A 144179-nucleotide genomic window follows, 5' to 3' on the forward strand; every position below is an offset into this window, starting at 1 on the left:
ATTGAAGATAAAGGGTATTGTGGAATCCCTTGCATCTATTGGTGTTTCAGTAGATGATGATGATAAGGTGGAAGTTTGTCTACGTGGTCTCGGGCCATAATACAAGGCGTTCAAGATGTCTATTCAAACTCGGAAAAACATTCCCAATTTTACAGATTTGGTGTCTATGTTGATTATAGAAGAGAAGAGCTTGGGTGAAGACTGTTAGTCTTCACAAAACAAAAACAGTTCAGAGCAATAGGCCTTCTACACAAGTTCAGGAAGAGAATGAGGTAGAGGAGGCTGTGGACACGGTCAAGGAGGTGGCCAAACAGGTAATCAGAATTATGGCCAGTAGTAGCAGCAACAACAACAGTCCCAGAATTCACAACAACAACGACAACAACATGCAGGTGGAAGAGGCCCATTCAGAGGCAGGGGGAGTCAAAGAGGTCGTGGAAATTGGCAAAGGCAGTATAACGATACACGTGGATGCTTTTATTGTGGTAAGCCTGGACATGTGTAGGCAGATTGTTATAAGAAGCAGGTTGACATGCAAAATGGGAAATTGCAGCAAAACAACTATGCATCCTCGAGCAGAAATAATGAGGATAATGAAAGGTTGTTTGTTATGCAGCGTGTTGTTAATGCCATGTCTGAAAATGTTGAAGCATCACATAAATATGATGTATGGTATGTTGATTTTAGGTGCTTCGAACCACATGACAAGTCATGGGGAGTGGTTCAAGGAGATGAAAAACCTTGAAAGACCAGGTTTTGTGGAAACAAGGGATGACACTGCTCATCCAATTGCCCATGTTGGAGATGTGCCATTATCTATGCAGGATGGCAAAGTGAAGTACCTTGCAGATGTACTTCATGTTCCGAACATAACAAAGAATCTGGTTTCAGTTGGCCAGATGATTGAGTAGGGTTTGCAGGTTCGGTTTAACCCTGATGGTTGTTATGTTGAAGACTTTAAAGACAAGTGCAGGTTGGTTGCAAAAGGCAACAAGTGGGCAGAATGTTTACATTGAATGTAAACATGTCTGAAGTGAGTGCTGTGATGTTTGCAAATGGTTCAAGAATTGTTCCAGACACAGACATTTGGCATAAAAGAATTGGACATGTGAATGTGCAAATAATGAAGTCTATGCAGACTAAAAGGAATTGTGACAGGGCTGCCAAAGTTTAAAGTTGAAGGTATGTAGAAAATATGTGAAGCATGCCAATTTGGAAAGCAAACAAAGCATGTATTTCCACGTAATAGAAATGTGAGCAGAAATGCACTAGATGTTGTGCATTCAGATGTATGGGGTCCTACGAAGACCATGTCTATGGGAGGCTGCTGCTGCAGGTATTATGTGACATTTAGATGAACCACACAAGGAAAGTGTGGGTATACTTCATGAAGGAGAAGGGGTGTTCACTCACTTTCAGAATTTTAGAGTTATGATTGAAAAGCAAACATGGAAATATGTAAAGTGCCTGAGGTCAGATGGAGGGGAAGAGTACTTCTCCAATGAGTTCTCTGATTTTTTGAAGAAAAATGGTATTCGGAGATGGTTTACATGAAGATACACTCCGCAACAAAATGGAGTTGCTGAGCAAAAAAAACAGGCACATTGCTGAGATTGCGCGAGCATTGATGGAAGAGAAGAATATGCCGCATAGCTATTGAGCTGAGGCTGTTTCTACAGCAGTTTACATCATGAACAGTCTTTGGATGCATTGCATATGTGCATGTGCTAGATGAGCTGAGAACTAAGCTAGATCCAAAAGCTGAAAAATATGTGTTTATTGGGTATTCCCTTGAGCAAAAGGGATACAGGTGTTATAACCCTGCTACACGTAAGTAGAGGGTAAGCAGGGATGTTGTTTTTGATGAGATGAGTGTGAGGTGAAAAAAAGAAAGAAAACCCTTGCCTCTATAGCCCTTCACCTCCCAAACTCGGAATACAACACACGAACGGAGGCACCACCAGCCATCGGCTGGAACACTCTCTCACAATTCACAACCCACCCACACCATAAGGATAGCTCAAAACCCCAATAAACAGATGATTATCCAGAGAGTGTTCCAGCCACCGGCTGGAACACTCTCTCACAATTCACAACCCACCCACACCATAAGGACAGCTCAAAACCCCAATAAACAGATGATTATCCAGCAAAGAAACATACAAAGCACCAACCATGTATAATTCAACAAATACACCAAAAACCAGGACTCTGGCCAGGATTTACTGCCAAGGGAAATACACCCTTGCGTCTGACAACCAAGCCTCTGTCTCCCGGTCTCTGCTCTCTCTAGAGAGCACCCCACCAGCAACCCTTCTTCACTTCACGTCTGTAGCCCGGCTACTCTCTGTCTGCTGGTGGCTACCTTCCAAGTGTCGTAGGCGAGCCCCACTGTCTCCAGCCCACACATCAGCACCTCTACTACAGCCAACACACACAAAAAACCAAGGCTCTCTCTCTGGTCAGCATCCACTCTCTACCTGCAATCATCGCCCACACAAAACCAGCCACTTTCTCTTCAGAGGGTGCCCACACCAGCTAACCCTCAACTCAGCAACTCTCACTCTCTGTGTGTCATGACCAGCAGCTTCGCCGACCACCAGAGCCTCTGCACAGTCTCTTCAACACCAACACTAACTGCTCAACGCAGCATCACCTTCTCTTGCATCCAGCCCAAGCCACATCAACTTCAATCAGCATCCAGCCACACCTGTATCACCCAAGGCCCACACCAGCCCGTCTCTTTGCCTGCAGCCAGTCTCAAAGGCGGCCTCTTTTAACCTTCTCTTGCTCATCTGGCTGCTGCGCTACCTGCACGCTTACCTGCCAGCCTTTTTCTCCTACAAGGCTACCACTTTATCCACAGGCGACCAGTCCACTTTGGCTCTCTCTCTCCAAAGTCACCCCTTGCGCCAGTCTGCAATTACCACTGAGAGCCTTTGACGCCAGCCAGCTCTCTTCGCTGCTATCACCAGAGTGCCTGCAGATCACCAGAGCCTTCCCAGCAGCCCTTTGCCTCTCACTGTCGTGGTGGCGACCTCCAGCACCAAGTACTTCAGTAACACTACTTCATGCTCTTCACCTGTCTGCAGAACTCGGGGCTTCACTCTCTCTCGCCAGCCTCTATATCGCGCTTCCTTCACACCAAGCGGCTGCAGCTGCAACAAGACCTTGTAGCCGGCCTTCCTCTCTTGACCACCAACCCTTCGCACCAAGGCAGCTCTTCACCCCCCTCGCCTCTGCAGACTCACGAGCCTCTTCTCTGCAGCTTTTCTTCCGCAAGGGCGACCTCCGTCTGGACCCCGGTCTCCTACTCCTTCGAGGCGGCCATCTTCTCTTTCTCGCATCTTCGCCACCACCTTCTCGATGGTCTCGCTGGCAGCCACAATAGCTTCCACGTGGTCATTAGATTGTTGGCCATGTTGATCATATATTTTTTATTTATTTTAAGCTTCAAAATGATGGCCACCACTTACAATGGCTCTTCCTTCCTTATGCTTCAGGTCATCACGCCGCACCCACTACCTTTCCAAAACCAGAGCTGCCCATAGCCTCGTTATCAGAGTCAACTTACCAAACATGACCATTCCAGTCGGTGCCATGCATTTAGTAACCACCCGCATACCATATGTTGCAATAAAAAACTTCCAATCTCAAGCATCTTCTCCGAAAAAAACACACACATATACCAGCTCACTGCAAAACCACCCAGTCTATACATTTGCCAGGGCATTCAGGGCAAAGTTTATTCACACATCACGCACCCCATATGTACACAGACCCAAAACACCTCTCAGATTTTCACCTGACATACTTTGCCCAACCCCTAGCCTGCTGAATCATTTATGATCAGCAGAAAGCATATGACCATGTTTCCCTCCGTCAATCCTTTGAGCATCATATAAGGTAACCAAAACATCTCTATTCCATGTGATCAAAGAAATACTGTCATCTTCCATAGGCGTAGTTTGCCATCCCACATCCCACAACATAACATAAGATCTTCTGGAAACAAAGCTTCTGACATACACACCATCCTGCCTCATCTCAATTCCAAAATCACTGATATGATCAACACTAATATTGGAGAACCAGTGAAGCAATTCCTGCTTAGGGTAATAACTGATGAAAGCTTCATCAAGAAAGACCTGCTGTGCTGTAACACTTTCCTGTCCATCCACATGAGAAACATCACCACCATAGCCAGCCACTATACAGGCAAAACAAACTCCCCTTCAAAAGGCACCATTGCCTGATGAAAGCTTCATCCTGCCTCATCTCAATTCCAAAATCACTTATATGATCAACACTAATATTGAAGAACCAATGAAGCAATTCCTGCTTAGGGTAATCACTGATGAAAGCTTCATCAAGAAAGACCTGCTGTGCTGTAACACTTTCCTGTCCATCCACATGAGAAACATCACCACCATAGCCAGCCACTACTACAGGCAAAACAAACTCCCCTTCAAAAGGCACCATTGCCAAAGCATCCACCTCAATTCCTGTATGCTCATCTTTATCAAGGCCAATAAGAAATTCATCTATCATCACAGCATCCATAGTCTCATCCATAGTATCATCATTCATAGACTTCTGGTGTTGCTCTTTCTTCATAGCCTCAATTCTGGTCATGGCTTTCTTAACATTAATGCACATCTGATCATCCAGCTCCAACTCAGGTTCATCATCCTGCAGACTTTCTATATCCCACTCATCCCACAACGGCTCATTATCCAAAGACTTTAAAGCAGACTCTTTCACATCACATGCATACCTTTGCTCATGATTCACTTGTACCTCCTCGCATTCTTCCTGTATGGCCTCTTCTTGTTGGGAAACCTCATCACCAAGCACTTTCTCATCAATAACCAGGGCATCCATGTCTGCATCCTCCTCACTGGATGAAGTGTCTTCTGTTCCCTCACTAGTAGTGGTGCTACTGGTCGTATCATCAACACTCGAATCAGCTTCACTTTCCCCTTCATCACTCACGAACAGGCTTTTGACTATCCATATTAAACTGCTTTTTATCCCCTCGTCTGTCATACAGAGTAATAACCCCTTTTCTCCAATCCTGAACAGCCTTCACCGCTCTCAGCCATGGTCTTCCCAGAATGATGGGGAATGCACCCATTCCTGCAGGCATAACATGACAATCCACAAGCACCTTTACATCAAAAGCCTGTAATTCTAACTCTTTGATCATACCTAAGCATTTGACCTTCTAATGATTGGCCAACCGAATACGGAATCCAGATGCTTCAGTAAAATTAAGACCAAGCCTCTCCACAGCTGCTAATGTGATTACACAAATTTGCGCACCACCATCTATGTATGCCTCTCCCAGATTCTTCCCTTTATACCACACATTCACCACAGGACATATATCAGGCAACTCCTGAACAGATAAAACAGTCACTATCCCTTTTGCAGGCTCCTTCTCTCTCGGGTTCACAAGTCTTTTCCACTGACGCTTCAATTTGGGAGCTAACTCTATCAAAAGTTATATTAGCTTTCCTTCCAGCCATGTCCTCCTGTAAACTGTAGCTATCCTGCCCAACCCCTAGTGGAAAATCAGTCACCTGAAACTTCCTACGAGACTTCTGCTTCGGCTTGACCTTCACATCCTCTCCTTCCTTCACTTTACCTTTCTTCTTGCTGGGCCTTGCAGCATCCCTGCTTTCCCTTTCCTGTGGCATCCGTTTCCCCAAAGGCATCACATCAGCTTCTATCTCCTTCGTCCTCTCAAGGGTGACCACATCTATCACCTTAGTTTTACCTTTCTCCTCATTTGTCAACCCACTGGTCCCTGCTTCACCTTTAATTTCAATTCCATAATCATTTTCCCTATTGGGAATCTGAGAGGGTAAGGGATACATATCACCCCCCATTCGCTGAGGCTTATCACAGTCTGTACTTAGATGTCCAAGTTCACCACAATTCCAGCATATCGGAATAAACCGTCTACCCCTGCCATAACCACGGCCACTTCCATAGCCTGTCTGACCTTCAACCCCTTCCTGGTTATAGCCTCTACCGCCTCGGCCACATCCACCACCTATGTTTTCCATCATTTTCAAGCTCAGATTCTTCATACAGTCCACCATTTGCCTCATGTCCTGTTTAAGCCTTTCATCAGAAGCTGTAAAAACAGCTGTAGGTACTACCTTTGTCCCCTGTGGTATGACATTATTCACCTGAGTTTCTGTCGGTTGCACTCTTTCCAACACGGTTCTCATCGGTACCGCTTCTACCCTTCTCATTTCAGGCCTCACTGCCACTGGAACCATCCCCAGCTGGTTCATCCGTTGCAATTTCCAATCCTTTGATTTGGCTATCTCCACCGCATCCTCATAAGACCTGGGCTTCTTTAACTCAACCTTCCAGCGAATGCCTCCTTTCAATCCTGCAATAAAACGATCCTTCTTCATCATGTCCGGAGGTACCTGATCATCTCCCAAAGCCCTGCACAAAGTCTCCCACAGCAAAGAGAATTTCTTCACATAATCATCAATCGGCTCCAACTCACCCTGTATCAACCCCTGCACTTCATGTCAAACTTTATTTGGATCCTCAATCTTCTTGAACCTGTTCAAAAGTGCAGTCTTCAATCCATTCTCAGTCATTGGAATGCGTGGCTCAGAATACTTTAACGACTCTTCAAAATTTTTGGACCATGCCCTTGCATCTCCCTTCAAGCAGATATTCAGTAACCGCAATACCTGTGCCGGCTCATTGATGTGATTGCTTATGCATGCAACCTCCATTCTTTCCAGAAAATCTGCCACATCTTCATTAGGACCACCAAAAAACTCTGGATACGACATCATTTTAATCCCCAAGCTTCACTTCAAATCTCAAGAAAAAACAGAAACACCTTCCTTCAATCTCTTACTCTGGGGCATACACCCTCGTAAGAGAAATCCCTGAGCTATCCTCTGTGGAGGCACCAGAAGAATGTGAGGTGAAAAAAAGAAAGAAAACCCTTGCCTCTATAGCCCTTCACCTCCCAAACTCGAAATACAACACACGAACGGAGGCACCACTAGCCACCGGCTGGAACACTCTCTCACAATTCACCACCCACCCACACCATAAGGACAGCTCAAAACCCCAATAAACAGATGATTATCCAGCAAAAAACATACAAAGCACCAACCATGTACAACTCAGCAAATATACCAAAAACCAGGACTCTGGCCAGGATTTACTGCCAAGGGAAATACACCCTTGCGTCTGACAACCAAGCCTCTGTCTCCCGGTCTCTGCTCTCTCCAGAGGGCGCCCCACCAGCAACCCTTCTTCACTTCACGTCTGTAGCCCGGCTACTCTCTGTCTGCTCTGCTACCTGCCAAGTGTCGTAGGCGAGCCCCACTGTCTCCAGCAGCCCACACATCAGCACCTCTACTCTACAGCCAACACACACAAAAAACCAAGGCTCTCTCTCTGGTCAGCATCCACTCTCTACCTGCAATCATCGCCCACACAAAACTAGCCACTTTCTCTTCAGAGGGCGCCCACACCAGCTAACCCTCAACTCAGCAACTCTCACTCTCTGTGTGTCGTGACCAACAGCTTCGCCGACCACCAGAGCCTCTGCACAATCTCTTCAACACCAACACTAACTGCTCAACGTAGCATCACCTTCTCTTGCATCCAGCCCAAGCCACATCAACTTCAATCAGCATCCAGCCACACCTGTATCACCCAAGGCCCACACCAGCCCGTCTCTTTGCCGTTGCCTGTAGCCAGTCTCAAAGGCGGCCTCTTTTAACCTTCTCTTGCTCATCTGGCTGCGCTACTTGCACGCTTACCCGCCAGCCTTTTTCTCCTACAAGGCTACCACTTTATCCACAAGCGGCCAGTCCACTTTGGCTCTCTCTCTCCAAAGTCACCCCTTGCGCCAGTCTGCAGTTACCACTGAGAGCCTTTGACGCCAGCCAGCTCTCTTCGCTGCTATCACCAGAGTGCCTGCAGATCACCAGAGCCTTCCCAGTAGCCCTTTGCCTCTCACTGTCGTGGTGGCGACCTCCAGCACCAAGTACTTCAGCAACACTGCTTCACGCTCTTCACCTGTCTGCAGAGCCCGGGGCTTCACTCTCTCTCGCCAGCCTCTATATCGCGCTTCCTTCACACCAGGCGGCTGCAGCTGCAACAAGACCTTGTAGCCGGCCTTCCTCTCTTGACCACCAACCCTTCGCACCAAGGCGGCTCTTCACCCCCCTCGCCTCTGCAGACTCACGAGCCTCTTCTCTGCAGCTTTTCTTCCGCAAGGGCGACCTCCTTCTGGACCCCGGTCTCCTACTCCTTCGAGGCGGCCATCTTCTCTTTCTCGCATCTTCGCCACCACCTTCTCGATGGTCTCTCTGGTAGCCACAATAGCTTCCACGTGGTCATTAGATTGTTGGCCATGTTGATCATATATTTTTTATTTATTTTAAGCTTCAAAATGATGGCCACCACTTACAATGGCTCTTCCTTCCTTATGCTTCAGGTCATCATGCCGCACCCACGACCTTTCCAAAACCAGAGCTGCCCACAGCCTCGTTATCAGCATCAACTTACCAAACATGACCATTCCAGTCGGTGCCATGCATTTAGTAACCACCCGCATACCATATGTTGCATTTAGTAACCACCCGCATACCATATGTTGCAATAAAATGTGAGTGTGTGTGTGCTTGCAAGAGCTCAAGCTCTCTTCTCCCCTGCATCTTTTCACTCTACCTCGTCCTCTACCTAAACTTGTGTAGAAGGCCTGCTGCTCTAAACTGTTTTTGTTTTGTGAAGACTATTGATCTTCACCTAAGTTCTTCTCTTCAATTATTAGCATTAACACCAAATCTGTGAAGTTGGGAATGTTCTCCCGAGTCTAAATAGACGTCTTAAAGAATGCCTTATATTGTGGCCCGAGACACGTAGACACACTTCCACCTTATCATCATCATCAACAGAAACACCAATTGATGCAAGGGATTCCAGAATTCCCTTGATCTTCAAGGCGTAATCATTCACAGACATATTTTTCTTCTCCACAATATGAAACTCATTCTTCAAGTGAATCTTTTGTGCCTTGGTGTTAGTTTCATACAGCTTCTTCAAGGTGTCCCATGCCCCCTTAGGTGACTTGGCATCCTGTATATGCCCAATCATAGTGTCATGTGTATGCTGATAGAAAGCCAATACATGACTTTCCTTGCTCCTTGATTCCAATCCTTGAATTCTTTTCGATTTGCAGTAGTTGGATTAATCTCCAGTATCTCTGGTGCCTCCTCATGTTCACCTTCAATGTAGTCCAGTAACCTTTTCCCATTAGAAAATTGGTCAATCTAAACCTCCAAGCATTGAAGTATTCTTGTCAAGCTTCTTTGTAACAATCTAGTTTATTCCATCATTCAACATCTTGTCTACAACAGAAATTTACTAAAAAACAACACTCTTGTGTGACCTGGACAAACTGCTGTATTCTCTGTAGGCGATACTATACTACACCAAAACTATCACAACCAGTGACCTCAATTTGCATACATACATACACCCAATGGTAACTTTAAAACCTCTTTGCAGTACACACATGGTCTGCACAACCAAGTGCCCTTCTTGCAGTTCCAAAAAATAGAGTTTTGCAAAGAATTGAAACTTACCCGCAATGCCTGTGAACGCCTGCAAACTAAAAAACGGAGGTCTCTAGACATGCCTAAAACACATTTTTGGTCCCAAAAACTAGGTCCAATGAACAATATAGTTTCCCAGTAGCTTTGCTCCTGTGAAGAAAGCTCCTTAATTGGAGCTTCGGACAAGGGTTTACTAGCCAAACACAAAGGGGGAAGAGTAGATGAAGCTCTTACCCTCGTACCACTTCCTGTGCTTCTCTTGCTTGTCACTCAGCCCTTAGCACGAACTAGGCTCTGATACCATGAAAAGATGTAGGGGAGAAGAGAGCTTGAGCTCTTGCAAGCACACACACACTCACACAAACCCTAGAAGAGAACACACAAGGTGAGAGGCTGAAAATTTTTCTTCTTCTTCACACAACGAAAGAGGTCTACAAAGAAGATAAAGTGACTAAAACACATAATAGAGTATATAAAAGCGGTCCATATGTGAACATGCTAAGAGGAGTGGGTAGATGTAGACTAGTTGTAGTCCAGCTATAGAATCTCTGTGGAGAAGATATGTCGGTGCCAGCTACCAAACTTGGCTAGTGATGTAAATGTCAAACGGTCATGCAGGCGCCCCGTGAGTGTCAGCTCATGTTGAGCTTGACATCTCAGCAAGTTGTGCCCACCCAACTCACCACAGCCCGAGGAGGCATTTCCACCCCCACGATTAGTGCCCCTCTCGTTGTGGCCCCCAACTCACCAGCACCACAACACGAGGAGGCACATCTGCCCCCGACTGGTGCCCCCTCACATTGTGGTGAGTTGGGTGTTTTTTGTGTTATCTTTTGCAGAGTTAGGCTTATTATTTCTTGCTACTTTTGTTTAAGATGGAGAAGTGTGGGAAGAGAAAAGTAACTTGTGTAGACATGCTCTCATCATTTCTTGACTACACCTTCAGAGCAAGGTGTTAAACATTGCCAACAATGTTCAACTGTGATTTCCTCTCAGTAACATTATTGTGTCAGCATAGGAGCAAATTGTTGAGGAAGAGCAGGGATTTTTTTGTATATCATTTCAAGCTGACTCTAAACTCTATGAAGTACTTTCTTTGCAGTTGTTTGTCTTTGAGGATGAGTTTCTCCGTCGTAGTAAAGGTAAACATACAAGTGGGTTTGGAAAATGACTCTGCACTCGTCAAGTATATAGTGGTTCAAGTATCCACAAGTTGTTATTTTCCACAAGAAGTCCTCCAAAGGCAACGTAACTTTTCCTTTGTTTGCAATCAAGATCTTGTCAAGATGTCTTGTCAAGATATCTTGGGGGTATCCAGTTAGGTGGAATAGTGACAGAGTAATGTTTTTAGAGAAGCAAACAACTCTATGAATCTTTGGCCAAGGCCTAGCTACCCATGCACTGAGAAGTTTGTATTACTTGTCTTATGCAGTGTATGCACTATCGGCTAGTGTAAAGGATCCTAGGGTGCTAACGGATTATGGAAAGCACGAGTTGTTTAGAAATGGAAGGAAAAGGTTTGATCAAAGGAAGCAACTTGAGGGAAATATAGATAATCAGCCTTCTAGCTTGACAACGATGATGCTACAAAGGAACACAATAGTCTTTAAACTTCTGAAAGTTAATGTAAATCCTTTTCCTTGTAATACATTCTCAATATAGTTTTCCATCTTTTTGGCAACTGTTGTTAATGCATTCTTGATACAGTCTTCCATCAATATAGTTAATCTTTTTGTAATGTTGTCTTCTTGTATTCAAAGAGATACAATTACAATCATTCCACTGTCTCAAGGATATGTGGCTCTTTATAGTCATGGCATGCCTTATAACTTTCATTTCTAGTTCCAACATTTCTAGTTCCAACATTTCTACCGTCTAACTTAAAGTAGAAATTTTGAGGGGGATCATGACACATAATTTGAATCTCTTGTCTAAGGAAACTCATTGGCCAATTTCTCTCTACGTTGATGATGATTGGCTCATGACCTTGCCAATGAATTACTACATCTATAAGATATAAGAATGCTCTCCATCTTGCATATCTTGATCCATGCTTAGCCAGTCTCCCTTCCATAGTTGCCACCTTGTATATTTGTAAAGTATGAAAAACATTTTGCCTTGCGATGAAGTACCTGTTTTAAAACAATTACAAATTTAGTTACATGAATCTTGCATCCTTGCACTCTCATTGGTTTGGCCTTTCTTTGTTTAATATTTAGTTAAAGGGCCCATTTGAGAGTCCAAATTTCTTCTAATGACAAAAAAATCCAGAATCACCACAACGCAAGAAGGCTATGTCCCTGCACGTATAAATAGACCAGCTCGTGTTGTGGTGATTCTACCTTAATATAAATAAATAACTTATCCAAAATCACCACATCGTTGTTGAGAAGGCACCACTGCCACGTGTCTATCACATATGCATGAGAATTTAATGCACCACTTCCATGTCTTTGTCACATGTGTAGAAACTTGTCCATGTCATCATTCTCTAGCCTGATAGCCTTTATTACACGTGCAAATTTATTGTTGGTGTGACATAGTTCTAATATTAATCATGCAACCGTACATGTCTATTTCTATGTAGATTTGTATATTTATACCCCATGTTTGGCAATGCGTACACTTTTTTGCTCCCTCGACGTAACATTTTGCTCCCCTCTCTCAGAGTGTGCCTATCCTTTGTCACCACGCTTCTTTCAAAGCTTCGCCCCCTCTCTCAGTAAGGCATGCACCCTAAACCCTTATACTGTATTCAAAATGTTATGTTTTTGTTCATTTCATAACGTTTATTCCTTTACTATCTTTTAAATCACCACAACGCAATTAGGGTTGTCTCCGTGCACATTGAAATGGTCTATTCAAGTTGTGGTTGATTATATCTTAATACACAAAATAATTCATTTAGAATATATGTTTTTGTTATTTCATAAGGTTTGATAGGGATGTGTGCATGTAGAAATGGCCTATTAGCGTTTTTCTTTGACTTTCATCCAAATCACCACAATGCGATAGGGCTATCTCCATGCATGTAGAAATGGCCGATTCGTGTTGTGGTGATTCTATCGTAATACACAAAAATAATTCATTCAGAATATTTATTTTTTTAGATGAGCCTTAAAATTTATATTAAGTAAAAAGGGGGGAGAAAACAATCTAACATAATAAATACAAAAAAACTTTTTTCTTGTAGAAGCTTAACTCCTTATCAACACTACATATTCACAGAGAAGCCTGAACCACAATGAGGTCCGTGATATAATGCATTAATTCTTTATCTCTATTCATAGTTGCCATTAGTTCCCTCTTCTTGTAAATCAGCTTTGACTCTGTAACTATGATTTCTTCCAAGGTATTATCCCCATCATTGTCCATCTTATCCACCAAAAACTCGTTCAATTCTTATATCTCAACCAGCAATAGTTTCGTCGTATCCTTTAGTGCTCTCCACATCTGCAGAATCAAGGAGCTATTCAGTCCCTGGAGCATATCAAATTATTATTTTTTGAAATAGCATCATATTTCAACTAATCCATGCATTCCACAGAAATGCTGATATCTGATTACATTCCATATTTTAGTAGAACACCCATTAGCTTCCCCCAACAAGAGCTCTTTCTAGTTAAGCTCGTGCATCTGAATGGTATGCCATGTAATCATCTACCAGACATCCCAAAGTGGCATATGATGCACCCAAAGATGAATATCCCGGCTCCAAAGAAACTGGGGTCGTGTAGACAATCTTGGAAGCCAAAGAAACACATCTCAAAGCCAGCATTGTGTAGGAACTCATGTGAACCAATGCTGTCTAGCATAGCTTGAATCATCTGAGGCATCCAGTGCATCAATGTGTGTATAGGCATGATCCAAAATATGCAGCGTGCCCTCATGCATGAAACCCTCTACATATGTATGGTCCTCCAAATTAAAACAATGCAACATGCCCTCATGCATGAAACCCTCTACATATGTATGGTCCTCTAAAGCAAAAGCATGATCAATAGGATCATGCATCATCATCACTAAATACTGATAGTGTATCCACACGAGATAAAAGTGGTATCATCCACCAAATCACTGACCATGTCATCCTTACAATCTCGAAAGTCATCATCATGAGAGCATGGTCAGTGTCCATCAAAGGTGTCCATGTATAACCTATATCACAAGATACATCAACCTCTCTAATCACTGGATCTAGGAAAATGCCTAAATCAAATACAAAGCTCTCTAGATCCATTGCACAATCCTACCTCTCCTACTCCTACGAGGCCTAACCTCATAAAAATCATCACTACCCTCATAAACAATGCCTGGCTACTCAAATATATGAACTATGTCTACACGAATGCTGCCAGTAGATCTATGAGAAGTAGGAATAGTGATGATAGCCATCTTGTGAATACGTCTACATGAAGAAATCCTAGAAGAGTAGCTTGACATGTCTAAAGCAAGAAACTCAAGACTATGCTCCTCATGGTGATTCCTATCAAATGCCTGCTCATAAAGTGTCATGTGAGGTATCACTAATCACATGTGCAACAACAGATGTATCACTAATCGAATACTCATAAACCACTAATCATTCCTCTCAATCAGCTAATGCATCACTATGATATCTAGGGGAATAGATGGACATAGGTGTATCAACCCTTGTTATGCTCGCTACTACTATCACTGTCCTCGAGATCATGCCCACATGATCTGACTCACACACATCACTACTAGGACATATATCATCATCACGTACATATGTAGCAACATCATCATGTGCATGTGTAGCTACATCAACATGTGCATGTGCACATGTGTCAATATAATCATATGTGTGTGTGTGCAATACAACATCATCATCCTCATCATCCCCATCATAATACAATGAATGAATCAGTTTAGTTAAATTAGAACCAATGAGACGATGGCTAGTCGATGTCGTGGGTGAGTCATAGAAGCTATCAAGGCCCATGCGAACACCACTACGATAGCAGCGCAAAAGTGTAAGCATGCTCGATTCATGTCTTCCAAGGATTTGATCTTGTCAAGACTCCATTGACCATCATGATCATCATCACCCATATAATCATCCATAGTTGTATCACAAACATCATCATCATCCTCAGCGGAATGATATGAATCAAGACCATACTCGCACGTGCACCACTCCTCCCAGAAGTGCTGATATGTGCAAAGGGTCCCAAATCGACTAATGAAATCCAAGTAGGCACCATAGCTCCTCGTTTGATCCCATACAAAGGGATGTAAAGATGCTTACATGTACATAGCCCTGCGCTCATCAAAATAGCATGATAATGCTGCCTACTCATCTGAACTAGACATTTGATAATCATGATATGTATATAGCTTGCCTACATAGAATACATACACGATGTCGCACCTCAACGCCATACGAGCATCCAAATGCTCAAAATGTGAGGCGAATGTGAACAACCACCAATAAGGCCTAGAGTGTGTAAACAAACTCACAAAATCCCAAAATTTGCCCACAATACACTAGGCGTGTAACTAGCAATACACAAAACTCACACTGTGTGTGAACATCCCAAAAGAAACATAAGCATGTGAACACCAACTCACTCACTCAAGGCATGTGAACAAGCCCAAATAATGCATCAACACATGTGACACACCTCGCACGTGTGAAAAATTGTGAAGGAAGCTCAAGGCATGTGATAAAACCCAAATAGTGCATCAATATGCGTAAATAAGCCCATAAAAGCATAAATCGTGTGAATAAGACCCACAATGTGCAAAGCATGTAAAAAGCCCAGAAAAGGTCTAAATATGTGTGAAGAGCTAAGGGTTGGACAAAATATGGATGGGCCAAAAGGTAGTTGTGAAATCCCTTAATGTGAATGGGTGAAATGAACAAAAATGTGAATAGACCCAAGTGTGAAAGAGGTGTGTAACCCTAAAGATGAAAGCTCAAAAACTTCTCTTCTCTTTATACACTCATGCTGGCAGCAGCTTTGTTTGAGCAAAAAAAATTTCCCCTCTTCTTTCTCTCCTCGTTGTGCTAGCTGAGCCTTTCGGGCAATGAAGCTTGTTGCTCCTTTTTTTTGAAGTTGTTTATTTTTTTTGTTGTGGAATCTGCGCTAGCCCTGAGAAAAGAAAAGGCGAATTGCTGTCTGGAGCTAGTATGAGCTGAGCCTTTGTAAAAGGCGATGATGCTCAAAATTACACATTGTACTGTGCTAAACAAGGCTCAGCTGGATTCGGTGCCAAGTAGGTCTGGTTTCACAGGAGCTGGTGCTGCTGGGCGCATCAATACGGGACAATATTACTTCACATTGCAATCATGCCTTTCAATTTGATGACATACCTCATCAACAAATCTAATAGAGCATATGAGCTAATCCTAGATCCACTAACAGACGTAGAAAAAAGTAGCATCATTAGTCTTTTGGTGGCTGGAAAGAAAGCACTCTGTTACCCCTTGCGGGGAGATGCACCATAAAGGGTCTGATTTATATGCCCATTCCACAACAGCATAGAAGTCTTCCTATGTAATTGCTTCAACTTTTGACAATCCTGAGAGTGTAAAGTTGGGCCATCGCAAGCTCATTGAGTAGAATTAGGCCCGTTACACATACCCCACTGTCCATGTACACATACCCCACCGCCCATGATTGGGCGGGGGAGATTGCTTGCCCATGAATTATGGGCGGTGGATACCCCCACCGTATCAGCATGGGCAAGCAGGGGTATGGCGATGTGTAATGGGCCTTAGTCTAGGCCCACAGGATTGCCACTTGAAGTCGAACATGAGTATTGATGATGATTTTGGAGCCTCCACTGAAGTTGATGACACCTAGGGTATGTGTGTAGGGTTCAACTAACCTTACTAGTGCCATGTGGTATAGCCTTCATTGTAATTGATTTTTCTCAATCAATAGTAGTTATCCACCATATCCTAATATCTTCTTTGAGTATTAAATGTATTCGGTCATTACCAACCTCAACTTTACTGGATTGTTTCTTTGATGTTCGGTCTGTTGTTGGCAATGTCTGGATGTTTGGAGGACACTCCACTTGCTTGCTTTTCCCCTTTGTACACTGATGCATTGCACAAGCCTTAGCCCTTGGTAGCCTGACTACATGATTGTCACAAAAGACCATTTTAACCATGTATTCTCATTATCCAAGGTTATAAGCCAAAGAAGTTTGTTGATTAGATCAATTTAAACACTTTGAACATGTGGGGCATAGTGAAGTCCAAATGGCTTGTTGTTAACATTATTCTTCTTCCTCAAGTAATTTTTGCTTTCTTTTCAAATTGTTTGAAACTTACCATCTTCTCATCAATCTCATAATAACCTTACCATCCAATGGCAATGTCCCACCAAAGCTTACACTTTTGGACACGAATGATAGGAATCATAACATCAATGATCGCAACTTGAGTTACATTGCCAAGTTGTAAATAAACTATGAATGAACAAAATGATAATTAGAATCATGAATGAACAAAATGATAATTATTGCCAAGTTGTAAATAAATTATGAATGACCAAAATGATAATTAGAATCATGAATGAACATTATACACAAAAAACTATACGAAAATGTGGTGCCTAAAATGCTTTACATACAAAAGTCTCTCTCTCTCTCTTCCCTTTTCCTTTTGCCACCTCTCTTCCCTTTCTTTCACTACCCCCCCTCCTTCTCTCTCTCACTCTCTTGGATTTTTTTTTTGCTATATAGTCCTCTCTCTCTCTCTTTCTCTCTCTCTCTCTCTCTCTCTCTCTCTCCTTTCCTCTTGCCACCTCTTTCTCTCTCTATATCTTTCTCTTCCCCCTTTCTCTCTCTATCTCTCACTCTCCCCCCTATTCATTTTTGCATTTAAAATGGGAAATCTGTTTTTCGATACATACTTTCCATAATAAAAAGTGTGTGTGTGTGCATGCACACACACACCTCTCTCTCTCTCCCACCACCCCCTTTTCTCTCTCTATCTGTTTGTCTCTCTCCCCTTTCTCTCACTAACCTTCTCTCTCTCCTCCCCTTACCTTCATCATCATCTCTCTCTCTCTCTCTCTCTCTCTCTCTCTCTCTCTCTCTCTCTCTCTCTCTCCACATCACATACATTCAAACTTAAACCACATATACATTAAAAACATTAGTGTGATATAAAAAAAAACACTTCCCCCTCTCTTTCTCTCCCACCAACCCCATCTCTTTCTCTCCCTACCCCCCCTCTCTCTCTTCCATTTCCTATTGCCATATCTTTCTCTCTCTCTCCCTTCCCCCTCACATTCTCTCTCTCGCTACCTCGCTCTCCCTCACTCTCTCTCTCCCCCTTTCTCTCTCTCTCTCTCTCTCTCTCTCTCTCCCCTCTCTCTCTCTCTCTCTCTCTCTCTCTCTCTCTCAACATCACATGCATTCCAAAACTTAAAAAATATTCCATATGCACATTAAAAACATTAAAGCAATAAAAAAGAAAACCACTTCCCCCCTCCTCTCTCCCACCACATTACATAGAATGTATTGTGTTTTTATATATTGAAAACATCCCCCCTCCCCCCCCCTCTCTCTCTCTCTCTCTCTCAAAACGACAAACATGGTAGGAGGGATATATATTTTTACTCCTTCATTTGATATTATACAAACCCCCTCCCCAAACTGAAGGTGGTAGAAAACGTATTAAAAAAAAAACACACTCCTCTCCACTGCCTGTTCCGTGAAGGCTTTGGACCTTTGTGTCGGATCATGGACTTTGAGGACCAAAGGTGCTTATACAGATTTTTTCAGAGCCAACATTGTAACCCCACTAGCCTCTACTCCCCCATCTACAGGTCTACCTGGCGGCGGCAGACCACCCTCCAGAGGAGTCACCATGGACAGAGCCATTGCCGTTTGTAGAGCGAGATGCCCACGACCACGAGGATTGCGTCCACGACTTCCTCACCATCGACAGACTCGAGCCGTCATTGCCCACCAACGGAGGAGCTCACCGCAACGATTTGGTGGTTTAGCTTTCAGCTCTTAGCTCTCTTAGGATGTTACTATTTTCATTCTTTCTTTCAGTTTGTTATGAATAAGACATCATCATCATCAGTTGTACCTTGTTTTGGTCTCATGGGCCATTTCGGCCTTTAGGAGACGTTAATATATCTTTCTTTCTCTCTCTCTCTCTCTCTCTCTCTCTCTCTCTCTCTCTCTCTCTCAAAATGATAGGTCACAGTGGCATGTATTTTTAAATTCATTCAATATACAATACAACAATACAAAGCCAAAAAAAAAAACAATACAAAGGTTTAAAAAACCTAGAAGCGAAGGTGGTGGCGAGCATTCGGTAGCATGGATGGAAGAGATGTCGGGGGCGTTCGGTAGCCTGGACGGTAGTGACATCGAGGGCTAGTGACGTTAAGGGTACGTGAGAGTGGGCAGCAGGGGCCAACGACGTAGCGGGGGGTTGGAGTAGTGAAGACGCACATGGGTGAGCTCCGTGTGGTGCAAAAGGAGCAAGGAGGGTAGGGTGATGCTGTGGAGTAAAGGAGCAAAGAGGGAGCAAGAAGATCGAAATGGGGGGTATGCCAACGTATGATGCGGCATCATTTTTTTGCCACTCCCTATTAAGTCTCCCTTCATCACCACATTATCAAATCACAAAGAAGAATTCGAATTCAAAAAAAAAAACCCTCAAAAAAGGCTTGGAGACGGGAGAGGCTCCCACGTGGGGCCCTCTTTGGTCTCCACGTGGAACCTTCCCTTAGTGAACAAACCTATGCTTTGCACGTCTTTTGAGACATCCAAATTCAAATTTTACTCGAACCTCCTCAAACCTCCTTCTCCCTTTCCCAAACCTCCAAATTTTTGCCACGTGGAAGCTTTGTGAAACTCTTCCTTTATATAATATATAGAGATATATAGAGATATATAGAGATGGAGTAGTTATAAAGAAGTGTCTCAAAGTTGTCTAGGTTAATTAAAAACAATGCTTGAGCTACCCCATAACTTTTTTGCTAAAAAAAATATTATAAATAGAAAGTAGCTACATCACAAGGAAAAAGTTAAACTTTATTTTAACAAGGAAGTAGCTACATCACATTAGGTAGTAGGCCTATGTTCACAAGAGTACATAATTTTTAATTTTGGTGTGACCTATGTAAGGACGTGTGCACTTTTATCACCAGGAGTGAAAGGGGTTAGCATGTGGTGCAAGGGTGCATGAGATGCTTGATCACATCTCTATCTCTATCTCTTCTCTATATTATCTTAAGGAAGAGTTTCATAAAGCTGCCACGTAGCAATAATTTGGAGGTTTGGGAAGGGGAGGAAGAGGTTTGGGTAAAATTTGAATTTGAAATCTCAAAAGATGTGCGAAGCACGGGTTGCCGACTAGTAGAGATGATGGAACAAGGGGAAGGGGGCGGGGACAAGACTCACTGTGTGTGTGTGTGAGAGAGAGAGAGAGAGAGAGAGAGAGAGAGAGAGTGTAAAATGCCCCAACACCCCAAAAGATAAAAAAATAAAAGACCTTGTTCACTTTTTTTCGTGGAGCGAATCATGCATGATAGAGACTATGGTATACGTTCTTCTAACTTCCAAGGTTTTGGTAGTGTCCCTTTGCACTTCAACTGAATCTCCATAGCCACAGTGAGTAGTAGCCTGGGGCCTTCGCGCAGCCCCTACATTTTGCCGCAGCTACCTTCTCTGTTACTCTAACAGCGCTACACCATGGCCTGCCGCCTTGCCTCCGCTTTCCACACGCTATGCGGACCTCGAGCTCCCACCCCCGAGCTTCGCAGCGCCATAGACCCTTCTTGCAGAACGCGGGATTGCCCGCCATGGAAGGTCCGAAGCTTCTCTTGCACTCCTGCGGCCAAGAAGAAGAAAAAGGTCAAGCCCAACAGCAGTTCAGCAATCTTCCCCAAGTTTTCCCTAAGGCAGGCCCTGTGCACCACAGCGTTTCCGAAGAGGGTCGGAGATCGCCATCGCAGGCAGCTCCATACTTGCAGATGGCAGGCCAAGCAGAAACCCTATGCATGCCAGTATACCACACGGCGTACATTCTACACGGGGGCATTTGGGGGTCCAGGCATGCGCAGATGTGCTAACCTTTCCCTCTTCCAAGGCATGCGGTGGCTTCCTTGTCATGAATTCTTTAGAGCCTCATTCAATGCTATCGACCGCAGCGGCAGTTTCTCATCAGATGAAGACCCCCATGGCATGCCCCCCTGCCATGGTGACAGCTTCACTAGCAATGACCTCCATGACCACGCCCTAATTACAGGTGACCTCCACGGATCCCATGGAGAGTCCCATGGCATCCATGATCCCCATGGATTAACCCTATCCTCACATGATGGCAGAGATGGTGGCCTGTGCAAGAAGGAAGGATCTTGCTGGAATGGCTTTAACCACGGCCACTCCTCCCTGTGCCATGGAGACAGCTTTAATGGCAATGGCAATCACCCCAATGGTCCCAATGTCCTAAACCTAGCCTCGGATGATGGTCTTCCCAAAAAGCAGGGATCTTGTTGGAAGAGGTTCAACCTGGGTCACCTTCCTACAGAAGAGAGAAAGACTGTCTTTGCCACATTCATGGTATCACTGATGTTCAGATGGTTTGTAGCAGAGCCCAGGTTCATCCCATCACTTTCAATGTATCCCACCTTTGAAGTGGGCGACCGCATTATTGCTGAAAAGGTGAAGTCATGCTTTTAGGGAACTTATTTTGGGTCAATCACACTGTTTGCCACACGAATCTGTAAGTGCACATGTTATATATACATCAATGTGCTACTGCTAATTGTAACCTGGTTACAAAGGTGGTCAAGTGTACATGCATTTATCACTTTGACTAGCTGCACGTGGTTCCTTGTCAATATGCTAGCTGGACTTGTCACATACCACAACTGATTATTCAAGGGCTAAAAGCAGCCGCCATGTACTAATCTGTTTACATGTTTTAACAGGTTTCTTATTATTTCAAAAGACCGCAGGTAAACGACATTGTGATTTTCAAAATCCCAACATTTCTGCAGGTAACAGGTTTTGACACATGAATTTGTGTGTTCTAAGGGTCTTTACAGACAGATCCCTGCCCATTGCACAGGCAGGGGTTGGACGGCCACCCTCCCCTTTCCACGGGCAGGGGTTGTGTCTCTAAAGCTTCTAGTAGGAAAGGGGCATATAAATTTTTCCGTAAGTGTGTTAATTCCTTGATATGGATGTTCAATTGCAGGAAAGTGGCTACAGCTCTGGGGCAGTTTTTGTGAAGAGAGTTGTTGCTAATGCAGGTGATCTTGTTGAGGTAAGCTTGTTCTTCTATGTTACTATGATTTATCATTGTCCTAGTAATGTTTTACATGTGACCAGCTTTAAAACAGTCATGGTTTTTGATGTTGCGTGATTGAGGGGTGTGCGCACGCGGCCACCGCGCAGGGCGGGCGGGGGGGTGTTGGTTATTGTCAGAATACGCTGTCAGAATACGCAGCGGAGATGATGACCAGATCTGGGAACACGAGCAAAACGCAGAAAATCACAGCACAAGAGAGAGAGAGATAGAGGCGTGTAACTCTGCTCTGTATACACAAGAAGATCCCGAGAAATGATACAAAAAATGACAAGGGACTGGGGGCATATTTATATGGCCCCCCATCAGCAGTCGGCCTGCTGTAGGGCAGCCGACTGGACACAAGAAACCTCCACGACTGAAAAATCACAGTCGGCCAGCAGAGCGGGTCGGCCAGCATCAGGGTCCTCCTGCCACTACTAGATTGCCTCCCATGCCACAGAAAAATAGGAAAAAATGGGGAAAAATACGGAGTGGGGAAAAATGAGAAAACACCTCATAAGGGCGGGCACACCCACAACAAAGGCTCTGGTGTATAAAAATAGACAGGAGATGACTTCTAACACCCCCTCTCAGCTCCTGTCTGTGAAACCAACCACAGGGAGCTGGGGTGCCACCTGAGCAAATCCTGAGATAGCCACTTCGTGAAGAGGTCCACTGTACTGTCCTCCGTCCAACAGAACTCTAGCAAGATGTCATCAGCAACGATCTGTTCACGAACAAAGTGCCTTTGGATGACCATGGGTTCCTCCAGTGGAAGCCCAATCCTGCAATGCAACCTCTGTAACCTCACCACCTCACGAGCAGCATCACAAGCAGCCCGGTACTCTGCCTTTGTCCTCGAGACAAGGCAAAAGATGACTGTCTCTTACTGCTCCAGAAAACTGCTCCTAGGCCTGAAGTAGGTCTCCTCGTGTCCGGATCTCCTCCCCAAACTGAGTCACTCCAACCGTGGAGTTGGACTCCATCCAACAATCCCCCTCCTGTGTACAAGAGTCCATGATCCTTCGCATGTCGCAGAAACCACAGGAAACGCAATCCTGCCTCCCAAAGAGTCATCCGCAACCACGAGCTCAACTGCCTCATCAGGAAGCTCCCGTCCAATCTGGAGTCCATCAACCAGATCAATGAACCATTCTGCTTCTGAGTCAAAGAGGCATCACACTGCTCACAAGGATCAACACCTGTTTTACGGTGCAAAAACAAATCCTGGAAACCTGCTGAAGACCACACAAGGCCTTCTGAAACCTGTCAACCAACCCCTCTGACTCCGGAACCACAAAGCCTGGAGTATGCACCTCCTTCTGCAAGTAATCAACTGCCACCTGCCTGGCTTTCTGAAAGGTCCTCGTGGAAAGAACATCCTCATCTATAGGAGTTTCTTTGTCCCGAATACTACGAGACATCATAGCATAATTTATCTGTTCAGTTTCCTCTGACTGACGAACACAAGAACTACCAACATCAGTACTGGAGAGTTCCTGCCAACTGCTGCCATCTACTGGCAAGCTATCCACCATCTCGTCCCGGAAAGTCTGCACCTGCAACGTATCCACACTTAAGTGGCCATTACCAGACTGCCACTCATCACAAACCTGAGGACCTGGGAGAGAGAGTGCTGAAAGCGTGTAAACTCCATTCTCCACTCCGCCTTCCCAAACCACTTGGCCTGTTGCTTTGTCCCGGAGAGCAACAAAATGCTCATCAAACTCCACCCGTACGCCAGTCTTGCAAACCTGATGCACTGACAACAGATGAAAAGGGTGCCCAGGCGTCGCCGGCCCCATGGACAACATAGGCAGAAATCTCAGGCATTGTCGAGGCAAACAAGACAAGTCATCCAAAGATAAAATCAAAGTCATGCACACACATGAGTGCAATTATATTGGAAGAAACACCCATCTGCTCAATTGTATCCGATAAAATGTCTAGGGCTCATGATCCTTCCGGAACCTTCCCAGAACATAAATACACAAGATCTCCAAGATAGCTTGTCCCAGAGACTTTCATCATGTCAGGCTCCATGGCCATACATGTACACCATGTCAAGCCCCACAAGCCGCACATGTACTATCATGTCAGGCTACACCAATCATACATGTACTGTCATGTCAGGTTCCATATGCCACACAGACACACCATGTTAGGCTACACCAGCCATACATGTATGTCATGTCAGGCTCCACATGCCACACATGAACATTAGAAAGATAGAAGCTGTAAGGAATTGTGTGACACCAGCACACACACACAAAAATTCTTGCCGCTCCTGATCCCTCCCGACGCTAGCAGTCCAGCTCGGCTCGTCGTTTGATTCACCATTTCTTTGATCTTGTGGAGATAACGATTGCAGTATCTTCGTTGGCTGCTCTCCATCTAGATTCCCCTGGCGCCCCCCTAATCATGGGAGCCCGATGGATTAAAACCTCTTTAGATACCAATGGAGGCAAGGGAGTTCTCAGAGAGAGTGGCTCCCCTCCGAGTCTGCGTGATTTTCCATCACTCTCGAACAGGCACTCCAGACAGTGGCATGGGGATATTTTCGTTCCTGCTCAGCGTTTGCCCTGGGTAGGGAGTGGGATTGTGAGATTGCATCCTCCACCATCCACTCTCAGGGGAGTCACTCTCTCTCGGCATTTGGGACACAGGGATGGATGGCTTGTTGGTAATGTCACACATTTCTAGCCCTTGGCCCAGTTGGAGCTATGGGGCAAGACGAAGCTCTGGACTCTTTGAGCTTGGAGGTGGTCTTGTTCTTATTCTTACATGTGGCAGTGGTATAACGTTATCTTCATTGTGAGGGATGGAGCCTCGAGTAGCCCACAATAGGCTAGAGCAGAGTGAGGTTTCATCGAGGGCAGGATAATGAGCACCTGGCTCGCATTCGGCCACACACAGATTGTCACTACTCTTCTTTCAAACCTACTTCCAAAATCCTCTGTGGAGTGCATTGAGCAGGTCTCACTCCTCGGGTGCATAGTTATGAAATTATCTCTTGGAACATTCATGGGATGGACGGGCCCCACTTCCAAACCAGGAGAGGGGTTCTTCTACACGAGATTCTGTGCGGGGGGCTCAATGGTTATTTTGCTCCTGCAAGAGCTCCATTTGTCAGCATGACGTATTCAGAGATGCGAGAAGATCTTGCCAGGTCGTAGTCACACTTTTTGGTTGCTTGCTTTTGGTCCAGTGGGGAACCAAGGGGGTGTTTGCATCTTAGTTGTGCTCGCTCGCGAGAGAGTCTAGCGGCACACGAGAGAGGTGGTTCCCCCCTCCCTTCGGTCTTTCTTATTGACCCCTTTCACTGCAGAGGAGTTGGCAGAGACGATGTGACGGCACCATGCAGGGGCAAATGCCCGGGGGCGGACGGGCTTCCTGTCTCTTTCTTTCTTCGCCATTGGGACCTCATGGAAGGTGGCCTTTGCGTTGCCTTCAATGAGATTATGCTCACATGTGCCATGCCAAAGAGGCTCATAGAGGGCTTGATACATTTGATTCCCAAGGAGAGTGGTGATAGATTGGAGATCTGGCAATGGAGACCCATCACCCTCCTAGGTACAACCTATAAGATTTTGGCCAAGGCCATCAACAAGCGACTTCAGCTTTCTCTCCTAGACTTTATCCACGACACTAAGACTGGCTTTGTTCAGGATCGGAGCATTCTAGACAACATCTTTACCTTTTGGGAGGTGACAGCTTCGGCCAGGATGCGGCAGCAAGACCTCATTGTGCGACTCCTAGACTTTGAGAAAGCTTTTTGGAGAGCACAATGAGCCAGATTGGATTCCCCATGGAGTGGATTCGTGGAGTCTCTGAACTTTACTCAACATCACACAGCCAGGTTCTCATTTAGGGAGCCTGAGGCGACAGATTCCCCATTTCCCGCTTGGTTCGACACGGTTGTCCTCTGGCACTGTACCTCTTCCTATTTGTCGCCGAGGCCATGAGTAGTTTGCTCTCCACCCACTAGGAGACCGAACTTTAGGGATTGTGCCTTCCCCTCCAAAACGCAAGAGAAGCTGCTGGACTCAGAGTTCGTAGACGACACAGCAGCCTACTTTGCAGGAGATGTTGGGAATCTCCAAGATTCGCGGAGGCGATCGAGATTTTCTGCCGTGCATATGAAGCGTAGATCAACTGCACAAGTCGTGTGGCTTTTGGGTAGGGTCAACACCTGCCCCGACTTGGTGACCAGTTGAGGCTTTCCAGTGGATCCCAAGGCGCACTCCAGTCCGCTACATCGGTTGCCAGGTTGGTATTCATATCTTGTCACGTGCATCCCGCACTTGGATGTCACGTAGACATATCTGTACAGAAGGTGCAGAACCTGGGATGGTAAACTGGTCCCATGTGAGCCCAGTCCGAGACGAGTCAGCCAGGGATCCATCCCAGTCGTCCGAGGTCGGGTGTGCATTGTCCTGCACAGGCGTCCAAGGTTAGGGTGCACTGTCCTGCACATGAAACAGTGCCAGTCCGTGCTGTGAGTCTCCCTCTGGAATGATGTCAGTGATTCTGTGTATCTGGTATGGTACTGGATGCTAAATCATTGTGTAGATAGTTAGGGTTTGCTTTTAGGAAAAGGGGCAAGCCCATAGGGCTACCTGGAGTCCTTGTGTGGGCATGGGGATAGGGTAAACCACCCCCATGAGGGCCAGGAAGGCCCTGGCTGAACCCACCAGCCATGGCCATGAGGGGCTGTAGGACAGCCCTAAGGGCAGGCTAGGGGAAGCCTACAGGCTGTACATCCTAGTTATGGCTGTAAGGGCAAGTATGGGGCAGCCCATACAGGCTGCCCAGTCCCCAAACAGTCTACAAACAGTGCCCAGCCCTATCTTGAATCATGCGCCTGATGCCCAGCCAACAAGGGAAAGAAGCGCAGCTTTTCTAGGATTTAACTAGCATTTAATGCTATTATTCAGTAGTGGGACAGAATTAATGCTGGCCGCCTGGTTTAGAACTGGCCGACTGCTTATTAGAAGAAGTATAAATAGGTGAGTCTTGTGTTATCTCATAATTCACCAAGTGCTCAAGCAACCAAAGGGCTAGGAGAGCCAAGGGCTTGCTAACGCAAAGGGGTGAAGGACTGCAGGTCAAGGGCAGAGATTTCTCAGCCAAGAAAGGTCAAGTTTTCCGGTATTTTCTTTCAGATTTACATCATTCTAATAAAGCAAATACACCATCCGTGGTGGGGGCCCTACAGAGGGTATTTGGGACCCAATACTGTGTCCTCTCCTCTCTCCCTCTCTCTCTCTCTCTCTCTATTTTTTGCACATCTTCATTCAGTTTTGTGCGTTAATTCCGTCGCGAAAAGTGTGCTGATTTATGAGCATTGAAGTTACCGATCTTCCCCGAAGCTTCCACATGCTACATATCTCTCCCGAGCAGTAGCTCGCTCCGCTTCTTCTGAGTATTCGGAAGAAGCTTTTATACTAGAGCTCTGCGAGGCTATCCTTAGTAGGCAGAGTGGTGGTGGCGAACCAGGTACTGCTTGCCACCATGTGGTACATCACTTTGTGTTGGGCCTTTTCTCGGGCATGTATTGGCCAGGTACATCATTTGAGCCGGAACTTCTTGTGGGCCGGAAGTGATGGGAGGCCAGCTAGGGCCAAGGTGTCATGGAGAGTGATCATTCAGCCACGTACCAGAGGGGAGCTTGGCCTCATCGATCTTGCTATAAAGAGCCGTGCCCCACTAGGCAAGCTAATTGTTAGAGGACTCCTACCGGGTGGTGAGCCTTGGAAGGATTTTCTCTTGGCTTGGATTTTAGCCCGCACTCCGAGCCTTGGGGGCTCGTGGCCATAGAGTACTAGATGGATTTTCACAGAGATGCGAGCCCGTGGTTTTAGCTCAGCCTTTGAGGACAGATTCGCAGCTAGTCTACTTCGTGCTTGGGATCATCTCAAGCCAGCCCTCAGATAGATTGCTCCAGTTGCCTCAGAGGAGCAGCTTCGACAGCCTTTGGTCTGGGACCCCTTGATCCGTTTACCCAATGGCCACATTCTAGGGGCTCGACCGTATGTATCCTGGGGCGCCTTGAGCATGGGACCAGCCAGGTCTCTTGGAGATTGGATTGCACACAGGCAGTTACCTCAGGAGGGGTAGGAGAGAGGCCTGATAGGGATCCAGGGTAGAGACAAGACATTGACTCAGCTATTCCTCAAGAGTGGTTGACCCCTATTCCAGAGGTTTGGCTAGGCGTGTTTACCAGACATGATATCCTCGTGGCGGTCCATGGAGTAGATGAGGACAGTGGTCTGCTGGCTTTTTCTACTGGATCCCATGGCAGACTAGAGAGATCAGAGCTCCCCTTGGAGGATTTTAGAGGCCTCACCTTGCAGAGGGTGAGGGTGATTGGTTTTCAGGCACGGGAATGGCACATAGATCCAGCACCGGCCAAGGTGGCCAGGGAGAGACTATGGTGGCTATGGATTTGGGAGTGCCAACCTCTCACGTGACTGCAGTGGGACTCGGGAGAGTGGACTTGGCATGATCCCACAGATCGAGAGGAGACTTTGGATGCCCCCTTCTTTGCATATACAACGCGGCTTGGCCGCAGGATCCAGATGCCTGAGATAGATGGCACACCAGCAGCAGTAGCAGCACACTGGCAGTCTTAGGGCCTTTCACAACACTTCGTTTCTGACTTTTGGAAGATGCTTCGGGACAGCTTTCGGCCGAGGAAGATCACTCTCTTTCTTTGGCTGATGGCACACAGGAGTTTGGCAGTCGGTACTTGGCTGGCAGTTGGAGGTCGGTTAGCAGCTTGCCCGCGGTGTGGCCACCCCCAGGAGTCTCAGAGACATTGCCTTTGGGATTGCCTGAAGGCTCAACAGATTTGGCAACAGATTCTCTACATCTTCGCTATGGACAAGGCATCGACCCAGATCATCACTTGGGGTACTGTCGCTTGGGCCACCGAGGCTGGAGTGGTCAGGACTTATGATGAGGAGGATGGGGGAGGACTAGCCCTTCAGGTCTCCCACCATCGTATTACAGCAGTACCAGTCATAGTCCCACCTAGGTGACTGGCAACCAGGCTCATGCCAAAGATGGGAGATTTGCTGCTAGCATAGCAGCTTGGCACATCTGGCGTGCTAGATGCAGCGAGGCCATCAAGGGTGCCCACATTCCGCCGGCTGAGACCATTAGGAGCATATGGCTTGATATCATTCACACCCACCGCGGTCAGTGGGGGAAGCTAGAGGGAGGTTGTGACCGCATGTGGAAGCGGCGGGAAGCCTTCTTGAGACTTTGGAGGCATGGCCCTTTCCTCACAGATAGAGGCGGTGACCCCATTTGGCATTACAGACCACTTGTGTGGTTGTTTCGCCCCCCCCCCCCCCCCCCCCCCCCCCTCTTCCCTTGTATGAGATAGCCTTCTCCTCCAAGAGCAGCCAGTCGGAGGAGAAACATCTCTTCCCCTTATGATCATTTGTTTCGCGCCCTTATATGAGGCGAGTTGTATTTAGCTCGTCGTGGCTGTACTTAGCCCTTTGTGGCTGTTTTTTCTTTAACTAATTGAAGGATCTTTTTCCTAGGAAAAAAAAAGATTTGGGGCTTTTGCAATTTATGTGCAATCGACACAAAATTGAGTCAAACGGTGCATTAAAAATTGGGGTTTTTGCATTTGTGTGCAATCGGCACATCATTTAGCTCTCTAGCGCACAAAAATTTGGGGCTTTCCATTCTACATGCCTTGATTGGATGTTTATGCATTGATTGTGCAGAGATGCATTACTTGTGTTGTCAGGAGACTCCAAACATTTATACAACCTTGTATTGAGGCAAAAAGTTTGCTCAAGAATCTGTGATTGCCTGTCATAGCACTCCGGTGCATTGGGTTTTTGCCTGTAGGTGCTTTTTACAGCATACTTGGTTGCAAGTGTTTGCATCTCTTGGTAAAGAGATTTCATCATTATATGGCTAGGAATACAACTGATATATTTGGGGTTTTGTCCCAAGAGGAGAAATTGGATGGTCGTAACTACTCCCTTTGGAGTTTCATGGTCCGAAACCTTCTTGTGGCCAAAGGCTTATGGGGTTATGTATCACGTGAAGATGTATGCCCTGCAGACATAGCACCTAACACACCTGGCGGTGGTGCTCAACAAGCTGTAGTGCCTACTCCCTTATAGGAGCAGAAGAGATGGGATACTCGTGATGCCCAAGCGATGGCTTTGATTGTTTTGTTAGTAAAGCGATTAATCATACCGCATATCAGGTCTTGCAAGACCTCACAACGAACTTGGGATGTACATGAAACCATGTATGAGGCAAAGAATGAGGCCAGGGTTGCATATCTCAAGAAGCAACTTGAGAATTTGGACATGAATGATGACAATATGGCTGAACATCTTACAAAGATCCAGGATCTTCAGGAGCAGTTGCTAATATTGATGAGGTCATTTCTGAAAAGGAGCTGGTTTCGAGGACACTATCATCACTGCCAGAAACTTACTTTAACTTCCACACATGGCTCACTCTATCTATGTGGGGGAACCCAGAACCGATCTTGTTTGAAGAGTTGGCTGGCTTGTTACTACAGGAGGAGCAGAATCAGAAGTACAAATCTTTTGTCATGCGTGGTAGTGATGGGGCTTTTGTTGCCTAAGGCAAGGGCCAAGGAAAAGCCAAAAGCAATTTTCAGCCAAAGACTGATTTGGGACAACCTTCACATAAGGCTAAAATTGATGCAGGCAAGTCCAAGAAAAAGGGAAATGTTACTACTGCAAAAAGCCCGATCACTATTTGAATAAGTGTAGAAAGCGGCTTGCAAAGGAGAAGAAAAAGGCAAGCGGCATGGCTTTAGATTCTTCTTCATCACCTGCAGTGAAAAATGATGCATCAATAAATCTTGTGTAGGATGAGTGGACATTTCTTACTTACAATTATGATGAATCATTAGAGCATATGTCTCTCAGTGTCAATCATAGTTGTCACGGTACGAAAATACGATACGATACGGTACGATACCGTACGGGAATATTCGGTACGATATGAAATTTTGGGATACGGTACGATAAAATACGGTTTTTATTTTTTACACTTACAAGCTATGGAGCTTCAAGCTTGAATGTGAGGGAAGGTTGGGAGGGGAGGAGTCTACAGTGCTTGAGAAACCAGTACATGGATATGTGTCTCTCCCGGTTGGATCTCCCGATTGTCTCCAAAAAAGAACCTGGATGGTTAATGCAATACCAAAGGTCTCCCAGTGTAGCGTTTATGACTAAGGGACCGTCCTTGCACAAATACGAGGAGTGCATCTAGGGTGATAAGTTTAGGGACTCCTCTCTAGATCAAAATGGCCATGTCCAAATGTTCTCCTTTGTGCATAACTTGAGAATCTAATTGTCTAGCCTACCTATACCAGGGATCCCCAAGTGATGTAGCAAGATTCTCTCATCCTACCAATCAAGTGTACACTACCAGTCTACCTCGCCAGATTTTTTAGGTCTCTCCACAACCCCATATGGAATACTGAGTGGACACGAAAGTTGCGAAGTATTGCGAGCATTTGGGATCTTCGTAAAGCAGGGTTTCTATTTTTTTTAAGCATTTGGAAATTTTTTTTCAAGGGAAAAAAAATTTTGGGGGGGGGGAAAAAAAAAAAAAAACTAACTCGTACCGTACGATATCGTACGAATTCGTACGGTATCGTACCGTACGACTCGTACGTACGAATAGGTTCGTACGCGTACGAGAAACAACTATGGTGTCAATGAAAGATACGACACATGGTACTTTGACAGTGGTGCTTCTAAACACATTACCTCACAGAGGAATGTGTTTAAGAAGCTTATGGCTGCCCTTGAGACAAGGCAAATGGGTAACATGTGCAAACAATTCTTCTTATCCAGTGCAGGGTGTTGGTGAGATGATCCTCACAATAGCAAATCTCACAACAACAAATGGTGGAGACTTATGTCTTCCAGATGTATTGTATGTGCTTGGGATTAAGAAGAACATCCTGTCTGTCTCCTCCTTTGTTAAAAGAGGATACATAGAGAACTTTGAGGACGACAGGTGCACAATCAATGACCGTGAAGGTGGTTACTTACGGTCCATTGTACCATGGGTTATATCAGCTTGATAGGTTTGACAGGAGAGAGCATGATGCTCATGTGGTTACCACTCTTACACCTGCCATGCAAAAGGCAGAATTGTGGCATGCCAGGTTTGGGCATGTGAATTATGGCAGTTTGATGCTATTGCAAAGGCATCAAATGGTGTAGGACATGCCTTGTGTAGAACTGCCACCAAACCATGTATGTGAAGGGTGCAGCAGCACACACAAGATGTTGAGAGATGCAAAGAGAAGATTGCCTCGAGAGAAGTTTGAAGCTTTTCACAAAGCTTTGGGCTTACTCTCCTATAGAGAGTGATCTGCTACCCACCTTATACAGGTTCAGATTACCACTACAGCATAGTAGCAACGAAACTCGTTTCAGTCCATTTGAAACGGACTGAAATGTTTCACAAAAGTTTCATACTTTGAAATGCATTTTTTTTCTATAAAAAAAAAGGTCTTATCACATCGTTTCGCCCGACGTGTACTTTGTGTACTTTCACACAGCCGCACATGTTTCGACTTTCGAGCTGCTGCCGCCGCCTGCGTTGACTGAAGCTGTCCACGACTCCACCCATCACCCGTCACCCGACTGCTGTGACCTGTCCACCCTGTTCACGACTGCTGGCCAAGTCCCGACAACTGATATTCATGACTGATTGTTGGCGACTCCCGACTCCTTGTGACCTGTCCATTCGTTGCCAGCTCCTGAGGAGCCTGTGGTTGACTGCTACAGTGCTGTGGCCGACTGTTGTGTGTTCACCTTCACCCGACCGAGTGCTGTAGCCTGTACAGTGTGACCTGTCCACCACCCACCTTTGCGAGTCACGACTGCTGTGTCCAGACTCCAAGCCTACTGCCCAGTGCCAAGTCTCAAGGTAAGCCTAGCTGCCTAGGTGTTTTATGTTTCTAAAATCTATACTATTGTGTTTTATGTTTCTATACAGTATATTATTAACTATACATAATACAGGCTACTCTAGCCTACTACCTGCAGCCTATATCAGGCCTTTTTTCCCATAACTAAAATGGGGATTTTATCACAACCTATGCAGGCAACAGGTTACAAGGTATTTCTCTTGCTGCTTGCAACTTTGCAAGATGCCTCGTGCACGGGATCCCTTGTGGAGCAATGTCACATGGGAGAGCAAGTATGTAGGCTCAAGCCCGGGAAAATGGAGGTGCAATTTTTGTGCAGAAGTGCATCTTGGCAGCATTACACGGTTGAAGGCACACTTCACATATACAAAGGGCCATGGGGTGGGACCTTGTAAGGTCGTACCAAGGCACATTTATGAAAGCCTTAAGGCTTGGAAGGCTAAGGAAGTAGGCCTTCCTGTTGAGGAGATCGTGGATCCTGAGCATTTAAGAGAGGCTGCCATGATTGTGGAAGAGCAAGATTCTATAGTGGGTGACATGCAAAGTCAATATCATGGGACTTTTACTGTTGGGGGTAGCTCTAATTCACAACCTCGAGCAAAGAGGACAACTTTACCTTTGTTGAAGAAAGGGCATGTGAAGGCAGGGTTTCAAAAGGCTGCCATGAAGAAGGCAACAATCGAGATAACCAAGCTTTTTGTGCAGTGTGCATTGTCCTTCAATATTTTGCGGACTCCTCGATGGAGGACAACAATTAGAACAATCTCATGCATAGGTTGTGAGTGGGATGGTCCCTCATATGAGGCCTTACGTACTACAGAGCTTCGGAGAGAGAAGCTAGCAGTTGAGATAGAGATGGAGCCTCTTAAGGCTACTTGGGTTAAGTATGGGTGTACTTTGATGTGTGATGGCTGGTCAGATGTGAAGAAGAGGAGTGTTTATAACATTTTGGTCTCCTCATGCAAAGGCACTATGTTTATTCGTGCCATTGATGCCTCTGTGGCGGGGACGGTGGTGACAGTGGAGTTCATATTCAGGCATATATGCCAGGCTATACAGGAGATTGGCCGAGACAACACTGTGCAGGTGATAACAGACAATGGGTCGAATTGTGTTTCCATGGGAAGGATGCTTGAAGAAGAGTTTCCCAAGATTGTATGGACACCTTGTGCTGCACATAGCCTTGTGGGAAAGCTGGATTGGGTGAGGAACATTTTTTCTGTAGCCTCTAGTATGGTGAACTTTGTCACCAAAAAGGCCGAAAGTGCTGAGCATGTATAGAGCCAATTCTGATCTAGAGCTCTTGAAGCCATCCAAAACCCGCTTTGCCTACATGTTCATTGTGGTGGAGAGGCTCGTGAGGGTGCACCATGGCCTAATGCGCACAGTGGTATGTCGTGAGTGGGCAACATGGGATGACAAAGATGCACCAAAGTCAGTTTCATTTGCTCGTATGGTCATGAGGGAGACTTGGTGGAATGATGCACAGGCACTTGTCAAGACACTCAATCCCATGTATAGTGTCCTTCGACTCACGGACATGGAGGGGAGTTACCATTGGGCTCCTCTATGAGTTCATGGACAAGATTGGAGAAGCCCTCGATGCTTGTACATTATTGTCTCCAGAGAGGTATCACTCTTATTCTTTCTCTTGAAGCTAGATAGATCATAGAACTTAGAAGATTGAAGTATATGCTCATTGCTTACTTTTTGTTTTTCCACTTGCAACTTTGAACTCATATGCAAAGTTCAAGATATTAGGGAGATACGGAACCAACGCTGGGATTGGTTTCATAGGCCAATCCACGCAGTTGCACACATTTTGCATCCTCTTTGGAGAAGTGAGGAGCAGTACTTGAGTGAAGAGCTAGAGGCAGGATGGAGCTCTTACATTTCTAGGCTAGTGGGTGATGATGTGCAACTTATGAGAAAGCTGGAGGATGAGCTTCTCATATATCAGAACAGTAGCCATATGTTTGGACGGCCAATAACACAACTGAGGGACACACAGTTGGAGCCTGTGTCTTGGTGGGAGAAATATGACATTGGTACTCCAGATTTGGTAAGTAACAAGTTACTAAGTATAACTTGTCTAAGAATATTGACAGTCTTATACTTCTATTCAATGATGAATGGTGTTGATTTTTATTTGCAAAGACGCATTGCCATGAGAGTTCTCTCACAAGACTGTAGTTCAGGACCTTGTGAGAGAAACTAGAGTACATGGGCACTTTTCCACACCAAGAAGAGAAATAGGCTCTTAACTCCACAATTGGAGAGGCTTGTGTTCTGTCATTGCAACTTGCGATTGATAGAGCAGAAAGGTAACCCCATCGAGCCTTGCCAAGTCAATCCTGACAAGATTGATATCACAAAGTGCAAGGAGATCCCCGACATCCCTCAGGAGGACAGAGATATCTATTCCATGTTGTGTGAGGAGATTACAGCTACATCTCATGGTACACGATCCCAGGCAGTTGCTAGTACCAGTGCGACACCAGCAGATCATGAGGATGAGGCATTTGAGGAGGACTCAGCCAGTGGTACTAGTAGTGAGAGTGAGGATGAGTGTGATGGAGAGGATGATGAGGATGATGGGCAAGAGGATGAGCCTTGAGTCATTTATCTATGTACTTTTTTTTTGGATTTGGTGGACCGTGGGACATTGTGTGATTGTCATGACTCTTGGGAGTCATCATGATTTATCTTTATTATGATGTTTTTTATCATTGTGTTATGTGAAGTACCAGACTCTTGGCTGCCCAGTATCATGTATGGAATGTGGATTGTAGAGAGATGAATATGGGTGTTGTTTTCTAGCATTGAATCATTGTTTACATTGAATAATAATGAATCCAATGTGTTTTCTTATGAGGCATGTTTTAAGTATTCTGCATGTTGAATAAATAGGCTAAGTAGTAAGACCTAAACACTTATTTCTTGTACTATTGTACATTCTATATTAAAAAATATATATATTTTTGTATTTTTGTTTGAAACTTTTTTTTGTCGTTTCAAAAAGTTATGAAACTTCTAAAACATTTCTGAAACCGGTTTCAAATCAGGCATTTCTGAAATTCCTGGTTACTATGCACTAAGGGGGGATTTATTGGCATATATGATATGAGTAGTGCCACATGTGAACATGGGCTAACCAAGGGCAGTTTTTCCCTTTGGCTTTTTCTTCTTGGAGATCTAGTGTGAAAGGACACCTTCTATTTTAGTTGTATTATGATATTATGGAATTGACCCGCCATTGCAGGCTGGGGTCCTCCCGTCCCTAGATCCGAGTAACTCCATACATTCCAATGCAATCTTCTCTTTTCATCTCTCATCACCTTGTGTGTGCTTCACTCTGTGTGTGTGCTGTTGTGCCAAACCCTAGTTCAGTTCTTGTAGCTCCCCTCCTGCGCCAACAGTACACTACTCCCTTGCTTGAGAATGGGATGCTTCAAAGGTTGGCTATAACAAGACGCTCTCCATAGCCTCAAAAGCTCATGTAAATAGGGTTTATGGCTGGCTAGGGTTGGCAAAAGGAAAACCTATGGAAAGGTGTGCATAGAGCACACTTCCACGTGCTACTTTATGCCCCCTTGAGGATGGGTGCCTTGTTTTGGCTACCCAAGAGCACACTTGTCGGAACAATACCCATTGTTCCTTTTTGGTCCTTGACTCAGGGGTGCCCATGGGCTGTCCACAAGGACCATGGCCCCAAAATGACCATTGCTAGTAACCATAGGACAATGTGGCTCACACATGGATTGACACAATCGCCTGGGATTTTGACAATGACCCGACACTAGACTTGGCCTCTCCAGACACCCGACGATGGTTCTAACAAGTGTCTGGTCTAGCGTGTACAAACATTACATCTTTATAAAAAGAGGGTTACTAAGACTTGGCCCAGGGGCACGATAGGACTAAACCCTAATGACCTAGATGGCACCTGCGTGGTGTGACTTGTCCCTTGAACTAGGGCTTACATGTCCTTGGTCCATCAAAAAAGAAAATCTCTGTCCTAGATGAAGGAGAATGTCCACGTAGCACCCTAGGACAGATGGTGCCCGTGACAACTTCATGCGTGGAACTTGAACATTGTGACATAACCTTTGATAAAGGCTTTTGCATGGAACATTTTTTGAAATTTTCCCACGTGTGGTGCGTCGGTGGGTTTTTCTCTCTGCATCGCCTCTTTCTCCATCGCCTACTGTATGTGCTGTTGCTGTGCCTGATTGCTGCCCACGCCTGTACCTGCCTGCAGGGCTGCCCACGCCTGTATCTGCTTGCTGTCTTGTTGTATCTGGATTGTACTCACCGTACCAGGTGCCCCCATGTTTTCTAACGAAGAAGTAACCACAATGAATGAAGGAAAAGGATCCCGTGAAAACCTCTTTTGAGAAATGATTTGTGTAAATCTGAAATTTGTTAATTAAAATTCAGGGAATTCTTTAAGTTGTGTAGTGCAGGAGCAAAGCATGTATATGCTGACCATGCTCAGGAATGTTCTTTCTGGTGTGGTCAGTATATTTCCCTGTGTGGTGTTGTTAACCGCGCTCTCAGAGCTTTTGAGAGCCAGTGAAGGTAAGACTCACCAGGGAATTTGGGAGCAAAGCTCATTGGGGAGAACCATGCCACGTTCCCTCCGCGGTGTATCCCTTGGCCTGCGTTAGTACGAGCGTGCCTGTTGGTGCATGGTCTCGGAAGACCAGTGAAAGGCAGGTGTCCACCCAGTGAAGGTGCGAATGAGCCTGTGATTTGGGGCTACTCCAACCAACACCTCTTCATCAACTTGAACCAGTTTTATTTGGTTGTTTTCACTCCCTTGTGGAGAAATCTGGCCTGTTAGGCCCGTGACACTTGAACAAATATAAATACTCCAAGAAATTCAAAAAGTATTGACGGGGAGGCCGGCCCTTTCCGGCCCCCCCCCTCAATACTTTTTCAGTATTTCCAGTATTTGTGTTGTTGATGATGTTTCCACTGTCTAATAACAGTTAAATTAAGTGTTCTAAAAATGTGTATATTGTCTTCCGATCTGTAGGCCTCCTGTAGGGAGCGGTCACACATGGAAGGGAGATTTTGTCCATTATTTGTATACATGCATTTATGCGTGCATGCATAAATTTGTTTTTGCATGACTGGTTTGCATGTGTTTGCCTGTTATGCCGTGCCAGTACATTGGATGGGGACGCCCCCAGTGTACCGTGGAATGCTGTTTGCTGACTTGGTGGTGTGGCGTGTGAACAAGTGGTAAGTATTTTCATTTTGGCCTTTTTAAAAAGTAAAATCCATAAACTATGGTTAACTTTAATGTTTATATGCTAATGTGTTCACACACATTTTAAAAAGGGGCTGGACATTTTCTTTTGATGGTGCCCATAGTATTAAATTGGTTTTAAGGCTTTATAACCTTCAAAAAAAGTATTGCATGAAATATTAATATTTTATGCCCCACGTGGGTGGTGGTTGAATTTTTCTCTCCATCGCGTGCTCTGCTCTCTCCATCGCCTGGTATTCTACTCCATTTTTGTACTCGCTTGCTGCCCACCTGAATGGAACAGGCTGCCTGTGTGCTGTACGGCTGAAGTACTGTTGTACCTGCCTCCCACCTGCACACGTGTGCTGTAAGGCTGTTGAAAACTGTACCTGCCTGCTCTGAACCAGCCTGTACTTGCTGCCCATGTACTGAATCTGCAAGGACAACACCTGATGTACCTGCTGCAAAATCTGAATAGCACTTGGCTGGTTGTACGTGCACACGTGTGGAGCATCTAATATACCTACTAGACTTGCATAGTACCTGGTTGGTTGTACCTGCACACGTGTGAAGCATTTAATGTATCTGTTGTACCTGTTGAAAGTACAGTACTTGCATAGTACTTGGTTGGTTGTACTTGCACACGTGTGAAGCATATAATGTAGCTGTTGTACCTGCTGCAAGTACAGAATCTGAATACTAGCTGGCTGTACCTGATGTGCTTGATTGTACTCGTTACAAATTGTACCTATTGTACCTGGATTGTATTCACCGTACCTGGTGCCCTCATGTTTTTGTGTAATTCTGAAATTTGTTAATTTAAATTCAGAGAATTCTTGAAGTTGTGTAGTGCAGGAGCAAAGCATGTATATGTTGACCATGCTCAAGAATGTTCTTCCTGGTGTGGTGTTGTTCTCAGAGCTTCTGAGAGCCAGTGAAGGTTTGACTCACCAGGGAATTTGGGAGCAAAGCTCATTGCGGAGAACCAAGTCATGCTCCCTTTACGGTGTACCCCTTGGCCTGCGTTAGTACAGGCGTGCTTGTTGGTGCACGGTCCTGGAAGACCAGTGAAAGGCAGGTGTCCACCCAGTGAAGGTGGGAATGAGTCTGTGATTTGGGGCTACTCCGACCAAAACCTCTTCATTGACTTGAATCAGTTTTATTTGGTTGTTTTCACTCCCTTGTGGAGAAATCTGGCCTGTCAGGCCCGTGACACTTGTACAAATATAAATACTCCAAGAAATACAAAAAGTATTGAGGGGGGGGGCCGGCCCTTTCCGGCCCCAGTGCTGGTGTCATTTGTATTTTGAGCATTTCAAGTATTTGTGTTGCTGATGATGTTTCCATTGTTTAATAACAGTTAAATTAAGTGTTCTAAATATGTGTATATTGTCTTCCAATCTGTAGGCTTCCTGTAGGGAGCGGTCACATTGGTATCAGAGCCCGGTCGTCTCTCTTTCTCAAGAGGAGACATGGAGTTTTGAGATCGGAAGCAAGCACACACACTTAATTCAATGGACAGCCAGGGCAATCCATTGGAAGTGCCGAATTCGAGGGGCCAATCAAGTGCTTCACGGGATTCTGATGCCTTGCATGGAAGACATAAGCCTCTTGAGAGAGTCTATGACAGTGCATACATGGGACAGCCATCACGTGGTAAAGGCACGAGGAAGAGCCCAATGCATTTAGGGCTGAGTTGGAGCACATGAAGAGGCTCTTGCAGGCAAAAGAGCAAGAGCTGAAATTCTTGCATGAAGACCCTTATGTACAAAGTGTCATAGAAGCCAAGAAAGCTGATGCTATGGTGGACATGACTTTTGAGTCTCTTGCTCGAGAAGTGGGCAAGAAGCCAAGGGAGCTGGCACTTTCTTATCTTATCCGCAAGGGTGACCTTAAAGAGGGAGAGGATGGACAGCTTATGTTCAAGAATCCACCCCGTTTGCAGCATGGAGACCCAGCCTCTCAAAGGTTGAGATCACACTTGCATAAAGAAGAAGTTTCGGTCACCTCCCACCATGCATCCACTTCTCAGGGCATAAGAGGAAACAGATTTATGCATGTTCAAGGCCATTTGGATTCCAAGAATGTACATCGTGGGGACAGTGGTCGGCATGCAATCCGAAAGACTTTGCCCATTGAGTTGTCTCGTGGTGAGACATTGCATCATTTAGGGAGGTCACATGCATCGGGGCCACAGATTCATAATGCACATGTCACCGTGCCTTTTGAAACATCTTTGGTTGCCCATGAAGCCCATGCAGAGAAAGCTGCCCCGTTGGATAAGGGGAAGAGAAAAAGAGTAGAACATGTACCACATCCCAAGAAACTCAAGGAGTTCAAGGCAAGGGACAAGTCCGTGAAATTTGATGCCTTTCATGGAGAGTATGATGCCTCTAAGGTGCTAGCTTTTGTGGCCCAGTTTGATATTGCTTTTAGTGATGAGGACTTCACTGAGAAGTCCAAAATTCGTCATGCAAGCATGTTCTTGAAGGGGACAACTACCCATTGGTGGATCACTGAAAAGATCACCAAAGACTCCATTTGCACTTGGAAAGAGTTTAAGGATAGATTTTATGCCCAATTCTTGCCTCCTAATGCGGAGCAAACTCTCACCCAAAAGTGGGATAGACTTGAGCAAAAAGATAATGAAAGTGTGCAGCAGTATGTCAATAAGTTTTGGAAAGTGTTGCTTGAGGTAACTCCCTTTATGCAACTCTCCGAGGATGAAAGAAAGAGGAAGTTTCGCTCTGGATTGCAACAGCTTATCGTTCGGGCATTGAATTGCACCCGAAACACACTCTACAACAGCTTATAGCCTCTGCTCTTGCTACGGAGCAATTGGTGCTCAAAATTAAGCAAGATCAAGGGGGTTCTAAGGGCAAAGAGAAGGCTGTCCCAAACCTGCAAAAAGGTGGACAGTCACCTAAAAAGAGCTTCCGAGATGTCCAGAAAGGAGGTAAAGCTGAAAATACCTCATCCAAGGGTCATGGGCCAAAGAAGAACAAATTTGGCTTGACCCCCGAGCAAAGGGAGCAATATGCAAAGGAGGGGAAATGCTTTTCTTGTGGGAGCAAAGAGCATATGTTTAGACAATGCCCCAACCGCAAACCAAAGCATGAGAACAAGCAACCCAAGGCAAATGTACATGCAGTTCCCGATGTGCAGGGAAACACAAAGCATGATGGAAAAGAGAGGATGGTATGCAAAGCATGGGATCAAATCAAGGATCAGCCCGCTCTATTTATGTTTGATGATTGTGCAACAGATAACTTCATCTATATTCAGATGGCAGCCGCCTTGGGTATTGAGGTTGAGGACATGGAGCCTCAAATTGAAGCAGAAGCTGCCTTTGTTGGTAAAGAGGTGCAGGTTACCCCACTTATTGGGAAGTTGCGCATACATATTCAGGGTTATCTTGATTGTCACGTGCACACCCATTAGGTGTATAAGTGGCATGGCATCATCAAGCATTAATCAGGACATTTAAGTATTATTCAGACATATATCAGCATAAGCATGTATATGGGGGTGTTTTAGCACCAACATCAATACCTTAGCCTTCATAAGCATATAAGGCATTTAGTTGCATCAGGTTGGGGTTGTTAGCACCAGCCGACAACACATTAGCACCAACCAACAGCATGGTATGGGCAGCCGACAGCCTTCTAGGCATTTATGAGAAGTCGTGAGCATCTGGGGGGCTGGCTGATTGCAGCAAACTGGCCGACCAGCAGCCATGTTCCCATATAAATAGAAGCGCATCCATTCAGTCCATCAGATCTCAGTTCAGTTCATAGATCATCCATCTCCTCAGCATTTCCTTCCCAGGCAACAAGGGAGCATCAGCTCAACATCAGTACATCAGTGTTTCAGCATACAGATAGCATCGCATCAGTTCCAAGCATTCCCTTCAGCGTTTCCTTCCCAAGTGACAAGGGAAAGTCAGTGGGACAGCAGGGGTATGTCTAAGTTCATTGTTGGGGATAGAGATCCCAGGACGACGAGCCTCTTCCGGAGGGCTTTATTTCATAACATGGGCACTAAACTTGAGTTTTCATCATCTTATCATCCCCAAACGGATGGCCAAAGTGAAGCTGAAAATTCAGCCGTGTTGGATTTGTTGAAGTGTTATGTGGCAGATCAAAAGACGAAAGCTAGCCAAGCCCCCACAGCCAGTCCTCTATGCGCTGTGAGCCAGAGAAACAGCGTCACCTTCCGGGGCCGGAAGCTGGCCCAAAGGCGCTGCCAGAAGTCCCTAAGAAAGGCAGGGGAGAGCCCCTGTCGCCGCCAATGCTCGGCCGCCGCCGGGGTGCTCGCTATCCTGTGTCTCTGAATTCGCCGCCCCAGCCTCGCTGTGTACTGAAAAAAGGGAATGCCTGGGCTGGTAGGGGCCAAGTAGGGATCTCGCCAAAACCACTCACCTGGATCCCACTGAAGGCGAATAAGAGGCCTGCTGTCCCAAGCCCATAATCTCCAAGAACAGTCCTCCCCTATCGAGGCCGGTGAGGGGTCTACATGCCACTGTCTCTGATGAAAGCCGACCACCCGCACCCTCTGAAGAATACATCCCTGGAACCCATCCAAATCTAGTCGTGTCCTCTGAAGCTGGCCACCCTCTCCCACCTCGAAAGTGAGTGGGGCGACTCTCTCCGCTGTGCCGCAGACCGCTAGAAGGATCTCATGCCGAGTAAAGACACCCATCCACTGTGGAGGTGGAGGGTCCTGTACTGGGGTCCGCCACTCCCGGGGGATGGCCGCCTCAATGTCCTGTCTCATCAACTCTCTGCCCCTCATCCCACTGAGTCTCCTCTCCTGAGCCTCTAGAGGCAGCTGCTGAAAACCTATCCAGTCGTCTAGGGACTGGGTTGGGCCAGAGCTCAGCGGGCCCCACGACACGTGAGACCGCGATCCAACCATATGGCCACTGGGGAGACGAATCAAGGGGTTCCAGATCAAAGGCTGCCTCAGGCGCTCCTCATCGGTGCCCGGGGGAGTCTGGAAGAGTGACGGCCTCAGATGCGACCAGGCCCTCAGAAGGCTAGCTGCAAAACGCTCCTCGAAGCCAAGGCCCACTCCTTTGGATCGCTGCTCTGTAAAGATCCACTTGATGCTGGGGGTCCAGGGGCCGCTAAGAGAAGGGGTGCGGCTGAGCATCCTGGAAACAAGAAACTCCTTCCACGGCTCAGCGCCTGGCAGGAGGCCACGAACTACCAGCTTGCCAAGCAATGCTCGGCTTTGGCAAATAGGATCAACAATGCCCAGGCCGCCTCTCTCCCTCGGCTGAGTGATCACCGCCCATGCCACCTTGGCCCTGGCGGGCCGCCCGTCGCCACCGGACCAAAGAAAGTTCCTGATGAGCCTCTACACCTGGCCAATGCACGCCCGAGAGAAGGCCCAGCAAGAAGTGATGTACCACATAGTAGCAAGCAGAACCTGGTTGGCCACAACTACTCGGCCAGCCAGAGATAAACGAGCGGTACTCCAATACAGAAGCTTCTTCCGAATGCTCAGAAGAAGGGGGGCTATCTGCTGCTCCGGAGATATGTCAATGCCCACATAGCATCCCAAATAACGCACTGTAGTGCCGGGGGGCAGCCACTGAAAACCGTCAACTGGCCTCCAAGTCGGGGGGGGCATAGAGCTGACCCACAACCCACACGACTTGTGCCAGTTGATCAAAGCGCCCGAAGCTCTGCAAAACCTGTCCATGGCTAAGGCGAAGCGGCAGAGGTTCTCCTCACCCCCCTGAAGATAGACAGCAGTGTCATCCGCAAACTCCGAGTCTAGGAGCTCCTCCGAGGTGCGGATGGGAAGCTGGAGGCCCCGCAAACCTGTATCCTGTGCCGTCAAAAAAGTGCTCATGGCCTCCGCCACAAAAAGAAAAAGAAAGGGCGCCAAGGGGCACCCCTGCCGCACCGAGCGCGACAGCTGGAACCTCTCTCCGCGCACGCCCTGTATCAGCACCTGGCTATGAGCCGATGTGTAGAGTGCAGAGACCCCACGGATCCACTGAGGGGGGAAGCCCATCCTCTCCATAGTGCCTTCCAAGAAGGCCCAGTCCACCCGATCATATGCCTTCTCGAAGTCGAGAAGGAGCACTGTTAGATCCTCCTGTCGAAATCTAGCCAGAGCCGTAGCCTCCCAGAAAGAGAAAATGTTATCCAGAATGCTCCTATCCTGGATGAAGCCTGTCTGCGTGGAGTGGATGATGTCCGGAAGGTGAGGCTGAAGCCGCCTGCTGATCGCCTTAGCTAGGACCTTGTAGGCCGTGCCTAGCAAGGTGATCGGTCGCCACTGTCTAATCTCCAGTCTGTCTCCTCCCTCTTTGGGGATCAAGTGGATCAACCCCTCTGCCATGCTGTCCGGCATGACTCCTGACTCCATAATCTCCTGGAATGCCACTCTGAAGCCCCTATGTAAGAGGCCCCAGTACCTCTGGAAGAAAGCCACCGAAAGACCGTCCTCTCCAGGGCATTTGCCCCGAGGTAATGCCTGAAGAGCCTCCTCCAGTTCCGTATCCGAGAAGGGGGAGAGAAGGGAGTGCTGCAAATGGGCCGGCACAACCGGTCTCGTGAAGCTCCAGACTGCCTCCCGAGCCTCTCTCACCCTGTCATCTGCTGGCTCAGCAGAGAGAAGATCCCTGTAAAAATCTGTGGCTATAGCCCGAACCCTGGGGGGATCCACCACAACCTGGCCATCAGCCTGCCGAAGACGCCTGAGACCCTCTCGTCTGAAGCGAGGCCCTTGTTGGGGTAAAGGCACTATGCCCACCCTTATAGTGTGTACAAGCCCATAAGTTATAGTACATAGTACACTTAGTACTTTTAATGTACTAAGTGCACTATGTGTACTAGTGCAATATACATGTGTGATAGGGGAGTCACACACTCATGCTATTGATGAGTTGACTTATCCCCACAACTCTCTCTCTCTCTCTTCCTTGCTTCTCTGTGTATGTCTCCCATGAATGAACTCTAAACCCTAATTCAGGTTTCTCCCCATCAACTGGTATCAGAGCATAGGTTGCTGTTTTGATCCTCTTCCTTCTCCCTAGAGCCGTCAATTTTTTTTGCTGCCCTGCACTGGAGGTGTCTGAAGCGAAGGCCACAGGAGGAAAACCTGCAGTTGGCTAACCTTAATTGTTGCAAGCAGCACGTCGACCTCAAACGTGTAGAAGGCGCACTGCGTAGCAAATCCAAAGCAACAAGCGATTGACTTCAGGCGTGTAGGCGCTGGGCGTAGAAGGCTCTAGGCGAATACACGGCGCAGGCAAAATATGCATGCGAAGGCAGCAGCACAAAGCGTGGCGTCAAGCGTGGAGGCGAGCGAGTGACGAAAGGCGTATAGTGGCGATTTGATCGGCTGGCGCAGCTTCTGGGCGAGAGGGTAGGCGGGGCTGGCAGGATCATCGGCGTACGTGAAGACGTGCTCGTTTTCACCACGCTAATTAGCACGTCTTCACGCAGAAGCACGACGGCAGCAGCACTCCATCAGTGTCAGGCGCCACCCGACTCAGGCGTGTCAGGCGCCACACGCTAATCGTGTAGCGTGGCTGAGGCAACGAGCGAAGCGCCAGCGCTAGGCGGACAGCCATTTTCTGCGTTTCTCATACGAAGGCGTGTCGGGCGCTGTTCATCCTCTCTGTGGCGCTGCTACTCGGTGAAGAGGCCAGAAAAAAGCTGGTATCTCTTGAAGCCCTTCAGCAGAGGTGAAACCAGCCGTCCTCCCTACCTGCACAGCTGCAGGATCATCAGCATCTGCATCAATACAGCACCAGCATATTCATCACGCCCCCCCCTCTCCTGCAACAGAAATCAACCTGCAAATCAAAAAAAAAAAAAATCAGAAATTTCAGAGGTATTTGCCTCTAATTTTTTGCGAATTTCTTATCAATTTAATCAATTGAGCAGGTACAGGTGCCCAATTGCTCAATTTTTGAGCAAAATTGGCAAAATTGGGTGAAATTGGTCAAATCAGGATCAATTTGCAGGAAATTGGATGTCGAAATTTGGGGCTTTTGATGTAATTGTGCAATTAAGCACTCATACATGCTGTATGATGTGAAAAATCGCACATTTGGGCAAAATTGCAGCAAATTGCAGTGCAAATCAAGGGGCTTTTGTGCCGATTTGGTTGATTTGCATGCAGGCAATCGCATTTGATGCTGTGGACAATGTGTTGATGCCTTACAAGCACTCAATGTGCCTGTAAATCAAGGGGCTTTCATGTATTGGATGAATATGTGGCCAGGGGGAAGCATCGTGAACACTCTGGATGCCTTCATGTGCGTCAATGTACCATGCATGATCAGAAATTGATCTTAAATCAAGGGGCTTTTCAAGTTTGTATGCTTGTTGAGCTGGGCAAAGCAGCAGGCAAGACATTTATGCCTTGAATCCTCAAAAATCAGCTTGCAGTCAAGGGGCTTTTGCCCAATTTCTGTTCGGAACTGTTGTATGCAGTGTACAGGACTGTAAAAGTCTGATTTTCACTCATTTGGACAGCCAGGAGAGCATTTATTGCTACTGTACCTGTTGGTACAGATTTGGTACAGATTTGTACATGTTTTGGCATGGCTGTACACTGTTTTGAGTGATCAAAAGGTTCAAATTCAGCTGCTGAAATTGCCGGTACAGGTTTGGTACATCATTGGTGAGCACTTGGTACTGCTGTACAGTACTTTGGAAGGGCAAAAGAGCACATTTAAGGTGCTGTCCAAAATCTGCAACAACCAGATTTTGGTGTTTTCATCACAAAAAGTGGGAGAAAAGTTGCATTCTTGCTTCCGCAGTGGGAGATAAAGCTTGGGAGAACATTTGTAAGCACTTTGTGTGCTTTGGGTGCAGTGTTTGCACATCTTGGGTGCAGTGTTTGCACATTTGCAGGGAGTCAGGCATTACAGGTTGTATTTTGCTATGGCAACCACAGGTGAGAGCTCTTCATTGCTTCACATCAAGAAGCTTGAAGGCTCGCATAATTATGATATTTGGCAAACCCAGTGCTACAATGTGTTGCTTCAGAAAAAGCAACATAAGCCTATCAAAGAAAGGGGTGTGATGCCCGCTTCTCTTACGGCTGAAGAGTGGGAAGATATGGATGAGCTGGCAAGATCTACTATCATGTTGTCTGTGTCAGACTCATTACTTTTCAGCATTCGTGAAGAGAAGACAGCTTGGGGAATGTGGCAGAGATTGCAGGACTTGTATGCCCAACAAAGTGCCTCAAGCAAAGTGTATTGGTTGAAGAAACTCATAGGTCTTCAGATGAAGGAAGGGGCATCTATGACAGCCCATCTCAATGAGTTTAATGGTATAGTCAGCCAAGTCATTAATCAAAAGTTGGCAATGGACGATGAGTTCAAAGCCACTTTTTTGTTATGCACTTTGCCAGAGAGTTGGGACACATTCAGGACAGCCACTAGCAATTCGAATGCTATGCTGTCATATGCAGATGTTGAGGGTGCTCTTCTTCAAGAAGAGATGAACAGGAAAAACAACTCTGTTGGCAAGTCTAATGCAATGAATGCACGTGGGAGATCCCAGCAAAGGGGGAAAAGCCAAGAAAGGGGAAGGAGCAAGTCTAGCTCCAAAAAGGATTTGGAATGCCATTATTGTGGCAAAAAGGGACACATTAAAAAACAATGCTACAAATGGAAAAATGATCAAAAAGAAAAGGGAAAAGGCAAAGACAAAGAGAAAGATGAAGCCAAAGATATAAAGCCAAAGGGCAAAAGTGGAGTCAAGATCGAAGAAATCAATGTGTCACATGCAGGTGGCAGTGAGGATGAGGTCCTCTTTACGTCTTCACTTGATGCCCATTTACTTCTTACAGGTGGTCATGGTATGCACTCATGGATCATTGATTCAGGTGCCTCCTTTCATGTCACAGGTTGCAGAGACTTGTTTGTCAGGTATACTGCTGGCAATGAAGGAGTGGTTTATTTGGGTGATAACCATGCATGCAAGATACTTGGCAGAGGTGATGTGAGGCTTGTATTTTCAGATGGCTCACAGCTTATGCTCCATGATGTCAGGCATGTGCCTGAGATCAAGAAGAATCTGCTTTCTACTGGACAGCTTGATGATGCTGATTATGTTACCACATTTGGTAGTGGAAAGTGGAAGATTAGTAAGGGCTCACTGGTTGTTGCCAGAGGCTCTAAGGTGGACACTCTTTATTTCATGCATGCAGGTGTTTGTCACCATGCTAATGTAAATGCAACCGAGCTGCCGGAAATTTCTATGTGGCATAGCCGGTTGGGACACATGAGTGTCAAAGGAATGGAGCAATTGTCTCGTTTGGGTTACTTGCCTTCTCTAAAGTTTTCAAGTTTTCAGTTTTGTGAGCATTGTATATATGGTAGGCAACTACAGTGCCCCCACAAGAAAGCTCTTGGACAGAAAGATGCTCAGTTAGAGCTTGTGCATACAGATGTATGTGAGATGCCTCAGCTTTCTTTGGGAGGGGCAAAATACTTTGTGTCCTTTATTGATGATGCCACACGTAAGGTGTGGGTCTATCCTCTTCGTTTGAAGAGCGATACATTCTCAGTGTTTGAGAAGTTTGTTGCTCTTGTTGAGAATCAAACTGGCAAAACACTGAAAGCTTTGCGTTCCGACAATGGTGGAGAGTACATGTCCAAACAGTTTCAGGACTTTTGTGATGCTAAAGGCATCAAGAGGGAGCTCTCTACTCCTTATGATCCTCCACAAAACGGGACAGCAGAGAGGATGAACAGGACCATACAGGAGAAGGTCCGTTCTATGTTGTCACATGCTGCATTACCTCATGGTTTTTGGGCTGAAGCTGTTATGACAGCTGTTCACCTTATAAACAGGTCACCTAACACGAGGCTTGGTGGGAAAGTGCCAGAAGAAGTATGGACAGGGAAGCCTCCGTCATACAAGCACTTGAGAGTGTTTGGTTGCGTTGCGTACGTGCACATACGCAGGGAAATGCGCACCAAACTTGATCCTAAGTCTCACAAATGCATATTCCTAGGATATGGTGACAGAGGTGAAATGGGGTATAGACTTTGGGATCCCATGAATAGAAAGATCATACGCAGCAATGATGTCATTTTTGATGAAACATGCATGTATAAGGAGCCTGCAAGGCAACAGGAGCCTGGCAGAGTCATCTTTGATGATGATGGACATCATGGACAACAACAAAGGGCTGTAAATCAGCCATTACAGCAGGAAAACCAGCCCTTAAATGGTGCTGAAAATGGTCCAAATGGACAGCCAGATATGGCAGAAGATATCCCTATGGATATACCACAGTTAGAGGATATACCGGGCATGATTTTTCAGCCTTATGGCATGGAACAGGAGCCACCAATGGGTGATATGCAGGCTGGACAGCAACCTGCAAATGATGGTCATTGGGTATGGAGGTCCACTAGACCCTCCAGAGTCCCTGACAGGTTTGTTCCAGGGGTTGACTATTTGATGCTTACTGACTGTAGGGAGCCCTCATGTTACAAGGAGGCTTTACAGAGGGCAGACAAGGCTCTTTGGGAGCGTGCCATGAAATCAGAGATGGATTCTCTGTATAAAAATGGAACTTGGAAGTTGGTGCCTTTGCCTGCAGGCAAAAAGGTTTTGCCATGCAAGTGGGTATACAGGCTCAAAGTTGCATCAGATGCAAAGCCAAGATACAAAGCCAGGTTAGTGGCTAAGGGCTTTAAGCAGGAATATGGTGTGGACTTTGATGAGATCTTCTCTCCAGTGGTCAAAATGACCACACTTAGAGCTGTGTTGGCTTTGGTTGCGCATGATGATCTGGACTTGATTCAGATGGATGTGAAGACAGCTTTTCTTCACGGTGATCTCCATGAGGAGATATATATGCAGCAGCCAGAGGGTTATGCAGTAAGTGGAAAGGAGAAGCTTGTATGCAAGCTGAAAAAGAGTCTTTATGGGCTCAAACAGGCACCAAGAGAATGGTATCATAAATTTGATACATTCATGAAATCTCAGAAATTCAGGAGAAGTGACATATATCACTGCTTGTACACCAAGAAAGCTTTGGATGGCAGTCTCTTGATTCTCATTTTGTATGTTGATGATATGTTGATTGCCGGGAAATCTCGTAAAGAGATGGATGCCTTGAAGCAGAAACTGCATCAAACCTTTGATATGAAGGATTTGGGTAATGCAAATCACATCTTGGGTATGCGGATACTTCGGGACAGAAATCAGCATGTGTTGTATTTGTCTCAGAAGGAATACATTGGCAAAGTCTTGCAGAGGTTCAATATGGACGGGGGGAAGAAGACTAGTACTCCTTTGCCTCCATATGTGAAACTCAGTGCTATGGACAGCCCACAGTCAGATAGAGACAGGGCTGATATGGCCAAGATTCCGTATGCTTCAGCTTGTGGCAGTCTCATGTATGCCATGGTTGCTACTAGGCCGGACATTGCATTTGCAGTGGGAGTGGTTTCTAGATACATGGCCAAAGACTAGTACTCCTTTGCCTCCATATGTGAAACTCAGTGCTATGGACAGCCCACAGTCAGATAGAGACAGGGCTGATATGGCCAAGATTCCGTATGCTTCAGCTTGTGGCAGTCTCATGTATGCCATGGTTGCTACTAGGCCGGACATTGCATTTGCAGTGGGAGTGGTTTCTAGATACATGGCCAACCCTGGCAAGAAGCATTGGGAAGCAGTGAAAGGTGTCATGAGATACCTGAAGGGCACACAGGATATGTGCATTTGCTTTGGCAAACAGGATGCATTAGTGCATGGTTACACGGATTCGGATTATGCCGGTCATCCAGATAACCGGAAGTCTACTACCGGTTATGTGTTTACATTCACAGGAGGTGCTGTGTCATGGATATCCAGGATGCAGAAGTGCACTGCCTTATCTACTACAGAGGCCGAGTATATTGCAGCCACAGAGGCTTGCAAGGAGGCATTATGGCTATCTCGGTTAGTGGTTGATTTGGGCTATACAGGGGATATTCCATTGTTGCATTGTGACAGTCAGAGTGCCATCCAGTTGGCAAAGAACCCTGTCTTTCATGCAAAGACGAAGCATGTGGATGTGAAGTATCACTTCATCAGAGAGGTGATAGAGAACAAGCAAATTCAGCTTGTTAAGATTCATACGGATGACAACCCGGCTGATCTGTTGACGAAGAGTTTGCCTCCGGAGCGGTTTGCTCATTGCAGACACTTGATGGGCATTGGATGAGGCCATTTTCAGCCTTGATATGGCCTTGTATATTATCATGTACATGCTGATTTTTCTTTTCCTTTACTTAAGGGCACTTTGCCTTTAGGTGGGAGGTTGTTGGGGTAAAGGCACTATGCCCACCCTTATAGTGTGTACAAGCCCATAAGTTATAGTACATAGTACACTTAGTACTTTTAATGTACTAAGTGCACTATGTGTACTAGTGCAATATACATGTGTGATAGGGGAGTCACACACTCATGCTATTGATGAGTTGACTTATCCCCACAACTCTCTCTCTCTCTCTTCCTTGCTTCTCTGTGTATGTCTCCCATGAATGAACTCTAAACCCTAATTCAGGTTTCTCCCCATCAGCCCTGTCGCCTCAAAGAAATCTCGAGTCACTCTGTCTCCAGCCTGTGTCCAAAAAGACGCCCGAGCATGGAATCGGAACTCCACCCTCCTCTCCTCGATGGATCTGATCTCAGTGCGAGCTGACTCCATCTGCTCTGAGATCCAAGGGCTCGTAGGATCCCTCTCCTGGAGTCTCTGGAGGGACGCTAGACTCCTCCGTAGGCTCCTCTCCTGCTCTCTGAAGGCCTCCAGCCGGTCCAAGGCAGCCTGTCTGAGCATCTGGCTGATCTCCTGCAAGCCACTGGCAAGATCGCTGGCTGCCGATCCTCTCCTGAACTGCAGCTCCTGCCAGACCTGCTCAACTCTGATCGCAATCTCGGGCTCCTCTATGAGACAATCTGGAATCCGGACGCTCTGGCCCTGCTCTCCTCTCGTGGGGTCCTCGATCTGGAGAAGCACTGGAAAGTGGTCTGAAAACGAGGAGCCTGCAAGTATGCCCACTGTGCCACCTCTATCACAGGCCCACTCATCAATGTAAAACCTGTCGATGCGGGAAAGGTTAACTCCTGTGGCCCGTCTATTCGAGCGCGAGAAAGATAGACTCCCCTGCAACCTGCCAAACTCCGGGAGAGTCCACGGATCCTGGCCTCTCACCTGTAGCACTAGTTCCTCCCAAGCAGCGAGCTCCGGCCCATGAATGGTCTCCTGGCTGCCCCCCATCCTGTCCTCTGCATCCTCCAGCATGTTGCAATCCCCTCCGAGGCACCAGTGGTCTGCCAAGGGGAGGGACTGCCTAATGGTGCTCCAGAACTCGGCTCTCCCGGTCGCCCCATCAGGGGCGTAGAAGTTGAGGAAGCCAATGCGGTCTTCCCCAACCCGAAGGATGATCCACTGCGCACGACCTTGGACCAGAATGCCAGAGTCCACAACCTCGGATAGAAGCTGCTCGCTGACTGAGATGCATACTCCACCCTGGTTCCCCTGGGAGCCATATGCCGGTGACCAAAAAGTGTGACTCCTGCCTGGCAAGATCTTCCCGCAGGTGCGGGTACGCCCGGCAGAAAGGTGGTGCTCCTGGATGAAAAGGATATCTATGGGTCCTCCAACGAGAGCCCTCTGGATCTCCTGACGAAGTCTGCCCCGACCAATGTAGCAGCGATGTCCACCGAGACCCTGGATGTTCCATGAGAGGATCCTCATGGATGAGCTATGGCAAGTGAAGCAGCCTCCACTGGCTCACCCCTCTCAGCCGGCCCGGATGATCTGCCCTCCACTCTGTGAGTCTTGGGCGCCGGCTTGGAGGGAGAATAATCACTGTCTGTCCAGGTGCGGAGTCTCTCCAAAAAGAGGGTGACCTGTCTCTGTGTCCAGCCCCACTCCGCCTTCGCCCTGTCCAGGGCATAGGCGTGAGACCAATCCTCTGCATATATGTATCTAAAGGTAGGCTGCACCCTCGGGGCGGCATGGAGGAGAATCAGAAGCACCGCCTCAACTGAGGTGTGGACCGGATCCGCCCGCCAGTCTCCTATACCAAACAAGCTCATGCGGGCTGAGTGTAGTCGGGTCTGCAATAGGTCCGTGAGCCCCAAGTCACTGAAGTGGTGGGAAAACTCCAGTATCTGATCACGCAAAACTTCCTCTACAGAGTTGCAATCCCAAGCTGTGTCTGGGGCAACACTGAGAGGAAAGGAGAAAGCCACCATGCTGCTCACCACAGAGGGAGAACGAGAGGGATGGCACACCACGCAAACTCGCAAGGGCGCGACCAGTGTCTCGAAAGGGCCAGCATCCAGCTGGAGGCACCTGAAAAAACCGTAATCCACTGGTAGCCCCATCACTCGCGGGGGCCCCCCAGGGGAGGCTGGAGAGAACTCTGTGGCGGGCGAAGCAAGGATCGCCATCTCCACCGGCCCGGAGTGGCGGTGGAACAGCCGTTGGACTGAGCTCTGGCCTACCCAGCTGCGCTGCCCCGGGGCAGTGGGTGGTCTGGCGAAGTATCCTGGAGAGGCCGAGGGAGGGATGGGGGCTCGCGGCGAGGAGGGGGGGGAGCGAGGAGAGGATGGAGAGGCATCTGCCAGAGGATAGGTGTCAGGGGGGGCCGCCGGGGGAGGAGGGAGGGGGGGGGCTGGGGGGGGGGGAGAGGGGAGGGTGGAAGGAGTGCTCTCCGGGTGGGGGGAAGGGGAGCCGGGGGGCGAAGAGTGCGGCCCGGGATCCTCAGGAATCTGCTCCAAGGAGGGGGCGGGGCCCCCCGCGGGGGGAGGCGGGAGCGGGGTCTCCACGTGGGAGGCTCCACCAGCGGCCTCAACGGGCACTGAGTCTGAATCCTCGTCCATCGGGGTGGGACCTGCTGGCCGCCTAACCCTGACAGGAGCATAAGTGCGGGTAGGTGCCTGTACGCCACCCGGAGTCGCCTGTCCGCCAGCCTGTGCTGCCTGCTGGATTCTGCGACGGTCCCTGCGGGCCGGGCGTTTCCGCCGGCGAACCTCTTGCCATCCGCCAGCCTCCTGGGACTGCGCGGCATCCTCCGCCGGGGCCTGCTCGTCAGATGATGGCGCCTGCTGTGGCGAGCCAGGGATGTCCGGTCTCTGAAGTGGATGGCCACCCCTTGGGACTCCTGCAGGGGGTCCAGAGGCGGCATAGCGTGAAGGATGAGTCCCCTTGCGGGGACAGGCGTGTGCGAGATGGCCCATCTCCCGACATGTGTAACACTGGCCGGGGAGGCCCGAATACTCCACGCGCTGTATCATATGACCTCCAGAAAGACAAGGGAGAAGGATCGTCTTCGGGAGGGACTCCGGTGACGGAACCACAACCCGAATGGCCGGGAGTCCTGCTGCCCGAGCAATCACTGAAGCCGCTGTCTGAGGCGTCTCCACCACCTGCCCGAACGCCTTGCCAATGGATGACAAGAGGGGCAAGTACTCCCTACGGAGTCCAGGAAAGCAGATAGTGACGGGGAAACCTGTCGCGCCTGCTAGCGGGTCAGAAGCGGGGTCGAAACCATGAGTCCATCGCGCCAGGAACGCCCGGGATGAGCGGAGGGCAATGGGGCTCCGAGCCAGCACCATCTGAGCTGCCTGTGGGGACTCGAAATCCACCTGGTAGTAGCCACGTCCCAAAAAATCTACGCTGACGATCTTGGCGGGCACGCCAACAAGGCTGCCTTGCAGAAGGTCGCGAAGCTCTCTCCGCATCGGACGGCTACCCACTATCTTGCAGACCAAGGAGGAGGCCTCAAGAGCGGAAACTGTGGAAACAAACAACTGAAGATCTTCAGCTGTGAACTCCAGACGGAGACCGGAATCGGCAGGGTTAGTCGGAGCGGCTTCCATGGAGTCCTCCAAAGGGAAAAAGCCAGAAACCGGGGTCACCAACGGGAGGGACACAGCCCTGCGAGGAAAAAAGGAGGTGGAGGGCTACAGGATAGCGGGAGCGGGGCGCGGGGGGGGGGGGGGGGGGGGGGGGGGGGGGGGGGGGGGCTATGGCGGGGAGAGAAGAGAGGCGGAAGGGAGGAGAGAGACGGCGGAGGGGCGAGAGGAGGGGGAGAAGGAAGGGAGGAGAGAGAAGGCGGAGGGGGGAGACGGAAGGGAGGAGAGAGAAGGCGGAGGGGGGAGAGGAGGCGGGGGAGAGAAGAGAGGCGGGGGAGAAGGAGGCGAAGGGGGTTAGAGAAGCGGAGGAAAAGATGACGGGGGAAGGAAGCAAGCGGCGGGGGGAATGGCGGGGACGGCAGGGTGGAAGGTGGCGAAGGAAGAGAAGGCGGGGGGAAAGAAGGCGGAAACGAGGAGGGAGGCGGGGGAGTGAAGGCGGGGGAGGACGTGAGGCAGAAGGCGGGGGAGAGAAGGCGCAATGCAGGCGGACTGGCGGGGGGAGAGGGGGGTGCGATGGCGAGAAGCAGCGCGGGGGGGGGGGGGGGGGTGGGGGGAGGAGGAGAAGCGGAGCTCGCAGGCGATTCACATTTGTTTCCTTAGAAGGATCTTATGTGCAGGGGGGGGTTCTCTTCCACAGAAGAAGACGGAAGTTTGCTCCAACATTGCCTCAGGAGGTTCAGAGTTTCAGGAACGACGGAGATGGTAGGTGAAAGGATTCCACAGACAGGTCAGGCGTGACTCAGGTATTTCCAAGCAGTTTTAGCAGCATTTGCCATTCAGTTCCCACGGTAGACAAGTCTTTGGCTCAAAGGATTCAACTCCTACAGTCGACCTCAATCCCGGTAGAAGAAGTCAGAAGGGGCCAGTGGTTTCAGTGGAGTAGGATCACCAGAGGAGTCGAAAGGTTGCCAGGTACACCACCTAGCAACAGTTTAGCAAAGGGGAATGTCACGTGTCCCAGGAGACAAGGGAAAGTCAGCGTTTCCTTCCCAGGAGACAGGGGAAAGTCAGTGGGACAGCAGTTCATCTAGCATATAGGCAGCATATTTAGCAGATAGGTCATCATTCCTACCTCCTACATAGAGGGAAGCCGGCATCGAAGGGTGGACCTCAGCATTGGAGCAAGGACCAGTCCTCATCTTCAGCATTCAGCCCATCCACCTCATCCCGAGAAGGATATTCGTCTAGGACAGCATCATAGATCTATTTAGATCTCATTGTAACCCATTCATCTAATATAGCTGCATTGCATTGCATTGACACTATTTGTCTATCTCTTAAGCATCATTAAGTGAAGTTTAGCTAGCCTAAGGTTGTGTTTACGATGGTCAATCTGCCACATGTCACATTGGTATGAGAGCGTTACAGGGTAACGAGCCTTACATCATTTTCATTTCATCAATCATTCAGTCAGACATCATGTTAATCGCTTCCGCACAGTTAAACCCAATTCTCAAAATCTTGCAAGCCATCCTTAGGGATTTTCCCTTAGGCATGCATTAGTAACCCATCCATGTGCATTCTTGCACAACATATAGGGTTGCACATGGCTTGCATAGCAGACATCTTAGTAGTCAGTCTTGCATCTGCAAGGCATACATGTTTACCCATGAATTCTCTGGGGAAGAATGACATCCATCATCAAAGGAGTACATAAAGTTTTGGGTTTCAACTGGCAGCAGAGCAGGGGGTTCTCTTCCAAAGAAGAAGACGGAAGTTTGCTCCAACGTCGCCTCAGGAGGTTTAGAGTTCCAGGAACGACGGAGATGGTAGGTGAAAGGATTCCACAGACAGGACAAGGGTGACTCAGGTATTTCCAAGCAGTTTTAGCAGCATTTGCCATTCAGTTCCCACAGTAGACAAGTCTTTGGCTCAAAGGATTCAACTCCTACAGTCGACCTCAATCCCGGTAGAAGAAGTCAGAAGGGGCCAGTGGTTTCAGTGGAGTAGGATCACCAGAGGAGTCGAAAGGTTGCCAGGTTTACCACCTAGCAATAGTTTAGCAAAGGGGAATGTCACGGGCACACCCATCAGGTGTACAAGTGGCATGGCATCATCAAGCATTAATCAGGACATTTAAGTATTATTCAGGCATATATCAGCATAAGCATGTATATGGGGGTGTTTCAACACCAACATCAGTACCTTAGCCTTCATAAGCATATAAGGCATTTAGTTGCATCAGGTCGGGGTTGTTAGCACCAGCCGACAGCATGGTACGGGCAGCTGACAGCCTTCTAGGCATTTATGACAAGTCGTGAGCATCTGGGGGCCTGGCTGACTGTAGCAAACTGGCCGACCAGCAGCCATGTTCCCCTATAAATAGAAGCGCATCCATTCAGTCCATCAGATCTCAGTTCAGTTCATAGATCATCCATTTCCTCAGTGTTTCCTTCCCAGGCAACAAGGAGAGCATCAGTTCAGCATCAGTACATCAGCGTTTCAGCATACAGATAGCATGCGTTTCAGCATACAGATAGCATCGCATCAGTTCCAAGCATTCCCTTCAGCGTTTCCTTCCCAGGAGACAAGGGAAAGTCAGTGGGACAGCAGTTCATCCAGCATATAGGCAGCATATTTAGTAGATAGGTCATCATTCCTACCTCCTACATAGAGGGAAGCCGGCATCGAAGGGTGGACCTCAGCATTGGAGCAAGGAACAGTCCTCATCTTCAGCATTCAGCCCATCCACCTCATCTCGAGAAGGATATTCGTCTAGAACAGCATCATAGATCTATTTAAATCTCATTGTAACCCATTCATCTAATATAGCTGCATTGCATTGCATTGACACTATTTATCTATCTCTTAAGCATCATTAAGTGAAGTTTAGCTAGCCTAAGGTTGTGTTTACAACGGTCAATCTCTCACATGTCACATTGATCATGAGCATTTCTTGGTTGCCCCACTTAATGGATGCGATGTATTGCTTGGCAAGCCATGGCATCATAGGCTTGAGCCCTGCAAAGAGTACAAGACAAACAGGATTTCCCTTATGCATAGAGGCCGCATGCATGTTATTGATGCTGGCAAGGAAGGGGATTCTATCCCAGTTGTATCTCACATCCAGATTAATAAAGCAATGAAAAAGAGTCTTTCTGCGTACTTGGTTTTTGTTCGTGATAGCATTGAACCAAGTCATTAAAATGTGGATGCTGAATTTTCTTCATGCATACAAAGATTGTTTTGCTGATGCATTGTCTGGTGAACTACCTCCTCAAAGACGCGAGGATCATCGCATGGATCTTGTGCCAGGTAGTTCTCCACCTAACAAACGTGCATATCGTGTGAGTGCCGCACAACAAGAAGAGATCATGAAGCAGGTTAATGAGCTTTTGGAGAAAGGTTTGGTTCAGCCAAGTTCCTCCCCTTATTGCTCTCCCATGCTTGTTGTTCAAAAGAAAGATGGGTCATTTTGCATGTGTGTGGATTATAGAGCTCTAAATAAGCTCACCATCAAGAATAGATTTCCAATCCTGCGTATTGATGACATTCTGGATAAGCTTGATGGCTCGGCTCGTTTCAGCTGTATTGATTTGAAGAGTGGTTATCACCAGATACGAGTGGTGCCACAGGATATCCACAAAACTGCATTCAGGACAGCTTTTGGATTGTATGATTTTTTGGTGATGCCTTTTGGTCTCACCAATGCCCCAGCCACATTCAATCGTATGATGGATAGGATATTCCGACCCCATGGAAAATTCACAGGTGTATTCTTTGATGACATCTTGGTTTTCTCCAAGAATGAGCAGGGGCATAGGACTCATTTGGCCACAGTGTTTGAAGAGTTGCGGAAGCATAAACTCTTCATTAATGCCAAGAAAAGTGAGTTCTTTCTTTCAGAGATACACTATTTGGGTCACATTGTATCCAAGGATGGTGTAAGAATGGATCCTGCCAAGATTGAAACCATTCGGATTTGGCCAGAGTTGCAAAATGTATATCAAGTATGTAGTTTTGTGGGGTTATGTTCATATTACAGGCGCTTCATAAGGCATTTTGCTATGATTGCCACCCCTCTACATGATCTCACGAAGAAGAAAGCCACTTTTAAATGGACCCCAAAGGAGCAAGATGCTTTCTTGCAACTCAAGAATGGTATCGTATGTGGACCCGTATTGATTGTTCCCGACTTGCAAAGGTCATTCATAGTGGAATGTGATGCTTGTGGCGATTGTATAGGGGCTGTCCTAAATCAAGAAGGTCATGCAGTTGCATATGAGAGCCGTCGGTTGCATGATGCGAGCTTCATATGGATATCTATGAGAAAGAGCTCTTGGCTGTAATTCATGCCTTAAAGATATGGAAACATTATCTTCTTGGGGCTGAATTTGTAGTCAAGACAGATCATCAAAGCTTGAGATACTTTCTATCTCAAACAAAGCTTTTGGAGAAGCAAATGAGAATGGCAAACTTGGCAAACTTTCTTTCCATGTTTCATTTTCAGATTGTACATACTCCGGGAAAGAAAAATGTGGTGGCAGATGCATTATCTAGGAGGCCTTATGTGGCTGCAGTTTCAGTGGCCTCTCATGGGGACTTATCTGCCATGCGAGATTTGTATCATTTGCATGCTGATTTTTGCCATATATGAATTGATTTGATGGCTGGTCACTCACATGCCTCTTATGTGATCAAAGAGGGTTATCTTACGAAGGATAACTGCTTATGTGTGGTAAAGGATATGCCTCCAAAGGTTATGGAGGAATGCCACGCTCCACCTTATGCTGGTCATAGAGATATCATGCCTTCTACAGGCATGATTGAGATATATTTCTTTTGGCCAAGCATGCGTAAAGACATTGAGGCATATGTACGTGCATGTCTTACTTGCCAAAAGGTGAAATTTGACAGGCAAAAGCCTCCAGGTTTGCTTTAGCCATTGCCTATTCTCTTGCAGCCATGGGAAAGTATTACTATGGACTTTATTATGGACTTGCCTCGATCCCAGCATGGGAATGATGCTATTTGGACCATTGTGGACAAGTTTAGCAAGCAAGCTCACTTCTTGCCTGTCAAGAAAACCATTAAAGTTGATCATATGGTGAAGCTTTTTCTTGCTAACATCTTTAAGCATCATGGTATGTCTAAGTTCATTGTTGGGGATAGAGATCCCAGGACGACGAGCCTCTTCCGGAGGGCTTTATTTCATAACATGGGCACTAAACTTGAGTTTTCATCATCTTATCATCCCCAAACGGATGGCCAAAGTGAAGCTGAAAATTCAGCCGTGTTGGATTTGTTGAAGTGTTATGTGGCAGATCAAAAGACGCATGGAAGAAGTATCTTCCAATTGTAGAGTTTGCCTTCAACAACACAGTTCATGCCTCCACGGGAAAGGCCCCGTTTGAGATTATTTATAGCAGAGTGATCTTGCCACCCATCCTTCGTACAAAGGATGAGATTTTTGCAGCTGATGAGTATGTGCGTGACTTGGATGCAGCCTTTGCTTAGGTGCGGACAGCCATTGCAAGGTCACAAGATAAGCGAAAAAGGGTTGCTGACAAGCATAGAAGAGACATGCAAGTCAAGGAAGGTGATTGGGTATTGTTGAAATTTGAGAAAGCTAGGCTTCGGAAGAGGCCAGGACGAGAGGGATCATATCCAAAGCTTTCTACTCGATATTATGGACTCTTCAAAGTGACTGACAAGATCAATGAAGTGTCCTTCAGGCTTGCTTTACCCAGCCATTGGAAGATTCACAATGCTTTTCATGTGAGTCTTTTGCGGAAGTATGTGGGGCCAGATACAGAGGAGCTTGTCATAGAAGATCCGCCAGAAGTTGATGAGCTTGAGGAGATCCTTCAGCCAGAGCAGATTGTATTTCACAAGGACAGAAAGTTACCACATGGGAAGCTTTCTAGGAGATACCTTTTGAAATTTAAAAATTATTTACCAATTGATGCAAAGTGTGTAGATGAGGATTATTTTGCTGACGACCCTCAGCTTCTACAGGCATATCTTGAAGCTTTTCAGTTGAGGTTAACTGTTTAGAAGCCCGGGGGGATGTCACCATTTGGTCCATCTCCATTTGTGGAGCCACTTCTATGGGACTGTCACTCCATAGAGCAGCTAGATTTGTGCCATGTTCACATGGGGCCAGGCCAGTGTCCCATGTGAAAGGGCCAGTTTTATGGTGTCACATGGACGGGCGCCAGATCAGTGCCACCCGTGTGCGACCAGTGCTGCGTCACATGGACGGGAACCAATTTCGTGTCACCCGTGTGTGATTTGCTTCGTGCTGTATGGACGGAAGCCTGTTGGTGCCACTCGTGTATGGCCAGGATGGTGTCTTTCCTATGGGACTGTCACTCCATAGGAAGACCAGGACATATTTATTTATATTTGTCGCACCAGTTTTTTGCCCAACAGGAACCTCTTGTATAAGTTTCATGGAAGGGAGATTTTGTCCATTATTTGTATACATGCATTTATGCCTGCATGCATAAATTTGTTTTTGCATGACTTGTTTGCGTGTGTTTGCCTATTATGCCGTGCCAGTACATTGGACGGGGACGCTCCCAGTGTACCGTGGAATGCTGTTTGCTGACTTGGTGGTGTGGTGTGTGAACAGGTGGTAAGTATTTTCATTTTGGCCTTTTTAAAAGGTAAAATCCATAAACTATGGTTAACTTTAATGTTTATAAGCTAATGTGTTCACACACATTTTAAAAAGAGACTGAACATTTTCTTTTGATGGTGTCCATAGTATTAAATTGGTCTTAAGGCTTTATAACCTTCAAAAAAAGTATTGCATGAAATATTAATATTTTATGCCCCACGTGGGTGGTGGCTGAATTTTTCTCTCCATCGCCTTGTATTCTACTCCATTTTTGTACTCGCCTGCTGCCCACCTGAATGGAACAGGCTACCTGTGTGCTGTATGGCTGAAGTACCTGCTGTACCTGCCTCCCACTTGCACACGTGTGCTGTAAGGCTGCTGAAAACTCTACCTGCCTGCTGTGAACCAGCCTGTACTTGCTGCCCATGTACTAAATCTGCAAGTACAGCACCTGATGTACCTGCTGCAAAATCTGAATAGCACTTGGCTGGTTGTACTTGCACACGTGTGGAGCATCTAATATACCTACTGTACCTGCATAGTACCTGGCTGGTTGTACCTGCACACGTGTGAAGCATTTAATGTATCTGTTGTACTGGTTGCAAGTACAGTACTAGTTGTACTTGCACACGTGTGAAGCATTTAATGTACTTGCTGTACCTGTTGCAAGTACAGAACTTGAATACTATCTGGCTGTACCTGATGTGCCTGATTGTACCCGTTACAAATTGTACCTGTTGTACTTGGATTGTACTCACTGTACCAAGTGTCCTTATATTTTCTCATTTGTGTAATTCTGAAATTTGTTAATTTAAATTCAAAGAATTCTTTAAGTTGTGTAGTGCAGGAGCAAAGCATGTATACGCTGACCATGCTCAGGAATGTTCTTCCTGGTGTGGTCAGTATATTTTCTTGTGTGTTGTTGTTAACCGCGCTCTCAAAGCTTCTGAGAGCCAGTGAAGGTTTGACTCACCAGGGAATTTAGGAGCAAAGCTCATTGGGCAGAACCAGGTCATGCTTCCTCCGCGATGTACCCCTTGGCTTGTGTTAGTACGGGCGTGCCTGTTGGTGCACGGTCTCGGAAGACCAATGAAAGGCAGGTGTCGACCTAGTGAAGGTGGGAATGAGCCTGATATTTGGGGCTACTCCGACCAACACCTCTTCATCAACTTGAACCAGTTTTTTTTGGTTGTTTTCACTCCCTTGTGGAGAAATCTGGCATGTCAGGCCTGTGACACTTGTACAAATATAAATACTCCAAGAAGTACAAAAAGTATTGAGGGGGGGGGGTGGTAGCCCTTTCCGGCCCCAGTGCTGGTGTCATTTGTATTTTAAGTATTTCCGTATTTGTGTTGCTGATGTTGTTTCCATTGCTTAATAACAGTTAAATTAAGTGTTCTAAATATGTGTATATTGTCTTCCGATTTGTAGGCCTCCTGTAGGGAGCGGTCACAACAAGGGTCATTTTTCATGCATTTAGAGATAGGGGATGCAGAGCCAAGACCAAGGACATGCAATGTGACATTTGGATCAGCAAGTACACCTCCATATCATAGGTTTTCATCAATGTAGAGGAGAGCCGTAAGCATTAGTTTATGCATTGCATAAGTTCATGCACATCATTCAAGGCTTAAGATCTGATTTGGATCTTTGCCAATCATCGTAAATACTCATTGCTTCAATATAGGAGTAGGTTAGGAAAACAGTCTCTCTCTTCTCGTTCTCTCTATTGCTCTCTGTCATCATTGTGCGTGTGACTAGCGTTAATCTTTGTTGCTTAGCATTGACCATCATTAATTTGCTTCCACATAAGTTAGCGGTTTCACAATGGCCATCTGAAAAGGTGTTATGAGTACTGAATGCACCATTATGTCAACATGTGACCATTCACAATTTTTGAATTCTTAAAAATAACTACTTACAACCATGTTTGGATTTTAACTTCATAATCTTAATTTTGTTCCAGGTAGAAAATGGGAAGCTTGTCGTAAATGGTATTGTGAGAGAAGAAGACTTCATTGCAGAGCCACCGACTTATGACATGAGTGCAATCGTATGATTCTTGCTCCATTCACACCACTTAGTTTCATACCAGATGTTTTCAAAGTTTTGTTCTGGTTGTCTAAATTCTATTCATGGATTTTGTGGTTTTCTCCTCATCATAGTTTTGGGAAACGGCACAAACAAGGGATTTTTGGGTGGCTGTTTAACAACCCTCCTCCCTGCAGTTGTCGGTGCCATTTCCTGACGTTTCTTGCAAAACCCCACTGTCAGTTCGATATTAGCTTCTCTTTTTGTTCCCTGTTCTCACCAATCTCTTTTCAGCCAGTCTCCCTCCAATTTTCTTACATCTCCATGTGTTTCTCTACTTCTCCCTCCCTCTTATTTTGCATTTTCCTAGCTGATGTGGCATTTTCCTGTTTCTCCCACTCATAAATGTCTATTCCATTTCCCTGTTTCCATAACTCTGCTCCTTACTGGCAATATGTATGTGGTCTTTGGATGAGTTTTAGTAGACTCTAGTAACAAAATAACCTGTGAGTATCAAGATATTAACACCCTGGGTAAATGCTGCAGCTTGTGCCCAAAGGTTACGTGTTTGTCATGGGAGACAATCGCAACAATAGTAATGATTCTCACATATGGTAATATGGGAGTAAGCAGCAAGAACATTGTTTGTACTAAGGGATTGATGAAGCAAGTTTATGAACTTACAAGCCCTTTTTATCGTCATGCCAGGGGACCTTTGCCTGTGAAGAACATACTTGGGAGGTCTGTGCTACGATATTGGCCTCCAACCCGTGCGGGATGCACAATTTGAAAACCAGGATTCAGGTTTGAGTAAACAGTATGAAGACCATTTTAAACACTGTTCATACACACTTTCGGGGAAGCTTGATCTCTTATACAGAGATATCAGACAGCCTTTCAAGGCAATAAACATGCCCCAAAGATCACAGCCAAGACTGTAAGAAGAGGGATACATTGGTCAAAGCAGAACAGAATAGATAAAATCTGCACTAATAGGTACAAAATTGAGCTCATGTCCAGAAATCCACATGTCGTGAGTTGCTGGTTTTGAATAGATGTCAAAAGGCTGAAGGTGAATAAAATTTATTTTAAGTTTCTTGGGAGTTGGCAGCAAGCTTCTAGATGAAATCCCTGCAGCTCTGCAATATCAGAATCCACAGGGTCCTGCTAGCTCCCACTATTATAGCACCAGATTTCTTTTTTACAGATGTGAGGGTTTGAACTCATAACCTTTTGGGTAAGATGGGCCATGAGCTAATCATTCGAGCAAGAGCCTTAGATGGAGCTTATGACCTTTTGGGTAGGGCTAACCACTCGGTCAAGAGCCCCAACAAGAGCCTGTGGGCATTATAACCTTGGTGGGCTTGTTTGTAGTTGTAGTACAGTTCATATAAATTGATGCTACCTTATTTTAGAGTTTTGTGCGTTTTTTGAATGCACCTATTTTGAGAATCCATATGGTGCTTAGCTTGAACACAAGCTGCTTTTGGTCTTACAAAGTAAGATTATAAATATTGTCCTTTAATCGATGTTGTAATGTGCAATATCAAAGTATCTGAACAAATGAGTGCAAGTGCGAGAGAGTGAGTGAGAGCAATTATATTGCTTTGTGATAGCCAAATTGTCCTAACAATTGTACTTAAGTGAAATGCTAAACAAGAGAAGTGGCCTTTACTATGCTTGTACAGTAAGGACTAGAAATGCGAAGTCAACGAATTGAGGTCAATGGTGTGTATTCTCAATTTTTGCAATGTGCAAGTGTCGTTTCATTTCATCGTATTTAGAGCTTTGTATCTGTGGATTCCATTAATGGGTAACAACAGTGCACACTTTTTTCTTCTGAACACACAATTAGTATGTGTACATGTGTGTGTAGAGTTGGCACATTTCCTCTCCAAATTGAAAGACCAAGGAATGTGTCCTTCGGCGGAAGAATACATATACAGTGTAATCTGTGGTTTTTATGTTCTGCGAGTGGGGTTTTTTCAACGAATTGATTTCAGAGCTTTGTAGTTTGCGGATTCTGGTAATGTGTAGCAAAAGTGTACATAAGCATTCATGCAATTAGTACATGCATATTTGTATAAATTATTTATATATATAATACATATTCTAGTAATGTGTAGCAAAAGTGTACATACACATACATGTAAACACACAATTAGTACATGTATATGTGCATAAATTATTTATGTATAATACGATCACACTTTTCATGTGGATGGAGGGTTGGCACCTCTATAAGGTGAGTTGTTTTTGCGTCCATTGCTTACAGGCGGTTGGGAAAACCGTCTCAAAGAGAAGAAAAAGCCAGAAAAAAATCGTCTTCCTTGGACACTGTTTGAAAATGGTGTCACCACCATCATCAGCATATGATAACCATTATTATTAATTGCTTAATTGTATAAAGCAAGCATGCAAATCCTTGCTTTATAAGCATACCTTCTTCTGTTGGGGTTCGCGTACGTTCCAGAATATGGAGCTCTTGATGATGCCCACTCCATTTTGCTTGGCTTTTGAGATAGGTCGTCCCACCGGTGTAAGCACACAAGAGACACAGGGAGTCTGAGAGAGAGAGAGAGAGAGAGAGAGAGTGTGTGTGTGTGTGTGTGTGGGTGTGTGTATTCGTTGACCTCTTGTGTAGAGCACATATTTTCTCTTGCACCCACCCTTTTTTTTTTTTTGGGCTTGCTAGTGTAAGTTTACACACATAATTATGTGTGCAAAATGTTTTTTTTTTGATAATGAACGTTATATTAAGAAAAGAATGCTTAATTAAGGTCAAAATCTTTCTATTCGAATCTTTAAAAAAATATTTTGACATGTTTCCTTTTCCATAGCCTTTGCTATTTTTCTCCCATTTTTATTTTTCTCTCAGCCTTCATCTCTCTCTCTCTCTCTCCACCTTCGATCTATTGTTTGAAATAATTTGTCCTCGTTTGCAAGAGATAGAGATAGTGTGTTGCTATGATATCGCAAGGGGTTGCAAGAGATAATCTCTCTCTCTCTCTCTCACACACACACACACACACACACACACACACATCAAAGAACAACGATCCTCTTTCTCTCTCTTGATCTTCCCATTTCTTCTCTATGTAAACACTCTACTCTTTAGGTAGACACACTCTCTCTCTTGCAGACGAGGAGGTGGATGAGGAGTTTGTTTTTGCACGAAAGGGGTGTCGAGCCCATAGGAGTAGAGGTTGTCTTCATCCTAGGTAGGAGGAAGGGGAGGTAGAGGTAAAGGCGGTGGCAGTGGGAGGAGGCTAGTATCACCCAACCTTAGGTAGATTACCTAAGGTCTTGTATTAAATAATGCCACGTCAATGGCATTATTTAATACAAGGTAAACATTGTGTGAATATACAAGATAAAAGTAAACTATATTAACCAAAGACAAGCATTAGCTTTCTTCATGCATAGCTGCTTGCTAGTAAGTCAATATAACACATATAAAAGTAACCTATGCTTGAAGCCTTCAAACAAACACAACAGATGGGATCGATAGAATTCTATTAATAAGGCACAAGGTAGAACATGTAGCCTATTTTGGTCCTTGAGGTCACATAGGCTTAATCCATGGAATATTTAGGACATAGACTCCCATTGGAAATCTATCAAAGGAGAGCTTTATGTATAGGATCACTATGATGGACATGCACATGTTATGTCATATCATGTCTTACTTGAAAAAACCTTCATTGATATCGAGCTCTCATAACTTGTGTACTTGTGTAAGCGACAATGTCTAACCTATTAACATTTAACTTCATGAATTTCTAATATAAACATTATTGAGCTTTAAGTGTCTATAATATTAACTAGACAAAGATATGTCGATGCTTCTTTAAAAAGATTGTGCTATGTTAACTATGTTGGTGTTTTTGGAAATCCTTCATCTTAGTCTCCTTCAATATATTTCCTTGTTCTTTAACAGATTGAAACATTTAATTCATTGTATCATCCCTCGATGGCTCCTTTTCTCCCACAAATTCATAGTTATGCTAAAAAAGAGCTCTTATTTCTAGCAAGTCCGATCCAACACAAAGACAAACAAAATGAGGATGGTTGGAGAGAGAGAGAGAGAGAGAGAGAGAGAGAGAGAGTTGATACACTCATTGTTAAAGATAAGAGATTACCTTAGCCTACATTGTAAAAGTGTCGGTTAGTGCTTTGTCGTAGAGCTGTGCAAATGCAATTTCCCGATGTGGGTGTGCTAGGTCCTCTATCGCATCCTCACTCTCGTCACGCTAGAATACTTCCATGGCTATGGGGTATGGAGGTAGAGCTTCACCCACCTTGATGGAGGTGAGAAGCACATTGGGCTACACTATGGATTTATCACACGAGGTGGGTAGAGAGGAGAAGCTCATACAAGAGAGATTCTACAATCTAGAGAGATTCTCATGCATCCATTAAGCAGGCAAGATTCCATAGACAAGCAAGAGGGTAGGGAGAAGAAAGAGAGTTCAAAAATATTGTATTATAACGGAATGAATGTGTATTACTCAATTTCAAAAATTGACTTACAAACAAATGGCTACCTTTCACACTAGGCCTAATAAAAATTAAAAAAAGTCCATGGCCACTAGTTCTAGCCTTAAGCTAGTATGTAGACAAAATTTTTGACTTCCCTATTTGGCATTAAGGTCAAGGTATGGTTGCTTCATAAAGTTCAATGTTGTCTTACAAAAAATAGGCTTCTATTACCTGGAGGTAAGATGGACAAATACCTTACATTAGGTTGGATAGGTGAAACCATGTTAACCAAGGAAGTGGTTAACATACCCCCTTCCCAATTGAGACTACCTACTTGGGTCTCCAAGCTTGGGTGGTGTAGATGCTATCAATTCCAGAGAGATGTGGATGGTCAAATATGTAATCTGTGAAAAGATCAATCCACATGCTTTGGGACCTATTGGAGATAGAGTTTGGTTGGCCCTTGAGTTAGGAAGCATGTCAAGGCTGCATATGGTGTAGTTATGGTATAAAAACTGCTTGATACAAGGCCTCATATTTGGGTGTGTGAGCTGTTTCGGCGCATACAAAGAAAGAGGGACGATGCTTTGCTTTACAAATTCATGCGCCAAGGCCACCTTCATTTGATTGGCAATGATTAATGGTGGTCCAAAATTGTTTGGCTCATTAAGGTAAGATTTCCATATCTGAAGGTGGCACTAGAGATTGGGCTTCTTCATTTGCATGTTGCATCTTTGGTGGTGGGGTTCTTTTGTTGTGATGATAAAGTTGGACAAAGAAGTAGCAAATGGTCTATTGGAGACTATAGTAGTTTTCTATGTAGATCTTTGCATCTTCCTGCATAATCAAAGATTGCATAATCAAAGAGGATCCAAGTGATGGGTCATACCATGGATTAGACTTTCACCCACACCATACCCACCCATGCAGAGATGTACTTAGATAGCTGCTGATGAGGCTTGGTGTAGGTGCTAGCTATTCTGAGTTGCCTATGTATGCAAGATGTGCTTGTACTACGCACACAACCCTTATGAGTGATGTAGGGATCGTGCATGGATTGTAAGGGTTGTAGGTGTGTCCATGTATATTCTCCTTCATGTGAAAGATCCAATATTGTGCGTTCTTTGACTCTTATTTATATTTTCTTTGACATTTTATCACTTTGGTTGAGAGAAAGTTAAGGGGCTTTTTTATGTCGAGGCTTGTCATTTTTGAGCGTTTAGTGGTTGTGCTAACAAGATTGGGTTGTCAAAAAGAATGGTAGAATTACCAATTGTCCATGCACCAGTTGAAGGACTCTAGCAATGCGGTTATATACCATGAACCAGGCTTTTCCCTACCATGTCCCTAGTATGTTTATGGCAAGGGTGGTATGGTGCATGCAGCCTTTGTAGTACTTTGGGGCCAAGCGAGTGACAAACAATTCATTACCATCAAGCTTTTCAATTATAGCTACTCTTAAGTTGGGGATCATGAACTCCCAAGACATTACTGCCTCAAGTCTATGCACCATCTTAAAGGGCATGCAATCAAATAACTTTATATGATACGTGATAGGCCCATAAAGCTAATTTGTTTCATGAAGCTCTTGCTTCAGCCCATTTAGTTACATAATCTATGGCAACAATGATGAAGTATGCTTGTGTGCCGCCACGTGTGCAGCAGGACTAATAGGGACAATGAAATCTAAGCCCCATTTTTCAAAAGGCTAGTTGACTCTAACAAGATGCAATGGCATCATGTCCTTCTTCTATGGCTTGGCACAACGTTGGTACTCATCACAACCTTTTATAAATAGTGTGCAGTCCTTAAAAAGTGTGGGCCACTAGTACCCTGATTGGAGTATTTTCTTGGCAGACCCAGTGATCTTCGTCACAAAATGTCCACCTGCTACCCCCTGGTGTGTTTGTTCTAGGATCATGAGATATTCATCCTCTTGTGGGAAACATCTAAGAATATTATCCTTACCTCTTCTATAAAGACTTATGGCAATTAGTTAGTAAGGATCACTCTCTTTTAGCAACCTTACTAAATCTTTCCTCAATTCCTTTCCTTATGGAAAACCCTTAGCTAAAAAGTTAATGATTTTCTCGCTCCACTTTGAATAGCCTCTACTTTGAATAGTGTAGCATTTGGTAAATCATCATCAACTCCATTTGGCGCTTCACGATTAGGTATGTGATATAAATGATCAGCCAACCATGACATGTTTCTTGCCAGGCCTCACAGCCATTGTAAAGTCACATTCAAGAAGACTCAGCAACCACCTAGTGATTCTTTTTGTGGAACACGGTTCGTTCACAAGATACAACAAGGCTTGATGATCAACATAAAATACAAATTTGTTTGCAAGAAGGTAATGTCAAAATGTCTTTATAGTACAAATCATTTTTAACCCTTCACACTCAGTGCTAGTATAATTTATTTAAGCCTCATCTAGTTGCCAACTTGTAAAACTAATAGAATAGTCCAACTTGTGTTCTCTTGGTTGTGCTAGGATGCATCTAATTGCAAAGTTTGAGGCATCAATGTGCACATGGAAGATGGCATCCCAGTCAGGTGCTCGAAAAATTGGAGCACTTGCCAAGCTTGCTTCAGCATGTCATAAATTTGTGGACACTCCTCGGTCTATATGAATATAACCAATAGTTTGTACAAAGAACGAGCTATCTCTACATAGAAAAGAATAAACCGACGGTAGTAGTCGACATGGCCCATGAATCTTTGGACTCCCTTGTAGTTTATTGGCGATTGTGACTCCCAATATGACCTTGATTTTTCTCTTATCAGTGGAAATCCCATTTTTGGACACTATATGCCCAAAAATAACTCCATGCTTCACCCAAAATCAGCATTTGTAAGGGCTTAAGGATATGCGCTGAAATCGACACCTTTCAAACACTCTTTTTAGGCATGCTAGGTGTTCTTTCCAAGATGAATGAATGCATAAATCATCCAAGAAAGCTTCAAGAAACTTTCTTAAGAATTCCTTAAAAGTGGTATTCATAAGTCTTTGGAATGTGGCTGGTGCATTGGTTAGGCCAAATGGCATAACTCTATAAGCATAAACTCCGTATCCTATAATATCAAAAGTAGTTTTAGCTTGATTCTCCAAAGCAATGGAAATTTGGTTATATCCTGAATACCCATCTAAGAAGTTGTATGCTTCCTTGCCAGCTACTCGTTTGAGTACATGTTTTGAATACGAAAAGGGGAAATGATCTTGTATAATTGACCTTTTTGAGATTGACACATACTCATAATTTTACATTCTTATTCGGAACAACCACAATGGGTGACACCCAGTCTGAATGTTCAATTTCATAGATGAATCCACATTCGATGAAATTGTTTATCTCGTCTTTCACAATGCTTGCATATTTGGGATTCATCGGATAGGGTCGTTGTTGGACTGGTTTAGCCTTGGGTATCATGGGGATGGTGTGTTATACCTCCTTTGTGGGAACTCCTTTCATGTCATGGTATGTCCACGTAAAGCAATCCCTAAAGTCCTTGAGGAGAGAAACGAGCTCAACCTCCTCTTCCTTGGTGAGGTCTTTAGCAATGTAAATTGGCTTATAATATTCACTAAATTTTGCCAAGTCTAGCTACTTCATTTAAGCAGGTCTATCATAGACTAGCTTAGAATCTTCACTAAATTTTGCTAAGTCTACCTCCTTCACTTCAGTAGGTCTATTATAGACTCCTCTCTCCTCACTCTCTCAAGTCCTCGTTTTGGATTGTCAAACACTAGCTTACACTCCCCTATGGTGTATCATTTGTAATGCTCCGGTATTGGGCATAAGGTTTTTGTTCTTTCTCCTCCTCCTTAGCCACTTTGACAGTCTTAGCCTCCATCTCTCGTTCCTTTTGGGCTAACGCATGGTTTTGGTTCCTTTGGGCTGAATGACTAAGTTTGGGTTGGCTAGAGACTTCCACCTAGGCTATATCAGTTGGGGGTGGTCTACAATACATGACATTTTGTAACTCTTATCTCCCCCAATTATCTATAAATTTTTGATGAATGTCTTCTGCACTAATGTATTGTAGCCATTGGGCTATGGTTGTTGTTTCTTGCAACCTCATGTGCGTGTTTATCTTATAATGCTTTCATTTTTTTGGGTTTCTTCAGTGTTATTTTGCTTTGGTGAGAAGCTCCTTCATCCACTTCTATTTCTGTTTCACTTGTCTCAATTTTTCTTGGTTTGGTTCCACTCACTCGTGTTTGCTTTGGTTCTATTTATGTCTCATTTCTATACTCCTCACCCTATAGGTGTAAGAGTTAGAAGTGTACGAATTTAAGTCTTCTTTCTATGTGGATTCAAGCTCACTATACTCCCTAATTCCCTGATTGTCTAAGTAAATGGCGCTCATCATTCGCAAAAAATGGTACAACTTTGGGAAGTTCCTCACCATCTTGGTGTTACCCATGTTGATCCTCGCCTTTCCTAAGTGTCTATGGCCATCATTTGAATTCAATTTAAATTATCATCTTCATCTATGACCTTTGATTAGGGTGATCGCTGGCTTGTATCAGTGTCCTTCTTCCATGTGAAGCAATATTGTAATGGAATAGAATTGATGGTGGTATTTGAAGAAAAGTCCACCACTACCCCATAGGATGTACGTGACAAGTCACAAGATCTATGCTAAGGATTGAATTATCGAATTGTAAGTAGACATGGTTCCTTGCCTAATCATGGACCATTTTAGCTTCACACATAAACGGTCTTCTTAGGGTCATCTCATAAGAGCCGCGTTATTTGGATAAATACATCATGACCCAATGTTTCAACACCTTGATCCTAAGATTTCGTAGCATCCCCATAGGCTTGGAAAGTTTTCTAATAGCAACAATGTTTGACACTTCAAGACAAGGTTTACCCATCTTTTCCCAACACTTCTTGGTGATTAAACTCACTACCGTGCCACCATCATTACTGTGATTCCTTTGGTGGTGATGGAATGGGTTGGATTAGTCTCATCAATCTCAAAGTATTGTCCTAGTTTGTTCAATGGTATTTTGACCATAGACTTGGTGTTGTCCTTGAGGATTTGGTAGTCTCATAGGAAGGATGTTGTTTATACATGTTTGCAAAGGGTAGCCATATTATCCTCGTCATGATGAACACACATAGGCAACTTCACACTTCTTTGATCCACTTGGATCAAAAGGAAATTCACTTCCATTCTTTACATCTTCCACTTCACTCCTCTTTGATCCACCTGGGTCAAAAAGAAATCAAGTAACCCCATGTTAAAATGCATAAATGTACATATATCCATTGTGTGCATAGCATCCACCCGGATCATATGGAAATGAATTCAAACCACCCATACTGATAAGAAAAGCATAATTGATGAAGCTCTTCCTCACACTTAAGCCAGGGTCAAAAGGATATGCGTCATCAGCATCATCATTGGAAACATAGGTATTTGGCCATCTAATGAATTACCATCATTGACCTCCCATGAGTCATCTACATTTATATTTAGACTAACACCATAGATGTCCTCATAGGCATCATAACCCACAACATCTTCTGCATAAATGTCCTCATATGGATCACAATCATTTGCATCCCCACTATCATCCACATTATCATCATATGGATCTTTAACACTTGTCTCATCTTCATGACCATAATACACATTGACCTCTTGAGAGTCAACATCATAAAGATTACTGTAATAGTCATCCTCTTCAACAAGAAAATTCTGATCATAAGCATCACTATTCCAATAATCATTGTCATTAAGAGAACCATGCAATTGTTCTTCATTAACCTCATCTATACTTGCATCCTCATGGTTATCCACCACTGGTTCATTTTTAGCCACCAATGCATATCTTGACATTTCTCATTGGCATCACCATCTTCACTTGAAGAACCTTCATGGAAGTAATGGTCTCCAATAAAATACTTGGGCTGAAGTGAACTCCTTGTAGATTGCCCACTAAGAGATGAGGGTAGGCATTCCCAGAACATTTGTTCCACTTTGACCATCACTTGTATTAGATTGAGGTCTTTGGTTCAAACTCTCCATAATCTTTCCAAACATTAGCAAATTATTTTGCTCATTCCAATGCATCTTCTCAAGCAATCGACTCATAATGCTTTTTTGATCAAGATACATCTTCTCGATCACATGCACAACCCCTTGAGTCTCAATGGAACCTTGTGGTATATGTGACCCTTGATGCAAGTCAATGTTAGTTTGCACAAGCTCTTGAGTATCTTTCCTTGCATAGCTTTGCTTCCGGAGCATAACCCTCATGCTCAACCACTTCCTTGAAAGTGCCCCCTGGTCTTTGACGCCATTATGGGAAATGACCAATTTCTAATCAGATTTGATCCCAAACTCCGATTTGCGAGTTGTTTAGCTCTATAGAGAGGTAGTGATGTGTAGAATCCCCGTGTATGATCACTTTGACTGTTGACAAGTACTCTTTGTTTTGACCTTTTTGAAAAGTCAATCGATGAGTAATTTGCAACTTTGACCAAGCAAACAAAGTCTGCTTCTTAGCTTGCCAGAATGGGAAAATAGTGTACTATCCAACTATGATGTCGAAATTGATTAACCTTAATTTATGGAGAAATAGGGTATCCAGTAGGGAAATGGGCATAGCGGATAGCTCAAGTGTCCGATTGGTGAGGTTAAAGGCTTGATGGGAAGCTTAGGGTGTGGGGAACATCACCCTATGCTCACTTTTCCAATATTTAGTGTTGTTTTGGACTGGTTGACCTATTTGCAAAAGATTTTTCATTTGGAGAAGCAGTTGTTGTCGGAATTGAGTGCTTGATAGTTTGAATTGTAGCCCTTGGTATAATCTTTCAAGCTATATGTATCACCTTTCAAATCAACACCTTTGGTTATGAACTGAATTAGGGTTTTAGGTTGTTGCCATGCAGGGATTTTATGCAAATTTGGGCAGCATCTCCTTTGGAATTTGGACCAAATCTTAAATATCCTATGCACAATGTATCAAATGCAACCCAATGGCTACACAATGAAATTTTCTTTGCACCTCAATTTGCAACCAAAACAATCCAAATCTTTGCCAAATCAATACGAATTGCCCTTACCAATTGCCAATGCAAATTTCCCTTGCCAATGGTTAATTCTTTCACATGAGAATGCATCATCATTACTTGCAATCCCACCAATAAAGAGTATGTCAATTCAATGTAGCATGTTAAAGCTTGCTGATCTCCTAGCCAAGCTCTTCCAACCCCCTTTCTCAAGTTTAAAGTCCAAGAGCAAGAGTTTGGGCCATGTCTTTCGCACCAAGTATCTAATCCCTCATTGTACCGCTTTACCATGGAACTCACGACACGGTGAATTCAAGCCATGCTCCCCTTGGCCTCTCCTCCAATTGCCAACAAGGTACCCTCACACACATTCTAGCTAAATTTTGAATTGAAAGGTGTTTATAAATGTGTATGAGAACCAATGAATCAAAGCCAATGAGAAGAATCACTCACATCTAAGGCACTTATAGATGTATGTTGTCTTGAATCCCCTTGCTTGTTGATTCTTTAATAGCTTCAAGGAAATAGCTCAATGCACAAATGCATGAAATAAACCCTCAAGGTGAAGAGTAATATGACCTCAATGAGTTAAAAACTTTGATATATGCCATTCCAAGGGTACAAACAATGCATGACATCATCAAAGGAATATAAGGGCATGTGTTTATGTATTTGAAATCAAGAAGATCCCAAGATAAACCCTGATTTTGAATCATTTATTCTAAAATCCTATTTTATGAAGAAACCCTAGTTTTCCCACCTTTTTGATGCAATGATGGCATGTATGGCAAAAGGGAAGACTAATGATCATGCTTGATTCCCTTGATCCCTAAAAAGACGGAAGAAAGTCCTAATTTCTCAAGAATTTCAAGATATACAAGAAAGGAAAGAATCCCATGAAATCTCATGCTTAAGCAACAATTAATTTCATACATGAGTAGAGACAAGCATGAAGAATGAGATTATTGAAGAAATTTTCCAAAATTTTATGATAGAAACTATGATTTCTCATGAGAACCCTAATATTCAAGAACTTGAGAAATGAGAACATTGAATAGAGTAATAGCTTGCTTACACATTAGAGACTGTTTCCAAAGAATTTGAGAAGCCAATGTATGAGTCTTCATCTCCCACATTAAGCAAAAACACGCGCATCTTCACGGCCAACAAAACACGCATAAGAGTGGCATAGAGTGTGGAATAAGCTTTTACATGATTCCTTACACCATGCTACCCAAGACTTAAGGGATTGCCATGCTATAGGCTTTACTTGGAGCTTATAAAAATGCCAGCAGCACGTGTAGCTTGCTAGTGGCATCATGGAGAAAATGTGCACAAAAAATGGCTTGTCAGGAGCTTGAAATGAAGCCCATGCCTTGCCTAATCAAACCCCCAGGCATAGGCAAACTACAATGAAGCTTCATAGCTCTCAGAGATCAAACAGAGAGGGAAGAAAGAGAGAAAACGTTTTGATTAGCAATACTAATCAAGATTAGTAAAAACTTCCCCCAAATTTGGTCATGAATTTTTAAACTTGGTGAAACTCCCACAAAATTTGGTCCCCAATATAGCGAAAAAACTTCAAGAATTAACCATAGGAATGGAATTTACACCACTTAAGAACACTATATCGATCTTCTTGATCAAGCAAATGCAAAAAATAAAGACAATTGGTAGGAAATAGGGAAAAAAAGGGATCAAAATAAGGACTCTAATACCAATGAAAGAAAGTAGCTAGCCTCATTAGCGTAGGAAACATGGATTAAGTAAAGATGAAAGAGATTAGCCTATGATTAGGAAAAGAAAGGGGAATTTCCATTAGGAAAGTGATTATCAAAGTTAGCCCCCAATAACGTCCTATGTTAGTATATATACATGACCATCTGTTTCACACTATCATTAATATTGTCCATGGGCATGGTCCATTGGCCTTGGGCCCATTATTCATATGAGACCATTCACTTTGTTACACTAACTATCTGACCTCCAGAAACCACCATTTGGTGTCAAAATTAGGTCTTACCACATGTCTGAGCTAACATGGTGTGCCTTAGGAAGAAGGGATTTACAAACAGGTGCCATTTAGTTACAAATAGAATGGTGCACTAGGAGGTAATAAGACCAGTGTTTTCAAATGGTAGTAGCTGATCACCTCGCTCCACTATGCTTATAAATCTCTTGGTCAAAACATTAGCCTAAGATTATAGCCTTTAGTGTAAGATTTGATTCATAACACTGAAACTCAAATCTTGTAGGGACTTTGCCTTGTTGGATCAAGAGGGAGATCATGTATTTTAGTCCATCTAGGTAGGATAGAAATTGGTGTACTATGATTGATGAGGAATCAACTCATGGTACTCTTTTACATCCTGTTAGAGTAGTAGTGGGCCAATCAGGGAAGCATTAGTTTATTGATCCTTCCCCTGAGTCTGTGACATGTGGATCTTGGAATCTATGGCTTTATCGTGGGTGTCCAATAAAATATCTTCATTGGGATCGTGGTGAATGGGAACAAATAGATTCCTCTAACCCAATAAAGAGTTTTCCTTTCTTTAGATACAGAATCAAGACTCTTATTACTCAAACATATCCAAAAAATTCCTACCCTAAGACCACATTGCATGATCACTCCTCCATTGATCCAACAGAAGTTTTGGGATTGGCTTTGGTACTACTCGTACAGGAAGGGTCAGATCTCTCATTTCTTTTACCCATCTCTACATATGATTTGCTTATTAATCAGCGGCGGTGAAGAGATATTTTTGATGTAAATCATTTTATGTCATAGAGACAAGACTCTTAGATGATTTGCAGTTCTATAACTAGGGTTATATAGGTTAGGTAACCCAATCTGCCCCCCCACATATCTTCTATGAGGTCGAGGAGCATGATCTTGCATCTTAGTATGAAGATATGTGGCTTGCATGCAAATTACACGATATTCCTATCTTACACTTTGCACCACCCCAAGGTAGGTTACACACTTCCTAGGAGATTATTGTCAGTGTTATGGCCTAGCAGATTTGGAGGCCTATATGCATAGAGGTGATGGATGGTACTCAAACATATTACACTTAGTCCATTTGTATTATTTGAGTAGATATCATACATACTCTCATGGCTCACATATAAGTCTCATGCAGATATGCATAAGTCAAGTGCACTGACTTTATGAGGGAGCGGGACCATGGGATCTTCTTCTAATCAACTCCCTCTGGATTCTCTTGGCATCACTATGCCCCAAATTGGTTGTGTTTACCCTCCATTCTAGGATGAGGTTTTTTTTTTCTTCCTTTTTTGCTTCCACCTTTGGCTGTGATTTTGTACTAGATATGTCATACTTACTAGAAGTCTCTTTCTTGAAAAAAGAAAAAACCATGTAGGATAGAGGCATATTTGATAAAATCATCCATTTTAAGGAAGCAAAAGAATTCTCTAAGGAGATTGTCATCCTCTTGCTCAACACTCTCAACGAGATTTTGTATGACCTAGATGCCATGTTGCTATTGAGATTGTACAGGGATGTAGAGACTCTTAGATGATCTAGAGTTGTATGACTCTGCTCATTATAACTATAGCTTAGCTAGCCCAATTTGGCTCACAAATCTTCTATGAGGTTGAGAAGCATGATCTTGCCATCTTGGTATGTAGATGTGTGGTCCACAGATGCACATTACATGATATTCCTCTCTTACAACTTGCACCACCCCAAGGTAGGTCACACACTTCCTAGAAGATTATTTCTAGCATTATGACGGCCTAGTATATTTGGAGGGCTATATGCATAGAGATGATGGGATGATACTTAGACATATTGCACTCAGTTCATTTGTATTATTTGGGTGGATATCATGCATACTCTCATGGCTCACATACAGGGCCCATCTAAATTTGCACAAGCCAAAAGCGCACTACCTTTTTGAGGGACTTAGACCATGGGATCTTCTTTTCATTGACTCCCTCTAGAGTCTCTTGGCATCGTTGTGTCCCAAATTGGTTGTGTTTGTAGCCATATTTGGTAGTGATGTGTGTGAACACACTAGGACCCGCCGATGCACTTTTCCCTCTTTAAGAGGTTTTTTTCCTTTTGCTAGTATACACCCATCTTGGGGTATACTTATCTTCTTTGTATAATAAACATTCATTATCTATCTATCATCTCATTGTGTGCTCCCTTGAGCTTCTCCACTGTGTGTGTGTGTGTGTGCATGCGTGTGCATTCCTACAACCCTATTTCCAACATTTGGTATCAGAGCATATGCTCCTTGCTCCTATGCTGGTGCCTACGCGTCACCTTGAGTCACATGTCTTCTTGAATTAGATCAAGGAGCCATTTTGGGAGAAAAAAGAGGACCATGAAGTGTGTAGTACTTTGTGGTGAAGTTTATCGGTTAGATTTTTATTTTTTGGGCGCGTTTTAGGGACGTTCACATGGTTTTTAATTTTTTGCAAACATCTTCGGGGACTAGATTTGCACTATTCATCATTAGATTATGGAGGAGTTTTGTCAAGTCTACTATAGACGGGTGTGAAGATACACAAAGAAAGCATCTATGGGCTTCACTTTAGTGACATCGATCTCTTACGAGTAAAATTTTTACACTATACTTTGCATTTCTTTCATACACCTTGCAGGTATCCATTGTCAGTGACCTTATTAGCAGCCACCTTATCAAAGAGAACTCAGCACTTTGTAGGAAGTGTGATAACTTGCTTGGTTTTTATAAAAAATGGCAGTTAGTGATGTATTTTGGATGTTATCCACGCTGAGGAGGATAAGCTTGACATCTTCATAATGCGTCATCTTCTCCTCAGACTTCGTGACATTCTCCTTGCATGTTTCCAAGAGAGCTTACATCCTTTCCACTTTATCCTTTGCATGGGGATTCACATTATCATGGCTGAATGCTACAATTAGCATATGCACCTTGTAGCAATACATAGTTTTGGCGTTGGCCAGTCTGTGCCATGGGCTAGAGCCACAATAGCTTCCGGGCAGCTGCCCTGCATGTCAGCATCGCCAACAGCGCTTCCTTAACACTAGTTGCCGCACGTTAATACCAAGGGAATCACAGAGAGCGATACTGACATGTAGCTGCCCTGCATGTCAGTATCGCCAAGAACGCTTCCTTAACACTAGTTGGTGCACGTTAATACCAAGGGAATCACAGTACCAACAAAACGGATACTTTAAGCAAGCAGTATAAAAGGATGGATCCGAAGCTTTACAAGGCTAGCTGCCAATTGTATCATATTTCATCTTTGGAATAAAGTAAGATTGTTCTTCTGTTTTCTCTATCTTGTATATGTGTTTCTTTTTTGATTGTATCTTTGTATATTCATCTCCGTCCATGTATTGTTGTGTAAGTTTGTATGTTAAGTCATCGTGTCTGTGTACTTCTTTTAGTAGGTGATCACTGTAGCCTGAAGGCAGCATCTGTTGTCGTGTTGTGTTTATATCCACCAAGTGTAGGCTACACGCATAACTAGATAAATCTCAACAGGTTGCTTGGGAGGATAAGCGATCAATTCCCCTGCTAACACTTTGGCGACCACGATGTTTTTTTTTCTTCTTGTTAGTGTCAATTTGCTTCCTGCCTAATTGTTGTTGTGTTTGAATATACTCTCCTTGTTTTCAAACCCATTTTTCATATCAGCACCACATGAACGACGCTACTTGGCGTACTATCAAGCTCAAGGATTCCTGTTTGCCAGCCTGATGTGAGTACCTCACTGCCTTTGAACCAGAACAACTAGACTCTCAATTAGAAGAAGAGCTAGTCACCCCTACTACCTCACCTCCACCACTGTTCATACCCCCTCCACCATCGCCAGCCCCACAGTCACACCTCCTAAACTCCAACATGCTACGTCAACTAGTTGTCAAACCCAATGTTCTCTAAGAAATCCTCAGAGGATGTGGATGCTCACATCCTACTATTTGACAACGCATGGTGTGTGAATGTACCCGGCCCAATGGACCAGCACCTCAAAAAGGTCGCATTTGTCCCAACACTCCACAAGGGTGCCGATATCAGGGTTGCTCAATCAATATGAGTACAACAATTTTCCAACCTATGATGCCATTTGTGATGCCTTCCTTTAGGAAGACAATACCTTTGTGCATGTGTTGTGGATAAGCTGTGTAGGATGAACTAAAAGAGCCTCACCATGGAAGATTATGCTTCAAAGTTCAAGAAGCTTCTCCGCCCCAGCTGGATGCAGCCAATCGTCCAACAAAAGAAATCCTCAATTCTTACTTCATGAAATTTGGAGGAAGCATAGGGCAGAAGTCAAAGGATCTCAGGCTTCATTATCCAGTGTAGAAATCCAAGCTCTGGATAAGCAAGGAGTAGCCCGACCGTTGACAACATAGCAAACCGAATCATCAGCCATGGCGGTGACAAGATCCATGCAACCCAAGCCTCTAGATGTGGTGACCAAACCGACCTCGGATAAGAAGGGGAAGCACCAAGAGGTAACCTAGCAGGAATAACATAAAATCTAGATGGAACTGCCTGATTGGGTGGAAAATCAGCAGGCCCAAAGAGGCACTGTGAAAAAAGGATCTGGAAAAGCTCAGGCAAATCTGTCTTGACAAAAGAATCACAATTCAATGTTCCGGAGATGTACCTGGAAGAGGAAGGCAAACTATCCTTGCAGTAGAGATGCAATGGCCAAAGCAAGGTGCGGAGACACCACGGCCAAAAGGATGTGCACAAGCACACCACCGGTGGGTAGCTTACCCAAGTTGGCTCACCGAAGCCGAAACCCAACCGTCCGATCTATGGGAAGATCTAAAGTAGCAGTCGATTCACATTTCCGTGGAACAGCTCCTAACCTTAGTACCGAGTTTCCAGGAGTAGCTGATGGTCGCTTGAAACCTCAAGAAGAGAAGACACTACCCTTACAGCCATTGGAAGCCTTGAATATTTAGAAGGAAGATACCCCACCAAGGGAATCCCTTATCCATGATGAAGCCATCCTAATGATCCATGTCAAGTCGGCCAGAGTGGATATTGCAGAAGTTTTGCTAAATGGTGGTTCTAGATGCAACATGCCGTATGCTCGAGTTGGGCAAATGGGAACCTACACCATTCGCTCCTGTCAAGATGGCAGATCAACGGCAAGTGCAGCCACTCGGATTAATCTGCGATCTCACAACACTTGAAGTATCCGAATTTTATTTCCAGATAGTAGTACTCCGGATGGAAGACATCAAAGGTGCTTACACGATGCTTCTCGGCAGACCCTGGCTCCAGCAGGCATGGATAAAGCAGTATTGGGACACATATATGATCACTATCCGGTGTGGAAAGAAGAAATTTATAACAGGCAACCTAGCATGGTGGATGCTAATACTCGAGGAGTTTGAGTTCACAATAGTGCACACACCAGGTGCAAATCATACAGTAGTGGATTATCTATCTCGGCTAGAGTCCGGGAGGAGAAGCCTCAAGCGGAGTAGTAGATGACCTATCGGATGTCGAATTGTTCACAACTGCAGCAGTCACCCCAACTCACAACACTTGGTATACGATTAAATGCTAACATTTGTTGCCATAGGTCTGCTGAAGGAGAATCTTCCCAAAGACGAGATGAAGTGGATTTTGGTACACAGTCGGCACTTCCAAGTCATAGCCAGGGAGTTATATAAGAAGGGGATTGATAAGATCCTCCGGCGTGGTGCATTCCACCACATGAACAGGAAGCTATCCTCAGAGAATCTAATGAAGGAACTAGTGGAGGACACTTCGCCAAAGAAGTCACCAGGAGGAAAATCCTCCAAGTAGGTCTCTGGTGGCCGACTGTACTCAGTGATGCCTACGAATGGGCCAAGCAGTGTGACATATGTTAACGTCTCGGCCAGCCAACCGATAGAGACAGGATGCCGCACAACCCAATCCTACCTCCATAACCATTCCAGAAATGGGGCCTTGACTTTATAGGCTTGTTTAAGCCCCTAGCTCGCTTCACCAGCCACACAAGTCCACAGATTACAGCACCAAGTGGAGCACCAAGTGGGTAGAAGCCCATGCTCTTTGGGATAACACAGCAAAATCAACTGCTAAATTCCTCTACGGGATGATAATCACTCATTTCGGATGCCCAATCGAGCTGATTAGTCGCCAAGGAAAGCACTTTGTCAATGATGTCATCTGAGAACTGGTCACCCAGCATCTCACTATCCATAAACGCTCCATAGTGCATTATCCACAAGCCAATGTGGTCAAGTCGAGTCGAACAACAAAATCCTCATACAGATCCTTACAAAGTTAGTCAATTAAAATCACATTGACTGGGATGAAAAGTTGTATTCAACTTTATAGGCATTCCGCGCACATCATATAAGGTCTTGATCGGAATGACCCCATTCAAACTACTATATGTCACAGAGGCAATCGTACCAATGGAATTCCTAGTGCCGAGCCTCAGAATTGTAATTGCAAAAAAATTAAGCCCGGAGGAGTCCCTGCAACATCGCCTAGATCAGCTCCTTGAGCTAGATGAAGAATGCCTCAAAAGTTTCTTCGTCACCATAGTCGTCCAGAAAAGAAGAAAGAAGTGGGTCAATCAGCACTCTAAGTTCTGCATGTTCAACGAAGATGATCCGGTTTTGTTATTTTAATTTCACATGGGTCCACATCCCGAAAAACTGAAGCTCTAGTGGATGGGACCATTCTAGATATTAGAAAAATTCTACAATGAAACTTTCCTACTCAACACGTTCAACGGTGAACGGTTTCAAAAGCCTGTCACAACAGCTACCGCTACTACGACCCTACCACGTGCCAATGTGAGCGAATCCCTTCGTCGATGAGGCAGCACCACTAACCTACTATCTGGGTATTTATCACCTTGATGAGATGGCACCTCTCCGAACCATCATGAAAGATTGGTCTTGAGTATCGAGCGATGTAATGTAGCCCCATCAAGACTTGTCAAAATCATTGTGTGCCAATCAAACCAGGTAACTTTATTTAAATCCTCGCACCCTCTAGTTATTTATTGTCTCTCTCTCTGTTTGCATGTAGAACCTCTTCTCGCTCCAAGCATCAACCTTTTGGCTATAACTACCTTTGACATTCTTTCTCGCAAACCCCCCGCTCTGTTCCCAGGTATAGTGACCTTAGCACCTTCCGAAGACCCTGACACACCACAGTGGTGGGACACCAAAAACCAACCTCTACTTCCAGAAGAACAACACACATGAGAAGAAGGACCACTGGGCTACCCTAAGAAAACTTCGCCCCAACTGTCGAAGCTGAAGTACCGACGACCATCCCAAAGAGTCGAGTTCCTCTTTTTGGTTCTGCGTATAGTGGCGGTGGTTACCATTACCCTCCTAAAGAGGAAGGTGGCTTTTGAGGTCCTCGAATGGGTTTCTGTAGTGAAGGACAGTCATTTAGTGGCAGCGGTAAAGAGCTTTCCAACAGCTGGAGAGGAAGAGATGGGCCATGAAGAGCACTGCCCTCTTCGTAGGACTGAAGATCAAAGGGTAGGTTCCAAAGGCATGCTTATGGATATGGCAACCTTTTGCAAAGAAGTCACAGTTCTGGTGGTAAAAGAAGTCCCTCTAAAGGGAAAGGTCAAAGAATCCATCATTTTGACAGATGGAGGACGAGCAGAGCAGAAGACCAAATGCAAGAGGCAAACAAGGTTTTGAAGCTACTAGCAGTGATAGTGGCGCGGAGAAGCAGCCAGACACTTGGTCTCATATTCAAGGATCATGGGAAAATCTCTTGCCTCCTTTGTCGGTGTTGTTATCTAATATAGCGGGTATATCACTACAAGAGGCAAAGCCATCCTTACCTCAGCCCAAAGAAAGCATCACTTTGACCTCTAAAGTAAGTGGTGAAGTTAGGAAAGCAGCAGAAGCATGAGAAACGGTAATGCCTCCAACATCAAGGCCTGTTGTGGCTAAGCAGTAGAAACCTCTCCGAAACCTAACCAAATCACAAGAGAAGGCAAAAATCGACATGGGAATCCTGCAACTACTATGTGAGATCCCACTGCCCCCTCCGCACACCGGATTCCTGGTAGCTGGCAGGCGGAAGCAGCTCCCCTTTGCGTGGGGCAAGGTTTCCCACTCAGGGCCTCGCCCTCGAATGTCTGGGCACGAGACTATGCTGGTGGTCATTCTGAAAACGAAAACCGGGGAAATTTTCCTTGCCCAAAAAACGGGGACGATTCTACCATTTTGAATTTCTTAACGAATTTTTCTAACGGGGTCAAGATACTGAACTAACCTTCATATGATTAAACCAGATAGAAGAAAAACTATTACAGACTTATCTTGAAGGAATCAATGCTTTTTTCCTAATTGAATCAGGCACAGCCGTTGATCTATTCATTAGAGAAGTCTTCAAGCTTTTATTTAACTACTCGAGTTCTAAGCGTATTCCTATTAATCAATTTTATTATTAAAACTCTACTAATTCTAGCATACCCCATCCGGCCCATGGGTTAGCAACCGCCCAACCACTGGAATTAGTAGAACTAGACAAGTACTCACCCACCCATAATTGAATGCCTTTCTTAACTTTTGCTTTAGAATACATATACGCACACACTCCTCTTTAAACTTTAAAAACAATCCATTGATAAACAATTATTGGTTTTACAGATGTCATAACTCAAAATTTCCATTCAATCCTTGTTTCTCATAAAACAGTATCACTTTGGACTCTCCCTTGACACCAGCAGGTCAGCAACGAGATCCAGTAAAACAGATTACAATAATTTTCTCGTTATCATACATATATATATCTTCCACGACATACGCATGGGTGTCCTAAGCACTGTGAGCCCGTACATCACCTGGTCAGAACCCTCCAGGATCCTCCTTAGGTGTCCTGGCACGTCACTCAGGGAACACTTCGTCGGCCCTCGCTCATCGTACCGGAAGCACACCATTTTTCACCATACCCAGGCTGGTCAAGACTTGGGTAGGTTTTTGCCGCGTGAGCCGTCCTGTGAACACTCTTCGCCCTAGCTGTTGTTGCAACCAAACTTCCCTTAGAAAAACACATATACCAATGCTCCCTCCAGCATTCTGGCGTAAGACAGTCCTTTAAGAAAACAGGGTTTCTATGCAAGTTTTCAGTTTTGATTTTCTTTTGAATACAATGGGTATATCTTAAATCCGTATCCTAATACTTCTAGATCACAGGTCTAAAATTCCAATAGAATTTCCTGAATTCTGTAACCTTGATCCTTAGATCAGAATCAAGGGTCTTAACTTGATTTCAGATTCGGTGGGTGATTTGAGTGAATTTTTCTGAACTCGTCACATCATCTTTTCTTGAAACTGACGAAGGAGTTATGTCTTGGTCATAGTCTGATTCAGGGTTTGAGTCTAGAAAGGTTCTCCTGAATTATCTTTCTCGAAGGGTAATATTTCAATTACTACTTTACTGAATTTCATTCATGATCATGAATTCCTATGAGGAATAATATTTACTTATTCATTTACCAATATTCATGGGATTTAAACATAGGATTAAAGAGAACTCTTATTTTGATATAAAAATTTTGTATGCATCTATTTATGCATAAAATCCAACTTCTATGGAAATAACACTTTTATATAAAAGAAAATCCTTTTATGCATCTATTTATGTAAAAAATCAATTTTGATGAAAGTAACACTTTTATAATAAAAAAATTCTTTAATGCATCATTTTATGCATGAAAATCAATATTGATGAAAGTAACACTTTTATAATAAAAAAATTCTGTTATGCATCATTTTATGCATGAAAATCAATATTGATGAAAGTAACACTTTTATATAAAAAAAATCTTTTATGCATAAAAATCAATATTGGTGAAAGTAACACTTTTATAATTAAAAAATTCTTTTATGCATCTATTTATGCATAAAAATCAATTTTGATGAAAGTAACACTTTTATAATAAAAAATTTCTTTTATGCATCTATTTATGCATAAAAATCAATTTTGATGAAAGTAACACTTTTATAAAAAAAATATCTTTTATGCATCTATTTATGCATAAAAATCAATATTGGTGAAGGTAACACTTTTATAATAAAAACAATTCTTTTATGCATCTATTTATGCATAAAAATCAATTTTGATGAAAGTAACACTTTTATAATAAAAAATTCTTTTATGCATTTATTAATGCATAAAAATCAATATTGGTGAAAGTAACACTTTTATAATAAAAAAATTATTTCGAATGTGCATCTTTCTATGCATAGAATTTAATTCTAATGAAAATCACACTTTTATAATAAAAAAATATCCAATATGCATCTTTCTATGGATAGAATTTAAATCTAATGAAAAGAACTCTTTTATAATAAAAACATAACCAATATGCATCTTTCTATGCATAGAATTTAAATTTTAATGGAAATAACACTTTTATAATAAAAATATTTCTACTATGCATTTTTTTTAATGCCTAGAATGAAAATAACACTTTTAGAATACACAAATGGTGGGGATTACTCTTTTTGAATAATAAAAGATAAAACTTATTTCACAAAATTTAAGAAAATTTTGCCATAACCTCCTTTGTATGGTTGACCATTTTTCAAAATTTTCTATCCTCAAGTTACTTAAAAATTATCCCAAATGGTTTAAAGCATTCTAAACTAATCAAATTTCACTTTTAAAAGAGAAACAATATGAAAAGTTTAATTCTAATAATTTGATTACTTATCTAGGATAAAGAAAGGCTGAATTTAAGAATGAAGAGAGGGGGAAAGCCTTTCCAACAAGGCATAACATCATTTTTTTTCATTTTTAAGAAAATAAAAAATTAGAAAACCATTAAAAAGAATAAAGAAAAAGTAGGATTTCTAGCTTACTTGAATTTTTGTGAGCTTTGCTTTGGCTTGATGGTTTGAGGGATCTACTCTTGTTTGCAACAAGAGTGGCCACCAATTCTTTTGAAGAGGGAAAGGTCAAAAACTAATGAATTATCAATAAATTCACTGTTTTTGGCTCTGGGGTAGAGTAGAGTAACAGTGCATAAAACACTATTAAGCTTCTACAAAGGGGGAGGCTTCTATTTATAGAAAAAAGTGAGCTTCTAACCAAGCAAACTGATTCTAGAATTTTCCAGATTAGTTTGGTCAATTTTTGACCATTTTTGGGTCAGTTTAGCTTACTTTTTGGAACTAGACTTGAATCAGGAGAGAGGAGAGATGAAATATCTCAATATTTGAGAATTTAAAACTCCACCACACATGTGAAATAGGTGCCTCCTTCATGAGGGGGAATCCCCACTCTTGAGGTGTCAAAAATTTATTTTTTTAGTATTTCCTTTGGTCCTTAGTCCACTCTTCATCTTATGTGAGTATTTACTCATTTTTGGGGAGATTTTCTTTCCTTTGGTCCTTAGTCCACTCTTCATCTTATGTGAGTATTTACTCATTTTTGGAGAGATTTTCTTTATTTCTTCAATTTATCTCCTCCATACATTTGGATGAATCTGATTGGTCCCTCAGAACCTTAATTTAAAACTTTCAAAAAATCTGGACCGTTAGGGAGGATAAGGCCTTTAGAACAGACTATAATTTATTTCTAATGCACCTTCTGAAAATCTTTTTGAAGTTCTGTTTCGAGGGAATTTATTTTAATAAGAAGAGATATTTTTCCATCCAAAAATATCTAAAATTTGAATAATCTCTCTCTAGAACATTTTCTCTCTCTAAGCTAAAATAGGTAGAAACAAGGTCTTTTATTATTCTGAAGAGGGAATTGATTACAGGGGGAAGATACTTGACATCTTGAGGGGCTGGGGAGGAATCTTACATTCTCTCCCACTTGAAAAACACGAGATGTCCTCATCTCGCAAACTGGGGGTAATCCCGCAAGATGTCCTCATCTCGCAAACTGGGGGTAATCCCGCAACAACAGCTCGGCTTCTTTCTCCCAGGTGGCATCTTCAAAAGGATAGAACTTCCATTTAACCAATAATTCTCTCAGAATTATATTCTTGAGAACCTTCTCTCGAACATCAAGGATTTCTTCAGGTTGGAGTTCCATTTGCCTTTGGGTTGAAGAAGTTGAGATTTCATCATCAAGCACATGATTTGGACTTGGTATATACTTTTTAAGTAGGCTGACATGAAATACATTATGTACTTTGAGATGAGGAGGCAGAAGAAGTTTGTAGGCTAAGTCACTTACTTTCTTTGTAATCAGATATGGCCCACAATATCTGGGGGATAACTTCTTGTACTTCCCAAGAGATAGAGAACTTCTTTTGGGGCGTACTCGAATGAAGACCATATCTGCTTCTTTGAATTTTCTATCTGTCCTCTTCTTATCTGCATACTGCTTCTGTCTATCCTAAGCAACTTTTATATCTTTGCGAATTGACTGCATTTGCTGCTCCATGTCGTTAAGCATCTGTCTGGACATCTCAACCCTAATCAATGGGTCAGACCAAGTTAATGGAGTTAAACAATCTTGTCCATACAGAGCTTTGAAAGGGCTCATCCCATTACTTCGATGATGATAAGAAGCATTGTAGGGAAACTCGACTAGGTGCAGATAACTTAGCCACTTCTTGGGTTCCCTGCCATAGCATGATTGAGTATATCTTCGATTACTTGGTGTATCCTTTCTGATTGACCATCGGTCTCGGGGTGGTAAGCTGTGCTGAGATCCAAGAAAGTTCCTACTGCTTCGAGAAATGCAGTCTAGAATCTTGACGTGAACTTGGGATCTCGATCACTTACTATTCTCCTTGGTAGGCCATGCAATTTGAAGATTTCCTTGAGGAACACTCTGGCCACATCCACTGTACTGTAGGTTTCTTTTATTGGAATCAGATGGGCAACTTTGGTTAGTCTATCAACTACCACATCCATTGCAGCGTAGGTTTCTTTTATTGGAATCAGATGGGCAACTTTGGTTAGTCTATCAACTACCACGAAGATAGAGTTGTAACTTGATTGCACTGAAGGTAATCCAGTAATAAAATCCATATTGATACATTCCCACTGCATCTGGGGGATGTCTAATGTCTCTTTTACAGCCTCTAACCAAGCGCTTGTTCCCGCACACACCCTATTCACTTGTATATTTCAACAGAAGGTACTAGCCTTTCCAAATATTGGCCACTTTATAGGTAGTGGACAAGCCATGGGACAAACCCCACACGTTAGTCACTTGGCAGATTGGAGTGAACACCCTGCACAGCTTTGGTAGAACTGGGCATCGTAAGTCGAGTCATGATCTTTGCTATCCGTGGCAACCATCATCCCTGATCTAGAGCGTGAGCTTCAAGGGCAAGCATTGCACACTGTTGTTGCCATAGGATCGCCGAAGAGGAAGGTCAAGCAATACTGAGACCAAGATGATGGTGATTATGATGAAGATCGTGATGGTTATGAGAGGACAATCAAGAAGTCGATGTTGATAGCAGCGACAAACAAGTATGTTGTGTTTGTAAATAGAAATAAAAAACTAGTACTGAAAAGAGAAATGACAAACAAGTATGATCACTAGTGTCTTTTCAGATATGAAAAGGCACATCCATTATCTATAATAATGCAATGCTTGTTAAATAAATAATGACGAGTTCGAGCGTGTGTAACTATTGTAAACACTTCTACGTATGCGACTTCGTGTGTGTCTTTGAGAGAGATGCTAGAGAGCCATGCATTGAATTCTATAATATACGATTCTTTCAAAATAAGACCCATCTCTCTCTCTCTCTCTCTCTCTCTCTCTCTCTCTCTCTCGTGCAGACATTTTCATGAATATAGACTATGGAGTGAGATAGAAGCTTGTTACAATTATGCTTGCTCAAGGAGACCACACAATAGCTGTCTCTCTCCTCTCTATGTGTGTGTGTGTGAGAGAGAGAGAGAGAGAGAGAGAGAGAGAATAGACTATTGGAAACCTTTCGACCAAGATCTTAAGAGCTTGGAATCCTTGTGCAGAAATTTCCTATGGTCATGTGATGCCTTAACTTACAAAATCCTGAAAATTGCTTGTAGGAATTATTATACCCTCCCAAAGTCCCAAGGAAGGCTAGGCCTCCCAAACATCTTGGAACTTGCACAGGCAGGCTAAGTGTGAAATGGATGATTAGGAGCCTCCTCTCCCCTTTGTCGAACTAGGCCACACTTGTGCACTTGAAACAAACCAAACATAGGTTGAAACAATTCAAAAGATGGCAAGACCTCCCTGGCTCCACTCTTTTCTTTAGCCCCATCTAGATCGTGCCATTTGATAGCCCATTGATCAAAGGTATCTGGAACTCATGGAATAAGACAAAAGAGGAACTTTCCCTCTCCCCCCAACTTTGACACAAAGTCACCAACCATCATGAAAGAAGACTCGGTCTGGGTCTCAGTCCTCCTTAGGGAGTTTATACACAACATGCAAAAAAGGGCATTAGAGTCTGGATGGAACAAAATACAGAGGACGTGGAAATCACCAAAGGAACTGTAAGAAACGTTAGACTCTCACAAAGGGACACATGGTTCATATTGGACATGTTGAGCTAGTGGGACCTAGATCTCCCTCCCCCATTCCTTCAGCTCAGAGGACATTTGATCCATAAAGCTTTTACCTAGGGTAGCCAGCTAAGTCTTCTCCCAATAAATACCCTTCATCATCCCACATCCCTATGCACTACCACTTGAACAACAAGTGGAACTCGCAGTGGGAGAGGGGCCAATGGAACTTCATCTTCACCCACCTCTGGTGGTTGCCACTTATCCAACCCAAAAAGCCCTTCCTTCTATGGTTAATCATGTACATAGCTGTCTAGACTAGCTCCAAATTTCTTCAAATGGGCTTTGGAGATGGAATATCTAAGCAATGTGGAAAAGTTGAGGGATCCCTTGCCCACCTCTTCATGAGATGTGATTATAATGAGGAAGCCATTTTCTATGTGCATATGTGCATCTCACCTATCTTCAAGGGCCATCTTACCTGGTAGCACATTCTGTTGGGAGTAGCACCCAATTGCCATCATGTACAAAATTGTGTAATATCATTAGAGTAGAATTCATGTGGTCTATTTGGATTGCCGGAAATCAAAAAGTGTTTAACAATATGCAGATAGATGTATTGCCCTATCTGAGAGAAAGCTTGTATGTGTAAATAAAACTGGTGGTTGAGGCCAAATGCAAAATGTAGGAAGTGCATTCAAGGACTAGCAAGATAGAGGAAGTTATGCATACCCTAATTGTGAAAAGGCAATGCAATGCCCAAATTGCCTGCATCACATAAGACTCTAGCAAGAAAGCTGTTGTTTTGCAGTCTTTTTCCTTTTCTGTGCTCACTCTCATAAGAATAATCTGCTTTTCTCTGTCACTCGTTCAAAAGTCTTTTTATTCCTTCTCCTTTTCTCTGTTCACTCTCATAATATAATCTGCTTTCATAAAAAGAAAAGAAAAGAAAAAACGTGTACGTCCAAAAAATGTCAACTCATATCAACTAGTCTCGAGCAGTGCATGGAGTTCTAGTAGTACACACGTGTAAATATGATTGCACACGGGCAGAGGCACGGGTGACGGCAGAGAGAGAGAGAGAGAGAGACTCGGAAGACTCCAAGAGTTAAGACTGCTACGTCGGTGCGTGCATTATATCACGTAGTTTTGCAAGGCAGTACTCTGCATCCACGACAACTAACGTGATCTTTTCATCAGCTAAAATAGAGATTAAAGTCCTTAATAATCTTCCTTCTGTAGCTGAGTTCTCCCCATCAACGTTCTGTATAAATTAATATACGATTCTTGTCTGTGATTACGATGATCAGAACGATGATGCAGATGTTGGATTGTAATTCCATTCGTGATAAATTAATATACGATTCTTTCAATAAGACCCATCTCTCTACTCTCTCTCTCTCCCCCCCCCCTCTCTCTCTCTCTCTCTCGCGTGCGCGCGTACAGATTTTTTCATGAATATAACCTATGGAGTGAGATAGAAGCTTGTTACAACAATTATGGTTGCTCAAGGAGACCAAACAATAGCTGTCTGTCTCCTCTGTGTGTGTGTGTGAGAGAGAGAGAGATTAACCTAAAGAGAGAGAGAGAGAGAGAGTAGGTGTTTTCTTCTGTACTAACGGACCGCAGTACTATGGGTTGTTTTAAAAAAATGTTGTCGTAGATGCATGAGTGAACTAATTACCAGTAATGCAACCAAATTGGCATTATTAAACCTAGTGAATGCTTAATGCAAAGGCTGTTTTAGGACTTCACTCCAGTTAAACCGATTGCTGGAGCCTCCCATTTTTGTACTGAGTTACAACCGTAGGGATAAATCCAAACTAGTGGGCGCCTCTTCATTGGGAAATGGCAATATTGATGTACTGGCATGCTCAATAGCATCACCTGACTGTGAGCTCGGATTTGAAAACCCACTCCAATCTACCAAATTCTCACTCTGCCGTTTAAATCTGTCTTCACTGTCATCCTCCATATTGACGGACGGGCTTGGCATGGGTTTAATGCCGGCAAATCCAAAAGGTTCTTCAAAGCTATCCACTCCAGTCATTGATTTGTACCCATTAATAGAAGACTTCACTAATTGGGGTCCTTTGGAGACATTATTCATTTTGAACGCAATGGGTTTGTGGATGAAAGAGTGGGCTTTGATACCTAGGAGCCCTGGGATAATCTGATCAATACTACGACGGCCATATGATAAGCCAAGAGAGCCACCAAGATTATTATTATCATCATTATTACTAAGATTACTATAAGGATACTGTTGGAAATAGTTAAAAGGGGAATTATTGGGTGGTACGGGTTTAGTCTTCCGTGCCGCTGAGCGCTCTCTTTTGTGTGCATTCTGATGGCCTCCAAGAGCTTGAGAGCTGTAGAACTTTCTAGAACAGAAGTGGCAGAGGAAGAGCCTGGCTGGCTTATCATTAACGTTGCTAATTGCAGCAGTTGTCTCGGCATGGCCTTGCTCTTTGTTAATATTTAAGCAGCTATCATGATGATGATCACCATACACTAGTGGTCGCTTGTCTTTACTGGGTGGAGAGCATCCCCATTCATGTGATTTCTTCTTGGAATTTGAAGGCAATGATTCCCCATCCCCTGGATTAGTGTTAATCTGCACTTCATTAAGCTGATTGAAGCGGAGTATGTTACCTGGTTTTTGGCCTTCGATTGTGCGGAAGAGGTTTAGGTGGATATCTTCTTCTGATGAAAAGACTGAGTACTGCTTTTGCATTGAGTGCAATGGCGAAGATTGAATTTCAAATGAAGAATGTGAGGCCATTTCGGGATTCGAACTCTGCACCTCTACATGCGAGCATGCGTTTCCATTGACAAGTATATTGGCCATCGTTCTTTTGTCTGAACACACACAAACCCTAACACACTCTGTCTCTCTCACTCTCACGCGCGCACACACACACACTCACGCGCGCACACTTTCTCACTCTCTCTCTCTCTCTCACACACACACACACACACACACGAGCCCTTCTCCCTCTCCCCCCTCTTATCACTCTCTCTGACACACACCCACCCACATACACACGAACCCTTCTCTCTCTCCCCCCTCTATCACTCTCTCTACACACACAGACCCACACACACACGCACCCCTCTCTCTCTCACACACACACGCACACAAACCTCTCTTCTCTCTTTTACTCTTTCACTCTCACTCTTACTCAGACATGCGCACAGTGATGACACAAGGTGCAGCTCAACAATAAGATCGATTGAACTGCCGATAAACCCACTCATAAAAATAACTAGGTATAATCATTGATAAGGCCATTATACCAATATATTTGCTTGATGATGCAGGGAAAGGGAAGAGTGGGAACTACTAACAAGTGAAGGGTGGGCAAATCAATACTGAGAACGCGACATGTAAATCGTGGGAGTGAATAACGCGGTTGCATGCAGAGGCAACCGTGAGTTGAGCTTTGAAGTGTAGTGTCGTATAAAATTAAGAAAGGGGGGACGGCGTGTGTCTGTTTTTAGGAAGGGGGATAGTAAGGACGTGTGGGGAACGGCAACTGCGGTTACGCAGAGACAGACAAAAACACACACACACACACACACACACACATTCACCAGCAACTACAACACATAACGATAGCGCCAAAATGTACACGTACGTCCGTACGTACAGTCAACAAGAAGAGCGTAGTAGAGCTTCTCATTCAACATTCATAGTCTTAATAGTGCTCAAGTTTGAAGCCTTCCGACGGCATCAAATCCCTTCAAACCTTCTAGAAACCGCCCCTTGGAAAATAGGGTTGCACAAGAAGGCCACTTCATATCTTGAAGGTCAACCTAGTTTATGTCCTTTAAATTGAAGGTTTTGGGTAAGCCTACCTAAGTGTGTAAACACCCTACTAGTATGCAATGTAGTTTATGTCCTTTAAATTGAAGGTTTTGGGTAAGCCTACCTAAGTGTGTAAACACCCTACTAGTATGCAATGTATACTTGTGAGAGTGTTTACACACTTTTCTTGCCCAACCCTCACCTTGTCAGCAGATGTTGACGCTCCCAAGTTTTATATTGAACGTCCAAAATGGGAGAGATTCTCCCCCGCCCATCTCCCATAGATGGGGTTTCAATTTTCTCCCTTGTCCATTGCCCATGCCCTAGGTTTTTTGTCAACGCAACCCAATTTTCTCTCGTGCCCAGTTTAATTGTATACAAGTCTTTTTCCACCAGCCAAGTTTAACTATATAACATGTCTTTTCACACCAATCAAGTTTACTTGGCAAAATGCATTAAATGCAACTTGGTCATGCACTTTCTAATGGTGTCAAAAGTGGCACAATTGGTTTTTGGCTTGGAAAACTTGGCCTCCTTATATGTGGGAATGAGTTCACAATAATGTATTTATTAAGAATTGAATGATTTTGGTCAAGCTAAACTTGGCATGGGAAAAGAGCCTAAAGGCTCATAGTGTATATCATGGCTATCTACTTATTAATACTATTGTTATACCATAGCATCTTATGCTCTCCATAGCTTTCTTAGCTTCTTCCACACCTCCACCCTTGGGTGGCCACCTCACCTCTACCCCTCACTTTCACCACTTGCCTCCACCTCCATATACACACCCCTTACAACAAAGAGAGAACTTAAGACATCATCTAATAGCAACACAAAAAATGGAAAGGCAAAGAAGAAAAGAACATATCTATGAAAAGTGAGGGACCATATCCAAGAAAAGAAAAGACCATATCTATGAAAAGACAGGGACCATATCCATGCCTAGAAGGACCATGTCCACACAAAGGAGAGGTACAACCTGCATAGAATTGAACAACCAGAAAAAGATAGTGAGAAGGATGGCACAAACTAGTCGAGGATATTTTTCAGTCAAGAGAAAGAAGGGGGTGGGGGTGATCCAAGTTAAATACACATTGCTTTCATGGGGATCCATTTTTTAATGTCCCCCATGCTAGAATAGTGTATACCTTGATGAGGCTCAAACATGCAACATCATCCCCACATTCCCTAACACACATTTTTTTGAAAGCATTGTATTATATAACGACTACTAAACCCTCCCAAAATATATCATGGCACACACAAGTACTAATCTGATGCACCAGCAAATGCCACCATGGACTCCAGCCAAGTGTTTGCAATATAATGGTCCTACTTCCATGCCAAAACTCTCACTAAGAGAAGGTATTTCCTTTTATCAACATCTCTTCCCTTGCAAAAAAAAACACAAACAAAAATCAAAAGGTACAAAAATACTAATAACTATTTAATTGGATCTAGTGATTTGAATAGCCAAAGACCATACCCCATATAATCTATAAAAATTTCCTTTCATATCACAAGACCTAAAGGTAGATAATACAAGACCTAAAGGTAGATAATTATAGTATAAATAACTAAATTTAAAAAAGGGAGCTTGAATAGAGGTGAAATAGTGGTAATGTAGTAGTAATGGAACAAAGGCCTACCCTTAGCTAGTTGGAGAATTTAAAAGAAGCTCAATTTAATTGATACCTAAGGAGTTCTTATTTCGGTGAATAGGCAATGTGCAAATCTCACTAAATGCATGAGAAGGAATAATTAATACTTGCATATGAGCAAAGGTTGGTATCTAATAGGATTATGAAAGCCAAATTATATAAAACTTGCACAGATGAATGGGTAATGGGAAAGAAGATTAAATTTCCTAGAGTTGCTTTAGAATTGCTTGCTTCCAATGAAAGGTTTCTTGGGTTCCTTCTCTGTTGAGCTAGTTCTTGGTACCCCTGACCATCATTCCCAAAAAAGATGAAAGACATATTTCCTAGAGTTGCTCAATGTTGCTTACTTTTAAATCATAGTGGATTTTTGAGCATTTTGGCCGTAAAATACTTGCAAATTTTTAAAATGTCCATAAAAAATTACACAAAAATATGAAAAAAAACTTGCTATATTTCACCAAACCCATCAATTTTGAAGGGTGAAGTGCCCGTCAAAAATCAAGACTACTTCTAATGAAAGGTTTCTTGGGTTCCATCTCTTTTGAGCTAGTTCTTGGTACCCCTTTAAAGAGGGTTGTTTGACCGTCATAAGATAGAAAAGGTTAAATTTCCTAGAGAGTCGCTCAATATTATTGCTTGCTTCTAATGAAAGGTTTCTTGGGTTCCTGGTTCTTGGTACACATCTAAAGAGGGTTAGTTGATCATTATTCCCAAAAAATATGAAACACATATTTTGGGGACTAGAGCCCTTTTGCAAAAAGGCAAACCATATAAATGTTTGTCTACTTTCATGTCTCTTTCTTGTGGGGAGCTTGAAGTATATTACTCTCCACCACAATAGTAAGTTGTAATGTGTCATTTGGTTGGCCTTTCATACTATTTTAGTGCATCTCTGTTGAATAACTATAGTCCATGCAAGCTTTTGAAGTCAATTTTTCCCTTGTATCTTTTTGTGCAAGGATCCAATCTTTGGTTTTCAACCTCACTAGAGGTGTATACTCCCATTAATGTGAGTGTTGTTAGTAGATACATGAGGCCTTTTAGACATTATATTTTTAATTATGGAACCTTATTAAAGTGATTGTTTGATATTAAGCACTAAGAGTAAAAAGTAATACAGCATTACCACCTCATGATGTGTGTTTGTGTATAAACTCAGAGTTACTATCAAAGTCTTTCCAAGTCCAAATATGAATAGATATTATATTTTATATAATTTTCATTGCGATTTTCAAGTACTTTTTTTTTTGAAATGTGAGACTTTTTACATGAAATATAAATCTAAATTATTATCTGTACTATGACATATGAAAAAAAAATTTAATTATACAACCATGATTTCATCAAAGTCTTTCCAAGTCAACCGACGTCTGAATATGAATAGATATTAGAACTTATATAATTTCCATCGCGATTTTCAAGTTTCGACTTTAAAAGAGACTTTTTACGTGAAATATAAATCTAAATTATTGTATGTACTTTTTATAAATAGATAAGGGATAATCTAAGATGATGACACAAATTTCTTTTTCTTAAAAAAAAATGTTGATCTGCAGTCAAAATCATTGCATGGTACACGGTCCTATAGAATGTTATTGACTTTATTGGATAAATAATAAGAAAATGGGCAGTGTGAGAAATTTGAATAATGTGCTTCATTATATAATATAATAATTATCTTTAAAAATAATATTTTGAAAAATTATTCAATCTATCGATTGTGTATAATTGGCCTTGCGTAGTCTCGTTGATTACATTGAATGATTTTTTGAGCCCGTCCTTTTAAATATAAATAAAGTCACATTCTGAAATTGCTATTTTGAACATGAAATTCGAAATGATATAAAATAAGCACTCCTATCATGTTAGCATGAAAGAATTAATGGCCTTTTTTTAAAATCAACAAACAAAGATTTGGAGCTGTTCAAAGCTGGAAACTCCATTATAATTTTTTAGTTTTTAAAAAATGTATGTATTCAATGGTTCATTGATTTTTCCAACTAACTCTTTTACATTCTTTATATTTATTAGCAAGAAATAGTCCCCACCACAAGGATGGATATAGGTACTAGTTAGGGAGGCCTTCCCATCTCTTCTCTATATATATTATATAAAGGAAGGGATTCACAAAGCTACCACATGGCAACAAGTCAAGGTTCAGGAAGAGATGAGGACGTTAGGGTGGTAGAATTTGAATTCGGAGGTTTGAAAAGACATGTAAAGCATGGGTAAGCCCAATAGTTCTTTGAACTGAGCCCTCCAAGCTCCACTTTGATAAGTTCAAGGCAAGCTTGAAATTTGAAGGCTTCAACGGGTTTCAAAGGCTTGTAGGCAGATAAAATATTTATCATGCAAAAGAATTAATCAAAACATGAGAGTTATGAACATCATAGATATTAATGAGGAAATATTTGAACATAAAACACCAAACAAAGAAGAAATTCCTTTAGAGCCACTAAAGAAAAAGAGGAAAGAATTTGAGAGAAGTTTTAGACAAGAGTAGAAATTCTAGTGAAAGAAGTACTATAGTAAAGAAACAAGCATTACAAAAGTAGGCAAAGTTTTAAAAGATTGGGGGAGGAGAGAGAGCTTGAGCTCTTACAAGCACACACACATACATACACTCACACAACAATGGAGAACTTAGACACAGAGAAGATGGAAGGCTAAAATCTTCTTCTACTTGTTTCTCCCAAAGAGGTCTATAAAAGATAAGTGAAGACCAACATAAGTACTTAGTCTAGAGTACTATATACAAGAGGTCCATAATGTGAACATGCTAAATAGGTGAGCTGGCAAGATAAGTATGCCATAACTTGGTTGGACTAGGTAGGTGGTCCAGCTATAGAATCACTACCGAAGATTCATCATGTCAACTAACCAAACACACCAATGGTGTAAATGTGAAACGATCACCCAGGCACGTCACATGAGTGTCAGCTCGTGTTGAGCTTGACATCTCAACACTGCTCCTCAAACTCAACTCCATCTCCAAGACTCTAAGCATAGTGTGGAATTTGTGAAGCTTCTCTACTCCCAAGGCCTTGGTGAAAATGTCAGCTCCCTGCTTCTCTATGTTGATGTACACGAGAACATCTCCTGTCAAGATCTTATCTCTAATGACGTGATAATGGACCTTTATGTGTTTGGTCCATGCATGAAACATTGGGTTCTTAGCCAACAAGTCATGATACTAAGATTGTCACAATAGATGACAACTTGCATTTCCACATGTAGCCCGAAATCTCCAAGTAACTTATATAACAAGCTACCTCATATACTACCATCGCAATACCCTTGTACTCTGCCTCTATATAAGGCAACTGTTGGCTGCTGCTCCATGTAATTTCACCACTCCCAAAGGAAAATATAAACCCACCAGTATATCTTTTGTCTAAGATACTACCAGCCCAATATGCATCAGTGTATCCATACACCTGTAATTATAAACTAGCCTCATAGAGGAGGCCATAATCCATTATGGACCTTACATAGCATAGTGTGTCTCACACTATCCAAATGTGAATTTCGAGGAGTCTGCATAAACTAGCTCTCCAACGTAACTGTGTAGTAGTTCATGTCTAGCCTAGTGATCGTCATGTAGATCAACCTGCCCATTATCTTCTTGTACATAGTGGCATTCTCCAAAATCTCACTTGCATTTACTCAGCTTTCCATTATGATCGAAATGGTACAAAAATGGGCTTACAGTCAGCCATACCATATATTTGGACAACATGTCCAATGCATACTATCTCTGTGACAACCATATGGTCGTTTCCTCAAAGATTTTTTTAAATTCTTGAATATGCTTCCTCCCTCCCCACTCCCTTTAATAGTTTGGATGACTATTTGGATTTGTGTGTGTGTGAACATGTAGTAGAGAGCTACCACGTGGTGTTGTTTCCACCCTGTGTGTGTGTGTGTGGACATGCATAGCTCTCTTTTTCTACATGCCTTAGTAGTGGGGCGGAGGCTGTAAGATGCATTGTTGATCTGAGCAAATCTCTGTGTGTGTGTGTGTGTGTGTGTGTGTGTGTGTGTGTGTTTGCTGCAATAATATGGAGTGCAAATGAGGTGGATTTACAAAGAATAGAACGTTTTTTGAGGAAGATAACATGGACTTGTTTTCCTTTATCTTTGAACAAATTTTTCATTAGGAGAAATATGGACTCTCAAATTTTTCCCTTAAGGGGTTTCTCTCACTTCTCTCTCTCTAGAAAAAGATTCTAAAATAATGTTATAATATTAGCTCTTGTAGAATCAAGGAGATTTCTTTATATTGTTTTTAAAAGAGATTCACCTATTATTTTATTGTAGTACTATCCCATCTCCAAAGTTAGGACCACCTGTCCTCAAAATTCTCAAATTTGAAATAACAGTATTCTATTTGATCTAAAAACGTGAAGCATCTAAGATGTGATAGTCTTAAATGCCCACTTGAATTTTCAGCTTCTAAATCCTTCCAAATAGATTGCATTTACATATTTCAAAATGAAAAAAGCTAAAAAACAGAATAACTTGATGTAGATATTAGAATTTCAAATTTATTTTTACCCATGCCTACCTCTATGCTCTAAGAGTGTGACTGTTAATTTTCGTCATTTTTCATTAAGGATATAGGGGTTTATGAAAATTTTCTTCATTTAGAGACTTCTCTAGATTTTTTAGAATAAGAAAAGTAGGGTTTTCAGTTTAGAGCAATTTTAGTTTGCTTTGATGAGATATTGCTTTAGGTTTTTCACTTTCCCTTCTTTGTATAGAGAAAATTCAAATCTGTGTTTGTTTTCTTTAGTGGATATGCTCAAGAGATTTCTTTCCCTCCTAAACCACATTAATGAGTTTAGATATTCTCAATCCATTAGAAACTCAATGGAGTCTTTTTGGGCCCTTTAATTTGCCATTGCCTAATGGAGGTGATTAAGAAATAGACAAATAGGGAGATTACATGTGGACTGAAACCAATGGTTTGTAAGAGGCTAGAAGGTAGTGCTCAAACTTAGAATAATAGGCTAAATAGGCTCTTTTTTAATTTTTAAAATCAACTAAAACTCAAAAATTTTATACGTATATGAATTTTTCTCCTATTTTTTATAGAAAAGGATAGCTGCAGCCTGCAGCCATCATTAAGTAAGGTCTCTAAAGTGATAGAGGCCCAAAAACGAGTTCCCATGCATTCAATGCACATTCCCCTTCACTTTCCACTATCCCTCTCTCCCACGTTCCCTCCAAAACGCTCTCTCTTCCCCCTTTCTCATAGCAGGGCGTTTTTCACTCTCTAGACTACTTCTTTTAGCTATCTACCTCTTGATCTACCTCTCTCTTTACTCAGAAACCTAGATCTATAGCTATGGAAGCTTGATCTGCAACCTCCTCTCAGAAGCTATGGAAGTTTGATCCTCACTTACATTTCCTTCCTTCATCCTTCTTCCTTGTCCAACCTCCTTTTACAGAGTGTAACAGCAGAGCTTAGCTATGGAAACTTGATCTGCAACCTCCTCTCAGAAGCTATGGAAGTTTGATCCTCACTTACATTTCCTTACTTCATCCTTCTTCCTTGTCCAACCTCCTTTTACAGAGTGTAACAGCAGAGCTTAGCTATGGAAGCTTGATCTGCAACCTCCTCTCAGAAGCTATGGAAGTTTGATCCTCACTTACATTTCCTTACTTCATCCTTCTACCTTGTCCAACCTCCTTTTACAGAGTGTAACAGTGGAGCCAAGCTATGGAAGCTTGAGTTGCAAATGCTTTGGCTCTCATAATCTTACTCATTGTCTCCTCTCACCCCCTCTAATATCCTCTTTCAAAGTGCAGTAATAGCACAGCCAAGCCCTTGGAACTTGCTCTACAACTCCTTCTCTTTTGTACATCTCCCTTGTCTAAGTTTTTTTCTCACCATTCAATTTTCCTTTGCCATCAAGGTTTATAATCTCCCTAATATATACATCTGATGTCTTCTTCTAGAGCTCGAAGGCCTCCGATCAGTATTCAATCTCTCTCTTGTAGCAGTGGTTAAGATGAGGATGGACACTGGAACATCAAACAGTACGAGAAGTGGAATTGGATTACGATGCACCCTAGTACAAGAGGAACCCACAAGGTGTCAAAGCGATACGTTGATATACAAAGTCACCATTGGAAAGGGCGGATATTGGAGCTCAAACAAGATCGTGATGGAAAAAAGCTAGCCAAGGTCCAACATGTTTACAAGGCAACAGAGCTGAAACTAGCAGACCATGACCAACGTCAACGATTTCCTGAAAATTGTAAGTTATTTCACCACTTTATATTCTTGTTTTTAAATCAATTGTGTGCTAATAATGGGGTACTGAGCACTGCTTTGATTGTTCTTGGGTTCCTCTGCGTAGATAATTTTCCCTCAACAAACTATAGTGAGTGGGAGCCTATGGAGGCAATTTCAGGAACCTTTGAAGCATACCATGTGGAGCTTGGTAGTTTAATCTTTGGAGGGTGTCCAGCTGCACAACTTCTTGCACGAAACATCTTCTTCTATGAGGATACATATGTGGTTCCCATGACAGCAAATGGTACTGGAAAATTAGTTCCAAAACCTACGCCAACTCTCACATCTATTGAATGGCCAATTCCAGACAATGCTTCAGTGGCCATGGCTTGTTTGCAGATCGAAAGCAAGGTGCAAAATGCTATGAAGTGCACATATGGATCTCACAAAGCAACCATATCCTGCTTCATACCTCTACACCTCTTTGTGTACCTGTTCCGTACAAGTGACACACATCGTATCCCAACTTTATGGATTGCAAAGGGGGAGAGAGCTTTGACTTGTTTCTTATCACCTGCATGGGATAAAAAAGTTGTTCAACACAATGGAGACACCATCAGATGCAGAGTAATAGTTGAGAAGGTTGTGATGTGCTACCATATTGCCAAGCAACAGTTGTCCATTGCGTTTCCTTACAGGCGATGGAAGCTTACAAATGGAGAATGGGAGGCGTTAGACTCCGACACAACCTCTACAGAACAGGGTGTGCTACATATATCCATGCAAGGTGGGGATGTAGAAGATGTTGCTATGAATGATGACTGGTCCCTTGCTAACTTACGCGACTACTTAGTTCTTCGATTCTCACTGAGTGGTGATTTTGCTTTTATAATCAATGGTAGAGTACTGCGCAAAAGGCAGGAACGATCTTTTCTTTGTAGAGAAATTACTTTCCCTGGCTGTGTAGCTATCAAATAACCACTGGATATGTAATCTTGAATTGAAGTAAATACAATTTTAATTTTTTTGCCTCACTGTCTTATTAAGGTTTTTCAATTGTCTTGTGCAAGTTTTATTTTTTTGTGATAGTGTAAGGTTGGTCACACAAGCATCTGTGGCTTGAGCCACTAGTAAATTAGAAATGACCTTGCGATGGAAGGATACGTTCTTGCTTTCGCATACCATTTTTTAAAAATTTTTTGGTACTTAAAAATTTTAAAAGTTTTTAAAATTTTTATAACAAGGTCGCCCATTTATAAACGATACTTTACTCATTTTCATCAATTGACAATTATCGTTCTCTCCTAACACTTGCTCTCAATTTCGCACACCTTTGTGTATCACACACTCTCTATTTCTTGCAATCACTCATAGTCATGGCACCTCTACTTGACGCACTTATTGCACAGCTAGGAAAGCTTGAGTTACTTCATAGGGTTGATGAGATCGTCCCTATGTTTGAGGGAGCAATTGATGTGCGTGCAACAATGCATCTACACGCGGATGCTTTTACAGATGTCATTCAGTATATGGATGAACACATCAGCACGTACTCCATCATGTTTGAGGGTGATGAGGGCCTATGGGTTCCAGTTGACCTCATCAAATTCAGGGAAGACAAGAATTTTAGATTTCGCCTAACAAGGTTTTTAAAATCCCTCACAAAAAAGGACTACAGGAATGAGGAGGAAGACTTACTCTTGGATCTACAAATGGGCAACATCGGCACTTCTTTCCTGAGCTGGGACATGGTTTTGGTCCTTCTGTTACAAGAGGGTGTGGTGAAAGAAAGTGGCAAGGAAAAAGAAAAGGGCAAAGTAAAGCTAATGGAGCAGGTCCAAGAGGCCCATGCTGAGGAAGAGAATGTTACAGAACAATGGGAGGCCTCAATGGCATTGGTGGCTCTACAAGAGAATGTCCCCGAGGAGGTTCCGGACCTAGTTCTAGAGGGGGATGAAGTACTTGAGGAGGTCCCAGACCTTGTTATCATGGCTTTGCATCCAATCATTATTGATGGGAAAGAATTTTTGTTTTTGGATGACATTGCCAAGACACTCGGGTTTCGCGAGGATGAGGCACTGTCTATTATTGCCGTGAATGCTGGGGGTCAAGACAAAGGAAAAGTGAAAATCTCTTTTGAAGATGACAACCTCACAAAAGCGCTTGTATACGATATTGGTAGCAGTTCCTTGGAAGATGTAGTGGCCAAAGCGCTCGTTGAAATAAAGCAAGATGTGCAATTCTATGAGAGCGTAGGTGCCTTTGAACCACACATGCCCTTGGTTGCTAGCAATGCTCAAGACCAAGGAAGCATAAACTTGACAAATGAAGCAACTAGTTACAAGTGACGATGCAACTGAGGTATGTCCTAACTTCTTAGTTGTAAATCAAATTATTTTTAGTTGTATCATTTCATGCTTCCTAACTTCTATATTGACATGTTGACAGACTGCTTTTGAAGTGGACAAGTTTGCTATGCGGGTAGGAGGAACGCGACCAAAGTCGGAGGGTCGAGATGCATCTCTTTGGCACTACATACCTGCCCTCAGAGCCGACATAGTGCGGGTTTTTCATTTAGACTATTCAGAGATCGCCTATGCTGAGCTCCTAAAATGTAAAGCACTTAGTGCAGTCTTGTCGGAGAACCCCTTAGCCTCGAACATAAATAAATGTATTTTGGTAGCTAGGGAAGCCGCCTTGTATTGCTTTACGGGCAAGCATCCCGGCTCAGTTTTAGGCCATTGTGCCCTTTCTCAGGCTCAAGGAATCAATGAGCCAAGTGATATATTCCAAAACTTAGGCCAGAAACCAGCCTCTAGAACTCTCTCTCCTGAGCTCTTCCAAGAGCTTATTAAAAAGATGTAATGCAAACTTTTCTTCCAAGTTTAATAAAATTTTTTTGTTGTGCATTGTAAGTTGTGATTTTTCCTGGCGTACTTGTGATATACCATTTCAAGCCTCGCAATTTTAAGATTTTGTTCATGTGTTCATAGAAAATATTGTTTAGGATTCATTTTAAATGTGATTAAAAAAGTAATCGAGATTGGGTTAGAGCGGTACAAAAAAATGTTGTATTTATAGATGTATACACACTCACATATATGTATATATATACATATATATGTGTGTGTGTGTGTGTACCTATATATATATATATATAAGATTCTGGGGTTATTGAAAGATATATATATATATATATATATATAATATATATATATATATATATATATAAAAGATATATATATATATATATATATATATATATATATATATATAAAGATATATAGGATATATATATATATATATATATATATATATAAGACATAAGATATTATAAGATTTTGGGGCTATTATAAGATATATATAAATATATATAATATCTTATATAAATATATAAGATTTTGGGGCCGTTAGGGCACCTAAAGGGCCTTATGAGCCTCACCAGACAAAAAATTTCAAAAAAAAAATAAAAAAAATGCCATGTGCGCTACGGTGCAAAAATCGACAGTTTGACCTGGTCAAACTAGCGATTAACGCGCCGTAGCGCACATGGCATTTTTTTTTATTTTTTTTGATTTTTTTGTCTGGTGAGGCTCATAAGGCCCTCTATAAGGGTCTCTAGGTTACTTTATAGGCTCTACCTTTTTTGTATATATAAATATATATATATATATATGTGTGTGTGTGTACATATATATATGTGTGTATATGTATATATATTTGTATATGTATATATATATATGTGTGTATATATGTATGTGTGTGTATATATATATGTGTGTGTGTGTGTGTTTGTGTGTGTTTTTTCCTGTGTGTATAGTGCTTTTATATTTTTTTAATGAAATGTTCATTGGCACTGAGCATACAAAAAAAATTGGACTCAACAAAGAATGTAACACAACTCAAAAAGCTTTCATTAATGTGTGAAAATGCTACAAAGGAATTTGGGAACATTACAAAATTTTGTAGGGAGAATTACAAAGTGGGTTAGCCTATTGAGGTAGAAGGCTACGCTCTAAACGTAGATGTAGGGCTAGGGACATATCTACAGGCTTCAAAGTAACTCTCTTGGCATGTACCATAGCCAGCACTGAGTCTTCAAAAACAGAAACTACAATATCTTCAGCAGCTTCTTGAAGAGCTTCAAGAGCTGTACTCTATATGCGGTCAACCCTGTCAGTAAATTTTTCCATTGTTTCTCTCACCAGTCGAGAGAATGGTGCCTTGGGATGAGAAGATCTGTCTTTTCTGATATTTCCTAATCTCTCATAGCGCGACTGTCCCTGGCCTCCATTTTCTCTTCTTCTTTGTAACTGGTGGAGGCGGTGGTGGTCTGTGATTCTCCCACGGTGGTCATTCAGACCTGAACTTTTTTTTCTTTTGTGCACGCTCTTCCTCTTCTTGCTGGTCCCGAAACTTGCCCTCCATTCTTTTGCCACACTTCTTGACTGGACGTCTGGATGTTGTGGTTGCTTGTGGTTGTGCTTGGCTTGCCCTCCTTGCGTCCTCTTTGGGCTGCTGTCTCTTTTGTATTTCTGTCTCCCAAGCCGCCCTCACAAGAGCAAACTCTTTGTCAATGGTATCTTTCGTGATGCCATAGGACAAGAGCTCGACCTCCCTGTTTTGTAAGATAACCTCTAGCTATTCTAGGGTGTCGGCCTCAATAACAATCTCCGGTGGTTGCCCTTGACATTCCTCGGCTTCTTTTTGACGCTGCTCTTCTTCTGCTTCTCTTCTAGGCTCGGCTTCTTCAGCTTCCTTCCTGCGTTGCGCTTCTTTGGCCTCCTTTCTGCGCTCTTCTTCTCTCATCTCCTTTGCCTCTTGCTCTGTTACTATAGGTAGATTTGTCCTTTTTGCTATAGCAGGTAGTGGGCCGAGTTGATCAAAAAACTGCAAGTCTTGCTCCTATTCTTCTGGCATGGCCTAGGTATGTACGAGTGCAAGAGATAGTGGGAGGGCAAGAGAGAGTAGAGCACAAAGAAGAAATTGAAATGTGGTGGCTATAAATGAAAAATGACTTAAATATGTCTATAAATATAATTTTTTAAAACTTTTAGAAAATTTAAAAACACAAAAAGATTATAATCAGAGAGTTTAAGCCCATGAGGAACCACACCGACGCTTGCTTGCTACCCACTGCCATAGTCTCTCCCTAGCATTTGATCTGTTGTATCCTTCAGTTCTTCTTGCATTAACAGTTTTCATTATTTGACGCCTAAGAGCCGTGACTTTTCTGCCTTTTTTTGCCAACCAGAACGCGATAGAACCAGTTGAACATTTCATGGAGCGCATTACTCTTGACTTTGCCACCCACCACCATGGCGAGTGCCCTTAAAATACACGGCCGTTGCTTGGTAATGTGATTTCTCCATGCCTTGATTGCTCCAAAGTGCTAAAGAGCCATATCTATCGAGAAAGTATGGCCCATGTGCATACAATATATGCTGCATAGAAAATTACAAAAAGTCAACAAACAGTATGAAGAACATACTACAAGGACACAAGAAATATAACATTACCATGTAGTGAGTAATGTGTGTTTCTCCCCATGCCTTGACCATTTCTTCTGTAAATCTACAAGTGGCTTGTTTAGGTGAGGTCGCTCTAGAAGATCGACCATTTTATTACACACCTCCCATACATGTGCACGTTTTAGGCCAAGCCTGGCATCATTTCCTCGATATGTTGTAACATCACATATCTTCTTCCAAATTTCAAAGTCAGTGTGGCTATGAGAACCCAAGTGGTTTGATAGCAAGTGTCTTGCCTTTGATCCACCCATGCAAATTTTATTAGGGTTGTCTTGTGTAGGGTTTGATTTTCTGTCCTTTGTCAAGACCACTGCTCCAGCATGTAATCCCATAGAGGAAAGTACACCCTCTAGTGCACGTATTGACTCTTCTCGTCGATCTTCGGGCTCCATGTCCCAGACATGTAATGTATGTGGAGCATCAATAGCTTATCCAAAATCCTGAGTCTTGCATGTAATGTGCACACATGCACTTGGCATAGTGGAATGTCCAAGATTGGGTTCCAAGCATTGTCCTCCTGGTCACAACTAGGTGGCTTGCTCTGGTCACAACTTAATATGCCATTATGCCATACCTTTGATCCTTTCCTCTGTTCAGCACCAAAAACGATTGCTTTTTTTGCACCCACCTGTTTTTGACTTTTGCCTTTGCTAGGTTGTTTCCCTTTTACTCTTGAGTCTACTGCTGTCTTGGAATGACAACAGTAAACACATGAGAATATAGTATTCGCACCTGTTTTACAACCCAACATACACTTTAAGGTTTTTAGATCGCCACCCAAGTGCCATTCAATGTTAAAGCAGCCTATTCTGGGAACATCAAGCTTTTGACCATTGACCTGACAAGAGACGACATGTTGAATGCCAGACCGTTCAAAATACCACCTCAAGGTATCATGGTTCTCTTTTGGGAGGACCCATGCTGCTTGCTACCAGATGTTCTTCTCTGATTGAATGCCGTAGTAGTCTTGCTTATGCCCTTGACCCCTATTGTTGCTGTCTTCAGTTGCATCCAACTCTTGGGTCTCTAAAGGCTAACCTGCTCGGCTCATCAAGGTTAAACTAACACGCTCCAGTCTTTGACCTTTAACCACTTCCAGCTTCAAGACCAACACGGCATTTCCACCTGTCTCTTCAAGTGTGAGGCCATAGTACTGAATCATTGCTTTTTGTAGCACTTCCATGTCAATGTAGACATTGTTATATGCATTGTATTCAAAGGGTTTGATGGTTGGCATTGGCATAATATCCTCAACCCACTTGTACCCACCATTAAACATGGATGCAATATCACCATTAAACATGGATGCAATATCACCATTAGCACACTTCTTTGCCATCTGTAAGCTATAAAGTGTTGGAAGCAAGGATTGCGTAACTCCCTTTGCTCGCTCTGTAACCTTTCTGGCTAATACCTGCTGAGTCACATATATCAAGCATCTCTTTGGGTGTGACAATTTCTTTGATTTCCTTCAAGAAATGTTGACGAAGGGTCTCCCGCAGCTTATCATTACCAGAACCTGTTATCATTTCCATGATATCCTTCTCCTGAAGGACATGCTGAAGAAGGGAGACATTAACATTGTCCTCAGCGTTGTTACATCCTAGTATAGCTATTGCACATGCCCTACAATCGCAAGAGTCACCCATGAGAGATGCTTTATTCATTAATTGCTTCTCAAAGTTGCTATAATTCCTACAAAAAATTTTACCTGGTTGTTTGTTTACGCCTCTTGCATGCGCCTGCTATCTTAGAAAGTAACCCAATAGCTTTACGTTTTCTTTGCCTTGCGTTATATATCCAATGGGAAGATGAGTGAAATGGTGAACACGATGCCGAAGATTACGAGTGGAGTGTTGAAGACGAACATAATTATCGGTAAATTGATTTATTGTGCGCACACGATCCGCTAGATTATTCTTCTGCACCTCAAGCTCCTCTGAGAGCTCTTTAATCCTCTGCATCAAACTATTGATCTGCTTAGTCGATGCCGCTTGAAGCTGGTCGAAGGCAAATTGTGTTTGCCTCTTTTCAGCTGCATCATCTAGCCACAACATGTGTAATCTCCTACAATAGCCAAGAAGCCCATTGAAACCATCACCAACAAACTTAAAAAAACTTGTAATGCTTTTGAATGGTGGAGGGGCACCAGATATTGGATCTGGTGGATAAAGATTTCCATCAATCTAAAGATCAATGGCCTTTTCTCCTTGCATTCGAAGCTGATCGTATGAAATATTGGGTGCAACATGCCTACTACGTAGGGTTGCATATTCTGTCTCCAAATCAACCTGAAGACGGATCTTAGAAGGCTTATTGGTGGTGATGTCTTGTAGTGCCATCTACAAGAAAGTAGGCTTGTAAGCTTGGGTTGAATAGGAGTGGAAGGAGCAAGATATGGTATCAAAAAATAATGGGAAGAATGGAGATGAGGGTTGCTTCTCTAGAGCTGCATTGTGGATAGAGAAAGAAGCCAAAAAGGGAGCCAAAGAAACATAGAGAGGGTTGGCAATGGTGAGACGAAAATGCAAAGGAGACAATGCATCATGGGAAGCTTCTTTAGTGCAAGCTATGGCTGCTAAGCAATATAGAGAGAGAATACATCATGAAAAGGTTCTTCTGTGCAAGTCATGGCTACTACTGTGGGTTTGGAGAGAGAACCAAGTATTGTAGAGAGAATGCTCCTGGTAAGCTTATTCCTTGCAAGCCATGGCTACTACTGTGGGTTTGGAGAGAGAAGGCTCATTTAGGAGTACAGACCTGCTAGCTATGGAGAGAGGACCAAGTATTGTAGAGAGAATGCTCATGGTAAGCTTCTTCCTTGCAAGCCATGGCTACTACTGTGGGTTTGGAGAGAGAAGGCTCATTTAGGAGTACAGATCTGCTAGCTATGGCTTTTGGAGTAGAGAAAGACGCTTTTTTCCATGGAGAAGGAGTGCAGGGCGTTTTAGTGAGAGGATTTAGAGAGAGAAAGAGATCTGGTGCACACACAAAAAAGAGGGGAAGAAAGTGACGAATTTTTGGAATGTTTGGAGTTCGAAAAGGGAGAGAAGGCTATGATAACTGACTGACAGCCCATTACAAAGCTTTAAAGTCACCTAGGTGGCCAGATCTAAGAATATCTTCTTTTTTTTATTTTTTTTATTTTTGTGAAAAATCAAATATATGCTTTTAGGACTAGGCCTCTAGGCTTGGTCAAAGATGGATTAGCATTTTAAGCATTTCACTAAATGTCCAAATTAAAGGGTCCAAGAAGACTCCATTGAGTTCCTAATGATGGGGTTTCTTCTCTTCTGTATAGCAGAGAAATTGAAGGGTATGTTGATGATTGGGTGCCATTTAGTTGGAACCACATATTCATCTTCCCCTTCAATCATCTTTTTGTTCATCAATTTCTGCAAAAGAATCAAGAACAAGAAAGCAATGGAGGTATGATCATTACTATTATCTATTATGTTGTTTTGTTATGGTTTAATTTTGTCTGAGTTATTATGTTTTCTTTTCTATTAATGTTAATCTTGTTATTCTAAATGTGATTGTCATGTGTGAAATAGAAGATAATAGTAGTTGAGTTTAATGATGTTATTTCTACGCTATTTGGATTATTTTGTTATGATTTAACATTGTCTGAGTTATTTTGTTTTCTTTTCTATTTTGACCATCTTATTGTTCTACATGTGATTTAGTCATGTGTAAAATAGCAGATAGTAGTTGAGTTTAAGGATGCTATTTTTGTGTTATTTAGATTGTTTATTTAGTGATTTTCTAAGTGAAAGAAGTGTGTGAAATATAATTGTTGATTAATAGTTATGATTTAGTTTTAGGATATATTGAAGTCTTTATGTTATGTTATGTTCAATAATATGTTATGTCCCCATTCAATGGCGAAGGCTATTTTGTGGATATTTCTGTTCATCAATCTCTGCAAAAGAATCAAGAACAAGAGAGCAATGGAGGTATGTCCATCTTGTTATCTATTATGTTGTTTTGTTATGGTTTAATTTTGTATGTTATTATGTTTTCTTTTCTATTAATGTTAATTTTGTTATTCTAAATGTGATTTAGTCATGTGTAAAATAGAAGAGAATAGTTGAGTTTAATGATGTTATTTCTGTGCTATTTGGATTATTTTGTTATGATTTAATATTATTTGAGTTATTTTATTTTCTTTTCTATTTTAACTATCTTACTGTTCTAAATGTGATTTAGTCATGTGTAAAATAGCATATAATAGTTGAGTTTAAGGATGCTATTTCTGTGTTATTTAGATTGTTTATTTAGTGATTTTTTGAGTGAAAGAAGTGTGTGAAATATAATTGTTGATTAATAGTTATGATTTAGTTTTAGGATATATTGAAGTCTATATGTTATGTTCAATAATATTATTTCTCATTTATGATGTTATTGTTGTATTATTTGGGTAAAATAAGTGTGTTATTTTGATTACAGGTTATGATTTAGTTTTAAAATATATTGAAGTTATATCTGGTTAAAGTTGTGTTCAATAATGTTATTTCTAGTTATATTTTTGAGTTGTACAAATGTATAAAAGCTACTTTTTTGTTAACAGTTATATTTTATTCAGAGCTAATTTTTGGTTAATAGCTATGTTTTGTCCAAATGCTAATTTTAGGATGTAGGCCGGAACAAGAAGAGAGACATTCACTTCCAATTGGAGGCTGAGTACACACCGCTAGAAAAGAGAATGGCAACAAGTAGAAAGCAACCGGAGATAATGCAACAAGAAAGAAATGCAGAGAAAAAACATGTCAATCTTTGGGTTGAGGGGTGTATTTATCCACCCGATTCAATTACCCAAACACCTCCACAATTTAGTGGGCTTACATCTTTCATTAAGTATGTGTGTGAAGGTAATGCAGGGTTATTGGGATACACTAGGAGGCTAGCAATGCTTCCTCATAGTGTTTACACATCTATTCAGTACACCATGATGGGCATGGATGCAAGGATTAAGGAGCTCACAAAATTACTAAGTGAAAAGGAGAGAGAGAATCAGAGTCTGCAAGATGCAATGCATGTTATGGAAAATGCGGTGCATGTCGAGGTAGACAATATAGAACTACATTGCAAAATGCAGGGTTTGGAGAAGGACAACAAAAAGATGGCAGCAATGCTTTCAAAGGCTGTTGTTGCTAGACCCTCAACGAAAACCAAACAAGCACGTGAGCGTGTGAGGTTTCTCAAACCACTTCATGAGTTGACCAGAGGGAGTGGGCAATACAATTGGCGGGTCTATGCACAATGTGCAAACATGAAGAATATGTTTTCCAACCCAAGTGAAGAGGTTGATGATGCAATTGCAAAGGTCTTAAGCAAAGGTATGGTGAAGTATGCATTGGAAAACCCCAAATTCAAAACCATTGGTGATGATGTTACAAGAGTCCGCTTGAAGGAGGTAAGCACTACCTTCACAGCTACAGATGCTCAAGGCATATGTGACAAGGTAGGGATTAGCTTCGAATCCTATGCTATGATTTATAAGCAATTGGATGTAGGGTTTAAGGCTGTTCTTAACAAGAGACGGGTGGTGTCCATCCCTAAACAGTTCCATGTAAAGCAGGCACGAAAAGATATTAATGCAAAAATCTTAAGCACAATTGGCCCAGGCAATGCATTTGGAACATATACAGATGCTTAATTCTGGATCAAAGGAAGTGCCCTTCAAATTATGTAGACAATAACTTTGTATTGAATGTATGCAAGCTACAAGCAGCAATGGTAAAGTTCTACAACAAGTCTATCGAAGAGTGCAGAGGTAATCTTCAATTTGTTTTGAAGCTTGATGAGAGTGAAGTCGTTAAGGGCCAAAAGCTTGAACGTGTTAGCTTGACACTAATGAATAGGGTGTTGGATCCTAGCATCAATTCAAAACATCCAAAATATTTCGGTGTGCAATCAAAGAATAAAATATGGTGGCTTGCTGCATTTGAGGTACCAAAGGAGAACCATGAAGTACTTAAGATTTTTTTTAACTTAACAAAGATACCAAATATTGTACGATGGCAAAACAATGGTGAAGTTTTGCATGTCGATGGATTTGGTGAATACAAGGTAGAATGGCATCTTGTTGGTGATTTGAAAACATTGAAATGTATGTTTGGTGTTTCAAATTTAGCATCAGCTGAGTTCCCTTGCTTATATTGCATGCAATCTAGGAAGAAAGGCAACGATGGGAAGAAACAATGGATTGCACAGCAAGGACAGGACAACGTGATGCTCCAACATGTGACCAGTGTGTTCAAAGGAATGGAATGTTGGTGCCATTAGATCCTAAGTGGTATCCTATTTTAGAAATACCCTTAACAAGGGTCCACTTTTGCACCTTGCATTGCATAGTAAGGATAATGTTTGAGGACGTATGTTTTTCCTACAAGATGAAACCTACTTCAGATGCTGATGCAACATGCAAGAAGGTAGAACAAGTCTTGTCTGATGTTGGATTGCACCGGGGCCAAGTAGAAAAAAAAAAGGATGAGAAAAAGTTAGGAAAGATCAGAGTGGAAATTTGCCATGCAAAACCGTGTTTTGGGGGAGTGAAGGCTAGGAAATTCTTATCTCCACCACGAGATGAAGATGGTAAGTTGGTTGTAAAATAACCAGAGAAGTATGAAGCATGGAAAAAACTACACATGGCTGTCCCTGATCGGAGCAATGGGGGATAGACGCGGATAGCAAAAGCAAATATGTGGATTGCACTTGATAAATTGGCACCACTTTTACAAAAGATGACATTCAATTTTGATGATGCCAATGCATTTAAAGAGGTGGTTGTACACTTTTATAGCTCAATGACAAAGGCATGGACTTCAAATTGCATGACACACTATATGGTATGAGTGGTCTCCATTTCATTTTTATAATTAAATTGTGAATGTAATATTTTGAGTTTAATTGTGGATCCTGTGTTTTTAAATGTAGCACATACTCATGGTCCATACTTTGCTAAACAAGGAAGTTTGGTGATATGGTCCACACAAGGCATGGAGCAATCTCATTGGCAATCTCGATGTGCAGATTCCAAAAAGCAACGGAACATGGAGGTGGAATCAATAGGAGAATAGAGATAAGATATGAGGACAAATTAATAAAGTCCAAATCCAATGATACAGAAGCTGTTCGCAGAGCAATATATGAAGTGAGGAAAGCAAGATATGAAAATAGCATGGCCAAAGAACATCATGCAGAATGGTTGACAAACCAAGAGAGAGTCGGTAGTAGCAAATGGAAATATTGATAGAATTGTAATTATGAAATAACATTTTATGTTTATGAGATTATTGGAGCTATCCAATGTTTTGAAGAAATAGGTGTTTGCTCTAAAGTAAACATGGATACCTTTTTCAAAATAAGTGTTTACTAAAGTCAACATGGATAACTTTTTGATAGTGTTGATATTTGTTAAAAGTAAATGTCAATAACTTATAGTAGTAAGTTCCATTTATAATAAATAAAGGCCCTTCTTTCATTTCTCTCCATTTCTTTCCATTCCTTCTAGCTTGTGAGTATGGCACGTACTAAGCAAAGAGCAAACAAGATGCCTTCCAAGACACCGGTTCATTCATCCGGATCTAGTGAACGTATTGACACCGACAATGATAAAGGTCAAGCTCCTCCTGCTGCTCTAGCTAGGAAAGCTGCTCCCACTGCTCCAGTTAGGAAAGCTGCTCCCGCTGCTCCAACTGGAAATGCTCATCCACCTACGCATAAGAAGAGAAGATGGAGACCAGGCACCGCCGCTCTTTGTGAAATTAAGAGGTTCCAGAAGAGTGCTGAGTTAATTATACCCAAGGCACCTTTCTCGAGGATGGTGCGAGAAATACTACAAGATCTACAAAGGGGAAAGCACTACAGGTACTTTTCAAGAGATCAAGCGTATAATGTGAAGCGATGGTCAGCCCAAGTGTTGCTTGCTCTTCAAGAGGTGAGGCTGAAAGTTACTTGGTGGATCTCATGCATGATGGCCAGCTGTTAGCCATCCATGCCTGGCGCATCACACTCAAGCCCTCAGATCTCACTCTTGTTCATAGGATTTGTAACAATAGTGATGCATTTAACCTTAACCATGACATGGTTTGAAGAGCTGTGTAAATGCTCGTGTATCGTTTTGTGTTTTCACGTTTTCTTTTAGTTCTACTCAACTAGTTGTACTTTATGCGATGTACCGGATTTGGATATTATAAGTTTCCTTGTTTCCAATGTTGTGTACCGGACTTGCCCATTGATTTGAATATTTTGAATTTTCTTCATTTCTAATGTCAGTGTATATTCTTTTCTTGAATTTTTTTTTGCAAGTGCATGTGCATGTGTAGGAAAAATTAACGCCGCATGGTGTGCATAGATCATAATGGGCTGAAATTGTTTCTATGCATAGATCACATGGCTTACATTATGAGCATGCATGTGCATGTGCAAGCAAGTCCATGTGCATGTGCAAGTGCTATTTTTTACGAGAATATTTTTTTCCCCAAAAAAATTGATGCATGGTGTGCAGTGATCAGAATGGGTTGAAATTTATTATGTGCGTAGATCATATACTTTACATGTCTTAAATAAAATATCACCCCTATCAAAGGCCTGTGGGGCCCTTGTCCTAAGGCTCGCGTCATGTAGAGGCCTTCTTTTTTTAATACTAGTAGGTCTATACACGCGAGCCTTAGGACAAGGGCCCTACAGACCTTTGATGGGGTTGATATTTTATCTAGGAGGTGCTACATGATCCTTATATGTACACATAAAATTAGAGCTCATTCTGATAAGGAAAACTATTTTTAAAAATTAAAAAGTGTAAAATTTATGTGCTGAGCTATTTAGAAAATATATAAATTTTTATCTATAATTATGGACATAACCATCATTTCACCTCATTTCTCATCTTTCATTTTTCTTTCTCACCTCCAAGAGCATGGCTCGCACTAAGAAAACTGCTAGGAGAGTTTGGCCCCCCAAGGTGGGACGTGGAGTACCTACCCCTCGTCCAACCATCACTGAAAAGGACATGAAGTTGGTGCGACGCTGGAGAGATCCTCCGGGCAAGGATCCTTAGTTTTATTTTTTTGTATCTTGCATGATTGTAATTCTCAAAAGCTATGTAAAGCTTGATGTATATATATATTTTTAAAAAATTTCTTATCTTGTGTTGCAAGTAAGTCTCTTTTAATTTGAGTTTATATAATTTGTTGATTTATATGCATCTTTGAATGGATATAATTTTTATTTGAGTTACGTGTGTAATTTTAATGTATTTGCTTGAGTCAACTAATAAAATACATTACAAGACACGTATCAAACAAAAAACTCTGTAACCCAAATTTCCATTCATAGCAAAAAATTACATGATCATCAAAACATAGTCATCAAAGTTACATTATTATCATAGATATATCCTAGGCTTCTTACTACTAGGCTCTCTAGAATCTTAAGTCACCTTGATGGCTGGGATCAAAACATGGAACCCTTAAAGCTCTGCCTTGATGACGGTGGGATGCTGTACCCCTGCAAACAATGCCACAGGCCACCACAGAAAAAAAGGCCCTGACCTTTGAGTCGAGAATAATTAAAGTAACTTTGAGCGTCGAAGTAGAACAACTTTTTTTAAACTTGATTTAATCGGAATAACTTTGAGTGCAGCACCCTTTGTAAGTGCTTTAATCTTCAAAAAGTTCTCCGCATACCTCGGAGGAGAGCAAGTATTGTGGAAGACTATCACATCATTGGCAAGTTTGCCAATATACTCCTTGAGTGTAGATTCCCGAACCCTTCCTTGGCCCCCAGATCTTCCACTCTACCTCAATGCAAATTCATCAAGATACACAATTTCCTGCAAAATAAAATTGATGTCAGCATCGATCATGCAATGCATGGGAGAGGATGATTTTTTTTAAAGAATAGTCCCAAATTTGATATTTAGGGTCTCTAGGGCATGTAGACCCCACATTTATGATCCCATGCCCATCAGAGGGCTGGGAAGTGCCATGTCCGAAGGCTGACATGGAAAGCCTTGATTTTTGTAGATTCAGGGTTTCCCACGGGAACCTTCGGACAGGGCACTGCCAAGCCTCTGCTGATGGTGGGCATGAGATCATACATGTGGGGTCTACATGCCCTAGAGGCCCTAAATATCAAATCTGGGTGCTTTGTCCAGCTCCTTCTGCAAGGATGCCTCCAAATTTGCTCCTGGAATGGGTTTGCCATCGTCCGGCTGGACCTCAGGTGTCGCATGCTGTGGTCAAGGTCCGAAGAGTTCATTCTGCAAGCGCTCGAGCTCTTCATCTGTGATCTAATATTGAGGAGCTGCATCCTCAATCTGCTTTTGGATGACAATGATAGCAGAGATATCATCTACACTACTCTCATCATATCGCCCTATCTCATCAACCTATGGTAGGGCTTTTTGGTAATCAAAGTCGAGGCAATCATCACTGGCATCTTGCATAAGTATACTATATAGTTCCTCCTCCCTCAATTCCAAGAGCTCCAATACATCCTGCATGAGGAGGTACTCCACCCCTTCGATGATGGTGATGGCACTCAATGAAGCTAGTGGTGGGTTGTGACTTTGGGTTTCAGCAGGCTGGATGGATGGATGGATGCAAGTGCCATGCAAGAGCTCTCTCTGCGGCCTCAACGACAGGGTCTAGAGTGGTCTCCTCTGGCTCTGTGTCTATGTATTCTACTAAAGGGAGATCTTGGATGTCATCATCCTTTGGCTCTTGAACATCAGAGTTCAAGATGTAAATAGCAAAAGCAATATCCTGCTCAATGAGATCAAGTGGGATGCGCTTTTCATAGAAGGTTGGGACAGTGGTAGTGCAAAAATCTTGTCCGACATGAGCTAGAGCTTTGTTCATCGCCTTCGTGTGGTTGGATCCACTCTTCATGCTGAAGAGGAACTCCAAAGGATTCCAACTCAAGGTGGAATTTGGGATAGAGTAGGTGAAGTCGTCATTGCATCGCAAAATGCAGCTAGCAAGGTGGAGTTTGGGTCTAAGGTGGAGATGATAGCCTTGAGGTCTAAACTCTTACAAAACCTAGGGTAGATTTGGTCCCCAAGGTGAGCATAGTGAGTGTTGCTAATCCACACGTCGAAAGTAGAGGGGAGCCGACCATGATGGGTGGTGGGGAGAGCTAGCACACACAAAGGAAGAGCTAGAGAATAGATAGTATAAATGAGTTTGATCTATAACTTATACTTATATTTATACTTGCACTTAAATTTATAATATTTTTAATAAATTTATACTTGTGTGTATTATATTACTTACAAATATGGCATAGCTACACTCGAAATCTCTACTTCGCCACCACTGTTGCACTCTAAAAGAACCTTGATCCCTCAAGCTCACTCTCTCACATGCAAGAAAGCAATCACACATAAGAGCTTAAGCAAGCAAGAAATAGCATGAGATAGTAGATAGAGAAGATGATCACTCTATCGAATTAGCATAAAAGAAAGAGTTGTGACAGTTACATTTTGCCTCTTATATGTGGCTGCTAGGGTCTACACTTGGGCGGCCAAAGTTAAAAATTAGGTCCTAGGGCTCGTTCGGTCACTCTAGTTTGTGTAATACCTAATTCGCCCAACAAGTAGTACTCTCTACCTAAAATCTTGTGGTGCACCTTTAATAGACAAGTGACGAGCACACACGTAAAATATACAATACATGGTTTTCAAGTGAATTCCTTCCATTTCGGTGCCTATGGCCCAAAGGTGGTGAAATGATATAGTGGCTAGAATCAATGCCATGGTCTCCGACAAGGGTTAACATACCCCCCTTTCTAATACAAATTCGGTTCTTCGAATATGTCAATGAAGATGTGCCAAGGTTGTATGATGGATGCATGTTGGTATTGGAAATGTCAAAGGTATTGTAAGGTCTACAAGGCAACATGGTATAACCAGAAAGGTGTTCCTATGGAAATTAATTAAAATTTAAGCACAATGGAAACACCTAATCTAGCAGTAGTAATAAGGAAGAATTGTTGTGATTGGTCAAGTTTTTCTAGTTAAGACAAGGGTAATATTAAGGTTAGTCCAAATTCTATCTAAACTAAGATGGAGCAAAGAGATGCCTTCAGTTTATGACCCTAGTCTCTACACACTATCACTTTGGTGAAACCATCTCTCGCCTATTATCTAGCCTTATAAATGAAATTGCCAAGTGATTAGTACAAGCTTTTGCCTTTGATTTATTTATTTATTTTTTTAAAATTTAATAAGATAAAAATGTAAAAGTAGAACACTTTACTTTCATATGTGGTGGAAATCCCTTTTTTGGACACTATATGTCCTAAGATGACTCCTTGTTTAACCCGAAATTGGCATTTGAAAAGATAGGCAATAAAGTTTGCATCATTCAAAGATAAATGCTCCTTCTCCATGATGAATGAATGCACAAATAATCTAAGAAAGCTTCAAGAAAAGTCTTTAAAAAAAATTTAAAGAAAATCTTCATAAGCCATTATAATGTGGTTGGTGCATTTGTCAAGCCAAATGGCATGACTCTATAAGCACAAACTCCATGTTCTGTAACAAAAGAAATTTTCCTTGATCCTCTAAAGTAATGGAAATTTGATTATATCTTAAATACCCGAAATACCCATCTAAGAAGCTATATGCTTCCTTATCCAACCACTCATTCAAGTACATGTTCTAAATATGGCAAGGTGTAATGATATCATCTTATTACTGCATTGACCTTTTTGAGATCGACACATACTGAGTACATACTTACAATTTTCCATTCTTTTTAGGCACAACCATAATGGGTGACACCCAGTTTGAATGTTCAATTTCATAGATGAATCCACATCCGATGAGCTTGTTTAACAATGTTAGCATACTTTAGATTAGCCATGGATGGGTTGAGGTCTATGATACTCATCAATACCTAAACCTTTATGAATCTAGCTTATATCACCCCATGGGTATCATTAAACTATATAGAAAAATACATAAACATCTGGAGCTATGCTAAAAAATTTCCTTTATAATTTTGATCATGACTATATAGAATATCCAAATGTCACTCCATAAGAAATCATAGACCTCCACAAGATTATGAAGACTGTGAAACCTCCCCAACTCCCACCCAATTTAGGTGAAGGGCAAGAGGAAACCCCCGGGTCCTCCACCTCTATAACTTACCCCATGTTTACTTCCCTCTCTACTAAGCTACTAAATTCTATGACTCCGAATCAATTCACGCAACATAATTTGTGAAGTTAAAACCCTTTTTTTTAATGCAAGCGTGCAAGATGGACACAAAACATGTTGTTACATCTAACACATACAATGATTTACTTAAAGGATGCCATCATCAACCATGTTTGCACATAATTATTTGGGTTACATGGATCAGCTTGTGTGTGTGTGTGACATATACTCCTTACTAGAAGAAATAGGTAAGTGTGCAACCATTGACCATGCCTTTAGTGGGGTCACATAGCGGAAGAAACAGGTAAGTGTGCAACCATTAACGGGTGGTTGCAAGATGAGGTTATCTAGTTTCATGTCGTGGGCGCCCTTGGCTTTAGCTGAAAAACAGGCATTTTTTCAAGAAGAATAGCCAATCTCTCATAGTTAGCCAAGGAGTTTCACTTCAAAGTCTTCTAATGAAACATCATATGCAAAGTTGGGCACCTAAAACTATAATCTGATCGAATATCCAATAATTGCAAATCCCCTTTTCTTTGGGAACCAAGTTTGTATACAGGCCCTGTCTTAGGTTTAGACAGGTATAGTGAATGTGAGTAAATTGCCTATAACTTTTACATTATTACTCATACGATGTTCCCACTTTGCATATCACAAATGCAAATAACATAGAGCTTAACTTGATTTATCGAGTAATTTTTGATGTGTTCTACTATTTTCTATATTATTTAAAAGATATTAGAATTGTTAAAAAACATACTATTTTATCCTCCCACCACATCTACCATTTAAAATGCTCAAATTGTATGGATCTAGTGATGATTAGATTGGGAAAGATTAGTATAATGTGGGTATAAGATAAAATTACAAATCTAACGGTTTGATTTTTGTAGATTTACTTTGGAAAATTTATTATGACTGTCAGAGGCCCATTAAATCAATAGTAATTTAATTCTAGAAAATTAAATATTGAATCTTTCAATCTAAAAACTCAAGGGATCAATACTCTTGTTGCCATGAATTTATTAAAAAAAATTTGGCTTGATTTGAGTATGGGAAGGTCCATTTTCAATCCTCCCAAGTGAAAATTCCCATATTGTGTCCACTCTCCCCTTTTCAAGTCTAAAACCAATCCTAGTTAGGTTTGGAAATCTAGGCTTGGTAAACTTCACAGCTTAGGTTTCATTCCATGTGTGAGGCTTGGGTAGGCCCAAACCTTATATATGCATGCCACTTTATGTCCACGTGAGCATCGAGAGGATCCACATAAGCAGCTTGCCACCTCAGCTTGCCACCTCCACCCTCCATGTCAACATGGTCAACCTAGTTGACTCCCCACCTCATCATCCTAGTCATCATTAATGCCACATCATCTTGCCACCTTTGCATGCCACCTCGCACATGGTGACATGGCATGCCACATCATGGAATTGCCACATCAACCATAATAGTGCCACATGTCAAGAGAATGCCACGTGTCATGCACGCTTGTGACACGTGGCATCTCCTTCCCACCTCCCCTCTTTTTTCAAAAACATATTTTTGGAAAAGTTAATTTAGTAATTTAGAGAAATAGAATATAAAAATTTAAATAATAAAATATATGTAACTTATTAAATAAAAGAATTTAAAATCACTAATTTTAAAGGATTATATTTTGGGATTAGATCAATTAAAATATTATTAAAGATCATATTATTAATTTTAAAAAAAATAATTTTTTTATTTTTATATTTCTTGAAAATTTTTTATGTAGAATAAACCTTTGAATAAAATATAAAAAAAATACTTTATTTAAAAAAAGCAGTTATATAATTATAAAATAAAAGATTTCTTTAAAGATATATTTATATATCTGGTAATGATAAATATTTAGACTTGTTAATAAATATTATAAATAATATTAATTTTTAAGTGGATAATAGTTTATCTTTAATTATCTTTATGTTTATCTTAGTTATCCAATCAATCTTAGATAGGAAATCCAGTGAGATTTGAAGTGGATAACCTATTTTTCTTATATAATCACACATCTCTAGTACTATCCCACACTTATCTGTAGTACTATCCCATCATTGAGCCTTTATAATATTTTCTCTCTTAGCTTCCTTGAGAATGGGTTCTCAAAGTCGTAGGAGTCGGAAACGTGATAGGACTAGACTCCCCCCCATCCACCAAGTTCAAGAGGAGGAGAGGAGAAGGGTAGCTCGTGAGAGAAAGAGAGAGTGGAGAGCACGTCAACGAGCAACACCTTCCGTTGGCGATGATCCAAGCCTTGCTCCTCCTCTTCCACTTCCTCTCCCTTCGCCCTCTTCCCCCCCACTACCCCTTAGTTTAGATAGTCCACATGAACCCGCCCTTCTTGAGTCCTCTCTTCTAGAAGAACCCACCCCCCCTCCTTTGGGCGCCCTTCGTGTGGATAGGAAAGAACTATCAAAGTCAGGGGCACATCGTCGTGCCCATGCAATCTTCCAATCCTATTTCAAAGACCTCACGTCTTCATCACAGGCATGTGTGCTTGATGCTTTGATTGATCTGCCCAACATGGCCAACTGCAGGGCGCTTTCCGACATTGGAGGTCGAAGAGAGAGGAGAGCTGGCATGGCGGTGCTACAAAGTGTTCGTCATTCCTATATAGTTAACAAGAAGAGGAACTCTGCGGACGCTTTGGCTGCTCGACGGGCTATTGTGGCAGCCATAAGTAGCTCCCAAATGAAGGGTAAGGTTAGTGCCACATCTCGCATCCTTTCCATAGCACCACACGCACTTAGAGTTGGGTCTATTAGGCGACAAAGTTTAGATGCCAATGAGGTTGGTGCTATGTGGGCGAGTAGTGGTCGTGTAGCTAGGCATGATCGCCTACTAGATGAAACCACTAGAACCTTGATAGAAAGTTTTTGGGAGGAGAATTGTCGTGCATCGCCAGTTTTCAAGAAAGCTTTGCGTAAGAGAGTGACAAGAGGAGTGTTCATTGAGCACGGTGCTTGCTTTCTTGAAATGTCCCAAATTGAGTTGTATTCTCAGTTTGTGGCTTCGTATCCAGAGCTTAAAATTGGGCAAAGGTCATTTGAGGGGTGTAAGCCTTGGTTTGTGAGGTACTCACGTCAACGTGACACATGTTGTTGTCGCTACCATGTTGAGTTCAAACTTTTTTATGATGTGTTCCGTTCTCTTAGTGGGCATAGAGAGTTGCCTCGTAGTCCACGTGATTTCATCCACTCTCTTTTGTGTGCACGCACGGAGGATGCCCAGTTCCATAGGATGCCTTGTGTGGAGAGCAATTGCACATCATGTGGTTCACTTGCACATCTACAGATGGTAGATCTTGATGCAAGTGACCAAGAGATAGTGGCATGGCAACGTTATGAGTATGTGACACACCAGCTCCAGAGTGGTGGACAGTCCAGGAAGTTGCAGCTCGTGGACAAACATACACCACGTTGTCACTTCACAGCCACATTTAGGGAGCAGATCTACCCCTACATACGGCATAGTCATTATGCCAAGTGGCAGGATCGTCAGTTCCGAGCATGCCTAGCAGAGTTTCCTATTGGTGTGGTCGTCTCTGTGATTGATTTTGCAGAGAACTACACTTTCACACCTTTTCAGGAGATACAATCTGAGTATTACTTCTCAGAGCAGGTAATGGTTATATTTTGTAATATTTGTTTTATGTTTGAGCTACATTACTTAATTGATTTTTTGTGTCCTAAACGTATGTATTGCTTACCTCACCAGGTTGCTATTTTGGTCCACCTTAGCTATCGACATGCAGAGGCTCATGTAGATGGGATAGCGAGTACCCCCGAGACCCGTGTCATTATTCGAGAGTATCATTTCTATATCAGTGATGATCGTTCACATGATGCACATTTTGTGCAACACTGTTTTCGTCTCCATGACGATTTTTTAGGAGATTGTGGGATCAGACATGTCCAGCGATGGGTTTGGTCGGATGGTTGTGGCGCACAGTTCAAGTCATCACGTCAATTCTATTGGCTCTACAGGTTGTACTTATGGCTTTCTTACATTTACAATTAAACTAAATTCACTAGAACATCTTAAAGAAAACAATAACTAAGACTATCTTTTATGGATTTATAGGTGGCATGTGCAGTCTAGTATCCCAGTGATTTGGTCATTCTTTGAGACTGGTCACGGGAAGGGTGAGCATGATGGTGCAGGTGCGTGTGTGAAACGTGCCTTGAGGCGTCATCAGCTGCGACAGGATGCTCAGCGGTTCAGAGATGCGGGCCACGTAGTCGAGTGGTGCTCCCAACATTTGTGTGGGAGTGCAGCATCATCGTACCCCAAACGTGATGCTCGGATTGTCAGGAGATTTTTTTGGCATGTGGATGGTGGCACGATTGATCGTAGAGCCTCCCATGATTGTGACACAGTACCTGGCACCTTGGGCTTACATTCCATCAGGATCACGTGCATGGCGGCCCCCACGATTTACACACGACGGTTTGCATGCTTCTGTGGAGCATGTATGGATGGCGATTGGTCACATTGTGCCTCGAGAGGATGGGCAGATGCATGGATACAGACATTCCTCTCCCCCGAGCATCCTTCACATCCAGTGGTGTCTGATGAGCACACAGGTCCTGCGTTCATGGTCAGTTATGATGACCTGATAGATTTGCTACAGGAGGGTGATGTATTTGCTGTTATTGCCAGTGAGGGAAATAGCGAGGGAGTAGACTACTATCTGATGAGTTGCACTAGGCCAAAGTGCATGCTTGACCAGGATACAGTGGATGATCATGGGTTTTCTTATGACGCCCATAGCATGATTGTGGCAGGCCGGTTCTACGAGCAGATTCGACTTCATCGGGGGAGTCTTGAGTTCCAGCAGTGGAAGTGGGAGTTAGAGGCATTTCAGTTCTCTCATCTAGTGGTTGCTACCAGGCTCACTCTTGTTCGAGTACAGAGCCGAAAACACAGTTCTCACCCTCGTTTTCGGCTTCGAGTGGATGACCATGAGAGCATTCTAGAGCAGTTGAGAGCTAGAGAGGGTGCTGCTGACTAGATCTCTATCTTGATAGTGACTAAACTCAGACTAGCTGGGTTAGCTCACTTACATTGTACTTAGATTTTTGGGCAGTGACTAACCTCAGACTAGCTGGGGTAGCTCATTTTCATTCTGATGTACTTATTTGATGTTTATATCATAATGAGTTTTCTCATTATTGAGTATCATTACATTTTAATTGATGTTCTTGATTTTATTATATTTTTAAACACTTTGGCTATCATATTGTTTGTTGAAAATCTCCATGCCATCGTACCCAAACATGCTCTGATGGTGACCAAACTTTGCAAGCATGGGGAGGGGACCCACCCCCACATGCTTGCAAAGTTTGGTCACAATCAGAGCATGTTTGGATTGGCAATTAGCGCCCAGTGCGGGTTTTTCAAGTCTCTTGGTGCTTAAGAGGCCATGGAAAATCCGGGCCTTCCCCATACCATCGTACCCAAACATGCTCCGATGGGGACCAAACTTTGCAAGCATGTGAGGGCGGGTCCCCCCCACATGCTTGCAAAGTTTGGTCACAATCACAGCATGTTTGGATTGGCAATTGGCGCCCAGTGTGCGGGTTTTTCAAGTCTCTTGGTGCTTAAGAGGCCATGGAAAATCCGGGCCTTCCCCATACCATCGTACCCAAACATGCTCCGATGGGGACCAAACTTTGCAAGCATGCGGGGGTGGGTCCCCCCCACATGCTTGCAAAGTTTGGTCACCATCAGAGCATGTTTGGATTGGCAATTGGCACCCAGTGCGGGTTTTTCAAGTCTCTTGGTGCTTAAGAGGCCATGGAAAATCCGGGCCTTCCCCATACCATCATACCCAAACATGCTCCGCCGATGGGGACCAAACTTTGCAAGCATGTGGGGGTGGGTCCCCCCCACATGCTTGCAAAGTTTGGTCACAATCAGAGCATGTTTGGATTGGCAATTAGCGCCCAGTGTGGGTTTTTCAAGTCTCTTGGTTCTTAAGAGGCCATGGAAAATCCGGGCCTTCCTCATACCATCGTACCCAAACATGCTCCGATGGGGACCAAACTTTGCAAGCATGTGGGGGTGGGTCCCCTCCACATGCTTGCAAAGTTTGGTCCCCATCGGAGCATGTTTGGGTACGATGGTTTGGGGAAGGCCCGGATTTTCCATGGCCTCTTAAGCACCAAGAGACTTGAAAAACCCGCACTGGGCGCTAATTGCCAATCCAAACATGCTCTGATTGTGACCAAACTTTGCAAGCATGTGGGGGGGACCCACCCCCACATGCTTGCAAAGGTTGGTCCCCATCGGAGCATGTTTGTGGGTATGATGGTATGGGGAAGGCCCGGATTTTCCATGGCCTCTTAAGCACCAAGAGACTTGAAAAACCCGCACTGGGCGCCAATTGCCAATCCAAACATGCTCTGATTGTGACCAAACTTTGCAAGCATGTGGGGGGGACCCACCCCCACATGCTTGCAAAGTTTGGTCCCCATCGGAGCATGTTTGGGTACGATGGTATGGGGAAGGCCCGGATTTTCCATGGCCTCTTAAGCACCAAGAGACTTGAAAAACCTGCACTGGGCGCTAATTGCCAATCCAAACATGCTCTGATTGTGACCAAACTTTGCAAGCATGTGGGGGGGACCCACCCCCATATGCTTGCAAAGTTTGGTCCCCATCGGAGCATGTTTGGGTACGATGGTATGGGGAAGGCCCGGATTTTCCATGGCCTCTTAAGCACCAAGAGACTTGAAAAACCCGCACTGGGCGCCAATTGCCAGTCCAAACATGCTCTGATTGTGACCAAACTTTGCAAGCATGTGGGGGGGACCCACCCCCACATGCTTGCAAAGTTTGGTCCCCATCGGAGCATGTTTGGGTACGATGGTATGGGGAAGGCCCGGATTTTCCATGGCCTCTTAAGCACCAAGAGACTTGAAAAACCCGCACTGGGCACCAATTGCCAATCCAAACATGCTCTGATTGTGACCAAACTTTGCAAGCATGTGGGGGGGACCCACCCCCACATGCTTGCAAAGTTTGGTCCCCATCGGAGCATGTTTGGGTACGATGGTATGGGGAAGGCCCGGATTTTCCATGGCCTCTTAAGCACCAAGAGACTTGAAAAACCCGCACTGGGCACCAATTGCCAATCCAAACATGCTCTGATGGGGACCAAACTTTGCAAGCATGTGGGGGGGACCCACCCCCACATGCTTGCAAAGTTTGGTCCCCATCGGAGCATGTTTGGGTACGATGGTATGGGGAAGGCCCGGATTTTCCATGGCCTCTTAAGCACCAAGAGACTTGAAAAACCTGCACTGGGCACTAATTGCCAATCCAAACATGCTCTGATGGGGACCAAACTTTGCAAGAATGTGGGGGGGACCCACCCCCACATGCTTGCAAAGTTTGGTCCCCATCGGAGCATGTTTGGGTACGATGGTATGGGGAAGGCCCGGATTTTCCATGGCCTCTTAAGCAGACTTGAAAAACCCGCACTGGGCGCCAATTGCCAATCCAAACATGCTCTGATTGTGACCAAACTTTGCAAGCATGTGGGGGGGACCCACCCCCACATGCTTGCAAAGTTTGGTCCCCATCGGAGCATGTTTGGGTACGATGGTATGGGGAAGGCCCGGATTTTCCATGGCCTCTTAAGCAGCAAGAGACTTGAAAAACCCGCACTGGGCGCCAATTGCCAATCCAAACATGCTCTGATTGTGATCAAACTTTGCAAGCATGTGGGGGGGACCCACCCCCACATGCTTGCAAAGTTTGGTCCCCATCGGAGCATGTTTGGGTACGATGGTTTGGGGAAGGCCCGGATTTTCCATGGCCTCTTAAGCACCAAGAGACTTGAAAAACCCGCACTGGGCGCCAATTGCCAATCCAAACATGCTCTGATTGTGACCAAACTTTGCAAGCATGTGGGGGTGGGTCCCCTCCCCATGCTTGCTCCCCATGCTTGCAAAGTTTGGTCCCCATCAGAGCATGTTTGGGTACGATGGCATGGAGATTTTCAAGAAACAATATGATAGCCAAAGTGTTAAAAAATATAATAAAATCAAGAACATCAACTAAAATGTAATGATACTCAATAATGAGAAAACTCATAATGATATAAACATCAAATAAGTACATCAGAATGAAAATGAGCTACCCCAGCTAGTCTGAGGTTAGTCACTGCCCAAAAATCTAAGTACAATGTAAGTGAGCTAACCCAGCTAGTCTGAGTTTAGTCACTATCAACAGCAACCCAATCAAAATCATCATCTCTAACTGCCGGTCGACGTGTGCGTCGAGGCTGCTGTGCACGTTGAGGAGGCTGTGCCGGCTGCGGGGGTCGTCGAATGTCTGCGGGGAGGTCTGCCTCAAAGGAAGGATCGTGAGCTGGTGCCGGTGTACTCGGGAGCTCACGAGTCCCAAAAGCTGCTATGGCCCTCTCTCTCTCTCTACGTCGTGCTAATGCAAGACGCCTCTGTCTGTAAACCCAAAATCTATAATCTGCAATGGTGCGTGTGTGCCACTCTGCTCGTGTAAGCTCCTCTGCTGTAAGGACACGCTGCTCAGGAGAAGCAGCACTGCTGCTAGCACCATCACCCGCTGTGCCACTAGGGCCAGCACCACCCACGCGCTCATGTGCTGTCACCTGGCTCTCATGTAGGACTCTCTGGTAAGCGTCGAACTCATGTGAGCTCCACTCTATCTCAGGAGGCACCTCAGGCTCCTGGGCTCTATCGTCGAAGGCGTCGAGTCCCAAGTCCATAGCTGATGTAAAGTCGACAGGCCTGCCAGTCCTGGCATCTACTCGTACAAGGCCTGGGTGAAGATCATCGATGCCCAATACCCTGTACGTCGCTAAGTCGACGCGTGCACGACAGGATGGGCATGCTGAGAACCGGACGAGCTCCTGGGTGATGCAAGACAAGTGGAAAATATGTCCACATCCTAGGGCATATCCTCCTGTACTATCAATGTCCTCGATACATAAACAGCAGCACGCATCACATAGGAAGGGTGGTGCATCCTGCGGGAGAGGTCGTCGAAAAACCTCTGTGACAGGCCGTGGATATAACGGTAGGTAAGGCACTGTCACGTCCGATGATCTACGATACTCTCGAACATGCAGCATCAGCTGCTCTGCCCTGTGCTGGGCAATCTGCTCCATAATCTGATGATGCTGTGCCTCAGCTCTGGAGCTCTCTACCTCGGTCCGAGCCTACGCAAAAAAGTAAAGCATTAAAATATTTGATTAGTCTCTCATTAGGTATTACTTAAAGAAATTTGTAACTTAGGACCTTAATTATAACTCTTTAACGTGCAAGAGAAACCTACCTGCTGGATGTCGGACTCTCTCAGATGCTGTGCCTCTGCAGTAGCTGCCTCTGCCATCTGTAATGCAGCTCGTAGGCGGTCTATCTCCTCTCTCGCCTCTACCAACTCCTGAGTGAGCCTCTGAGTGGTAGGTGTGGGAACCTGCGTGACACAATCAACCATGCTGCTCATGTAAAAATATAGAAAAGTACATATAAACATGAAGATAAATGACCAAAAAAACTTAAGACGTAATATATATGTAAATACCTCCACATCTGTCGTCGGTATAGATCGTGAGAATAGGCGCACCACGTGCTGGATGCTCTCCGTGGTACTCCGTACGTCAATGCCGACCTGCGTGCCAAGAGCCTCTACTGTCGACAATGGCACAAATGAAGGATCTGTGGTAGGTGCTACACGAAGGGCTGGTGGAGGCCGCCTACCCTGGTCCTGGAGACGGCCTCGGCCAGCACCACCACCCGGACGATGGCTGGTGTAATCGACCTCCTCCCCTAAGACAAACTCCGCATATAACTGCTTTGCGAAGTATATGGGAATCTGGCGGTTGTTCGGCATCCTCCCATATGCGGCAACATATCAACTATAGATATGTGCCACCATACGAGGATGCGAACACCGCGAAATAGTGAGGGGCTTGCCCGCCCCGGGCCTCATCCCACGACTATCGAGGAAAAGATCTAGGAAAGCCCCATCCCTAATAGGAGCAAGATCACAGACCTGACGATATGTCAGGCCATGTGACACAGGAGCAGCGCGAAGGTGGGCTATCCACTCATCTACATAAACAATATCGTGAAGGTTACGAAGGGATGCAAGCATCGCCTCCAAGTCTGCCACGATATGTAATGTAGACGGAGTGTCTCTAGCACTCCTACGGATAGCCGCTAACTCGCGGTCTATCTCCGCGATGAGGTCCGCAATAGATGAGCGGCCCTCCTCGTGGCCCTCCATGCTAAAACCTAAGCCAAATGTGAAGGGTCTAATGTGAATGGTCTAATGCTTAGTGCTAAGTAGCACTAATGAAGCTAAAAACAAAGCTAATGGGCTCACTAATACTAATCCAAATCAAGAGAGCAAGAGAGTGAAAACGACTTGTGAAAATGAGGCAAAAAAAAGTTTTCCGGTTTTATAACCTCGATCGAGGTTCGGAAACATCATGCAATTTAGGGTTTGCAAGATTAACGCTCTGGATATTAGGGTTAGTGCAACATACGGCCAAGATACACACCTAATTCTAGGGTTGGGGAAGGATCGACGGCTGAGATTTGATATTACTATCTCGTTCGAGGTAAATGGACGGCCACGATTTAAAGGCATTACCACGACAAGGTATCTCGACGGTCAAGATTCATTATATACCTCGATCGAGATATTTAAACGATCGAGATCGCATCTTCCAGCATACGTGAATGGACGGTATAGATTGCGTTTCCGTATCTCGATCGAGATATTTGGACGGTGGATATTGCATCTAAGTATCTCGATCGAGATATTTGGACGGTGTAGATTGAATCTCTGTATCTCGATCGAGATATTTGGACGGCTGAGATTCGAACTCAGTATCTCGATCGAGATATGGGGACGGTGGAGATTGTATCCGATTACCTCGAACAATGAATGGTTGCGATTGGATGTAAATTTCTCGTTCGAGATACGTGGACGATGGAGATGTGCTAGTCAAATATGCCTACGGGGATACAGCGTGGCCCTGATGTGGATCCGAGTGGCATAGATATCTCGATCGAGATATTGTGGTGGCGGTGACATGTATTGGTGACATGGATGACGCCTGGCAACCCGAACCTGCTAGCGTGGCATTAGTTGGCATCTCGATCGAGATATGTCGATTTAAGCTCGGGAGGCACGTGTCGTCTTTTGATTCGCGGCACTATCACGATCGAGGTACTCCGCCCGAGATGCATGGATGTCCCAATTTTAGAGAGAGTGAATGAAAGTGAGTACCCTCATCTTGCAACCACCCTAACCATGCCTTTAGTGGGGTCACACAGTTGTTAATGCTTATGTTTCTAGACCTTATGATTCAATATTGCACTAGTAGCTGAAGTGCCTTATGGGGGAATGTGAAAGCTATGGTGTGCATAAGAATCTTACAATATTTTATCCACATGAACAATTTGAGAAAACCCAAATAACTACCATCAAGGTGTTCAAAGACATAGATGTTGGATTGAATAAAGAGAGTTTGAAGAAATTGCAAAAAGTTTTATCTCATGAAGAGATGCTGGCGTAGTTATTGAATTGAACAAAATTCATCAAGTAGAATTTCACATACAGATGGCATGTTGATCAATTTAGGGAGTGTTTAAAAAACTTTCCTCAAGGTATGGTTATTTTTGTAGTGGCTTTTATAGAGAATTACTGTTTTTTTAAAAATGAGATATAATCTATGAATTGGAATATTGATCAGTGCACCATCCTTGTGCATGTTACTTATCTACGCAACACAAAGAACAACCCTATAATTAAAGAGATGAATTTCTAGATCTCAGACAATTCAAAGAGATGCATTTCTAGATCTCAAATGATAAAACACATGACACTCTCTTTTTTTAGCATTGCTTGGTGTTCAAAGATATAGATGTTGGATTGAATAAAGAGAGTTTGAAGAAAGCCCATTTTTTTTAATCTCATAACGAGATGCTAGTAAGTAAGGAATTGGTGTAGTTATTCAATTGAGAAAAATTCATCAAGAAGAATTTCACATACAGATGGCATGTTGATCAGTTTAGGTAGTGTTTTAAAAACTCTCCTCAAGGTATGGTTATTTCTATAGTGGGTTTTATAGAGAATTACTATTTCAAGGATAAAAATGAGATATAATCTATGTATTAGAATATTGATCAATGCACCATCCTTGTGCATATTACTTATCTACGCAACACAAAGAGCAACACTATAATCAAAGAGATGTATTTTTAGATATCACACAATTCAAAAAGATGCATTTATGGATTTCAAATGATAAAACACATGACACTCTCTTTCTTAGCATTGTTTCTTGCTTCATTGCAAATGGCTACAAGATCAAGATATTTATTTCAAAAAGCATTCGTTGTGGCCAAATAAACCAGCATCACAGTTTAAAGTAGCAAGGCCAATTCACTTTGTTGGAAGGAATTTCACCCCTTGACAAATGTGGAGATGACTTGGAATCTCTTTGTATTTGGCCATGGCAACAAGAAGGTACATGATGGTGTAGGTGTAGTAGATTAATGGTGCAAGTGCATGGGGAACATGATGGTACATGTGTAGTGGTAGATTAATGTGCATAACATTTTGGAAGTAGGTGAGATGATTCATAGAGATCTTCATGAATGATCTCTAATGAATCATCTCTATGTGCACTCAAAATTATAGACAATCTCTGTGTACATTCAAAATGGAAAGAGCATTTAACATAGCTAAGGGAGTTGTGTTGGAACAATGCAAGTCCTATCGAATTGCAAGTCCTATCGAATTGCTTTGAATCTATTGAAATGTCAATTTATGGTGACTCATAGGGTGGTGTTAGGATATGTGTGTTATCTTGGCAAGATCAGAGTGACATAGTGATTCTTGAGTCACCTCTACCCATGAGTTTTAAGGGAGCCCAAATCTTCATGGGCCATGTGGAGTAATTATTACCACCAATTCATTTTAGAATTTACAGTGAGATAGCCTAAGTTCTCTATAGATTGATGATGGATTTGTGTGGACTAATGAATGTGATGATGCCTTTGAGAAATTGAAGAGTGACTTTGTTAACACACCAATTCTATGGCACCAAAGTGGGATATTGAGCTGTGTTCCTATAGTTGCCTTGAAGTAAGAAGTTTGGTGTATTCTTACACAACATGGGGAACAAATCTTGGATTACGCAATTTACTTTTCATCCAAGAAGTGTTAAATATAGTGTTAACTTGTGCTATTCCATTATAGAAAGAGCGAGATCGATAATGGTATATGTGATTAAGAAGTCTTATTTCTAATTATTTCAAAATTTTATGCGGAGCATCTATCACTTTTGTACTTGGTAAACAAGCCTTATTCTAGTGGGATAAGTTTTAAATGGAATTTGCTATTTATAGAATACGATTTTAATATTTTGGTTTGGAGGGCACACAACATTACATGGCTAATCATTTATTAAGGGTGACCTCGCTGGGAAGATAGCCCAGTGGAGTAGATGTATGTTATATGCATCTAGCCATTCAAGGTTATTTCTTTTGATTTTTGGACAAAAGGGGGGCTAGGTTTTAGGGTTTGAGTTTCAAGGTTTTTAGGACTCAAGATTTTTAGGGTTTAAGTTTTAGGGTTCGAGTTTCTTAGGGTTCATGTTCAAGATTCAAGGTACATGGTACAACTCCAGGCTCAGAGCTCATGGATTATGGCTCAGGGATCGGGACACTAAGGGATCATCATTGCTCTTGTTGGTTCATGGATCATGGCTTAGGGTTTATGGTTTAAGGTTTTAGGGTAGGGTTTAGGGATCAAGATTTAGTGTTCAGATCGAGGGAGGCATACGACCAATGCCACAAGGGAAATCACCTAGAGCCCTTGGCCATGTTTCCTCAACTACCATAAGCCTACAACCTCAGAGCCATGAAGGCAAAGAACCACTGCCATTGAAAACTGCATATGTTTACCCATTCCTAGGGTTAACAAGATCTACCACCATTATCTTACTTCAAGGAGTCATGATAGATACACCAAAAGGTCTTACATTCAAGATATGAAGCAATAGTGTCCAAAGCTACAACTTGGACGGGCACTCGTAAATGGTGGAACAGAGTATTTATGGCAATTCTTGCTTCAAGAGCGTGTAGTAGTCCTAAGTGATGTATGTCATGGATATATTATGAGAGTAGTAATTGTAATAGCATTAGGCCTCTTATGAGCCCAAGTGCTCGACCGGCCATAGTTTAAGTGAGTGTGAACAATTATGGCCATGTATATAAGTGAATATCTCTCATAATACAACATACTCTCTCATTGTGCAATTGAGTCTCGCTCTTGTTAATCCTCTTGCTAATCTCTCTCCCTAATGCATGCTAGTGAGTGTGTGTGAGTGAAGTGAGGTGAGAGGAGGGATGAGTACCCATAGTGCAATGTGGCGGTGTGACAAAACTTGCGGGAGGTGCGTTGGAATTGCTTCTCAAGGAGTTGTAGAGCTTGGAGATCTCAAGGGTTATGAGCTCAGCCATTGGAAAGATCCTCATGATAGTTGCGGTTCACTAGGTAATCTCTTTGGATGTGTTTCAATAAGGAGGGTTAGGGTGAGCCTTAATATTTTTGGCGCTGATGTCGGGGAGCCATTCCTTGGCTTTTTCCATCGTTTTTCCTATAATCTACACATTACCCATTGCCCATTGTCTTGATTAATGGTTTTCCATGAAAAATATGTGGATTTGGTTTAGAATAGATCCCTCTATTGTCCCTCAATAAAATCCCCAAAATAGAAATAGGTTCTATATCCGTTGGAAGGCTAAGGATAAATTTCTTAAAACTCTAGAAATCAACACTGGGGTAGGGAGAGTGAAATGGGGAAAGCTCTTCTTCTTTGTTTTTTGTAAAGAATGCTTTTTGTTTAATTTTTAATTTAATTTACTGTTTTTGTTGTTGTTATTGTGTTTTTTCATGTTCTTAGGGATTGCATATAGTTTGTATTAGGCTAAGTTTGCATCCATTGCATTAAAAAATGCAATAGAATGCAATTCTTAGTGAATGTTAGCTCTCTTTATTAGTATTAAACATAGAACTAAAATCATTAATTTTAGCTTAATTATGTGCTTTTTGTTTGAATTATTTGCATTAGAGTGTTAGCAAGCATTAGAAGTAACTTAATCTTTTAAAAAATTTCTCAAAACCATGAAAAAAATCCTTGAATTTGACTAATTTCTCTTAATGGACTGGTTTTTTGTCATTAAGGGCGATTAATCTTATTCAAGAGGCAAAACAAAATTTAGGAAATGTGTTAATTGGGGTCTAAATTGATCATATGAGTAGTCAAAATTAGTGTATTTGAGTGTTTTGAAAGTATCTAGATGCATCAAAACACCTAATTACATCAATTTCTTCATTAATTAGAGGACTTTGACTCTCTTTGCTTAATTTTACCTTCAAAGAGGAGACCAAAATTAAGAGTCTAATTAATCTTCTATTTTCGATTAATTTACACATTTGTTGATGCACATAGATTAGAATTACCTTTCTCTATCCAATGATGTGCTGAATTGTGTGAATGAATCAGGGATTAGTGGTTAATTAAAGTCCTTGATTAGTGTAAAAAAGGAAAAACATTAGTGAAAGGATTAATCTTTGATAAATTCTTAATAATTTTTTTTACATAACTCATTAAGTCTAATGAGCATTCAATGAGTAGATACTCATGAGTTGTCAAATTGTCCATTTTGGGGGTCATTTATGAAGGTGTAAGGGGTGTCATAAAAAGGTTGACTTTTTTGATTCCCACATCTTTTTGGGAAAATGCCCATATCTCCATAATTTTAAATTCAAAAAATATCCCCCACCACAAAAGAGGAAATTCGTATTTCTCACTAGACTCAAAAAAAAATCGAAAAATGGTTCATGTCGTGAACCATTTCTGCACTTTCACGGCCTAAGGTTTCACTCCCTAAGAGTCCACACCGGGGAAAAAAATAAAAAATTAACTTTTTCGTGTGAAGTCTGGTTCATGGCATGAAATGCTAAGGTTTTACGGCGTGAAACCCTTTGTTCAGGCCCCCGAGAAAAAAAAATTTGAACTTAATTTTTTCGTGAAGTCTGCTTCACGACGTAAAACCTTAACGTTTCACGGTGTGAAACCCTTTATTCACGCCCCTGGAATTTTTTTTTCCAAAAAATGGTTCATAGCATGAACCATTTCTACACTTTCAAGGCCTAAGGTTTCATGCCCTAGGAGTTCGTGTCCAAAAAAAAAATCCAAAAAATGGTTCATGATGTGAACCATTTCTGCACTTTCACAACTTACGGTTTCACGTCCTAGGAGTCTCCGCAAAAAAAAATTGAATTTAATTTTTTCGTGGAGTTTGCTTCACGGCATGAAACACTTCGTTCATGCAAAAAAGAAAACAAAATGGATAAAATTTGTGAAGTCCACTTCATGCTGTGAATTACACCCTACTAGTTCATGACGTGAAAGAGGGTCCGTTGGTAAAAAAAAATCCTATTTGGAGGCCCGTATCTCCTAAACCATATATCCAATGAAGGTGCTCTAGGGCTCATCAAAAAGTTGACATCGAGCTCTTCAGCATTGGACCGATCGTCTGAAGTCAAAATCGACCGTTTTGGCCTCCGACCAGTAGCCTCAAATTCGACCCAGAAATCGAGGCAACAAATAGCCCCTCGAAACCATAAAAAATCATAAAAAATAGCGCAAAAATGACGTCGAATCATATTTGGTTACTTTTTAAGGGTTTAAACAACAAAATCACGAATGACTCAGGAAACAAAGTTGTAGTACTCCAAAAATACTACAACTATCTCATGTAGAGTTTTTTAAAATTCCTTTTGGAACACCCTCAAAAACGTGCTACGAAATTAAAAAAAAATTTCTATTTTTTTCATCTTGAGATAGTGATGAAAAATAGGTTTTAGGACCTCCTCTTCCATCTGGGAAGTTACTAGCATGCACTTTTTCTTAAAAAATATCTCTAAGAGGTCGTTCACGTGCTTATAACGCCTAAGCTAATTAGAGCAAACGGACACCCGTTTAAAGAGAACGCTAGGTCTCTTGAGGAGGCTGTAATGGGCTGTGAGAAAATATAAAAAGCAAAAAAAAAAACGTGTGCTTGCTCATTAAGGAGCAATTATGCAATCAGACATGGCAAATGATAGAGGGATTGCCAGGGATCACACAAGGACTGAACCTAATGGTTGACATCTTCGAGCCATTGAGATCTATGCTGCAAAAGCACCTCCTAATACCATTGGCCATGCCTATAACAAGCATGTCATTGAGTTTTACACCACCTGTTACTTCGATCCCACCGGGCTTGGGTTCCTTTTACCTAACATTCCCACAAATCCTATAGGTGTACCAACCCTTTCCTGGATGCCCACACCTTAGATATATTGACTAGTCTAGGAAAGGGGGGTAGCCCAAGGACTCAGTGAGTCTCCCCCAACAAGAGCACTCACATATGGTCTCAATGACATACAAAAATAGAGCCGTACAGATTTCCAAAATTATGGGCAAATACGACGGAACAACAGACTCTGTTCAATTCATTCAAATGTTTGAACAGAGATGTGAAGCCTTTGGAAATCCCAATTGTCCCACACCAAGATACATGCGTTGAACCTATGATTAGAGGGAAAGGCTAGTCAATGGTTCATCACATTGATGTTGGCAATCAAGACCACATTCAAAACCTTGAAAACAGCCTTTATCCACGGCTTTTCCAGACAAGGTGATCGGTGGAGTGCAGCAAAAGAACTCTATTCAATTGAGCATAAACCAAATGAATCCATTAGAGACTTTATCCTACGGATAAAACTCTTGGACTCACGATGTGAGCCATGGGAAAAATTAAACAATTTTCAATTGAAGAGATGTTTCATGATGGGCTTAAAGAATAACAGCTTATACAACTTGTTCATTGTATCTAATCCGAAAACATTCGATCAATGTTGTAACAAAGCAATACGTTTAGATGACAACATGCTGAAAGATGATTACACTATGAGGTGTTCCTTATCTAAACCAAGTGAAGCAATGGCAAAAGAAAGATTGATCTCAGAATTGTCATTCCTCGAATTCTATGCAGTCTTGTTTAAAAGCTTTTAATCGACATCTCTAAGAGAGGATGAAATCCTTCAAAACCAAACATCCTTAATGTTTACAAGTGAGGAACGAAATGCCTTGTGTTGAGTGCAATAACTACGACCATCCCAATCCCCATTGTGCAACAAGGCACCTATATTTTTATACAGCATATATTGTAAAACCTTTGATTATGATACCAAAAAGTGTCCCACTTCATCCACAATTGACTCAAAACCTCCATCTCCCGTACACCAAACAGAAATAGTATAAAGGGTAAAAACTGCTTAGGAAGTAGTTAATCGAACACTTCAGTGTTTCTATTGTCGTGGACCTCACAAGGTGGCAGACTGCACAGTTTGGAATATTTCCATGTCCATAGTCACTGACACTTTGCGACCCATGTGTGAACGATGTGGCATTGATCACGTGTTCCAAGATTACCCAAGACATGCAACTTGTCTCACAAAATACAACTCTTAACATCTTAAATGTACAAAATGGGCAATTGTCCACGGTACCCTTGAATGTCCTTACACGCTTACAAGCTAAGGCACGAGCAATGGTAAAAAAGAACACAAAAGCTAATACTTGAACATGGGTAGACAATACCCTTGAATGTGCTTACACACTTACAAGCCAAGGCACGAGCAATGGTAAAAAAGAACGCAAAAGACAATACTTCAACATGCTTTAAAGAAGAATACAAAAGAAAAACCAAAACCTTCTATAAACACAAGAAAAACAAGGGACATCAAACCATCAAAAACAGGGTTGGATTAAAGGATAAGGAAAAGGAGCCTATGGAGGTCATAAACCCAAAAGGGGACATAAACCCAAAAGAGCCAAAAGCTATACATGATGTAGAAGCATCCACCTCAAATACCACCACACAAACCTCAAAACCTATATGTGCAACACAAGATACAAAAGCCTAAAAGAAAATTTAATCTCGTTGTATGGGCAAACATAAAGAAAGCCTGACGCTCCAAAGAAAGTCATAAGATGAAACAAGTTATAGTACGTCACTTAGTGAGGATGAAACAAGTTCCGACTCTTCACTCAGTGCACCTCATAGACCAATCAAGAAACTAGAACCCACCCAACCACCCAACCACCCCAAATTGAAAATCATGATCGTATGACACATGAACGTAGAAAGCAAGCTCAAGAGAGCATGCTTAGCTTGGTTGAGTGTCTTACAGGATCACTGGTTGTGATTGAGACTCATAATGCCAATCCTAAAAAAACAACCAAAATAAACCACCCAGAGGAGTACCGCTTCCCCTTTCAAGAGGAAGACATACTCTCTACAAAAGAGTCATTCGAGATAGATTGCACGAATTACATGGTTGAGAAAGCACGTGAGAAATTCAATAATTTCCTTACAAAATCAAAGCATTCTCTCAAAACCTCATTTGGAGGAATGCTCTTCTCTCATGTGAAGCCAGCATAACATCAGCACTTTCACCTTTAAGGGCTCAATATGAGTTATACCAAAATATAAAGAGCTCCATAGAATAGGACTGTGAGGTTTCGCAAGTTTCCAAATAGACCTCATTTAGAATTATCAAAGCACCAAGTGTGCCAGTGTACACATAGTTAAATTTGCAGCAATGTGATGAGCTATGGTGGATCAAATGCAATGATCAACATGATTAGCAAGTAATTAGAAGGTGATTAAGATGAGATTAGTGCACAATTAATCTAATAGCTTAATGTAGGCATGGATACTAAAAAACCCGCAATTTCTCATTAGGCCAATGCCTCAATTTATAGATTTTACATCCACAAGATACCAAGGATTTAATCCCACTGATTTCTCCTTGATTTGTGCCACCTTCCCTACATCTGGGTCCACAAGATACCAAGCATTTAATCCCACTGATTTCTCCTTGATTTGTGCCACCTCTCCTACATCTGGGGACACCTTTTCCTAGAATCTTTCCACACCCCTATATTCACTCATGCTACCCTTGATTCTCTTATTTAGTAGATTCTTCTCACCTTTTCACTGCTACCCACTCAATTACACACTCCCTTTTATAGTCTCTAGCTAAGGGCTTGTTCCTGCGCACACACCCATTCACTTGCATATTTCAACACCTTCCCTTAAGTGAATAATTCTAGCACACCTGGACCCTATACCAAGTTTCCCTCTTACTTGGTAGCTCGCCGACCAGTGCCTCAAGTTCCTAACTCAGAGTCCACACTCTCTCTCTATGTGTCCAAGGCTACTACAAGTGCCCGTAACTTTGACCAAGTTTCCCTCTTACTTGGTAGCTCGCCGACCAGTGCCTCAAGTTCCTAACTCAGAGTCCACACTCTCTCTCTATGTGTCCAAGGCTACTACAAGTGCCCGTAGCTCGCCGACCAGTGCCTCAAGTTCCTAACTCAAAGTCCACACTCTCTCTCTATGTGTCCAAGGCTACTACAAGTGCCCGTAACTTTGACTAAAGTGCTCACACATACATCTATCACATGGCCTACATCATTGGTGGCTCAGAGGTTGTTTTACTCTATTGGGGCAAGTTACAATGGATTGTGGAGTTTCTTTCTCAGAAAAGATGCCCTGACTCCTCTACCTTAGGAGTCTCCATGAAGTTTGCCGATGCCGATCCTTCTTCATTTGATTTGCTATAGCAGCCTCTAGCCATGTGTCCTGGCTTCCCACATGTGTGGCAACAAGTGAAGGTCCTTCCTCCTCCCCTGCCTCTTCCTTGTCCTCATCCTCGTGCGAGGCCTCCTCGGATGTAGAATGCTTTCTCCTCTCCAGTTGTTGGTTCCAATCCTTTCTTCTCTTTGACCTTGTTCTCTTGCTCTAGTAGAGCTCCTTCTATCTTATGTAGCTTCAAATCTGGTACATTCTTTAAGGTTGCCACAATGTTCTCATACTCTCCCTTGTCCACACTTTTTGGAAGCACTGCTAGTGCCTCGCCATCTTCTACTTTCTTCCCAATGGCTGCAAGTTGTTGCTTAATGATTTTGTATTTGTTCAAGAGTGTGGTTAGAGGTTCACTTTCCTTCATGTCAAGTTTGTAGAATTGCATTAGCAGATTTATCTTTGAATTTTTTGCTTGAGTGCCAAATAATTTGTTAAGTTCATCGCATGCATCTTTAGCTTGTTGTATCCTTGCAATGTGGTGAATGATTTCATCATTTAAGCTAAGTGCAATGAGCCCTAATGCTTTCTCATTTTTGTTCTTCGACTCATTCTTCCCATTATCCACTGGACATTCATCGCTTCCCTCAATTAGCCCCCATAGATTCTTCCTCATGAGCAAGTGTTTGCCATGTATGAAATTGCTCCCTGTTAAATTTAGCTATTTCTTGTGTAGTGCTCATGATGATGTGAAGGGGGTCTTACCTCTTGATCCAATTCAAGATTCAAGGGTAGTGTCTATCCTTTTACAACTCCGATTTGGTGTTAAATGATGATTACAACATATTTACAAGCATGAATAGATCTGGTGGATCAAATGCAAGGATTAACATAATTAGCAAGTAATTAGAAGGTGATTAAGATGAGATTAGTGTATAATTAGTCTAATAGCTTAATGTAGGCATGGATACTGAAAAACCAACAATTTCTCATTAGGCCAATGTCTCAATTTATAGATTTTATGTCCACATAATGCCAAGCATCTAATCCCACTGATTTCTCCTTGATTTGTGCCACCTCCCCTACATCTCGGCACCTTTTCCTAGAATCTTTCCACATCCCTACATTCACTCATGCTACCCTTGATTCTCTCATTTAGTAGATTCTTCTCACCTTTTCACTGCTACCCAGTCAATTATAGACTCCCTTCTTTTGCAGTCTCTAGCTAAGGGCTTGTTCCAGCACACACCCATTCACTTGCATATTTCAACACATTTTGGGTACTCTTGAAAAAGCTGAAAGCCAAAAAGAGGATGAAAGTGAATGTGAATATGAAACTGAAAGAGCTGAAGCTGAAACAAAAACTGAAACAACCATGGTTCCTCTTTAAGATTCTATCATGGT

General features: G+C 42.9%; 2 protein-coding genes across 3 annotated transcripts; one reads left to right on the top strand and one right to left on the bottom strand.

Moving 5' to 3' along the window:
- The first annotated feature begins 20206 nt into the window (after nucleotides 1-20206).
- LOC147632544 (uncharacterized) lies at nucleotides 20207-65211 on the top strand. 2 transcript variants are annotated; one of them, XM_086807315.1, is made up of 6 exons: nucleotides 20207-21287; nucleotides 21557-21625; nucleotides 21826-21894; nucleotides 63583-63669; nucleotides 64194-64261; nucleotides 64356-65211. In XM_086807315.1, the coding sequence occupies exons 1-6, from the start codon at nucleotides 20316-20318 to the stop codon at nucleotides 64435-64437; spliced, it is 1347 nt and encodes a 448-aa protein (XP_086663441.1). In that variant the 5' UTR covers nucleotides 20207-20315; the 3' UTR covers nucleotides 64438-65211. The 2 variants fall into 2 exon arrangements, with proteins under 2 accessions (XP_086663441.1, XP_086663442.1); XM_086807316.1 differs by having other exon boundaries at nucleotides 20316-21287; nucleotides 21557-21583.
- Nucleotides 65212-93284: 28073 nt separating this feature from the next.
- Nucleotides 93285-95100, bottom strand: LOC147632545 (zinc finger protein 3-like). Its single transcript, XM_086806881.1, has one exon. The coding sequence runs from the start codon at nucleotides 94465-94467 to the stop codon at nucleotides 93415-93417; it is 1053 nt and encodes a 350-aa protein (XP_086663007.1). The 5' UTR covers nucleotides 94468-95100; the 3' UTR covers nucleotides 93285-93414.
- Nucleotides 95101-144179: the final 49079 nt, after the last annotated feature.

The sequence above is a fragment of the Cibotium barometz genome, chromosome 13 (genome assembly GCF_041138505.1).
Source record: "Cibotium barometz isolate CiBa-2024 chromosome 13, ASM4113850v1, whole genome shotgun sequence".
NCBI classification, from domain to species: domain Eukaryota; kingdom Viridiplantae; phylum Streptophyta; class Polypodiopsida; order Cyatheales; family Cibotiaceae; genus Cibotium; species Cibotium barometz.

Bases quoted from the DNA above. Each gene is read 5' to 3' on its own strand.
- LOC147632544 (XM_086807315.1), top strand. From the start codon at position 20,316: ATGGCCTGCCGCCTTGCCTCCGCTTTCCACACGCTATGCGGACCTCGA. The intron at 21,895-63,582 runs GTAAGCTTGTTC...ATTTTGTTCCAG, and splicing joins ATGCAGGTGATCTTGTTGAG to GTAGAAAATGGGAAGCTTGT. The intron at 63,670-64,193 runs GTATGATTCTTG...TAAATGCTGCAG, and splicing joins CTTATGACATGAGTGCAATC to CTTGTGCCCAAAGGTTACGT.
- LOC147632545 (XM_086806881.1), bottom strand. From the start codon at position 94,467: ATGGCCAATATACTTGTCAATGGAAACGCATGCTCGCATGTAGAGGTG.